We start from the raw sequence: 144,179 nt of genomic DNA, 5'->3' as shown, positions 1-144,179 counted from the left end.
TAACACTGTGTAACAGTGATAAGCCCTGCTCATTTCTCTCTCACTGGCAGCTACTGCCCTCTAGCTCTATCTGTTCCTCACATCCATATCTTCGTCTGTCGCTGGCTCTCAGATGTTACCTTTTTAAGTCATTTGAAACATCCACATACAAGCCGATGTGATTTACAATCTCTGATGTGACACTTGTTGATCTTATCGACAAAACAAACAAACTCTAAACAATGACTAAATAAATCTTAAATGATATAAAACTAAACAAAACATGTCTATACTACTAATTACTACATATTTGATTTGAAAAATTTGGGGGGAAACGCAGCTGTTCCCATCTGTATATTCACTGGAAATGTTTTTTTCCTCATAAAGGAAGTCTGACATCCTTGTACTGGACCACCCTCAAACTAGAACTTAACCGCCTTAACTGAATTGCCTGATCATAACCATGAAAATATTAATCATGCTTTATTTATTTATTTCATTTTTATTTGTATTGGGATAAATGCAGTATTTATACCCTAGGCTAGTTTGAAAAGCCCGTCCCTAGAGGGGCCTTTAAAATACATAAAACTCCGGAAAATACATACAAAGTAGCACAAGACACAAACAATTTACAAGAGAACATTGAAAGCATCATAACGACAAGATCACTCATGACTACACGACCACATGACTTATGACTGATGTCTTTTTAGTGCCAAACTCAGACTAACTCAAATGGCAGAAGTCCCATAAATTCTTCAGATAATCTTTTAAGTACATTTTTGCTCAAAACGAGGACTGTAGATTTTGTCCTTCATCACCTACATTGTAAGTGCATTTGGAGAGGATCTTCTAATGGTCAGTGTGAACAGGAGGAATGATTACAGTGAGCAGAACCTGTTCCAATGTTCATTCATCTGACTGTTGTTTTAAGACGGACCTGAAACCTTACACCTATACTTAAACATATTTCATTTCTTACTTACCAGTAGTGGATATTGTAGAGCAAACAAATGAAATATTGTATGTTCATAGTGAATATTTTGAGAACACTTTCATTATAAAGACTTGCATTGGAATAACAAAGAAACATTACAATATAATTGTATGTATGTATTGTAAACATATGTTGGATATAAACAAAAATACTTAGAAGACATGGTTGGGTCTTAATAACTTTATATGTATGTGCTCCAAAAATATTTTTAATTTATACTGTTAGTCTGTTAGTCAGATGTTTCCTGTTGTACAGCACTGGGATGATTTGTTTTTCTTCCTTTTTTTATGGACACAGGGGAGGATGTGCAGGTAGAAATGAACTGAACCGAGGATTGATCGCTGGGTTGTTCATTGTTGCAGACAGAAAGATTAATTAGAAAGATGTGGCAGATGTGGGACACCTGCCAACAGCAGGGCTGATGATGCTCATTCAGTGTTTAACTTGTCTGATCTTGTAGTGTTGAAAGCTTCATTGATATCTAAAATGATTCAGATTGAACAATCCCCCCGCGGCCGCTGTCGAAAATGTCGCCACTTACATGAAAGGCTCCCTCTGTTTTATGTGGAGCTTTAAAACCAGATAGACCAGATTGAATATGAAATGTTCCTGTAATAATGACACAAGGTCACGAGGTACCTGCAATTTCATCGCCACAGGGACTCACAAGATGAATCATTTTGATCCCATCATCATGTTGTCTACCTTGAGGCCAACTTGCTGATGAAACTGATTTGGACAGCTTCTTTTGCAACAAAGGACACATTTGTGTTATAAAAACTGTGTGTACATGATTGTTGATCTAATTTTTCACACCCCAGCCTCCACCATGTGCCTCCACCATGTGCCTCACACAAAAAAATCTCACAGGAATAGATGTATCGCTTGGTTCAAATCTCTGTTTTTATTTATTTCATTCGTTCAACTTTTTCAGCAGCAGATAGAGTAAAAGAAAATTCTTCCCCATTTAAGCAATTCTGTGTGTGTGTCTCACAATACTGGTGGTGGTGAAGCACCCTGGAACCTCCCCCTCACTGTGGGCTTCCCTGGCACCCTCCCCTGTACTGGTAATGATGTCAATGTTGTAACATTTTAAAATTATATAACACATTTTTGTAATAAAGAAATCTAATTTTAACCAGGCCTTGACTGCAGCTTTTACTAACCTTTTACTTGGCTCTTTTAAAATCTAAATAAAATATATTCTGTTTTTGAAACTTGAAACTCACGTCTCTGCTCCTTCTCTTGTGTATCTGTTGAATATTCTTTGGGTGAAATTCCCAGAGTGGCGTTGTTGGATTCTTGTAGTCTGAGGTGCTCTCCTAAGGGCCCTGGTCATACTCGGTTGCTTCTCATTGCTGCACTTGTTGGTTTAGGTTTTGGTGACCCCTGTTTCCAGTTTGTCGTGGTTGTGGCTGCCTTCTTCATCTTCAACAAAGCCGGACAGTCTGTCTGTCAGTGAGTTCACACAAAATATGTTTCTAATTTGGTCACATTTGGCTGTGTTTTGTTGCTTCGTGTTGCGTGCATAGCTACAGTATAAATACCAAAATGGTGTTTGTTGTTGCTTTATTGATGTTTTGCTGTTTCCTGTTGCTCTGCATGGCTTTGTGTTCTGTCTTGAGAATTCTTGTTTTGTTGTAGTTGTTGTTGTCTTTATGGCTTCTTGTTGTCTTCATTCTGTAAATTTGATCATTTTATTGGTTTTAAAACATCTCGCCAAAGAACTGCGGCTGACAATTAGCCAGCTGGCTAAAACTGGCACATTTACAGAAATGTTGATATATGTGTATTGTCGTTATAAATAAATAAATGAAACATTTCATTTTGTTGTTTATGTGTGCTCATCGTCATATTCATATCACTGTAAATGTCAAAGGCAACAGTCTCTCCACTTCTTTTACCACTTTGGGTTTTTTTTCCACTGCTGTTAATAATAAACAAAAACACTAAAGGCTGTGGCCACAGGATGAAATTCAATGTGTGTATGTGTATATATATATATATATATATATATATATATATATATATATATATATATATATATCAAGGGAATAGGCTTCATCAAAGGGCCCATTACTCCAAAGATGGAGAGGTGCAGCACAATGACCACATACAATATGTGCAGTTCAATGAAAAGGCAAGCCATCACTCACAGCCATTGACTTCAAGGTGACCATTTATCCCTCGAATATTTTCTACAGTGTAATTCAGAGAGGATGCTCTAAATCACAGTTTGATGTCAAAACACAGGCTTTACATTTCACCGCCTCTGTGTTACAATCGTGTGTCTTCATTTGTTCTGAGACAGGAAGAATCCTGTGGGATCTGACCTTGAGGTCACTACACTGAAAAGAAAGATGCAAAATATGGACAGCATCAGTAGTTTCAGCAAATACCCCTGAATGACATAGGTTTACATTAAAGTGACAAATTACGTAGTTATAGAGTCACAGAGTCCACAGAGGAAGGAGGTCGATGTGATTGGATGAGTAAACAAAATGTTGGACTTAAATATTGAGGACAGACATTTGTTTCCATTTCCTGCAGACAGTTTTTGTTTTAACCATGACCACAACTGCTCTCTAACCTTAACAAAGTCATTATTGTACCTAAACATAAATCAGTCTTAACCATAGCGCTGTCAGAAAACTGTTTTATTTTGCAACAGTGACGTTGTAAGGCACTGCCACATGATGTCCTGCTGATAGGGGTGTCAGATCAGAAAACTCTTTGTGTCCAATTGTGTTTCCAGACAGCAGAAATGTGTATTTCGTCCATGTGTGCTCACGACGTATGTGCATAGGGTTGTCAAGGTGGCGTGCCATGGTAGTGTGGGTATGGTGTTGTGTCAATATACAGTGTATGTTCATATTCTTATTGAATTGGAAAGGCATGGAAGGCAGAAATGTAAGCTTATGTGAATAAACCTCAAAGTAAATGATAAAAGAAATCACAATTTGGACTTTTGCAGCAAAAAAACAAACAAAATAAAATGCAAGAGAGGAAAAGAAGGGCATGACTCACCATGTTTACTTTTCTGTGGATATTTTTTTGCTGCTCTTTACTGATCCAAGCAGTCCTTTGTTCTTTTGCACATCCAGAGAGAAGTCCCTGCATGACAAGTCAGTTCACAGATATTTGAAGTTCATTTTTGATCAGCTCTGTGCTGCATCTGTGCCTTGAGTCAGACCATTTAATGGTCATTAGAGAGAAAATCCTCTCTAAAAAGGCTTTTGAGCATGTCACACTGAGGACAAATGAGACAATCCTGAACATGTTGGCTTTCCCTATGTTTTGGAAAACTGACACCCATTTGGATTTTGTAGTATCATGTCCAGCTTTCTGTATTTCCCCCCGGCTAGCTCAAAACTCTTCATAGAGTTGGTTCGTACTGACCGTCTCTGTCATTTTGAGGGGAGCCACCACCTGTTCCAGGTCAGTGAAGGAGAGCTCCTCATAGAGGCTTCACCATTACATTTTCTGGTGAGAAATCAAACCACAATGTATACAATGACAGAGTCATAGAGCTTTACAAAGTCCTGTTGTTGCTTGGACCTTTGTGCTGACACTTGTTTGTCCATCAGCTGTTTGGTCTGGTATCCAAAAAAGCTGTCCTGTTTCTGCTGAAGCATCGCCATCATAAACTTTCGAAGTTCTTTGTAAACATCTGTGATTCAGAGCTTTGCTTCCAGCTTTTTTACAAGTTGGTCAAAAACAGACCCCACATTGTGGAAAAAGCACAGATGAATCTCAACAGCTCCAGTTTTTTCTTTGTCCTCAAAAATCCTCTTCAGTGCCACTGGACAGGTCTCTCCAAGGGACAAAGTATGAAGTAAGAACTAGCCAGCTTTGCAGGAGATGATCAACAGCTGGATGAAGAGAGAGCCATCATGTGAAAAAATGATGCAGAATTTCAAGCCCCTCAGAGTCAACAAAGGCAAAAAAATGTCCACAGTTCCTTTCTTCAGGAAGCAGATACTGAGAAGTGGCTGTAGATCAATTGACTCAATATCCACTGACAGCTGATCGCAGATGTGCTTGCAGGTGTCATGAGCTATGTGAGCTGGACAATTAGCATTCAGAATGCGATTGTTGGCACTGCCCAATAACTAGTGAATGGAATAATTTCCAAAGTTGACATTGGCATTATCTGCTGCATAAGCTGTGACCATTTGCAGTTTCATCACTGTCTTCATAAAAGTCAAGTAACTTGCACTGCACTCCATCACTAACAGAGAAATACACACACCCTGGAATAAAGAACAGAAGGTTTTTGTTGAGTCACCACTGCTGGGCTTAATCCACATATTTTTTGCTTCCCATTCTTTGTTGTACAGTAGCTGCACAGTCTTTTCTTTTTTGCAGGTTTATCCATATTTGCACATGCCAAACCAACCAAACAACATTGCCGAAACTTTTTTTTTTTTTGCAGGAATTGATGCATTTATGCTACACATACAATTGATGTGCATGAGGGGACCTGTGGTTGGATGACAGGTGTTCTCACCTATAGCGTGATCAGCATGCAGCTATTTTTTTTAATCCGTTGCTACAACCGTTGTTTCAGATAGGATCTGTAAGAGTGCCTTCTACTGGTGATTACAAAGTAGAGTAGCAGTCTATATATGGGACAAGAAAGGTCCCTTATGGAACAAACCAATTTAGCCCAATATATGGGACGTCCTGGCTAATACGGGAGAGTTGGCAACTCTATATATGTGTCCTTTTTGCACATGTCAGTACAAATGATACAAATAGGCGACCTGCTCATCAAAACATTGCTGCATAGCATCACCTGTGGTCAAAAGCACCACAAGGTACCTTAAATGACACTTCACACTATTGCTCAGCTTTTCTAAATCACTCTAAACAACTAAAGTGGTGTTCAGACCGATATTAGCTCTGCGTAAAAAAACGACAGCCCTCTCTTTCTTTTGAAAGGGGGCAGTGTGTTGGTTGCCAACACCGAGAGCTCTGGAAAAACAATGCAGAGACATCTGACAAAAAAGTTGAAGCAGACTCAACTTTTGCGTCAACGCTGCAAAGCAATGCTACGTTATCAAACATGGATCCAGTTTGCATGTATGTGGCCAATCACATTCACGCAAGTGCACATTCCCGGTGGATTACTTTGTAACGTGGATGCTGTGTTTCTGCTGCTCACCATCGTCGCAACGAAAGCTAAAATAAGCCTTTACATGTATTAATGTGTCGCTCCAACTGGACTTCCTGGGTAATATTTCATCATCTCACCTTAAGCAAAACTCCCCTTGCATCGTTTTCACGCAGGGCTGATTTTGGTCTGAAGTGGCCTTAATCTGAGGATTTTTGTAAACATTGGGGTACAACGGCCTATTTAAAAATGATTTAATTATTAATTTATTTGAATGATTATTTCCAAGTGTTACTCTACCGTTTCAATCATCTTTGTTGGTAAATCTCAGATTTATGTTGAGAAAATAATTACAGAATAGGCCTTTAAACTATACACACAGTATGTTGATTTGAGATTAACTAAACCAAGTGATGTGAAAGTTAGGTGAAGTTGTAGTGAGCTGAACTGAATTAAACCGGTGTAAACTGAAATGAACTGAATTTAACTACAAATGAATGGAACTCGAGTGAACAAAAGAGAACTTAAATGAACAAAGCATTTAAATGGAGCAATGCAGTCTAGTCTCATTTTACTAGAAGCACTGCGCTGATGGAAAGAGGAGGAAGATCAACGTGTAACCCCCGGATCTGCCCCTCCGATAATCCTCGCTTTGTTTGACAATATTTACACTACAGAAAGACAAAGACTGTATACAGGCTGATGTAGGCGGCTTCCTCTGGGGAATGAATAAGTACCTGCGTGTCATTTGTTTACACTTGTTGGAAGCATTGCAGAGCTGGCATTCATAATCCACAATCACAGGGAACACAAGAAAATTATGAATACCTTTAGTTTTATGCTTGGTGATGCACAAACTGTCTGTCTGTGGTTGTGTAAAAAGTGGAGGTATAATGGGTGAAAATGAACAAATTACAATTACTTTTATTATTGTAATGACAGTTTTTTTATGTGTTTTTTGAAGTCCTTTAAAAATCTGTAATTTTGTGGTGGGAAATGTCACACAAATCCATATATAATTGTATTTTTTGCTGCTTAATTTTGAGACAAAATAAAGAATTCAGGAGGCAACCCTGTACACAAAGCCTATATTACCCGGGAAAAAGCTTTCATCTGAGTTGCAGCCTTATTGCAGATCAGAGCCAGTACTACAAGGCAAGAAAAAACAGCAAAAAAAAGCTTGTTTATGAGTGAGTTCTCACATTATTTTTTATTTCTGGAAGCCAATCAGATGAAAGCATAGCATTCCTTCATCCTACCATTCACAATCTTTATCAAAGCCTTGCTCGTAACGCTGTCACATGTTTTATCATTTATGTCAAAAAGTTTTGTCTCCTTCTCTTTGAAGAGAGTCAGATATTCTATCATAGTAAATAAATCTGTTAGAGCAGAACTTCCTGAAGCAAACAGAGATAGATACTTTTATTTGTGAATTACCACAATGTCTCCGTCTTCACCACCCTAAGTTGTGCTGTAATGAAGCACGACTGGTCATGAATCAAGAATCAAGAAGAAGAATCAAACTGTTTGAAGTCAGTCAGAAGAGAAAATAATGTAAATATTTCTGTATCATCCCACTGAAGAAAAGTCTTTTAGTCAGTCCATGTTCTCTATTCCAGCACAGATCAGAGAACTGTTTAAAGCTCATTTGAAGAAATAGTTAATTAGCTGTCAGGTCTGTCAGCTCGACCAATCAATGTCTTCAATCTGTCTGTTCTGTGTATCTTTCTGTCAGCTGTCATCTTTCACTATCTTCTATCAGTCTGTCCTCATGTACCTGCATTTATGCTTTTTTTGTGCCAGAGTGATTGATATATTTTACGTACTATATGTGCTCTTTATGTTTCAGTTAGTCTGATAATGCAGCACAATGTTGTCTTATTGCATGTCTATTATGTGTTTCTGTGTTGCATGTTTTAATTAGTACCTGACAGTACAATGTTCTGTATATTTTCTACTAACATTAACACTCTCTATTTTCTCTTTTTATTATTGCTCTGCATGCTTATAAATGATTTGAATAATGTTGTAATATTAAGTTTTATATTCTTATCTATCTATCGTTGTAACATCTGTCCAGAAATTGCAGGTGAGAAATAGCCTCTTGGCAAACCTTGATACATTTACAGCAATGTTATTAATGTGCACAGTCCTTGTGAAATAAACCAACAAATAAAATAAATGAAAACACCCAATTTCTTTATTCTTCAGTAGCAAAATAAGATCTTCTTCTGGCTTGACTACACCTAATAAAATTCTTAATTTCAGATGTAAAACCCTTTCACAATTTGTTTGGTTTTAGAAATGTCGATGGCATCTATAAATGCTCTTAATGATGAGGCAACAGCTGCTGGTTTAGTTCAGTCCTGTACTGTATGTAAGATGTATCTGACTGTTTATGAATTGCAAAGCAGCAGAGGGACGGGTAGGACTGTGTGGGTGGATGGATTGTGTGTTTTTTCTCTTTCCTCACTTTATAACATTCTCATCTTATCTTGTATTTATGCTTGTGGCGTTGTCTTGCTAAACAAAACAAAACAAAAACATTCAATCAAAAGGGACTTACCATGACTTGTTAGTATTTGTTAAACCTCCTATACATTGAATATGTAATGTTAACAAACATGTCCCTCTCACTCATCTGAACCACCTTCAGTTATCACGGGGATAAGAGCAGCAATTCTTGTAAGTTTTTATGCCCTGACTTTTGCATACAGGCTGACTGGTTGGGGCTGCACTCAAAACATCTGCAGACTACTTCCAACTTCTCTGCATGATCTTAGGGTAAAAAAAGGTCACATATCTAATCTTTATTTTCTATAATTTAATTTAAATTCGATATTTTCCCATAAAGAACAGGAATTGAAATAAAACAAAACAATTTTAAGTCGAGTTATTGCATTAATAATAAAGCGGTTTACATAAACTTTCCATCTGCTGTTAGTCTAATTATTATTTCAACATGTTATGTTATTTGCAAGACAAATGTATGTGTATGTAAATGCAGAAATTAACAGAAAAATAGCATTCACAATTTTCAGGTCCTGATTTCTTGCCCTCCACCTCAAAAAATGTAAAAGTGCAAAACTTGTACTTGTGAAAGTTTTGAATAATTTAAATTCTGCATTGTTTACATCCAGGTTTGCTTGCTTGCCATTTTCTTCTTCACTGTCTTTGTTGGTGCTACTCTTCTTTGTGTGTTTCACCACCAAATGTCGCTCCGCAGAGTAGCAAAAAAAACAGCGGCAGGAATCTGTATCATGTTGCTCGCATGCTTGTGCGTTCATGTATATTCTCTCGTGCATGTCTCATTTTGCTCCATAGCGCTACTAGTTGTCAAAAACTCCACAGTGCACCTTTAACTTGAGACCATAATCAGACGCAATCATGATTTTCGACTATGATCCTCTTCACCTGCAGTTTTTTTGACTGATGCACCCATAGTTTGGGCGCAGATGATTTGATCTCTTCAGCGCTGTTAGTTCAGAAGTTCAGATATCAAGTGCTCTGCTGATTGCCAGACTTCTGATATAGCTGACAAGTGCTGCTAAATGCATGTAGAGTTAAAGTCATTCTTTAGTAATTGTTTTTGATATATTTTCTTGGTCCCTCTGTGTCTTAAATGCTTTTCTCTGCTTGTTGCCAGTCCTGCTCTTGACATAAAAAGAAAATCTTCCACTGCCTAAACATCCTTTGTAATGCTTTACAGCTGCTTAGAACAAACATGCTTCAATTTGAGCCTTTGTTCTGAATACAGAATGCCAGTCACTTGAGATAACATCACAATAATCACACAGTTTGCAAATTCACATGCCTAGTGCCTTAATACGGTTACATAAACTTCTCCAGTTTAAACATATTTTATCAAATACAATATGATAAATAGGTGAAGCCAGCTAGAATGAATAAATATTTGTTTTATATAAATAGTTACGAGTCTAAGTATTGTAAGAGAATCTCAGACAAAAACACTGGAAGTCCATTGGGAGAACTACTTCTGGCAGATCAGTGATGCATGTGTCTGTTTCTGTGTTTGGTAACAGGCACCAGTCATAGGAGAGCTGTGCCTCGCTGAATAATTTCCAATACTGTTGCCAGTTTTAATTATTTGGACCTGAATGTGAAAAGAACATGTAGCATTTGTCAGCACTATGTGGTATTTGAAACGGAGAAGTTTATTTCTCCAGTGTAATGAAAAACTGGGAAAAAAGCCTGTAAATGTGAGATCAAAAAGTGTAATGTATTCCCCATTAATTGAATAAACAAAGATACTAGTGTGCATGAAATGTACATATCAACCATAATGCTACATATTAGCTGCTTTTGTCATCTAACTGCATCTTTACTGTCTCCTCAAGAAAAAGAAATGCCTCCAAAGACAGATGAAATGTGGTGTGGCTCATTGGCATGTTTTTGATAAATAGTTTCTGAACAACAATGGAGCAAAAGATACATCAGGCTTTGGATACACACACACACACAATACTTGCAAGTAGGATCAATTTATTGTTGGTTTGGGTACTGCAGATAAGATTTGTTGACAATAAATATACAACAATTGCTCCTGGGTACCCCAGTCACCCCCTGTACATTTTTTAAGAAGACTTAGACACCTTCAGGATGATTTTTTAGTTCAAGCTGTAACATGTTTAATGTTTTTCTTTTAAAATTTAAACAGATAAATAAAAACCTGGGAGCTGAAGCATGTATTGCTGGTTGGTTTTAAGGCAACATATAAATAATTAAATCACTTTTGCTTCCACAGCTCATGGTCATGTCTCATTTGAGGGGTTGTGCTGGCAGGTAAAGTGCTGTGAATTTCCTGTTTGTAGTCACTTAAGGAAACATATCCAATATGCCGTGACTGCAGGGTTAACAACCACCATGTGATATACAAACACTCACACGCACACACGCACACACACACACACACACACACACACACAAACACACATGCATGGCTCACCTGTGGAGCTTGTAAAAGTGTTGGCTTTGTGAAATGTGAATGTTCATCCTCACCATGGCAACAGGATGAAGCCCCCGCCTCCCACCACTTCACTGGAGATACACGAATGCGATGGCAGCACTTCAGAGGAATAATGATGATATTAGTAAGAGTGTGAATTTTACTTTTCAAAAGCATTATGAACATCTTTCTTCAAAGCACTTAAACATCATCTCTGGAATAATTGTGTGAGAGGAAGAAACTTGTAAATGGTACCTGTTTTTCACAACACTTAAACATAAAACAATAGGAAATCATTTATGTGATTCATACCTCTAATGTCTAATCCTAATTTCTCATTCACATTTTTTCAAGTGCATCTTCAAACAATACAATTATATGTACGATTAAAAGAGTTGCTGTAATCATTTCTCTTCCAAATACCAGCCGCAGTGCCAGAATTTTAGAAATGCTGAGGTCTCTAAAGCATCTAAATTATTTTGAACTTTTCATAAATCATGGCTGTTCAATTATTTTCTGCAAGTTGGCAAAGTTCCTTTAAAAACCTATACAATCAGCAAATGCTTATAAAATTCAACCCAACTAACTCAAATCCATCTAAAACAACTGTCAGAGAACTCAGAACTGTTTCCATTTTTCATTTAATTAGTGCCACATTATGCAGGTTTCTCTTGTGAAAGAAAATTGAATAATAGGTTATCATTTTATTAATCTTTTGTATATATGTTACAAATGTTTTTAAAGTAAGGGGTCGATGTTTGTTATCAGCTGAATGTGATGTAATGTCATTGACATTTTGGGGATACATGTTGGTTGAACTTGTTTCTATCTGAGGATTGTTTGCTGACCTCTGGGGTTAGCTAGAGATATCTTTGTCTTAAGCCTACTGTTTTAGATCATGAGGTACCTAGACAAGCTAAAGTTGAAGGATGTCTATGTTTGAAGTTATTGATTAACCATGAGGTCTGTTAGATCGTATGACCATACATGTTTATAAGAAGGTGTAACAGTTTTGGAGGTGTCCATTTAGGGACCAGACTGTTTTTAGCTTTGCTTCTGGAGAGGTATAAAGCTGTCTAGTTTGGGTTCACAATCTTTAGAGAAAGGGCCAGCTGGACAACATGCTTTCTCTCCAAAAATACATGATTGTATTTTTGTTTGTGTTTGGACATTTGTATAATTGTTACTGATGGTGTGATGGATTATACAGTGTCTATAACTGCTTCAACAAGTAACAATGTTTAATGCTTTCTTTATGTCTCTGTGTGGTTCTTGAGCAACGATGAAAAATTTCCACAACACTCTTTGAAGGAAACTCTTTAGGAAATAACAAATAAGTGTTCCTATTTATCTCCCAATATGTTGTTTCAAAGCCCTCTCAATGCTGCCAAGAATTAAACTCTGGTGGAGAGATACTGGGTCTAAAACTACTGAGATCAGCCTAACAAATTGCCTGTTTTTACCTGTGGGAAAAGTTACAGAAGACTAAATCTCATGTGTGCTTGATGGTGACTGCCCCCCTGTAAATGATCCCTTCATAATGCGACATAATATAAACCTTAATTTCAGCTGTACAAGGTTTAAGCATAAGACAAAAAGTGGGCATCTTCCACAAAAGCAGCCTTTTTAGTACAAAATGCCCTCTTGTCATAACCTATCCTTGAAATTTAATGACCATCTGTACCCTGTTCATGTTAATAGGGACTGCAGTGCCTCTTGATGCAGTACTGCTCAGTCTTGCACCAATGAATCATTCACCTATCGGCACAAAACACAACCGAGCAAAAGGTTGCTCAGACAGGAGCTCAAGGGAAATGTTTTAGCCACGGAAATCAATCCACTTGGTAAAAGAACAAACTCAGAACTGAAAGGCGTGTGAAAACCAAACAGAGAGGCAGCAAAGTAATGTCACATCCCGACGAAATAAAACCCTGGTGTTGGGTATTTCAAAAACGTTTCTGTGCATATAAAGTGACAAGAAAGCTCTCTTCGTTCTTGCTGTTCCTCAGATTTTATTCCGCTGATACAATTAGCTGTGAAGTACGTTTTGCTGTGTGGATTTTGTTGATTAAAGCGACTCGGAAAACAAATTTACAACAATGACTTTGAGCACTAGTAATTCTCGTCTTGAACAGTTTTACTCCAAACAGGCCTCCGGCACGCTTAGTAAATGATCTTTGCCCGTTTCGCGCCTCTCTGAAACTGTAATGAGACAAGCAGGGACATTATCTTGATTAAAATCAATTCCTATTGGATTACACTGCACCACATTCCCTTGTCTGGCTTCACTCATTACAATGCCGTTAGAGCGCAGAAAACAGAAATCAGAATTGAGGAGACTCATCAAAGCGCTACATGTACACGCGTGGAAGACTCGACAGATAATCCCTCGACTCCTCCCTGCCAGCCATTACTGTCCTCAGATCGTACTCAAGCTATTTGCTGCTGTCATGATGGTTTATTATCCAACAGGCTTTTTATTCTTGATTATTTCACTGAATGGAAAAAGTAGTCATAAGTACTTCCCAGCACATTGTCATTAAAGAGAGAAACTGATGGTGATGAGATTGATGTGATGTTCAAATGTTATGTTATATTATCATCTTTTCATTTTCATTGGGTAAAGGTAACAGTATCTATGATTGTGTGCATGTGTGACAAGTGTAAATGTAAAGTGCTTTTAAACCTGGGATGAAAACAGAATAAAGGAGCCAAGGGAAGAAGGATGGAAGTATGGGAAAGACAGGAGGGAAGAAAGAAACAAGGAGAGGAAGAAGGAAGGAAGCAAGGATGCAAGGATGCAAGGATGGAGGGAAGTGCCGAGAGAAAAAGAGAATGAACAAAGGTGAGTGACAGGGTAGTGGATGTTGGTAAAAGGAGAGCAAGGAAAGAAGGAAGTAAGATAAGATAGAAGGAATGAGAAGAGAAAAGAAAGAAAGAAAGAAGGGGTGGGGTGGAAGTTTAGGGAAGAAGGGAGGAAAGAAGAAAGGGGTGACCAAAAATGAAGGAATGGAAGTATAGGAAGGAAAGGAGGAAGAAAATGAGAGGAACAAGGAAGGATAAAAGGATGGATGGAAAGACAGAAGCAAGGAAGAGAAAAGGGAGGACAGAAGAGAGAAACTATCAAAGGTGAGGGATATGTGGTGAAAAAGGGAGGAAGAAAGGAAAGAACGAAGGAAGACTTGGATAAAGGGAAGGAAGGCGAAGAGAAAAGGAAGAAAAGGAAAGAAGGGATGAACAACGCTGGAAGTATAGAAAAAGAAGGAAGGACAGAGGGAGAAGAACAAGGAAGGATTCAAGGATGAAAGGAAGCAAGGAAGGAGACAGAAGAAAGGAATGAGTGGAGGATGGAAGTGTAGGAAAGAAGGAAAGAAGAGAAGAAGAGGGAGGAAGCAAGGGAGCGAACTAATTCATTTTCACACCGTCGCCTCTGCCCCGTGCAGGCTCGCTGTGCCGCGCGAGGGTCTTCACTAAACTCAGTCTCGCGCAGGCTGGCGTTAACCCTCACTACATCACACGCGGCCACATTCTTCAACACGGTGATTTCACGTTACCTGCGGTCCGTCCCGCTCCTAAAACGCAGCGCATCTCTACACTTCACACAAGCACCCAGCGGGGCATCACGGGTACCGAGTCCACCAACAGGCACCTGCGGGAGGCGATCCACGCGCGCAGCACCCACAGCACATACCGAGCGAGGACCATGGAGAGCGCAAGCAACGGCACGGAGGCGGATTACCGGAGCCCGATCCCCGTGCTTTACAACAACAATAACAACAACAACAGCTTGTGTCTGAACTTCGCCGACGGCAACAACACCACGAGCTTCGTGGAGGCGCGATGCGACGGGGACCGCGGACTGACCGGGAGCATGGAAGACGACGCGAATCCGGTTATCATAGCGATCGTGATCACCGCTCTCTACTCCATAGTGTGCGTGGTGGGGCTGGTTGGAAACGTGCTGGTCATGTATATCATTGTCAGGTAAGACAGCCAAAGTACTCACAAAAAACACTGATATGTGTGGATTTGTTTTGTCAGCTGTTTTGCGCATAATGAGGCCTTTTACACTTTTTAAACATCCTTTTCTAACATGACATGCAAGTGAAAAGGGACGCATAACCTGTTGCTGTGTATTGTACATTAAGGCGTGCGTGTCTGTATGTGTGTGTGTGTGTGTGCGCGTGTGTTTATGAGGCCGAGTGAGACCATGTGAATGCGGTGTTGACAGTGCTGCCAGCTCAGCTGCCGTTCGTGCGTAAAATGCCTCCAACCTCGCAGCAAGTTGCGCCAGCGCGCAAAAAAAGCGAGCCGAGAGAGAGAGAGGATGGAGAAGAAAGGCTGCTGCGCAAAAAAAAAAAAAAAAAACACGCTTCTTCCTTTTACACAGCGACAAGCCATTATCCATCACAACAAAAGGAATAAAATATGTTCTATGTATGTGTGTACACAGCATGTAAAGCCACACAGCATCCTCTCTCATCCGCATAACCAGAACTAAACTGGAAAATCCCACTGCTGTGACATGACGATGTATATTACTCCCATGTGAGCCTGCTAAACAAAAACATTATGAACCATGAATCCTGTCAGATGCTGCTTTATGAACAGCGGCTCAGTGTCCTTGTATATGAATGTGCTTATTCTAAGAGTCTTTTTAATTAGATTTCTATTTGGCACTGATCTGAAAACGAGGTTGCTCTACAAGACTCAACTCCAGCGTTGATTTTATACAAAAGATGCAAAGATGGAGCAAAAGACGATTTTAGGGAGCATTTGATCGCTAATGTTCTAATATGTCCCGCCTTCTCAAATCTAGGCCACTTTTGGGCTGAATCTGTTCACTCAGATAACACATCTCCTTAATTAATATTTCAAACTAATGTCACACTTTCAGGATCTTGTCACAGGAAGAACTTTTATTCTCTTTAATCACCTGCCACAAGAAGTAAGAGATGATAATACATGATGAGCTGTGCATCAGTGAGAATTTTCAAGGCCACTTGCTCACAGAATAGCTGAAACCTCTGCTCTAGCAGCCATTTCACACACTAAAAAGTTGTTTTTTTTTAAAACTCAGAGACCAGTTGAGTGAGGAATCTTGCAGGGGAAATAACTCAGTGTTAGGAAAGGCTATTAAGAGTTATTAAGAGTCTCTCACAAGCCAATTATTTCCCTGATTTAAAAGAAACTCACTCAGATTGTAAATGCACCTTTTTGTTAACTTCAGATATACAGTAATTGCATTGAAAATCACTTATTGTGTTAATGATATCAGCCCACTGAGATGGAATTAACTGCAAGGAGCAATATTTCATTAGTGGTCTGTAATTACACAAGAAAAATCTAACACTTATATAAGTTAAATCCTCCCCGGCTAGTGCTACATCATTCCGGACGAGGCTCTTTCAGGTAATAAAAAGCACTAGATTGGAGGAGCGAAATGAGGACAGAACAGGTGAGAGATGAACTGGATGAAAAAAGCTGGACGTGTGTGGAGAGTTTCAGGGAGGAGATTGATCAAGTTGCGAGCCATTTAAGGAGTGAGGAAGATTGAGATAAAGGTGAGGGTGCTCCCCTTCGTTTTCCCACCTTGTGATTACCCACTTTATTGGTCTGATGGAGTCAGTGAAGAGTGGCCGAGTGGGGGATTTGCTGAGCTGAACTTGTCAGACAGGTGCCTTAATGGCTTTGAAATTGAAATGCCTCCACTTTATTAGTGAATTTAGAGTGTTGAAAGACTTCTCTATTTTGATTTACCTCTTCATTACTAGTATAATATACTGTATCATGTCATTTCATCACTTGGTTGCACCTATTATTCTCCTCACTTCTCCACTGTTTCCAAGAGAGATGCAGTATCAAATAAATGCTCATTTGCCAGACTGCGCACATCATCCCCTTGAGTGTTAGTGCTTCCCCCAGTAGTTTTGTTTTGCTGAAGAATGCATGCACATTTGCAGGATGTTTTCTGCATCTACGCCGGATGTTTTCTATCCTAATTTACTTACGCCAGATCTGCCCCCCTGGCACTTCCATAGCAACAAGATGTAGTGGAAAACAAAGAGAGAGCAAATGGGAAGTGAAATCACCTTTTGAAATACAAGTTATGCACCAGCATTGTTTTAATGAGGGGATATATGTCTGTAGCTGTCTGGCAAAAGTACAAGATCATGATATATGAGTTGGTATATAGGTTTGTATTATTTATTCTAAAGCAGTTTGTCAACAAAGCAAATGATAGATGATGAAGGACATTACTTGAGCTCGCTCAGCCTTGGCTGTTGTGTGGGAACAGATTTAGGACGACTCACCCGTCTCCCTCCTGTTCTCAATGGTAATGGGCATCAATCCTGATACTGACAGATAACTGTGTGTATGGTTGTAACCGAAAAAAGTTTTTTGTAACTTTTTCAGCTCGACTAATGCAGCTTTAAGGGAATTGGGAGTGAGGTAAAGATGTGTCTGTAGTTCTTCTGAAAACAGGGTCATTAACATTCATGGAGCTCTTTGTCTTTCTCTCTATCTCTGTCCATCTCTTGGTCTATTCTCTGTGTGTTGGCAGATTGAGATTGAACAGCCATTTGGGTAATGACACACAGTGGATATTTACTTGTAAATGGAAATGTAGTCTTGAACTCTCCGTCCCCACTTTACAGTCGCAGCCTTGAATGCCATTTTGCTAGATTAAATAGAGACAGCAGTGGATGAGAGATGTTTTCCCCCCTTACTGTCTGAGTAATGATAACCTTAAAGCCATAAAGCATTCTCTCTCACTCTTTATCTCCCCATCCTTCTCTGTCTGTATCTACTCGTTGCACACGCACATCCGCAAACTTCAAATAAACACGGTCAGAGATTTGCACGCTCAATTGGAAAAATCAATTGCGGTTGAACAGAAATCGATGGGTTCCACATGGAATATGTCGCCAGTGCAGAGTGCTTCATGCTACCATGGAAACACTGGGAGGCGTTTTGAGCATGATGAGAGCAAAATGACTCTCCTCTCTTCTCCTTTCCTGTCACACCACCACCACCACCACCACCACTACCTCCCCCCAAAAGCCCTGCCTCCATCCCCCCATCCAGCTAGATGAGCAGCTGTACCTGATCAGCCATGTTCAGCAGGCATCTCTTACACTTTGGATGCTTTCTCATTTCCCAACAGCAAACATCTGAACCTGCACGTAGCAGTACAACAAACATGACAGTATACAATGCTGTCACTCTTCACATGAGGCACATTTTCCATGACCCTGTTGTCTGACGTCAAAATAATTTCTACACATCTGTGCCCCTGCTGTTTACGTGAGAGTTTGAACCCAGTCGCATGAAAGATGATGAGAGTCAACACAATCTGGTTCACAAGACTGATGTCACAGATCCTCACTGATGCCACTCTCTAATGGGTTTCTTTTAGCTCCCGTTGCCTGATGTGACAAATAGTGGGGGTCTCTCTCAGGCTGAGTCTCAAATGACTAACCTGCAGTCTATTGATGTGCTGTCACCACCTGGCAACCATTAATCCTCAATTAGAAGAGGTGAGTTGTGAGGGATGAAAGGGAATGGCGTCTCCCTCATTAAGACTAATTAGTCACTGTGTATGCGTAATGTTTTTACCCAGTAAAAATGCACGCAAATCATCCCTCAAGATCATTGACTTTGTTTTAAATCATCTCTTTCATGGCACAGACTTGTGAAAAGATAATAGTTGCTCAGTAAATCTGGATACCTTTCATGTCTATTCACGAACATCATGTATAATAGATGTGAGCTTATACACATCCGACGTGGCTATTCACACTAGTGGCTAAGGCAGCGCAGGAGCATCCAGCATATAGATTTTTTCCAGGTATACACAGAGGAGCTGTGGATTTAAACCAGCAGCAGCAGATCTGAACTTCCTACAATCCCTGAATAGCTTCTGCCTTTCAGAGTTGCATTCCACTGCGTGTGTCTGTGCGTAGTACTTGGCACATCCTTTTCCTACCTGTTCACAGCTTGTAAACATTTGAGACCCCATGCTCTGACCTATTTTGTAGCAGCTGTTTTCACAGGGCTGAACATGTACCTATTGTGCACTATGGCCTTCAGTGCTATTAACCAATGACAGCTCAATAATTGCTGCTGGCCTGTGGATTTTATGCTGCAATTACTTTGTTTGCTTGACAAACTCACCTGGCACAGAATGAGTGAAGAAAAGTGTATTCAGACTGTAACCTCTGCCCCCAGCAACAATGAAGCAATCAACAGGTAATTAAGATTAATTGTTTTGCTTGTGCGTTTACCAAAAAGCTGCCTGAATTTTTAACAATCACCATTATTATCAGTATTAAAGAGTTTGACGGCGCAGTGTGAGACTCGAGGGAAGGAATTCTGCATGCTGGTTTTACTAAATGTGTGTATCTGCACACAACAGGATGGTCCAGGATTTAATTTATTGTTAGGGAGCCAGTTATGAGTAGAGAGTGCATAGAGGCAATTAGACTGTCCTTCCTGTTTGTAAGTGTCTGTCTGTGTGAGAGAGTTATGGGCTTCTTAACACAATTGGACACTGCTGGAGAATTACAGCGCTGTCGGTCTGGATTCAACAGGAGACTTTCTGTTGAATTTGGCAAAAGAAAGAAATGAAGACAAAGACAGAAAGACAGAGGAAAGTCATTCACTCACGGCCAGTTACATGAAGTTGTAAGGACTTCAGAATTTGTCACATCTCGGAGAATAAAGTGGAAGATGAAATAGGTGATAGTCACAGAAGAATGAAAAGATGATTAATGAAAGAGGAAGGACCAAAAGACAGAGTTTTGTCTCTTCTCTACTTGATGATTGATGGGAGCTCTCGGTTCTTTTGTCCATCTGTCGATTATGAAGTGACTCACTCACTTTCTCTGATTCTACTCTGTATACGCTATGACAGGTACTGTTAAACATGTCTTTCATCATGAAGGCTGGCATTTCAAAGTAACTTATCTGAGATTTGTCTGATAAATCAATTTGACAATTCTACCCCCCCTCCCACATTCCCGAGGATTGTCACCGAGGATCTGGGTTTGGCCAATTTGGTTCCCCATTTCTTTTTGTCATATTTCCGGAGATGGCAAGCCATTATTGGAATGAATCACAATGAGGCCACAGCATAATGCAGTGTTTGTGTATTGTGTGTGATTTATGTCACTGTGATTTCAATAATCCAATTTGGAGGCTGTTTGAAGTGTTTTGCAAACTAAATTCAAGCATCTCTCAACTAGGCCAAGTTTGAATTGTTCTGCTTGTCATTGCCAGATGAAAAATTGTGGCTTTTAGGTTAGGTTTTTATTTTTTGTGGCTCAATCTTCTTATTCCCACAAATAATTAACAAAACATTAAAGGGAACGTATTATGCACATTTACAGGTCTATATTTATATTCTGGGGCTCCACTGGAATATCTTTGCATGATTTACATTTAAAAACCCCTTATTTATCTCATACTGATGCTTTACACAACCCCTCAATTCAGCCTTTGTCTGAAACCTTTTTAGCCATTTTAGCTCCAGTCTCTTCAAGCCCCCCTCCTGATGCAACCTAACCGCCAGAAGAAAACATTGGCATTGACCATTTCTGCTAACCACAGAAACGTAAACTGCCAACATTTTATTCTGACGTCATCATGAGGAGGAAGTAGACGCTACATTGTAAACAAAGTGTTCAGAGCAGGTTGAAGCCTGGGCTTTTGGCTTGTAAGGAGCATGTTTAACATCTGACATCATAACAGTATAAAAATAACAGAAAATCACAAAAAACATGATAACTTTTCAGCAAAGCTACAACTTGATAACAATTTCCGCTATCTTAACTGGTTGTTTTGGATATTTCTGCCTGTTAAATAGAAATAACACATATTTAACATTTCAGCTGATCTTTTTCTAAAGCATAATTGATTTTTTCATTGATTTCCCACTTTATAGTTAGTCCTTGATTTAAATAAATTTCACTAAAAAATGAAAATGAAATTTGCTAATCTGTAACACTGAATATTCAGTTGCCTTGAATTTTTTGTCGAAGGTATAGATAAATTTTCATACTGAAATGCAACTGCATTCAGGGCTGAAATAAAATATACATGCTCCAAAATCATTGAAGGTTGTATTAATTATGACAGTGATGATTGCTTTAAGTGGTACAGATTGGCGGTATATTACAGTAGATGAATTTTCATGTATGGATTATTACTGAAAATTGTAGAAGGAAGCAGCTATGAAAATAGAAAGAGAGAAACGTGCTAGTAAGTGTCCGAGGTGTCTGGTCACGTCTGTGGATGATTTGTATCAATTAACAGGCAGTTTGCACAACCTCTTTCCTTTGCCTGTGTGCATGAAGAGGGTTGTGTTACACCTTTTACAGTAACTCTAGATCAATTGAACATCTGCTGAGTTTGTCCCCCCACCCTCTCGACACTGGAGTCGTATATTATATTGATCTCCCTGCATCAATTTCAGTCAGGTCAATCAGAACCGTTCCGATATGTCACCTCTCTCTGTTGATGGATGTTCTTGCTGTATGTTTCCGTCAGTGAATGCATGTTTCTGCGGAGGAGTAACAATGTGGAGCAAAGAAACAAATTATGTGTCAGAACGTGAAAAAATAGAGCAGAATTGTACTTTTAGGAATAACAATCCCCCCAGATCCCACCTCCTCCTCTACACATGCAACCCAACCATCCTGTTAACAGCATAGCAACAAAAACACGACCCCTCTCTGGCCTCCGCCGCATGTACTGGAAATTGTGTTTGATAGCCAAGAAAGAAACGCCACTACTGTTGGACATGGAAGTATGCCACTTTAACTGGCTTTATTGATTTTGTTGGGGACGCATTTAAAACATTGATTAAGTGTTGGAACTGGACTGGACAGCAAATCAACACACTGAGACAGAAGGAAATGTGTACAAACACCTGGAGGAATGTTGTAGCTGATACTAGGGCTGCAACTAATGATTATTTTCATTATCAATTAATCTGTTGATTATTTTCTCAATTAACTGTTTTATCCAGACTAACAGTCCACAACCTAAAGATATGCAGTTTGATGTCATAAGAAGACAGAAAGAAACCAGGAAATATTCATATTTTAGAAGCTGGAACAAGACAATTTTGGCATTTTTCTTAAAAAATGTATAAAAACAATTAATGGATTATAAAAATAGTTGGCAGTTAATTTTCTGTTGAGCAATTAATTGACTAATTGTTGCAGCTCTACAATAATACTTTTGAATGTAAGAAAAACCCAGATTATCTGAATGCAATGTAGTGGCAAGTAGTGGCAACTCGGCAGTTCTTGCGGCTTCTGTAACTGAAAACTATTAATTGTGAAATGTTGGTGTGAGTTCTTGTTTGTGGGTTTGTCACTGTGCATGCGTGCATTTTTGTTTATAGATGCATGCATATTTCTGTCTCTAACCCTCCATAACATGGAAAGTGTGTGTGTGTGTGTATGTGAGCTTGCATGAACGCATCACCATGAGCCCGTTGACCCTCACAGCAACACATCTATCACAAGACTGTCCGTTAGTCTCTGTCTGGCAGTAGGAAATGCATTCAGTCGAGCTGTTTGTCTCTCTGACTTTTGGATTTATAACTGTTCATCTTTTTCTATTTATCTGCCAGTTCTATGTGTCTGTGGTATGTGTGTGTGTGTGTGTGTGTGTGTGTTTACACATCTGTTTCTCAGTGTGTATGCGTGTTATGGCAGATGTTCTAAGACAGCTCAGGAAATGGCAGCATTAGTTGATTTCAGGCAAGCATATTGATCCAAACACACACACACACGTACAGCCATACACATACATGCATAAAGGCCCGAGCAAACATACACTCTTCTGTTTGTTTAACAATGTAGTTCATCAGGTTTTTCTTTTATTTGTCTGGCGTATGTTTTGGTTTCTCTGTTTGTCTGTCGGTTCATTCTATTAAGGTTAATGGTAAAGTGATTAGAGCAGTGGAGAAAGGAAAGTTTAAACTGGGCACAAGGCAAACTAGAAGAGAGAGAGACAGGATGTAATAGAGAGGAAGAACTCATGCATGGCTCATAAAACTGATTAATGCCACCAGTGCAACACGTTGCTACTTTCTGGATCCTAAAATACACTTTGTCAGCCGCTTTGGTCCTTTTGGCTGAGAGGATGGTAATTAATCACCTATTTTTGTTCCACTTCACCCAGCCCTTTTGCACATATCGCAGGTACTTCTATGAATGGAAATAACCGGTGCGCCTGGTTACGCTCTCATTGAGCGTGAATACATGACCCTGTGCTTTGTGCTTGTCTTTGTGATTGTGTTGCTAAAATAGAGCCTGATGTGATAAAATTATCAATCATTAAATGATGTCTTTTACACACACACACACACACACACACACACACACACACACACACACACAAAAACAACACAGCATAATCATTTCAAACCAAGGGTTGCAAATACTTGATAATGTCATCACCCACTGAGTTTCTATGACAACAACACAGTTTTTGTGATGATGAAAAGTTGAAAGTGTTTAATGAAGCGGCCAGCTGGGATATGGAAGTGCTCTTTGACGACAGAAAACCCATGAATCTCTCTTTGCATGTTTGAATCGAATCCCATTTCTCTTAAAGTGGATTCTAAACCTCAATGAGAATCCATCACAACCCACTCAACATGGTGCCTCAGGAAATCTTCCCAAATTACTTTATTATATGCTTTTAGTCCTTGATTTCTTTATTTCTTTTTTAACTGAGGGAGCCATTATTGTTAAGTCAAGTATATTAACATAACCCTTAATAAGAAATCTACATCATCCTGTCAACCACCTGAAATAACATATTTTTGCAAACCTTTTTGCAACATACTCAATGTAAGGATGAAGAACTGCATTTCATTAGCATTTAGCTCATAAGCATTTAGCTTATGAGCCTGTTATGGTTAATAGCAAACAGCTGGCAACTTATTGTACACATTTATTTGAAGCAGAGCAAGAGCATCTCTTTGGAGTGCACTTTGTGTCCACCTGTTGAATGCATTAGGCTCCAAAGCAGGAAATTTCACGAGGGACCACGAACCGTTAAAGACCCTGAAAACCCATTTTCTCAATCATCTTTCTTTCTATGAGTGATGCAATCCTACATGGACACAAAATTCTTCTGTTAGAACAGTTTTGGTTATTTCACATGAGACATTTTTGTAATTTCCAAGTGCCAATCAGGATTCAGCAATATTTGTGTGTTGTTACTTTATGTTGTCAATCAAATCTGATCAAACTACACCCATCCAGTCTTGATGAAGCAAATGAAGCAGATTGGTTTCATGTTTTTCCCCAATTTTAACTTAAATTGTTGTTACTTTAGTTATAAATATTTACTATTACAGAGCAATAATTAAAATTTGAGACCAAGTTTTCAGGGGCTTTATCTGCCTTTCAACTGGAGGAACTACAGGTTTCAAATTTTACAGGAACTAACAGAGTTTTCTGCACTGAACATCACTGATTGATCAATGAACACAAATATCACAACTGTTTCAACTTCTGTACCACCTCATTCACAAAATAAGGAAGTACTATCAATATTGACGAATGATGAGGGGTGGCTATTTCTTGAGGTTTCTTAATGTTAAAAATTAAGAAGCACAGAATGCACAAAGGGGAATTTTAATTACTTTAGTTCCTCTAGTTTAGTTCCTTTGCCACTATTTGGTCCATTTGGTCCTCCATAAGATTCCTGTCTGGCATTTTAGTCCATTTTTGGTCTTTTTGCCACCTCCTGAGAGATTTTCTGTCTCTTTCTGGCTTAAATGTTTGACTTTACTTCAGCTCTTTATTGTTTTGCTCTGGACAGGTAGCACACAGTTACACAGTGTGTTTATTCTACAGACCAATCCATTGGATTGGATTGGATTTTTGGGGCTGATACCGATATTTGAGAGTTTAGAATATCTGATAATTATATATCAGCCGATATTAATTTTCTGTCTTTCTTTCTCTAATTGCAAACAAGAAATGTTTAAGGCAGGATGTTTTACATTTGAAAAATAAACTTCTCACTACTCTCACTACTACATATCTTTGGCACTTCTGTAGTTCAATTTGTTGTAATTTATCAGCCAACATGTACACCAATACCAATGTATCTGCAATTAGTTATATTGGCTGTTATATCTCATATTCTAGCTTTCGGTGCCAGCAAACCTACCACATAACTGTGTATTATTTGATTCACTGTTTTAAAAAAAAAGGTTAATGCAGCTCTAGTATTAACTGTTCTTTCTTCAACTATTAGCTAACTATTGAGTCGGTTAAAATTCATTTCTATAAGCTTTTTATTACCATCAAAATAAACATTATATCTCAACATCAGTCTGTCATGACCTCTGACACTGTGTAGGTCAATTTAATGATGTGTGCGCTCACCAAGGGTCACATAGAGATCGATCTCTACTGCAGCATCTTCCCAGCGGTGGCTTTTATAACTTCCATTTACTGAAATGATTCCCAAGAGAGTTAAAATAATAATTTTAGCACTTAAATTCCACTTATACCACAAAGGAAATGTGGTTTGCTAACAGGATTAACAGAAAAGCAAAAAGTATCAGCTGTCATAAAGACTAAAAAGAGAAGTAGTTTATTTACTGTCCCTAATGTCTCCTGGTACTGATTTCAGTCTATCGGCTCATTGTTTTTGCCAACGAAAGGCTAGGACATGAGAGAAATATGTGTTATTAATGAGCTTTTTCTGCTTTTCAGTTCCATGTCCCTGCTGTTTTTATTTTTGGCTTTTCGCAGCCATGTCACTCTGAGGATCTTTCATACAGCCAACATACCAATACAATTAATAAACCTAATGTCTGATATTCCAAGATTATTTTTAACATGTTTTATGGGTTTGAAGACAAATCATTACATGGTAAAACTCAACATTTTATTCCATTAGGTGATAATTGAAGCATAAATTACTTCACCTTTTATGTTGCACATTGTAAATAATTATCATTCATAATATATTATAATATACATAATATATATATTAAACTTAACTTAATTATATTAAACTTGAATTAACCCCCTGAGAGCCAAATTTAAAGGAATACTCCACTGAAAACCACTGTTGTGAGTAACAAAAACTTGTTCCGTGTTGACTTGAAAGGTAGATCTGAAAAGTTTGTTGTTCAGAGCTGTAGTCAGCATGGATTCACAGTGTTTATTCGACAATGTCAATTCACTGCAAGAAAACACATATACATATCAGTCTGTCTATAGAAACTTTCAAACCACACCTGCAAACCACTCATTTTGCAAAAAATTTCACTGGCACAGTTAGCCATTTAAACCTGTTGCTTGCAGCAAACATAAACAGATGCTGAGTGTTTATTTAAAGTCACAGTGAAAGGGCAGTTATAGTGCTCTTAGCATCCGTGATATACTGTACAGTACCAGCCAAAAGTTTGGACACACTTTCTCATTCAAAGGGCAAAATATCAGGAACACTTTTCAATATAACAACTTAACTCCGGTACTTAACACCACCCACTGCGACCTCAATGATAAACATAAAGTAGAATTATCACCTTTCTGACAACGTCAACAAAAACTGAAAATATATAAGCTTCATAAAAGTAGAATTCATTACAGAGCTGTTGTATTGGATTGCACTAGATTGCATGGGTGTTCCTAATAAGTTGCTCGGCAAGTGTATGTACAACAAAACAATATACACTTGTCAACCTTTGTGAGATTTTGCCACACTGCTTATACCACAGTGGCTGTCCTTTTAATATCAGTGATGAATGTGGCTATTTTTGGCAATATTGCAACTCAGCAATGATCAGCAGTGTGATGAAGTACCTTAATTTATTAGCTTGGATATAGTCAAAAACAGATATTCTAGTCTGGTGTTTTTATCCATACAGTTTGCAAGTTGATTTACCAGATGATGTACTAAAGCATGATACTGAATATGTATTGATATCTAGATATAATATTCCATGTATTTTATCCATATTGCACACTCCTAACATAAATACTACATACATGCAGTGAAGACAGACAAACCTCAACATCCTAACACTGCTTGCCATGGTAACGGACCTATCAGTCTTTACCCAGCAGTCAGACATGCACACAGTCACACCCTGTGCATCCCAATCCATCAGGCACAGCGTGCATGGACAGCGTCATCGGCCAGAGGCATACAGATGTCTGTTCACATGAGCAGCCTCTGTTTCTGCAACCAGGGTTTAATGGTTTATCTGTACCCAGCAGCAGTCCATGAATCATATACAAGGCTGCACATAAACTGGTCAGCTTTGCACGCTAATGATGTATTATGTTTAGCTTGCTGTACAACAAGAACCATGAAGATGAATCAGCTTGGTTCCAGACTGTTCACCATGAGTGTGTAGATTTCATTTTGACATATTGTTCAAATATGGTGACAAGTCTGTTGATTCACTACAGGTTTGTTCCAATTATAGATACACAACACTCATACTGATGCTTGTAGTAGCCTTAAATGTCCTGCCAAGTTATTAGTCTCTTAAAATCTGTTAGCATACCAAAAATATCAGTTTGACACATCAAGCACCACAAAAGACGACAAAAACTGACCAGACCAACTAACAAGAAACTATAATAAATCCTAATCCAATTTGTATTTTTCTATCACACTTCACACAAATGAAATGACTTTGCTTTTATGTTTTATTACTGTGTCATTAACATATTTAAACTAAAATGAATTAGGTTTGTGTCAACTGATTTATACAAGAGCGGAGGTAATATTCAGTGGTTGATAATGCCAATACAGGAATATATACACACAGAAAAACACCCGAATGTTCGACCAAACCTTTAAAACAACACAGGACATACATGCCATGGGTATTATCTAATATGATATTTGGACACAAAGAAATAAAAGGTTTCTCTTGTCGCTTAAATCGCTTTAAATCTGAGCTTTATCCACACAGAAACATAAAAGCCAAGGCAAGCGTTCTCTTTCTGCGTCATTATTTCCTTATTATGTTATGTTATAATCATGTCCTACATAAGATTCCTGTCTGGCTGGTCACAGTTGTTGCCATGGTGAAGCAAGATCCTCACATGTGAAGACAGACAGTTAACAACTAATTAACATTCAGGCACATTTGGACGGCTTCATGCCGTGTACAGTTTTGAAACAGGAACATGCTGTGTGGGCAAAATGCATTTTCTTTCCTTTCTGGTCGTCCCTTATATGTTCATGTTACTCACTCTCTCTGTGTTTCTTTAATCAAACCAGAAGGAAACAAGGCTCAGACATTATTGGCGGCCAGAAATAATTGGGCCAATGTTCATCCGTTGTTATTAAATAGCTCAGCCTGGTTCCTCCCAATTACAGAGACAGCATCTGCAGCAATTACTGCCACCAGCAGAGAGTTTTAGTGTTCTAAATATGTATGTAAAAGTGGAAAATGTGATCATACTTAAAATTGTAAGAAGCATTCCCAATTGGTTACACTTGTGTATAAAATATGAGAAACAGATTCATTTTACAAGCGGAAAACATCCATGCTGTATTTTCAAAAAATTAATTAATTAAAAAAAACAAACAAAAAAAAAAACCTGACCAATTAAATAGCTGTTTCTGTGTTTGCACTTTACAATTTCAGCAACAGATGAGACTCATTAGGGAGCCAGACTAGAGGTTATTGTAATTTTCTTTTAATCATTTGTCATGCAGCATACATGTAAGATCATGTGGTCCTCGGTCAGAGCAGGTGTAAATTGAAGTATTTTCTATCATAATTATAATTTTGCCCAGATGGTCACATTAAGCTCTGTTGAATTTGTGCGTATTTTGAAACAACCAATCCTCAACTGTCCTGAGGGCCTTTTTTATGTAAATGTATTCATATGAAAACATTAACACTGTTTCACTGACACAGTTGTGTAAATGCATATGTGCCAAATGATTTGGATGTTTGAATAAAGCATCCAAGCTAATTTACCGTCATAATCAAACAATTTTTTTCTCATTTAAGGAGAATTAAAGACAGATGATAAACAGGAGCAAAGAGCATCTCACCAACCCAGGTGGGAACCACAGCTAATGGGTTGATGGAAGGCCCTGAATTATACATGATTTCACTGAAAGGACTGTTTTGATGATTTTAAGGTCCATTACTGCACATCTTTCTGCCGCCTCTGCTTCAGTGGTCCAGGAAAAGAGCAAGTCAAGGTAGTGGTGAGGCAGATGGAACTATTTTCTGTTGTCGAGCTTTTTTATTTGCAGAAGCAGCATAATGGATGTTTGCTCTCTGCAGATGTTTACTCCTGTCTAACCTTTCTGTGGCTTCACTATCATTTTTTCTGTTTGCTGTAAACATTTTTATCTGTTATTTGTTTACTGAGATGTGAGATAATGTCCTTATCTTTTGTTTATGTGGAATAGTCAAGAAATTTCTTCCAAAATGAGAAACCAATCCACAGGAAAGCTGTATCCTCTTTATGAATGATATTTATCAAGTGATTACCACTGGCATGAAAATTAATTTTACACTTGATAAAGTAATAATGTTGTCAGTAATATCTGTTTTGCAACAGTATGGTATCAATTAATACAACACAAAGCCACATTCAAGCCATGCACAGCTTCTCAAAGTGTTTAAAATGTAATGAAATGTCTGCTGGTGGGTATCTACAACATCATCTTGTGCACAAGAGACCCTATCTCTTAGAAATTCTGTTAATTATAATATAGCAAATGTGTTTTTACAGAAAGAAATGCCACCCAAATCACATTTTTAATCAACATAATGAGGGAATGTTTTTAATCTGCAAAATTGCGAAATGGTCATACACGTTGGCAAAACATTCACTAACAATGTTTCTTTAATTTGTTTTCCTACAATATTCACTTATTGCAACTAAAGCATGATTGAAATGTTTTATGTTTACGTTTAAAAACATTTAGATGGAGGTCTTGGTTAAATATTGGATGTGTAGCCAAATGCTTGCAGTTAACATGCAGCACGCTGTCCAGTCTGCCCCACATGAATGACTGTTTACATCAAACACCCCCTGCCCAGTGCCTTCTTCTCCTCCTATAGGAACAGCTCACAGTACCTTTTTGCCCTACCAGCCCCCCCCCCACAGGCTTCATCTGTCACTACCACCTTCCCCATACAGACCATTACTTCCCACCATAGACTCTCTGTAACTGGCTCATCATCACGCCTCGCTGCTGTAAATCATAACAATTTAATCCAAGCCCCTTGGCAAACTCTTTTAACCCCTGCTCTTAAATCCAAACCCGTAAATTTTGGTCTTTTAAATATCAGATCCCTTAATAACAAGTCTTTTTTTATGTCATGATTTTATTACTTTTAACAACCTGGACGTTTTTATAATCACAGAGACTTGGTTATCTGAGGGAGATTGCAGTCCTCTTATCGAAGCAACCCCCCCCTGATTTTACACACTTACATCAACCCCAACTGTCAGGCAGGGGAGTGGGGGGTTGCTGTCATTTACAGAAATGATTTTAAATGCACTCCTATCGTAATCTTACTTCTGTTGAACACCTTGGTTTATGGTACACTCTAAAGAGCCTGTAATCATTTTAATAATCTACAAACCGCCCAAGCCAAACAATATTTTTATCCAAGAGTTTGCCGAACTACTATCCCATTTCATGTCAAAGCATGACAAAATTCTCATTTTAGGTGATTTTAACATCCAGGCAATACAAGAACCTACACATTCACACTCTTGACCTAGTTCTATACAGCGGTCTCAGCCCTGACAATTTTGAGATTAAGGATATCTGTGTGTCTGATCACAAAGCAAGTTTTCTGAGCTTTTTACTAATGCCTTTTTAGCTGCCTGTAGTCCTCACTGTAATACAGAGGAGCTGGTCTCTCTTTTTAATCACACTTGTCAGTCTGTCTTGGACTCTGTTGCCCCCCACAAGGATAAAAAGTCAAAGAGAGAAGTGCAACCGTGGCTAAATGAATCCACCAAGGAATTAAATAGAGACTGTAGGAAAAAGGAAGGCAAATGGAAAAAAACAAGTTTATACGAATTTTATGAGATCTGGAAAGACGTAATGACAAATCAAATCAAAAGGCAGTTAAAGAAGTTAAAACATCATTTTTTTCGAGTTTAATTTTAGCAAATCATTATAACCCCAGTATTTCATTTAAAATAATAGACTCAGTCACCACCCTCTCCCCTCGTCATTTTATTGATGCCTCACAAGAGATGTGTGAGAGGTTTTTAAATTTCTTAGGTGAAAAAGTCATGGATATAAGGCAACAAACCCAAAAGTTGTTTCAAACCAGCTTTTAGCTTTTATGTGTCTAAACAATATCTTTGAGAAATTTCAGTCAGGTTTTAGAGCTTTACATAACACAGAAACTGCCCTCCTCAAGATAACTAATGACCTCCTTTTAGCAGCTGAAAGGGGGGGAGAGCGCAATTTTTTTTCTTTTAGACCCTAAGTGCAGCTTTTGACACAGTAGACCACACTGGTTTTATTCTTATCACCCACCATCGGTAACTTCACTTCTTCCACAGCCCACATTACCAGTGGTGTACTGCAAGGTTCAACTTTAGGTCCAATTTTATTTTCCATCTACATACAATCATCCAATAACACAACGTTTCTTTTCATTGCTATACAGACGACACACAGATATACCTTCCCCTGAGACCCGGTGACCCAAGAGGCCTAGCTGCTGCTGTAAACTGTCTCAGCAATGTCAACTGTTGGATGGCACAAAATTTTCTTCAACTCAACAACTCAAACAAACAGAAATCATACTGTTCAGTCCCCCTAATCCGAAAAAACCCTTCAGTCTTGGTCCTCTATCCACCAACATGAAGCCCACTGCCAGAAAATATAGGAGTACTGTTTGACTCAGATTTAAGTTTCAAACCACACATTAAAAAAGTTGTCCAGTCCTGCTTCCTCCAAATAAGAACCATGTCCAGTATTAAGCCAATGCTCTCCCACCCTGACCTTGAAAAAATCATGCCTTCATGTTCTCCAGATTAGACTACTCTAACTCCCTCCTTACCAGCATAACACAAAAATCCCTCTCTTGTCTCCAACTAGTTCAGAACGCAGCAGCTCGGCTTCTTACTGGTTTTAACAGACAACATTACATCACCCCAAACCTGGCTTCTCTCCATTGGCTCCCTGTTCGTTTTATAATTGGTTTTAAGATTTTACTGATCACTTTTAAAGCACGTCTGGGTCTGGCTCCAAGCTACATAACAGATATGTTGACCCCATACGAACCAGCCTGCAGCCTTAGATCCTCAGGTGGGGCTCTTCTGGCTGTTCCAAAGTCGAGGCTTAAATCTAAAGGTGACCGTGCTTTTGCCATCAGGGCCCCTCGACTTTGGAACGACTCGCCTGAGGAGATAAGGCTCGCAGAATCAGTAACTTCTTTTAAACCTATTTTTCTACAGACTTGTTTTTATGTAATGTTGTCTTTCGATCATCTTTCTATTGTCTTTTAATCTTTTTATCATATCTCTATTGTTTTTCTTTGTCTTCTGCTGCTGTCGTCTTAAGGTCAGACCTGTTATTGCTTTCTGTGTCGTGTCTTTGCTTTGCACTGTACTGTCTTTGCTTTGTCTGTCAAAGCACTTTGTAAACTCTGTTTTTAAAAGGTGCTATATAAATAAAGATATTATTATCATATTATTATTATAATATAAGTATAATATTAGTATAATAATACATATAAGTCAACAGTGTCTTAAAACATGTCACAAAACATGTTTACTTTGTCATCATTTAACTGAAATCCCAATTTTTCCTTCAACCAAAGTGCTTTTATTGCCTGAACCTACAGGCTGAAGTCTGGATGCAAAGCCCCGGTATGAAAATTGAGCGATCACCTCCCCACAACTTCTATGTTATAATAAAATGAAGCACTTCCCATGGTAAATAAATTATTGTAAGTTTCTGTAAGTTACTGTAAGTTTCCCTCAAAACTGATGTGGCACATGAAATCAGTACTATATAAACGTAATTTCTAGGAGTGTTAGCTACATTTCCAACTGCAACAACAAAATTCGAAAGTTAGCAGCAAAACCGACACATTATCCTCATGTTTTTAGTTATTGTTGTGTTGAGTAATTAGCAAATCCTCAAAGAATATTTAGGAGTGAAATATGGACAGTTTATTTAACTTTTCATTTCTGTCTGGCTCCTGCTTATTACATTTGAAAAACGTGATGTGGGGAGGAGTGGAGGCTTGATAACACAATACGGCTGTATTGAGAACCACCTACTACATACTACAGAGTATGGTACTGCATACCACATACTATGTTTCATAGTAGTATGCAGTATGAAACTGTTCAATTGATTTAATTTGCAGTATGCTAGGCCAGGCTTAGCCGGTTTCCGGGTTTGAAAAGCGAGATAAAAAAAGGTAACGGTCAAAGTGACTGGCCGGTCTCACCCAGCCAGCAGCTCCTCACAGCTCCAGAAACATCACAACAAATTTCCAAACAGCCATTATTTGGATAAACTGAGCACATATTGGGAATCTAACAACAGCTTTTAGCTGGCTCAAAAGCTCCACCGTGTTGCTGTCTGCCTTTTCAGAAATTGCCGTGTTTTGTGACCGTTCCAGCACTTTGCATTGTGGGACAAAGTAGGTGACGTAGAGTGGTCCGATGCATACTGGAGATTTTTTCCAAATCAATACAACACTCAGATATTTTAGGCATACTGCAGATTTTGCTTTTGTTTGCATACTGCATACTACATGCTACATTTTGGCCAAATCAGTATGTACTGCTGGTATATATAGTAGGTGGTTTTGAATGCAGACTATGTGAGGACGTGGTGGGGCGAGGGAGGCAAGGTTACATGAGACAGAAACATATTGACATGTGGACCATCACTATCACTATCAGTCATTTTAAGCCAACATGGATTGTGACAACTTTCAGGAACATACGATGTAGAGAACTTACCTCCACTGGAGTATCATAGAGGTCTCAATCCTCATCTGTTTGAACCTCTTGCTGGTTTCACCCCACTTGGACCTGAGGCTGCGGCTGGCAGCCTTGTAGGCGGCTAGTCCATGGAGGTCCAAGAAAGGAGAGGGGATGTCAAGGAATGGTACGAAGCTAGTATTGGTTCATTTCTCACTCTCTGTAGCTACCCTGGTGACTGTCATTATATTCTCTATGGCTAGTGTTCCACTTTTTTCACTTGGTCAACAAATGAAATATACCTCAGCTTCTTCATCACGGTTGAGGAGGGATCACAGAATTTGGCTTAACACAATATGCCAGCAGGAATCTAATTATGTGTACAGTGCAAAATAATTAATTCCCACTGTCTTTAGAAGTACACCAGGTTTCAAACATCTAATTGATTAAGACTGAAAGAAATCCTTTTATTCAATAAGCAATATACAATAAATGGGTGATCAGTGTGACAAAACCTCAAGGGCAAAGAATAAATTAAAGCTGAAAACTCATTAATGAAATTACTCATTCAGCTAATTTAGACAAGATGAGGCCGTTCACCTCCACACAGCGCGATGTACATACGTAAGCCTCTGGCATACGACACACATAGGAGAAACATAAGCTATCATCTGCAGCAATGTTAACGACATTCTCAAAGTCAATAAGGGGATGTTGGAAATTACCTCCAGCACCAGTTCACTACTCAGTGTAGGGTGACAGCTTTTACTGCCTCTCGAGCTGTCTCGTTGGTCCCCGTACAAATAAAGCCTAAAATAACAAACACACTAAGCTGTCAGTGTTAAAGTTAATCAGAATTTAATGAACTAACTGTCATCCCCAGTTGTTAAGAGGATTTGGGATTATTGAGGAGGGTGCTAGAACAATGCAGAAGTAAATTACCTCGGTGGTAGAATGGCAGTTGAGGTTTAATAAAGTGAAGGCCACTGGGCGTAATGTATCATTGTCACTCAGATTAATTCAATAACCTAACAGCAGGAATATGTCGAAGTAGTCGTCACTTGAAATAGTGCAGCAACAGTACAATCACTGCTGTGTTTTGGAAATTAAATTAAGAGAAGCTGTAGTAATTTACAGATAAATGGATAAAAAATACCATCTGAACCTATTAAGTGCAAAATGAGTAAATGACAGTAGAATAGAAGTGCCTTTCACTGGGAGAATCTACTTATTCCTGGATTGCTTCATTATTTGGGTTGATTAGCTCTTTACTGTGTAATGCCATTCTGTGGAGCTCTATAATTGCTCATAGGGATATTGACATAACTGGGAGACCCAGCTGTTGAGATCCTTCTCTCATTTAACGTTAAAAAACAAAAGCCGCTTTATGAGTATGCCATACTCAATTTGGGTTTGTCAAATGTGGTCTCAGGCTGCGGGCTGTGGTCAAACTTTTCACACTGTTTTCACCAGTAATGGAAGAAGTACTACTTTACTTAAACAATACAGCAATGTAAAAATACTCCATTACAAGTAAACGTCCTGCATGAAAAATCCTACTTAAGTAAAAGTGCAAGTATTTGCAACTAAAATGTACTTAAAGTATTAAAATAAAAGTACTCGTTTTGTCCCTCTGACTGATATATTATTATATATGTCATTAGATTATTAAAGCAGCATGTTACTGTTACAGTTTGAACTACTTCAAATATAGTTAGTAATACACAGTGTAATGTATTTATAAAAGCTTGTTATATTATCCACTGTGTCAAATGTTCATCTGAAAGTAAAAGCTGTAAAATAAATGTAGTGGAGTAGAAAGTACAATATTTCCCTCTGAAATGTTGTAGATTGGACGTATTGAGATGCATAAAATGGAAATACTCAAGTAAAATACAAGTACCACAAAACTATACTGAAGTACAGTACTTGAGTAAATGTACTTTTTAATTTCCACCCCTGTTTTTACTCATAAATACATATTTACTGTATGTTTACTAAATGTTTCCCATGAACACTGGATGCCACCTGTAAATGTGTCGTAATCATCAGACTAACTGGACTATGATTGTTATTTTTTACATATTTCTTGGGGGTGTGGGTTATAACATGCAAGATAAACCACTGCGATGAAGACAGCGACCGCTAAACACGCCATATTTCTTTGCTGACAAGAGCTCTAAACAGTCGAGCCTTTTCAATCGTCTGTGTTCCATCCTCCCCTCTGTGCTAATGCTCTTTCTTCTGTTTTCTATAAACATTTCAATGCTCTATACTCAACTGTCTCTCTTCTTTGCCCAATTTTCCACCACGTTGATTGAAAGGACATTTTTGTGATACTGTACTGGATCTTCCTAGAAATTCACCCTTCGATGTTTAACATCGAAAAGCTACGTGGCAGAGTGAGACGCAGGTTTACATGAGGACAAACGTCTTTGTCTTGTCAGACAATAAGGTGGAAAGTGGACCTGACTTTTGCATTCACCTTAAATAAGTGTATTTTTAGTCATTCTGATCAAGTGTATTTTACTGTTAGCAAATTTGTGTTCCTTCATTTCAGATTTGGTTTCTGTGCCAAAGCCTGAGTTGTAAACAAGCTGTTAGTATTTGAATTATATAAAATAAACTCTGTTTTTTCAGGACATCATACAGTTCATGGTGAAATTTGCACAATATTGTCTGTAAACAACCAGAGGAAAGTCATTTCTCTGTGATATTTTTTAAAACCTCAAGGAGTCTGGGACTCCTGTAGGGATTATCTTTTAAACCGAGCGATTAGAGCTGATTAGACTAGATGTTTGCTATTACAAAATGGGCTGGTTGCTGACACAGGGGGGCCTGAAATATTCACAAAACCTCCCAGGAGACTTTGCTCAGCGCCTTCTGCTATGATTGCAGCATAACTAAGTAACAGGGGAAGAACATGTTGAATGTTGAAAAGACAGCAGTGTTCAGTGAAGGCTCTTCCCGTGTAGAAATAAACTGAGCACATTTGAATAATTTCTTTGTGCTTCACTTGTGTCCTTCTTTATGTTAAGGACAAAACTTCATTTGTATGTTCTCTCCAACTTTTCCACTATCATGTCCTACTTATGTTTAAAAAAATGATCATTTTTGTATTAGCAGACATGCACAAGGCATGTATTGGAGTTTCAGGGATGAAGTATGAAAAGTATGAAGTTGTCAAGTATGAAAACTACAGATTGGTTTAAACCTGACACGTCAACATCTACATTAACACTCTCATAATCAATTAAAAATTACTTGTTTTTAATTTGTTTTGCAATATTCTGTGCTTAAACATACACATAACCTAATAGTAAATGTCAAAACATGCACAGCATTTAAATCAACCCTTATTTTCATGCTATTGCTTTCCTGCCACAACTGAGAAGTGGGAGTAATTTAAAACAACATAAAACAACATTTAATTCTTCAGTTTATGTAAAAAGTACATGGTTTCTTTGGATAGCTACAAGATCAAAATCCTATTACATGCAATTCAGCAAGGGAGATGACCTCTAAATGCCATTTCATTTAAGTGTGCATCTTACAGGAAATGGTCTGTATCTTCATATAACTAGATTATTGGAAAGAGGGGAAGCACACGCTTCTGAATTGAGTCCTAAATGAAGACATAATTTTACGATGGAATATTTCAAACTCTCAGCTGAATCCAGTCTTTTCTCCTGCTCCCTGATCTCCCCCCCCTTTTTCTGTGCAGATACACCAAAATGAAGACCGCCACTAACATCTACATCTTCAACCTCGCCCTGGCTGACACCTTAGTCACCAGCACGTTACCATTCCAGAGCGTCAACTACTTGATGGGAACCTGGCCGTTTGGGGACGTGCTGTGCAAGATGGTGATGTCCATCGACTACTACAACATGTTCACCTCTATCTTCACGCTCACCACCATGAGCATCGACCGCTATGTCGCTGTGTGCCACCCAGTCAAAGCTCTGGACTTCAGGACGCCGCGCAATGCCAAGATTGTCAACGTCTGCAACTGGATTCTCTCTTCTGCCATTGGGCTGCCCGTCATGTTCATGGCCTCCACCACTGTCACCCGTAAGCATGCGCACACACGCGTCATTGCCGAGTACAACCGTCCAAATACACTACAATAGCTTTTATTGTGTCTAGAGGAATTGTGCACTTCACATAGATAACTGGATGTACGTATATCTTTCATGGATAAAAGAAATGGATAAGTTCTCCTGGAAACATCCTTGGAGAAAAATAACAATTTCATCCAACAGATTTAAAAGAATTGAATAGAGAAAGTGATGACCTCAAGAAGTAGCATTCATCAGACCCTCAAGTAGCGACTATGCATAACGAACATGAACTTGGTGGGTTGTGAAAGGAGCTCATTTCTCTCTTATTCATTAGTAAACAGAGAGGTCAACAAGGTCTCGTTAAAAACTGCAAGCACAAAACAGGAGGAAGACTTATTCAGCTCGTTCTCTACATTTCAGAGTAATTATGTACTCTGGCAGGCTGTGTAACAGGAGACAGCCCAGGAGAGTTGTTTAGGTTTTTCTGTGTAATTGGAAAAAGAAATATTAAATGCTCTCAGATAAAATGCTATATAGCTGGCTGGTGACTAATATAAATGGTTGCTAGGGCTGAACGATTTTGAAAAAATCTAATTGCAATTATTTCGACTGTACTAAACAAAAATGTTTTCTTAAGTCTAGATATGATGCAGAGGCCAGGGCATATCAGCAGCATGATGATATTTAATTTAAAATGGTAGTTTGACACACATTTCACCTTTAACAAATAGTGCACCTCCTGCGATTTGAAAATTGCAGAAGGTCATACTGCGATTTCGATGAAATTTTGATTAATTGTTCAACCCTACTGGGTAATGGAGAGAAAACTGCCTCTGAAATTGCTCAAGTGTGATTGTAGCTCTGTTTGGAGAAGAGAGAGTAATGAAAGATTTGCTGACACCATGATGTTGTCACTCAGAGGGAGACTTAAAGATGTTGTTGCTGTAGCTCCACAAAACTTAGTTTTCACAAAGGAGTTTAGTTTATCTCTGTGCAGCTGGCTGAAAACATTTTGGTGAAAGAGCGTAAGAAAGACACAGACCTACATAGACCCCCCTTGTGTTGTTTGACGTTAAAGAGTGGTGAATTCATTAGTTATTGACTTTATGTCTAAATAAATGACTACATGTCAGATGTACTCATCAACAGCAAAAGGAAATTCTGATGCATATACATACTCACCAACATCTTATAGTCACACAGACAGCACATTTACACATACAGTACTGGCCTAAAGACATTTAAAACAGACTGCCTGCATACAGTATATACGCCAGATCAATCATTTAATACACACAGCTCTGATAGGGTAAACATAGCTTGCATAAACACACCAAATACATTCATAACACGTATCCTATCATCCATCAGTGGTAGTGACATGACAGTGATATTTTTTGGGGCATTTTATGTCTTTTAGAGACTTGGGACAGAGATGACAGGATGAGAGAGATGGGGAGTTTGAGTTTATTTATTTTCACAAGCCAATCAATACACCCAAACAACAAGAAAAAAATCAATGTGAAGGGGGGAGGAACAAAGCCTAGATTACGTTATTGATTACCTCTACCTGTATAATGTACATGCATGCATATAAAAGAAAAACAAAGTCACACTGTTAGAAAATAGGATTATAAAAACAAAGCTAAAGCCTTTTTTTAAATATGCTCTAAGGGACTTTAAGGAAGAAAGAAATTTAACCCAATGAGAATAGTAATTTCATAAACCTGTATCTGATTGAAAATTGACCTCTAGTTGTCAGATTGACATGCAACAAACAGACAGACTCGATGGGAAATTGTGGTTCAAGGTTGGCACCTTATGGGAGATTAGCAAGTAGCTGATGAAGAAAATGTAATATCTAGCAGTGATATTTCCCTTAGGGGTTGGTGGAAACCTAAAATGAGAGTGAATATTGCACTTATATTCACCAGGTGGACACAAACACGACTTCAAATGAATGCTAATGTTGCTTTGAAAGTGTTGGATCTGTAAATAGGATCGTTCAAAATCCATCATTAAGTAATTTTAAGCAGGTTTAAGTAATTTATAAGATTCCAGCTTAAGCAAATGTGAGGATTTGCTGCTTTTCTCTGTTTTGGTCTGTTGGTCAGACAAAATGAATAACTTGAACATGTCAGCAGTTTTTTTTCGATTTCCTGACATTTTGTAGAGTCAAAGATTGATCAGATAAACAGAGGAATAATTGATAGATTACATCCATAATGAAAGTAATCATTAAATACATCAATAAACACTGCAACACTGCATTTGATTGCATTTTGTACAACCAAATTAAATAAACACATTTCAGAGGCAGGAAGCACAGATGAAGTTAATTTATAGGGAAAATAAAGTGGATAAAAATAACTACTTGTGAAATCGCTCATGTGCATGTAAATGAATGTTTGTGGGGATGTGAACATGTGTGCATATGTGTCTTCTCACCCTGCACAGCCACCAGCATTGTTGACTGCAAGATGATTTTCCCCCACCCCCCCTGGTACTGGGACACCCTGCTGAAGATCTGCGTGTTCATATTTGCGTTCATCATGCCCGTTCTCATCATCACCGTCTGCTACGGCCTCATGATCCTGCGGCTCAAGAGCGTGCGCATGCTGTCGGGCTCCCAGGTAAAAGAAAAATCTGTTTTTCTTTTACAAACATGAGCCACAATCAGTGCGTACAATGAGTTATCTTCTACGCTTTGTGCTGAAGGCTTTTAATCAAATGCAGAAGAGAATGCAAGCTTCAGTAAGCATTCTGTGAAACTCTAAAAGCTTGGGTCTACCAGTGACCCACATTAACCACGTTATTTACTGAATAACTAACCACATTAACCACGTTATTTACTGAATAACAAATTGATTGTATATCTCAGAATAGTGAAGCAGAATAGAAGGCTGGCCAGAGCACGCATGTAAAAACGGTGCACTTGTTGCTCTCAAGCAAAAGCAATTAGGGAAAATCAACTGAAGCCTGAGATTGTGACTGAGATTTAATTAACTGCAGTAGAAGGTGAAATGACCTAACAACAATCATTTCACACTCAATATTGTTTTAAAAAATAATTACCATACACTGCTGCAAAATGAGTGCACATTCTAATGAGGATGTATTTAGATGGAAAATAAAGATGATTTGTTTCCACCTATAGATTTTCCACGGGTTTCCCCCTGTTCATTATCCAACCACCTCTGCACTTCTCTTAACCACTTGTCTCTGCTTCCATCATCCTTTTTCTCACGATCCCTTATCCCTTCTCTAAATCCCCTGTCCTTTTCCTTAACCCCTCTATATTTCCTTCCTTCTCCTATCCTCCTCTCTCCTCTGTCCTACCTTGCCTTCTCCTGCATTTCCTCTTCTCCTTCTGTCCTCCCACACTCATCTTGCACTCCTACTCATTCAAAACACTGAACCTACACCTATATCCTTCACACTAACAGGAGAAAGACAGGAACCTACGTCGGATCACCCGCATGGTCCTGGTGGTGGTTGCCGTCTTTATCGTGTGCTGGACTCCCATCCACATCTTTGTCATCATCACAGCTCTGATCAACATCCCCAGCTCCACGCTGCAGACTATCACTTGGCACTTCTGCATCGCCCTGGGTTACACCAACAGGTACGCATCCAGCAGTTGCCTTAGAAAATACTGCATATCCACTTAAGTACTGAAACTATTAGTCCTAAAAATTCAAGTGATTTTTTAAGTATTGTGAGATTTTGCTTAATTTTCTTGGTTGGTGAGTTTACTCAGAAGTTAACTATGAGAAGCAGATTTCATCTCTTTTTGACCATTTTTGCCCCCTGCAGTAGTCTGAATCCAGTTCTTTATGGCTACCTGGATGAGAACTTCAAGCGTTGTTTCCGTGAGTTCTGCACACCGAGTCCCTCGGTGCTGGAGATGCAGAATTCATCCCGTGCCGGAGCCACTGGCCGCAAGCCCCCACAACGTGACCACATCAGTGCACACACAGGAGAAAGATCCAATCAACAGGTAGTCAGTGTCTATGTGTATACTAGGGTTGTATACTGGGAATTGAGATCTTGGTATTTCCCAGGAATTCTTGCCAAAATCTGCTATTGTTTCCTGGGAAAAAATACCTGCAGGCCTCAGGAAATCTTTGTAATGTGTGTGCACCTGTGTCTTCATGTATTGAAACAAAGAAGCCATAGTTTGACCAGGAATACTGTTGTTAAACTGCTTTTTAGCTGCAGATGTTCCTTACAATTATTTTTCATGGTAAAATGGCAGCCTACTGTTCAGCTGTGTGGCAAAATATCTTTAGAAGTGTCAACAAACTATGCAGGCAGTTCAACTCTGTCTTAATCAGACATGCAGGATGGAGGCTCCGTTCCCAAATCAAAGTACAAAGCAATGTTCATCAGATGGAGCACTGCATGAAAAAATAGCCTCAAAATTACAAGTAAATGTCCAAGAACAAGGCTCAGTTTTTTCATTGATTCAAATAGTAATAATAATACAATAATACCCTCATGATAATAGTAATAATGAAGTGGGAAAACAGTCAATCCAGTGTGGTTATCAGGCTCACTCCATGCAGTAATAACCTCAGGTCAGCACTATAAAGACGGTCATAAACTCCCCTATACTCACACATATTAAAACTGATTAATAACATCATAAAATATGGGTAAATGCCATTTTAGGATTGATTATCTGCAGTTCTGTGTTTAAAATCAAACTCTGTTTATGGTGAGAAATGACTGCTGTATGTCTGGAAAGTAATAATTTTAAAATCACTGGAAAATCTTCAACCCTAATACATGCTGTACCAGTACATGTGTTAATAATAGTGTATGATGTTGTAGGGAGACCTTCATGAAAGAGTACAAATGAATATACTGCATAGGAAATAACATAAACATACTTCCTCTCGCTCTAACTCCTCTCTCTGCAGGTATGACTAGCCTTGGAGGGGTCGTCGATGGACTCTCGCTGTTGTGGCGGCATTGCCAACGACGATCTCAACTCAGAGGTCACGCAGGTCACCACAGGGCTCTGACCACACAGACACACCCACATGTATACACACAAACTACCCAGGACATGACCGAGACTCAACCGTTCTGACAATATGTTGCAAGCTTAACTGCATCAGGTCAGTTCATTCATCTGCCAACAAGCTCAGCTACTAACTGCATGGCAGTGCAAGACTTTTACTCTTCAATACAGAAATAGTTCAAACCAGACTTAACAGAAAAGAAAAGCATCATTGCAACACAATGGCCCCCTAATTAAAGATGTTTACTAAATCTGCATTTCCATTATAATTATTATCTTTATTGCTATTAATATTATCATTATATTTATATATATATCAATATATTGACTGTACAGACTGAATATGTACAGTAAACAAAGGCAAATGTACAGACAGAGATCTATAAATCTTAAAACTCATTGAGCTACGCCTCCTGTCCTAACCCTCACTCTATCACTAATTCCCCAGATTGTAAAAAAAAAAAAGATCAATTAATTGTCTTATGTTTGTTGAGTTCATATGACTGCACAACTGTCTATTACTTTTCCTCCTGATATTTCCTTTTTTAATTCATCACACGTCTGTGAGGATACTGTAAGTTGTAGGAAATGTGGTTTTATAGGAGTGACTGGACTGTATAGAACCTAATCCGATGCCTTTACTGAATCCTCAAAAGATCGTTGGCTTTAATGTCGTCACCACACAAAGACATCACTGGAAAGCTATTCAAAGTCATTCACAGCACCGACTGTGCTGCTCACCCTCGTTCAATATGGATTCACTCCATCATACCTTACACCTTATTAAGTCTATTCACCATTAATTGCACAGCACCATGCAGGCTATGGCCACTTCAGGAAGGTTGACTATTGTGGATGTATAACTGTGCTCTCTCCTCTCAGCCCAGAAAACCCTTTGTAGTCATTTACTGCCCCCTCTATCTTTTCCCCTTTCTTTTCCTTTTACTTCTATTTCATCTCTGTAAAGTCATTTTCTACCCATTTGCTGGGCTTATCATTAAGTAGACATACAGTAGAGAACTGCATGTTCTCTCTCTGCTGAATCTGACAAACTTCTGAATGTACAGAAGGGAAACCAGCTGTGTTTATCACACTGGATCCTTGTGCTGAACTGTGGATCCTTCAAACCAGCAAAGAAGACGCATCAGCCTGTTTTGCACACCGCACAGAACATGGTGTTGTGGCATATAGTACAAATATGTGGTACTACCAGTGCTTGATTAACTACAGCTTAACAGCCAGTACAAGAGCCGAGCAGGATTGTACATCTGTTGTAATCTTTAGAATTGCTTGTGCTTACGTGTTGTGCTATATGCTTTACTTGCCAGTTGCCTTTACAGTAGCTCTAATCTATATTCTGTGTAGTTCAGTATTTTTTTAAACAATCTGTAAAGATGAACATGATTGTATTGCTCTACCATGTAAAATACTGTAAGTATCCTGTTGCTTTTTTATAAACACAGAATCATGAAATTGCCAGAAAATGATTTCCAGTGACGATGGTGGACCAGCAAGTCATCGCGCTTCTAAATATAACTTTTGTCATATTGAATCTGCCTTGTTAACTGGGGAGGTGTATGTCAGTCAGAAAACAATGTGTATAAAACCATAAATTGTGAATTTTAAAATGTATGCAGAGTTTAACTTTATGGACCATTTCATATGTTTGTTTGACAACTGATGAATAACAATGTCATACTGTACATACAGGCAATCCACTTGTTGCATCAATGCTTTCAGTTTATTTAAAAGACTATACAGTGAGGCCTTGAAAAAACTGTTTATCCACCATCTACCATGAGAGAAAGACTGTTTAAAATGTTGTTGCCTAATTATCAACAATTGAAATATTGCTTGTCACTTAACAGCAGAAGATTTTGGCTGGTATGGGGCATCAAGTGTCACATGCTGCATTTCGTTTCATAAAACACATCACGAACAAAAATAAAATGTTGAGGAGCCATGTAGAGAAAGAAATAAAATATTTGAAAAATATAAATTATATCCAAAATTACCCAAGACAGCGTTACGTTTACTGAAAACATCCGTTAATCCTGACTGTAAAAGCCTTTTCCCGTAACATTAAAAGTAAAACCATAGGTTAGAAATATGAAAAATTAAACATAAATCTGACCTTTGTCTTGCTTGTGCAACTATGTCAGCTAATTAGCCAACTGTGGCTTTGTTAGCATTAAAGGTGCAGTGTGTAGCAGTTAGTGGCATCTAGCAGAACAGACTAGGCAGAAGTATGTTTTAATTAGTGTATAATCACCTGAAAATGAGAATAGTTGTGTTTTCATTACCTTTGAATGAGCCCTTTATATCTACATAGGGAGCAGGTCCTCTTCCATGCAGCCCACCATGTTGCACTGCCATGTTTCTTCAGCTAGTTGCAATCTGCAACCTCACTGCTAGATGCCACTAAATCCTACACACTGCACCTTTAAATGACAGTTTCCCATACTTACAAAAGCTCTACACTGCAATACAAAAACAATGCTGTATCTTTATGTCTTGTAGTGGATCATCAGCTGGTGAGGACACTAACTTTTTGTCAGGAATATGCACAGCTTCAGCCTCCATCTTTTCAGCCTGACAGAGGTGCATAGACCCCTTTTACAAGATTAGCTGGAAACTGTAAAAAGTCAGCCAGAGACGCCGTTTTCGACCAACTCATGGAGCTAACAATAGCTTGCTTGCTACGGCTTATAAAATCTACCAGCCACAGTTCAGCCAGTAAGATCCACACCTGCCGACTAGAAATGAAAAGTCTGCTTTTGTTTGCATTTGTCTGAAATCAAGGACTCATTGTTTCAAAAATAACAAAGAATTGTGAGTGGTAAATCTGTTGTTGCAAACTGCATTTTTTTATTTTCTCTTTTATGGACAATTTAAAACAAGGGTTTAGAGTAAACAGGATAAAAGCTGTCTGATTCAAATATCGCAAAAAAACAGAATAAAATTTTAAAAAGGAAGGTGGTGCTCGAGGGTTTAGCTCATACCAGAGACAGTTTCTCACATGTAGATATAGCTCTTATGGCCTTACAGTTCTGAGTAAGTTTCAGGGTATCTAAATATAAACTAAAAGTGGCTTTAAATGCACTAAAGTTTGGTTTTGGGTTTGAGAATTTGCTGGTGTGAATATAATATTTATGAATATAATGTAATACCTGCAAACTGCATGTGCTGAGCCACAAATGAAAACGTAGCAGCAGTAACGAATGGGGCATGGCTTAGTGAAGTGTCAATTATGGTAATGATATTGTAATTATATTTATTCATTACGAGATGAAGAAAAAGAAGGGTACACACTCTGTGGCTCAAAAAGTGACATTTGTCATCCTGACTACATTAATGTAATATATGCCGTTAAGACATTTTTCAGCAAGTGACATTTGATGCACCATAAAGAAAATACTCTTGAAGGTAGCATTAATTTAAATGGGTTTATTTCTGTCTATGATCTCTATTTACATGGCCCATGACTCATATATGACTTGTATTCTAACCTTGAAATGGCACTTCGTGTAATCTACTGTACAGAGGATAATTTCTACTTTATGGATGACACTGTAACACAAAGCTTACAATTTTACTGTTAATCGGTGCATTGTCTATTGAATAAAATCTAATTCTGAATATCACTGAATGCATTTTCTCTTGCGTCTGAATAAAGTATCATCTGCATTGTGGTCTGTCTTTTCTTCCAATAATGTACAGTACCAGTCAAAAGTTTGGACACACCTTGTCATTCAAGTGAATGGGAAAGTGTGTCCAAACTTTTGACTGGTACTGCCTGTCTTCTTTTCTCAGGATGAAACACAACACAGCTTTTCTATGTACACTCTGTACTCTGTACACTCAGAGATGATGAGTACAAACAAATAAAAATGAATTACGAGGAAATGTGGACTTTCATTGCAAAATATATTATGTTGGCCGTAGGAAGACAATAACTCAGACCCAGCAACCATACGAGGCTGGAGCTTTTTCCCCATTAATCACTTCAGAACTGTAATTTATTACCAAACAATTTCTGTAATCTAAAACTTATTATTGTGACATTTGGTGATCTCCATTTCTCATGAAATGCTGTATCAGCATGTGTGTTTGGCTGTGGATTAAGACATTGCAGTGGAGAAGTAGTAAAAACTCAGGTGTAACAAATTAACCATTAACGATGGAAATTAACTGTCCTAGTGAGCCATATCAGCGAGCCAGCATGCACAGCTAATACACGTGAGCTTGACAAGAGGAATGTCTGTGTCTGTGAGGAAGGTGTAAAGGCTACTTACACACATTTGTTGTTTTACCAGTGCCCTCCCTTGGTATTTTCCCTCATGGGAAATCCCCACTGTCATCTTAAATGACGGCCAATTACTCTGAAAACTCAAGTGGACTAGTGAGATTGACAGCTCAAGACCTGAGGGAGTGAGGAAATAATGACATACACCAAAAAGGTATATGTTATAATCTTCCATTAATTTTTTTGCCTGTTGGAATATGTATTAATATACTGTATCATTTCTTTTTTTTTTAGCAATTCTGCATTTCATCCTATATTAAATCTACATACTGTTCTTATTCTGACCCTTCAGAGTATACCTTCATAATTAGTCTCTATACCGAACGTCTGAACCACAAATCTATTTTTCAGACATAAATATTTTATTAGTTATTAATAAATGTTATTAATCTTTAATGGAGTTCTCAGGAAGCAGAGAGAGTGTATTCTTGTATAGGTTTTACACTGTTGTACTCTTGTTGATGAAGAAAATACATTCACAATCACACTATGTTTCGGTCCAATGTTACCCTAAAGCAGGAAAACACAACAGTCATAATTATTTCAATGAATGTTATTAAATGTGAATAATGCAACAACATTTTTCAGTGGTGGTTTTTAATTTTTTAAATAAATTTAACCCTCTATAGCGTGTACTAAATGTTTATCAGCTGTACAAATTTTTTTCAAAAATTTGAAACATTTCCATTTTTTTTCAAAGTGTTTCAATGTAAAAATGAGTCAAAATTGCCCTGAATAGTATGTGAGGGTTAAGGACTTACAGTATTTATGAAAGTAAGCCATCTCCTTATTATTCTTCCTTATTGTCAGTATTTCAAATAATTAATTTTACTCAATTATTAAGCTTGCTTAAGGGCAGGTGCTTTTCATGTTGAGTCTTCTGCTCCTCTCTAACGTGGCCCCCCTCACTCAGCAAGAGGCCACTCACTTGACATATGGTGCCACGAACAGCATCACCAAGTGCTGAAGGGAGGTGAAAGAGGGTGGTAATACCTGTTTCCACCGCATCGTATTTCTTCACGCTGGCTTGAGTTTGACTTGATTGAAGTGCAGTAAGCGTTTGTTTGCTGTAAAAACCTGCTTATTTTCTCCATTAACCACATGCTATGATCAGCCAAAGGCCTGTTTACTCAAGGCTTTGGTTATGACCTGAGCAAAGCCACTTGTAGCAGTGAAGAGATAAAGCAAGACTCTGGCCTGTGGCTTTTCCTGCTGGAGCCTTCAGAGTGGAACAGCTATGTATGAAGACGATAACCACAAGATCCGGAGAACTATGTGACCTTCTCAAATGAATAGAATCACATTTCCTGTTGAATCTCATTACTTTTGGTCATGGCTGTTGCAGAAATTGTAGATATTCTAAAAGCTATATGATACTCAAACCTCTTTTTTAAAAAAAACAAAAAAAAACAACAACAAACAAACAAAAAATATGAATCCAAGATATATAAAACATGCACCTTTAATCAATGATACATATCATAAATATATTGAACATGTATGCAGAATAACTGTTGTGTTTACATGCATCATAAAAACACATTTATAAAATTTGTTGTTCTTGCAGAATATCACTTAAGATTATGTCTAAAATTCAAATATATTTAAAAGGTCACATGTAAACATCATCAATCTAGACAGTCTGTAAGGTCACTGTGGATGTCATGCGTTTGCATGTGTGTTTGAGAGCCTGCATGAAGTGCTTTCACTTGTGTCTGAGCCAGAAAACGTCATCATCATGAATCTCAGTAGTGTGTGGGGGTCTCCGCAGGTTGTATATCTCCGTACATGCCTTCCCCTCTGACTTGTCATGTTTGGAGCTGTCGAGGAAGCAGGCATCAACTTATTGGAGTTGGCTGGATGATTAGTCCTGTCATAGCGATTTTTATCAAGTGGCGTTGAATGTCCCCTCTTCCTGCAGAGACGGTGCTCTCATGCGGACGTGACGCTGTGAAGCTGCCCTTGTCTGTACGGAAAGCTAATCAACCAAACCTATGTTTAATGACCTCGTCCTTTAAAGGTCAAGTCTTTGTCTAGAGGAGAAAATTTAGGGTCTGTGTGAAAAGACTGAAGAAGATTTTCATATGAAAAATTATACAGAAATATAATAATATGGCTGATTTCTTTCCCCTGTGTGGAACCTTAATGTGTTGTTTTGCATACAGAGAACAGCTGTGTGCATTCTGTTAATGTTCCTCTAAATTGGACATATTTGATAAGGTGCATGTAAACACATTAGACAGTTATTACACATGTCTAGTATATTTATGAACTGATATCATTAATTAAGGAGGTGTCTTGGATCCATGTTTTTTTAAAAAGGTTTCAGTCATATAATCTGTAGAATACCAACAACAGCCATGACTTAAAATGACAGGAAATGTGGACTAACAGGAAATGTGATTCCTTTTCATTTGAGAAAGGCATGCAGTGCTCCAAATCTTGTGATTATCTTCTTCATACATTGCCGTTCCACTTTAAAGGCTCTAGGGGGGGGAAAGCCAAAGGCCAGATACTCTTTTTATCCTTTCTACTGCTACAAGTTGCTTTGTTCAGGTCATAACCAAAGCCTTGAGGAAACAGGTCCTAGACTGGCCACAGGAAAAATGTATTTTTTAAAGCAAATAAACATAAATCCTTTATGAAACCCCAAACAGCAGAGTGAAATTGAACAGAGCCGTGCCAAATCCGATTTAAGTCCTCCAGGCTTTGATACCCCAGCAGCTCAGCACTATCATAGAGCAGTAGTTTCCTCAGGCTATTTCACACCTAGATGAATGGCTAACCGGGTCTCATTATCTGACCAAGAGGAACATTGGGTTTTTGCTGGTGTGGTTAACAGCAGATCAGGAGGTGGACGCTGCATTTCCTGAGAGAGAATCTCAGGTGTGGTGGGGAGATGAAAGTCATGGTTTGTCCTGAGAAAACAGAGAGGAAGAAAGCCAGAAAAACAGTTGGTTGAGCTAATGTATCCGTAAGCAAATGACCACTGAGTCCTGCAAAGCTGCCATCCACCTCATCAGTTTGTCCGCCAATAAACCAGAAACCCAGGAGTCAAAAGCCAGCAGTTTGTCAGCTGACCAATGAGCCACCTCAGTTTGTCTGCCAACCAATCAGCCATCGCTATAACAACCCTACAGGGTGTAGTTTGTTTTTACTTCTTCTCTCTATCCACCTCCGATGCCTGGTGGTTTTGAATGGCTCAGTCTTCCATTTAAATCACTGGAAAGATCGCTGACTCAATTCTTTACTAGGCTATCACTCAGCAGGACTGTGGGGCACAGGAGCTATCCAGTCAGGTAATATTCACATCCATCCACCTCATTTCATTACCCTTTCCTCCAGCTAGTGCTTTGCTTTGCAGTTCCCCGTTCTGCCCACTAAAAGATTAGCTATCAAAGTTTGATTATCGAGCCCCTACCATAGGTGTAGCTCTGCAAAAGTGAGATAAAACTGCAGCTATCTAGTTTCTGGCAGAATGCAAAAAGAGGAAAAGAATGTATACTGAATCTATACTCCTATATATATATATATATATATATACACACACACACACTCACATTCAAGGTCTGAGTGTCCCTTAAACATGTTACATACACTTTTCCTTTTCTGCTAGAGCTTATTCCACAGACCTTGGAGGAATATTACACACTTGAGGGCTCTTCATAAGGTACATTGTACCGAGTATTTGTAATATCATCTATGAAGAATCATTCCTCTGTCCCTATAATTCGTATTAATGTGCCACCTTTCATTTTCTCTGGTATGTTTAAAGGGGACCTATCATGCTTTTCCTTATTTTAAGTCATATATATGTTACAATGTCAGATGTTCATGTTAAACATGGCCAAAGTGTCAAATAATGAGATAAACGTATGTAGAAGTAATCCCTGTGAGCAAAAAGATCAGGCTCCAGACTGCTCTGAACACTCAGGCTGTGAGTGTTTTTTCCATTACACAGCGCTGCAAAGTAAAATAAGTTGTTTACCTCTTGGAGGTGTGCTTTTTGTCTGCAGCTCTTCATCAAACATCATCATCAATGTGCCTGTTTCTGCTTGTACTATTCCTCCCTGCATTATTTCTAACCAATCCGCTGAACAAAGAGCTCCAAATATCTTTGTGTTGACTGGTTTTCAGTGCCAGTCTCCTGTTATTTAGTCGTTTAAAAGCTTATGAAGCAGTAAAGCAGGAAATGTTTGGTTTTCATCAGCGGTAACTTAACACGACTCTGATATCTTGAGATGAGAATATTGAATGTTTTAGGAAACCCTTCCTCTCTGCAAGTGTCTTAAAGGAACACTCCACTGATTTTACACATGAAGATCAGTTTACAACTCATGGGGAGTAGTATAATGTTTACAATGTGGCTGAGAAGGGAGCTCTAAAGTATGAGAAAATGACCTGATGATGTCATGGTGATGTCATCAGGGTTATATGACTGGAGAAAACATTTTTTAAAGAAAAACCTGCATCACACATGGATGTAATAAGGAGAACTGGATGCCAGATTCAAAGATGGTGCCCTGTTCATTCCTATGGAAGTTGCTCAGTGGCAAATGAAGTAAAAAAAATCAACTTCCAGCTGTAAAGAAATTATCCAGATGTTGTTCATGCTTCTGCACTTTTGCGCACTAGAGACTCCTGCTGACTGAGCTGGCTTACTTCCAGTTGGCTCTCTGATCACTGGAGTGTTGATCAATTAATTTAATCGCACAGTTCTTCTAGGCTTTCCAAATGTTACTAGACTGAATGTATCAAATTCTGAGAATACGTTTTCATTTTCATTTTTGCAAAAAAAAAAAAAGAGGAAAAATCACCATTTTACAGCTGCTCCTTTTCCAATAACTGTGATGTGGATGTTTACCAGGCAGGGAGGGTCAAATAAAAGATGGTGTCGAGTTGCATTATGGGAAATGTAGGATTTCTTATTTTTGGAGCTTGACAAGGCAATAAAATTGAAGATACCTCGGGCTCTTTGATTTTCACTGTTCTTTGTTTAAACGACGTGTACAGCAAATCTTTTTTTTGCAAAATGCAATCAAGATGCTGAATGCATAGTCTATAATTTCACAAAAACTTAGCTGATCTCTCATTCTATTTTATTGTAATGTATTTTTGCGTTTTAACTATTTTCTACTGTAGTTATCTATTTTAAATTATGCTGTCTGTAAATACGTTGTACTGTATTGTCAATTGTCCTGTTCTGTGTTATTTTTCAGCCTTGTGTGGTGAAACCAAAGATAATTTTCCACAGTGTGGGCAATAAAGTTCCTTCCTTCCCAAATTGTCTCTCACTATTCACCTCCATGAAAGAACTAATCCATTTAAACCCAAATAAATATTCATTACTAGAAACTTTAATTTCCATGTTGAATTGTATACTCGCCTAGATACAAATTTAACATTGTTGCATGTTCAGCTGACCCATTGTACATTGACTTAAATAGAGTTGATTGGAATGAATTACTTAAACGTGTACCAATTTATCACCTCTCCATTTCCCAATAATTATAATTCCCAATAATTAGTACCAAATTAAATTATTGTTTCCTGGAACCTTCCTATGAATTAGAGTTAGATATCAGCTCCTCTCTAAGAAATTATATAGGAAACTCTGTGACCTTTAAATGTTTCTGTAATATTTTTTTCAATATATAAATTGAATCGTAAATTTGCATCTTAACAAAGATGTACTCTCTCTTGAATAAGGCCATAACACTACATGATGTAACAGAGCATATTTATTCAACAATATCTCCACAGTGTCCAGTAATTAAAATGTAGTACTTTTTATGCAAACTCTTGAGTTTTTAAGTTATGGAGAGCTACAGACTGAAGTATAATGGAAACTCAAGGAAAGGCCTGTTAATAATGGTCACGATCACATATACACAAACACACACACACACACACACACACACACACACACACACGCACACACACACACACAGAATGGAAAGAAGTAGCATAATGTAACAGGCTGTATTAGCAGCACACATCATTATTTTCCCCTTCTATCTCATGCCTCCTTCAAGTGGGTGTCGGAGGACTAATTACACACATATAATTGTACCTTTATTCTCATTCTGATGTAAATCCCACATCTTTTCAACTGTACACCGTTCTCATTCTGTATTCAGCTTCCTTTAGGCCAAGGGACTGTAGATACCGTCCAGTTTTATCCCTTGAACCCTGCTGATCTCCTCCCTTTTCCTATTTAACCTCTAAATAAACCTGAATACATCGTTATAATACAAGACCATAAACGAATGGAACCTAATCAAGGCTAACACAAGACTCTGGGCATTCTCACTTTTTTTCTTTAATGAAATCAGGGCAGTATCTCATCTCTCAGTGGTTTCTGCCCAGACATGTACAAGAAGTGTAATCTCTATCCTTGTAGATCTCCTTTGTGCAGTGTGATAAATGGACCTTCCTCTCTTATTACTGTTATCCTTCATATCAAATGTAAGATACTGTCATCGGGTATTTTTCACACAGCACGCGAACTATACAGATAATCAACACTGATGAACAGCAGTCCTCGTGGGATCTAATTGAGCAGTTGTCTAGTTTAATCACACTTGATGAAGTAATACAACATTTGGTGGAGGCTTTTTCCAAACCTAAAATTCTAAGACTTGTAGCTTTTAGCGTATCATTGGGAATTAACTTCTGACGTCAACATTGTTCTGCTCTTAAAAAGTTCCATTATAATGGCAAACTTTATTGATTCTTTCTGGATTTCTAGTCATTTCTATTCATCACAGGCTGAACACATAAAACCAGAAGCAGCACCACCATCAACATTTCCACACAATTCAGCCCCTTTACCACATGTACCTTAACCTGTAAATGCTCAGGCAATTTTCTCCTTGTGTGTCTTGTGGGAACAGAGGCTGATGTCAATTTTCCATGTACAGATCAAGGTCTAAATCTTTCACAGAGGCTCTAGTGGAACAGAGGCAATAACATTTCTAGGAAAAGGTTACAATATTTTTATGTAAGAGCAGTTTATGTAGCCATATGTATGTTGTGGAGGCAGTCCAATGGATGTCAGTGGATGTGGTCTGCTGAGAACAGCAGCTCGTCTGCTATTGCAATGACATTTGAGTTCTGCTGCCTTCTGCTCTCTTGTCACATCTCCATTGCTGTTACCAAGGAGAAAACACAAATGAGTTGACTCAGCTAACAGCAACATGCTAATAATGAAAGACAAGAAACCGAAAAAAGACACTTGTGCACAAGGCAAGTATTTATCTGAAGTGCAAAGTGTTACCATTAAGAGACTGGAGATGGAATTAAGCTTTGGTTATAAAAACATATTAAACACATTCTGCTACAACACTGCTATTGCAAAATCTTATGTGACTTACCCTCAAATAACAGTAAATAAAACCTCTCTTGTTTTCATTATGTTTTTATAAATTGATGTAATATTGAATATATTATATTGTACAATATTAAATCCCAATTCCCTCAGTAATATTAACTGTATGAGTAAGATTAACAACAAATCTATTTGTCTACTTTCTTTGTGTACATGAAGCAAGACTATGCAGCCATGCTAGACATGAATGTCTACAAAATTTCATGACAATCCATCAACCTAGAGGAAGAAGAATGTCAACCTAGAGGTGACGGTAGAGGAAAACTCTGTAGGATTTGTCCTCCAGGGATGATGAATGGCAGTACAACATTTCACCTTAATCTGTCCAATAGTTGTTGAGATATTTCAGTCTGGACCAAAGTGGAACAACAGACCAAATGACAGACGTTGCCATCCAGAGTGCATCTAATATGGATAAAGACATCAAAAGTGCATTCAGCAGATTTAGGCCAACATAACTTATGTTGCTATTAATATTCAAGAGAGTACTGAATTTCTCCTGAAAATTTCTTGTATCTAGTTCAACAAACAGCATGAGCTATGAGTTGGTAAAAGTTCCACCAAGTAGTGATTTTTCCCTCTAAACTTCTCACATGGTTTCATTTCAATAAAAGTTCAAATGATCCAATATTTCACCAATAATGAAAGATTAGAGAAAAGGTCCAAAAATTTAAAATAGATTTATGTATCAGAACTTGCCATTTCACAACCCCTCAGATTTATCTAGTGACCATTTGGAGGGGCCTGACCCCTAGGTTGGGAACCACTGAACTAAACTAGATAACTGTATATAAAGTAGTTCAAACTAGGTCCACCTCCAGCAGCTACAACAGTAACATGCTGCTTACACACTGATGATTCAGTATTAATAATCTAATGGTGTCATATATAATAATATATCAGTAAGAGGGACCAAACCACTACTTTTACTGAATACTTTAATGACATCAAGCTCATAACACTTATGTACTTAAATAGAAACGTAAGGTAATAATAATAATAATAAACATAATCATAATAATGAAATAAACAAAATAGTACAAAAATTAAATTTAAAATTTAAAATCTATTTAAAGAATGGAATAATAATAGTTTTGAAATGGAATATAAAACTCGAAATGAAATATTAACTGTACAAAGGAAATATGGACTAATTAAGTGTATGAAATATATGAAGGTGATAAGTGGTGTGCAATAAATAATTAAATTATGTAACAGTGAAGGTTGAATGCAATGTTAAGTCCATTTTGATGAAATATATGAAAGTGACTAGCGCAGGGATTAACTGAGGGATGTGAAATGTAAAATCCACTTTCATGACAGTGTAGCTCAGCTATTTAGTAGGGCAGCAGCTTCTGGAAAGAAGTATCTGCTGGAGGTTTTTATGGATCTCAGCCTTTTTCCTGAGGGAAGAAGTTAAAAGAGTCTGTGTCCAGGGTGGGATGGGTCGGAGGTGCTGGTATGGTATATAGTAATCTGATAAACACTAACTTTATCTTGAATTCTAAGTTATTATGCCTACATTGTAAACCTGGTACATCCTGGTTTGGCAACACTGTACTTAATCATGGTATGAAAGCGACAACAGAAAGTTGCAGCCTTTGTTTCCCCCCGGTTCATTTTAAACGGCGAACGTACCGGAAGTCGTCACTTTGTTGCATTACGACGAAGTGCGAATATTATTTACACCTTTTATCTAAAACTTCTAACATCAAATCGAGTAAGTGTGTTTTATATTTCGTTTTAAAACTTCTTTATCACAGAGAAACTGATAATCAGCTGTAAAGGAGCGTCTTTATTAGGCTAACATCAGCTAGCAAACAGCACGTTATTGCTAGCTATAATTCTATTGAAACCAACGTTAGCATGCTAACTGTCTCTGTGTAAAAGCGAAGAAGGTAACGTTATTTACCGTTTATTGTTGTATTTAATGAAGTACATGAGGAGAACGGATAGAGAAAGCCATCCATGTCCCCCTTTGCTAAATAGCTGGTAACGTCATGACGGAAAATTCAACCAGGTTCACAATTTTTCAAGTCTGTCTTGAAACAACACTTGGGTTCCCATATGAACAATGAACTGTTTCCCTCGCTGTAATTATTCCTCATGTTCATACTGACTATTAAAAGATCCCCTTCTAATGCATTCTGAGTTATCATATCAAGTGGATATGTGTTTGTGTTTCCCTGTTGGGCTGCGGTGGAAGTATAGTAACAAAAAGAGGGACTTTGGCTCTAAAAGGGCTGTAACATTGAAAGATATCTACTTGATTTGACTCGCGTGGACGGTTGAAGCATCACATAAGCTTCAGATAAACTTTAAATACATTTTTACACAGAAGGAGGCTTGTGGATTATAGCCCCCATCATTTACATTGTAAGTGCATTATGAAGGGATCTTCCAATGGCGAGTATGAACAGGAGGAATGATTATGGCAAGAAACATCTGTTTCATTTGAGCAATTGACTGCTGTTTTAAGACAGACTTGAAAAATTGTGAACCTGTCCTTATTATTCCATATTCTTTAATCTCACTGTGCTGCCTCTGTATGCAGGGTACAATATTAGCAGCAGCCACCAGCCAAATGTTGGTAAAATATGCAAGTGGCTGGTAAATTTGCTTCACTCACCAGCCAAAAAAACAATGGTAAACTATTGAGTGGCTGGTAAAATTTGAACATTTACTAGCCATTTGGCCAGTGGACAAAAAAGTTAATTTTGCAACCTGTCTGTATGACTTCATTCACATTATGACTTTTTGTTCCTTCTTTGGTTAGAATGACAGACAGATACAACATCCACAGTCAGCTGGAGCATCTCCAGTCTAAGTACATCGGCACCGGACACGCTGACACCAGCAAGTGGGAATGGCTGGTCAACCAGCACCGAGACTCTTACTGCTCCTACATGGGACACTTTGACCTGCTCAACTACTTCTCTGTGGCTGAGAACGAGAGCAAAGCGCGTGTCCGCTTCAACCTGATGGAGAAGATGCTACAGCCGTGTGGACCACCAGCAGACAAACCAGACGATGCCTAGGTTACACTGGAGTGAGCTGTGGAAGATTTTTTTTTTTTTTTTTTTTTACAGGATTTTTGGGGGGTTTTGATGGACATTCAACTTGATTTCTGCCAAACATTTTCAATGTTGTACTCTCTAAACTTTCACCTTTCCATAAAATTAGGACGGCTGTGTTTTTAATACTGAATGGATGGTCGACTTACACAACAGAAGATGCCTGGACTCAGATCTTTATATTTTTTGCATCTGGACCACTGAAAAACATTGATTCTTACAGCTCTGCAGCTGTCATGGAAGTTAGCATCAAAAAAGTCAGAGTGAGGAAAGTAGGAAGGGCTTCAACACCTTTTTAGAGAAAATAATGGAAATGTTTGTTATTGCTACATTACAGAGAATAGAAATTGTTAAGCGACACACTCATCTGTCATGTGTTGGTCGTTGTATTCTTGATTGAAATTTTTGTTTTGATTTAATTAAAATTCGTATTTCTCCATGTTGACTGCATTTACATGTTTTAATATCTGGTGTTTCATGGATCAGATTAGTTAATAAGGTAAGGTATAAGATTAGGTACCTGTTAAGTCTCAAGTGTGTGCCTAAAATATGAAATAATTTCTCATCAGAAGGTCTGAGTGAAAAATGATTACATTTATTCTCTTGACAGATTCTTTTGTCCAAAGTGATGTACAAATGAGGTGCAATCTGAGCTGCAGTAGATCAAGGAAATTCATTTGAGAATAATTGTTGTAACACTCATCAAAGGCTTGTCTAGCAGATCACTTTTTTTTGAGAGAGAGAAAGAGCATATTAGTAAGTATTTTTTGAAGACAAATAGATTCTGCTGACCAAATTGAGTTTGATAGCTTGTTCCACTACTGAGGGACAATAAAGGAGTTTAGATTGAGATTTCCTGCCTCGCAGTGAAGGTAAGACTAGTCGTCCTTTTTTGAGCGTGAAGGTGCATAAACTTGAACGAGGCAGTTCAGATACATAAAGTGTAGAACATGCCAGGCCACTATAATCCTCCAGAACACTTTTACTGCTCCTTAGCTTAGAGTCTACACCACTATTCTTTTGGAAGATATTCACAGATTTTATGTTTCGGTCAAGGTGGTGGAGAGTGCTGTAGGTGTTCAGTTGAGTTGAGATCTGGTGACTCTGAGGGCCATATAGCCTTTCATGTCATATTTATACCCATCAAACCATTCAGTGAGTCTCATGCCCTGTATGGGAGCATCTGTCATGTTTCTGTATTCATTTGTTCAGGTTTTTTCTCAGAAATGTCCCCTGTCTTCAGATTTCATGCTAATTCCTATATACAGTATGATGTTCATGTTTGATAGAGCTAAAATTGCCGGGTCTGGTGCTTATAATTAACATATCTTAAAAGCAAGTAACAGCAATTAGCTTGCAGAATGGATATTAAATTCTCATGCAGTGGCAGCAGTTTAAAAGCTGTCATGAAGCACAGCTCAGGGTAGACATTAAGAAAATTATTCCAGTGTTGAATATGAATCAGTGCCTTTGATCAACAGTGTCAGCTTTATAGTCTGGTAGACGTGAGAAAATATTTTGATACTGCAAATATCTTCGGGGTAGTTAAAGTTGGATAGATGTTTGAAGCTGCAGTTTGAACTGGAGCAGGCAGCAGGAACAGTGAGACAGTGAGAAAAGAGCAGCAGGTGTGATTTGACCTGCTGACTTCAGGTGATTTTAAAAGCACATTGCTGGCAAAATTCACACACACACACACACATGCATACATATGCAGAGACAGACAGTGGGAAAGGATGCAATGCATGACTCATTGTTGGATTGAGTGATTAGTCAGTGGGTGCCAAGGAAGTTCTTGTGTTGTGCATCATGTCTGAGAGTGTGCATTAGAGGGTTTCTTAGTAGGGTAAGTCCTTGCCATCTGTCCTCACTGTGAGAGTCGTGGAGACGGCGCTGCCAAGTCAGGCATGAAAGCAGCATGAGGTCTGCCGTCACACACACACACACATATGAAACACTCACATAAACTGCTTGACTTGTTCTCACAGAGAAACAAGCACATAAATAGATGCCTGCTCTTCAGTTTCCAGCTAGATCATAGAGGCGGTCTCACCTTTTTTAAATGGTAATAAGGTTCACAGGAGGGTGTACTTTGATTCTAGGCTTCAAGTACAACTGTAGGTCAAGCACTATGAGAGAAACCTTTCCTAATGTTCTCTCTGAGGAAAAATCCAAACATTTCTTTCATTTATTGTGTTAAGTATTCTAAGAAAAAAATCACCTGCGGATGGGAGAAATGAGAGAATAGGCGGATCAGGATGCAGTATTCATCTTGAAGGTTGTTCGTTTGCCTTGGTGAGAACCATTCTTTGCTTTTTCAACAGACCTTTTTGTAAGAGAAGTATACTTTTACTGTACTAATGTGTAGAGCAGCAGATGCTTTTTTTTTCTTTAAAGCATATTTTTAAGGCACAAGTGATAGAGTGTCTTCATTCTGCTAAAGGGAGAAGCAGTGGAAATGAAACAGCTTGTTCTGTCGTTGTTGATTTCTTCTGGAGTCCTTCACAGTGACTATAAATACTGTGTCCTGCCTGCCAACACGCACACACACACGCACGCACGCACGCACGCACACACACACACACACTATAAAGACTTTTACAAAACAGGGACATAAAAACTGTTTTATACACTCACAACAAGCGTCTTGTATTTGCAGTTAAAACTGTTTTGATTATGTCCTGGAAATAAACTGTCATATATAAAATGAGGTGAATAAAGACAATACCAATGGACCACAAGCAAAGGAATGCCCCCTAATACTGTTCATCTGGAAAAAAATGTGCTTGGAATATTGAATACTTAAATTTCTGACTTCTCTTGGTTTGAAGGTGTTGATCTAAATCCACAAAACACAATACGACAAAGAGATAAAACTACAGACAAAACTGGAACAAGTAGAAATATAAATATATATGAGTATAATATACAAGTAAATATAAGTACAACACAAAAACAAAATTGTCTTTCTGAAGATACATGTATATATATCATATATATATCAAACGTTTGGACACACACACACACACACACACACACACACACACACACACACACATATATATATATATACATATATATATATGTATGCCTTTTTCTTTTTCTTTTATACATATATATATGTATATAAGCTTATGGTGGTTTAAGTTAGTGTGTATTAGTGTGATGCCACAACAACAGAATTCATTTAGGTTTAATAATTGGATCCCTGCTGCATAAACTGCTCATAAGTGCTAATTTATTATTATGATTATTATTGCTTACACCCTGGCATAGAGGATCACACAAGTGAAATACTGCAAGTTGCCATTTATTCCCAGTATTTTGTAAGAAAAAACCCCCAGCTTTGTTCTTTTTCCAATTTACAGTATGTTAGCTTCATTCAGGCCTCAGTTACCAGAAGGACAGAGGTTTAAATCGTGGAGATAGTTTTTCAAGAGACCAACCTTTGTGTATTTAAAAAGACTAGATAATACCCAAAATAATATGTCTGTAAATCTAATTCTATTTTGGCCTCACTCAGACCGTCACCAGGGTCTTTACCTTGAATTATGTTATCACCTACCTATCCTCCAGACCATATCTCAACAAAGTCATGTGACTGACCTTAGCAGGCTTGGCTCACTGTCTATAAGAGCAGCCAGATGAACAGGCCTCTTCCTCTTTGCTTCACTTGCCTCATCTGAGACCTGTAGGTAAGATGTGTATGTTTGGGAGTCCACTATTAACAATCCTTTACTGTGGTGCAGGTGCCTTGTGTCCCTGAGAATTATACGTGTTTTTTTTTCTTCTCTTTCTTGTTTCACTTGCATTTAAATAGCAGAGGGTTACACTGCTTGTGTTAACTTTTTATTTTCATTTCAGGTAGCCTCATTTGTTGCACCTGATGCTAAGCAATTCCTGTAATTTGCAGCTTTGGGTAAATGCTGTTTGTTTCATACAGTTTTTCCCTCAGGAGTAAGTTAATGAAAAATATTTGGGTGTAATTACCAAGTAATCTCTTCATATACTAATTTGAGCAGGGTTCACTTATTCTGCCTGTTTACTGTTTGCAGTGGGTGGGTTTTTTGGGTTTACCCCCCAGTAGGGGAGGTGAGTTTTGAATAATTGTTCCTTTATATGTAATTTGCTATTGGCAATTTCCCTTTCTACCTCTGTGTGCAGCAGGTGGGATTGTTTTGTGGGATTTCTTCTCCCTGTACATGACATACATTGGTTGGTTATTATTATTGTTGTTAAGTGCCCTTAGCCCCTGTTCACAGTGGGTGAGCTTCTGATTGCTTCCCCCTTTACCAGTACACACATACAATGGGTGTTTTCAGGTGAAGTACATTTTTTCCACCTTTTATTTTATTGTAAGTAATTGTGGCCATCTGTGAGCAGCCTGATTATTGGTTCCCCTTTTTTATCCATGTGTAGCTGTTGGGCACTGCTGAAAAAAAAAAATTACAAAGAAATGGCCTCAAGGTTATGTTATTTTTGCCAGGGCATCATGAACCCCCGTGATGGCCATTGTGAATGCCCTTCTTGTTTGGGCATGGCACATTTATTGGAGGATATTGAGAACCCGTGTGGGGCAGCAGTTGAACTGCTTGTGGAGGAGCACATTCAAAGAGCCAGTGGGTGGGGCAGTCTGTTCATGCTGGGACAGTGCAGCCTCCACCCAACCAGCTAAGTGAAGGGGGACAACGCTCCTTCACTTGGTTCACGGACGACCTTGACCTTGGGCCCTGCCAGTCAAGGAGCTAGGCCCCTTCTCAGTCCTTCTCTCAAGAGTTAGATGAGGCTGTCATGAAGACCATAGGCAATGCCAGGGCTCCTTCCACTCAAGCTTACCAGAAGTGGAGGGTGTTCTCTGCGTGGTATCACAATAGTCTGGAAGATCCAGCCACTTGCCCCATCGAGCTGGTTCTCTGCTTTCTTCAGTCACTCTTGTACTCAGAAAGGGTGACTAGCACTATTAAGGTGTACACTGCCGCTATATCTCTCTTTCATGAGGCAGTGGGGGGTGTTACAGTGGGGGGATATCCCTTAGTGTCTTAGTTCATTAAAGGAGTGTACCACCTGTGACCGGGCAGGACTCTCAGAGCTTCATCATGGGATGTCCCTTTGGTGCAAAGATCCCTGACTCAAGCTCCTTCTGAACCCATAGAGCAGTCCAACCTTGAGTTTCTATATCACAAAACAGCTTTCCTTTTGGTTGTATGTTCTGCCAAGAGAGTGAGTGAGTTATATGCTCTGTCTATAAGTGAGGAATGTTTTAGATGGAAGGCTGATAACACTAGTGTGTCTCTCTGGCTGATTCCCTCATTTTTGCCTAAAGTGATAAACCCTCAGACGGTAAACCAGGTGGTTGAGATAGCGCACTTCAACTCGATCTGGCTCTCCCACAGGGGGAAATAGGCCTGCTTACTTTGTGTCCAGTGAGGGCACTAAGGGCTTATATTGCATGCACTTCATGCTCCAACTCTGTTATTCGTCTGTGTCAAAACAGTGTTTATTCCACTGGATTGTTAACGCTATCTCTGAGGCCTATTCTAGGCAGAACCTCCTAGTCCCAGGTAATCTGGTAGCTCACTCCACCAGAGGTGTAGCCACTTCCTGGGCTGCTTTAAAAGGGGTTCCTCTTTCAGAAATGTGCTCTCTGTACATTTCCAGGTTTTAAAGAGTCAATGTGGCATCCCCTGCACTGTTGGGTTCTGCTGTTCTGCTCCCAGCTGCTGGGCAAGGAGGGCGTGAGGGAGTGGAATTCCCTGTTCCTTGCGACGCTGATGGTACTAGTCATCCAAGGTAAAGACTGTGGTGGCGCTCTGAGTGAGGTTGACGTAGATCGTAAGTTATGACTACAACTATGGATCTATGAGATCAAATGATGTCACCATCTCTTGATGCTCAGAACAGGCTGAGCCATTCCATGCAAGAGGAAGAGGCATGGTCACCTGGATGCTGTTATAGATGGCAAGCCAAGCCTCTAAGGTCAGTCACATGACTTTGTTGATATATGGTCTCAAGGACAGGTAGATGATGATATCATTCAAGGTAAACACCATGGTGACGGTCATCATTCGGCCTCATAGATCCATAGTTATAGTCATGATTTACGTTATTATTGTGTAATTGATATTTCTCTTGGATATGCAGAACTTTTTCCTCACCTTATTTCACTTTGTTTCTCTAATCTCCAGAGCTACTCAAGCTAAAACGTAAAGTAAAATTAAGTTCAGCCCCATTTTAAGCAGTTCAACTGTGTTAATGCTTGTATTTTGCTGGTAAGGCTCCTTCTTCCTGGGGCTGAGGTCAGGAAATACAGGCCTGTCTAAAAATCTCACAGCCCAACACCCAATGAAACGATCTAGTCTTGCATGGCAGCTCATTATCACCTCACCTTTGTCACCATTCAGGACCCTGCATTGTCCTGATAGTTGAGGCAATTAATTCTGGTCCGACATATGGCCTGTTAAAGCCACTGTTTGAGTGGAAACTGCATTGGCATCGATGAGTGTTTGCATTTTTAAATGGTGCCTGACAGAGTGAATGGCACCTGTTAATAACCACTTGGCCTTTCTGTGTTCATGCTGATGTGAGCGTCTCGTTTGGCTGCTCGTCCACATTAGCTCTCTCCTCTGATTACACAGGAACTCAGCCAAACGGTGAGAAAGTCCAGGAAAAACGTTCACCCTCGTCAAATGTGAATGCCCCCACAATCCAATTATCTCTGCCCTTCTCTGCCACCCACCTGTTTTATCCGTCTATCTCCATCTTGCATTAACTCTTCCTCTCCATTGCTCTCCTACAGGAAACTCTTCACTTTCATCTTCTTTACTGCTTACACCCTTTCACGCAAACCTCCTCTTCTCATACATTCAGCTCCTTCTTTCTCTCTCCATCTCTACAGTTCTGATGGGTTTACCAGTGGAGTGGAAACATCCAAGATAAAACACACCAGTAATCACTCTGCAGCGGGGAAAAACATGTGAATATTTTGTGTGAAGAACACAGGAGTGCGTGCCTAGCATAATTTTCTCTATTAAATGCAAACAGAAATACCCTGAATAATGGCATTTAGAAGATGAAAGTAAACGGACCTTTATGGTGAAAATACTTAAAGGATTTGTTCATAATTTTTCAAGTCTGTCCTAAAACAACAGTCAGGAGCCCAAATAAACATTGAAAAAGGTGTCCTTGCCATGAACATTCCTCCTGTTCATACTGGCCATTAGAAGATGCTATCATAATGCACTTACAGCGTAAAGGATGGGAGCCAAAATCAACAGTCCTCTTTCCGTGCAAAAATGTATTTAAAAGTTTATCTGAAGCAAATATGAAGGGAAACACAATGAGGTAATTTTATGATAAAAAAAAGACTATAAATGTGGCAGATATCCACTAGATATGACTAACTCAGATTGCTGAAGCCTCATATAAGCTTCAGATTAACTTTTAAATGCATTTTTGCACAAATGGATTTTGGCCTCCATCACTTACACTGAAAGCGTGTTTGAAGGGGATCATTTAACAGCCAGTTTGAACAAGAGGAATGAGTACAGAGAGGAAAGCCTCTTTCAGTTTTCATATGGGCACCTGACTGTTGTTGTAAGACAGACTTGAAAAATTGTGAACCTGAAACGAGGGTCTGGTCTTAATGGCTTTTGAAGCGGTTTCCTGCAATAAATGTGCACATTAAAATCACATTTGGGTTAATAAATATGGTTTAACTGGATGTGAAACAACTTTTTGTGAAACACAGGTTATAATCCACCCTTTTTACTGAACAGTTACCTTTTTATAAAATTTCTGAGCACAGAAAATTAAAATCTGACTTGGTTTTAGTTTTTCCCCCTTTCTTTCCTGCATTGTTAAACTTTTATAACCTTTCACTCATTTTTGCAAGTGCAAGTAATTTGAGAAGTGGAACGATTGTAATATGAGCAGTACGACGGGGCGGAATAAACTGTCTCATAATCACATTTTTTGCAACCTAGGGTGGCATCAGACTGATGATTAATCTCCAGCCTTTTCCAATTGAGTAGTAGACCTGCATTACAGCCGAGACCTCTGGGCAAAGTGCCAGGGACAAAACTGCCTTCCGATCCTGCCCGCGAAACTCCATTAACATGGTGTATATGTGTGTTTTGCAACTAGTGGAAACTTTTTGGAGACAACTGACTGTTTAATACCTTGAAAAGAGGGCTCAATTTAGATTTAAGGTTTTAAGTTTAAAGTTCAGGTCCTGAAAAATATGGCCATTGTCAATTTAAGGATAAAGTTTAAGATAAAGGTGAGAATTTAGGGGGTGACTGTGGGTCCTCACAGGTAAAAGATGTGTGAGAGAGAGCAGGAGGTTTATGATCACTGTGGGACAGAGGGGCATCTTTCAGATCTTGCTGTCCTTCTTGTGCTCTATAAAACTGATTATCACCACTGTCAAAATGATTTATACCGAACGAGGGAGCTGCAAAGTCGAAAAGTGGGCGTACACCACAAGAAAATCAAAAACCTCAATTTACACCGTTCACCAAGGTCAAGCTGTAGCACATATGTGTCATCAAATCAATTTAAGTCAACAGGTATTAGAGAAAGCCTTTTCAAGTTGAGCATAAGCCCAACTAGTGATTCACTTCTTCAACTGTCTCTCATTTCCTACCACGTCTGTCCCTTCAGCCCCTTCCTGACTGTCCTCATTCATTGTATCCTTCAATTTCTAGTTCTCATTTCCTTGTTCTCGTCTTCAGAACCAACTCCATTACGCCCACATCCTCTTTAAAAGCGGGCAGGCTCGTATGCTGGATGAGGCTGACTAGATAGGGCTGAAATTCAATACTTTAATGGTCATTCACGTGGAAACCTCTCGCATAAACCAAAATACACACTGGCTCAAAGGTTCAGAGATGTTTGCAACACATGCATTAAGATGACATGCACTCTAAGACCACAAAATCGTACGTACCAGCAAACATGAGGTCATGTATACATTACAATACAAACAAACAGCATTCACAGAGGTCACATTCATCTGGGGAATTTATTGGAAATCTAATTGGCAAAATGTAGTTTTAATGGCACGGTAGAGTAATGCGGTTCATCTTTCAGTCTCTCAGTTTCTGTCAGATTTTGTTTGCATATTTAGACCGAAAATGTATTCTGAGACCCTGTTTGGGAAGCAACTATTAGAGTTACTGGAACCGTCTTGTTTTGCATTTGTCAAATTAAACTGATATGTATCATGACGGATTTGATTAGACTGAACTCAGTGCACTTGGTTTTATTTGTGTTCTTCCTTGCCATGTGTGAAAAGATAGAGGAGGAAAGACGTAAGCAGACTACCAAATGAGTCAGCTTCAGGGCACTTATTTTTATTTCAGTACAGAGTGTCATTGGACAAATCACTTTTGAGACAAAAAGAGAGAGAAACTGGACATTAGCCTACAGCCATGCTAGCGGCTCCATGAGGCTGTACTTTGAATTCTAACGTCAGCACGCTAATGATCAGCAGGCTGATGTTTAGCAGATTTAACTGATTCACCACCTTAGTTTAGCCTGTTAGCATGCTATCATTTGCAAATTATCACTAAAAACAAAGAAGGGTCATAAACCAAAGTATTGAAAAAATGGTAGTGGTAGATGAAAAAGTGAAAGGATATGGCTGGCAATTTTCAGTGCTTCACTATGTTGTTGTGCTAAGTTACATATTACAACCTCTTTAACCACTTTATACTATAGCACAACATGCTAGCGAAGCACTGTAAACTGAACTGCGTTCCCATGTATGTGCAGTGGCGTATGCCGTACAAGGAGCTGCTCTCCAGAGACTGAAAATATCATCACTGTTAATTGTCTTTGGAGCCGTTTCTAAACAAACTACAGTACAGTTATTGAGATATTTCACTCTGGACCAAAGAGGTAGATCAACAGACCCACTGCATCCATAGAGCCATAATAATACACGTGTTAATTTCACTTTTTGCGTAATCGTTGTTCTATAATTTCCTTCTTTAACCAATGCAGAAACCCTGCTAGAGCCAAAAGGCACAGCAAGGTTCAACGCAGATTTCTAAGAATAATTACGCTGTCATCCAAGACAATTTTTCAAAACCAGGGCACTTGGAAGGTGATTAAAAAAAAAGCTGAGTTAAAGGCTGTATTCATTTTTTTCCCCTTAATATCCTAGAAAGGGCTCAAGTGGCACTAATTGCTGCACCTTTGAGATGCCAGATAGGGTATACATTTTCCTCTTGGTCGTCCTTATAACCTCAGTGGCCATTTAAAAAAAAAGGCAGTTTTTAATTATTTTAGGAAATTTGCAAGAAATGATGAAATGTATTTAAATATAAAACTCTCTTTCATTCTTTCCATTTCATGTCTTTCATGAATAGTGAATAAGGAGATCGGGGCCTTCAAGGACACTGAAATATGCTCCAAGGACTGCAGCCAGCAATAATACGGTGGTTTTGCTTACATGCTATTTGGGCATGTGTAAATGTAATATCTGGAGAGGAAGGTGTGTAGTTCTCTCAAAACAGGTCCCTTTTTTATATTCAAATACTTCTGTATAATGACGTATTTTTGCATTTATAAACTGTCCATATGTTTGTGTTTGTGTTGTTATTACTCACACACATTTACATTTATACATTATTGTGATATTACTATAAAAGTAAGACTGAAAAGAAAAACCAGTATGACAAAATAGATGTTTTTTCACGACTTTTTATATACAAAAACAATATACACAGTTTGACATAACAGTAGCTGTTTGGGAGATAAATGACATCATTGTATGACTTCAAAGATGAATCTTTTATGTGAAACATACAGTAAAAGGTGTTTGGAGTCAGAGTGAAATATCCAGTCCTGGGTCACATACAGGAAGATAGTCTGTTCAGCTGCTTTGAGCGTCTTGCTGCTGTTGTGTTGTTACAGTTAGAAGGTTAATAGTGTGAAGCAAAACAAAGAGTACTGTGAATTTCACAGGACCAAGAAAAAGACTATGTTGAAGATAAAAGGCTTTTTATGAACAGCAGCAGCAGTTTGATTATGGCTCCTGTCAAAAAGTTAGAGATTTGTTTTGGGGAAAGTAATAAAGGAAGCCTCAAGCACCATTAAAACAGCAAATGTAAACATTTTCATGAACTGGTGGAGCTCTCCAGCACTGCTAATTAAACGCAACAGCCAGGAAAGTAAATGTGGTTGTGAATGTTTTTAAACCAAGTCAACCGGAATTTTAGCAAAATCCTTAATATTTCAAATTTAATGGCAGGAATTAAATGTTTGATAATTTTAATTCCACATCATCAGCAACACAGAGAAACGTGGCGTATGTAATAACTTTTAAAGCTTATTTGGATCATAATCTTTAATGAGTTTATTTTACGTTTACGTACATATGAGATGAAACAGACTGCAGCCATAAAAGTTTTTACAGGACTCGCTCTGTGTGATTAATACTGACTGGTTATGACTAAACACCAACCTTCAAGGCTCTTTCACGCTTTCAACTGCTCAGTCTAGATGCTATATCTAATTCTGGACTAAAATGTCGAATGATGCATGAGTGTCACAGAAAAAAAAAACATTTAAATGTTGACCAGGACTCCCTATATGTAGTTTCATCATTAGAAAGTCACCATTTTAAAGAAATAACAACAAGCTCTTGGTGGGATTGGTAACCCTGGTAACACTTTATTTTAATCTCCCCATTTCTTATTTCTAAGCAGTATATAAACACTCCATATTAGAAAGTATTCATGTTTATACAACACTTACAGAGGCTTCATATAAGGAGTTGGTTGCTTGAAAATACATAAAAGTGTGTTTAACTATTCATTTATTATATAGTGCTTATAGTAAACAGGGATGGAGGGTTAAAATAAAGTGTTATCCTTTGTTTCTATTAATTAATGTCTTGTTTAAAGGAAAATAATCTTACTCCAAGCAGCACATTCATGTTTATTCAGCTATGAAGGGATCAAAGCTGCATCACCATATAAAACCTTTCATTTGTGTATCTGAAATAGAAGCTGTCTGGTCTTTTAATGCTGTATTTACTGTTGGTGTGAGCTATTTTCTCCTTTGCAGGAGCTAAACACCCACTGAACTGACTCCTTATGTTTACTTACTTATTAGGTGGAACTAGATTATATACTCAAACTAATGGAGTTAAATTTGAACATGTTTAAACACTTATCGTGATTATGGCAACAATTTAAGTCACATTTTGTACTTTGTGAAAGGTGAACTATGGTCATCTGAAGGAATAAATCAAAGTGAAGTCCAGAATGGATTAGAAATAGCTTTTAAACTCTGTCACCATCCATAAAAGACCTGCTGCAATGCACCTGCTGACTTTCAGTTTAAGTGAAGAGATTTATCACTACCTAAATAATGTCTAGTTCCGTATTTGATATGCTGCCTGGAAACACTATATATATAGTGCTAGACCGCTCATTGCACCATCAGTGTCTGGGGATGATAACAGTTAAAAAATAAAACAACTATAATCAGAGCTTAAAACATTCACATCAAATTGTATTGTTTCATATTGGTAGTAAAATTGATTTCAATGTATGCACATGCTCGATATACATTCTGTACAAAACAATCAATATATAACAACATAGAAATTGAAATGAATGAATACTGTTGGTTCTTTCCCGTCACTGTACATAATTTCATGTTACAACCTCTGCACATTCAGAAGCAGAGAGAATAAAGTCCTTTTCAGTTACTATTTGTAAGAACTGCATTGTGGAGGTTGGAGGCCTATTGTGACAACACAAGCCTCAGGACGTCAGCAAGCTCGATCTGTCAATCATTTTTCAGCCAACATCACATATGCTGGGAGGGAAAAATTACAAAAACCCTACTCTTTGATTTGTTTTTATAGGAACATCCAAAGAAATGAGTTAGCCATCAAGTTTTCTTTCCTGTCTCAGCTTCTTATATCATTCACCCTTGTCCTTTTGTAACAGCTCAGCCAAAGATTCTGGCATTCACACAGAAACAAATCATTATTAATTGATCTCCTTTACATTTTGCATTAATACGCAGCTTAACTATTTGGATTTTATCCAGACAGACCACTTAAGAGCAGAAAATCTATGATTGCACCAAAGATGGAAAGAGATCCAACTGCTCAAACCACCTCGGCTATAAATCTACACCCAACTAAATGTCAGTGTATCTGCACATTTAAACAAAGGCAAATACTCTCATGTGTATTCAAGTTGTTGTACAATTGTGTTATCATCTTACAGTCAATTCTGACTTCTAGAAGACACACAATGCATACAAAATATAGTTTTAATCCCAAAGAGCAGTGAAATATAAAATTGATTAATCCCTGTAGTGTGCTAACTGACAAATCAAAGAGGTACCAGATCGTCCCTCAGGAAGTATGTTTACTACATGTAAAAAGTGATAAGTAATAAGATTTGTTTCTGTGTAAATGCCAAAATGTTTGGCAGAACTGTTATCTAGCTTCAAAGGTAAAAAAAAAAAAAAGCCTAACAGCACCTCTACAGCTTACAAATTAACATGTTTAATCACCTTAGTTGAATTTGTACAAAAACTAAAATGTATAGAGCCAGGCTAGCTGTTTAAACCTGCTAGCAAGCAAGCTAATATCCTCTCCTCCTGACTCTAGCTTCATATTTAGCATACGGATGAGAGTGATATCGATCTTCTCATCTAACCCTCAGCAAGAAAGCAAGTAAGTGTATTTCCCAAAATTGTCAAACTATTCCTTTAGAGTCTCTGGTTCATGGTACAATTCTATAGTTTGGGAACAAAAAGACAAAACTGTGCGTTGACAAAAACAGATCCCGAAGTGCTTGATTCAAGGTGCATGTTAAGGCAAGATGTAAAGGGGGCCACTTGTCAGCAAGTCTGTCCTTAAATAGTTGTCACCGGCAGACAGATTAGACAGCAGAAGCATGTTCAAGGAAACGGAAAATAAAGTACTCCTTCACTTCTTTGAGAGGGCAGTTGATTGCTTCAGTGGTGGAAATCTCAGTGCCTGTTCTTTATCATAAAACCTTCATATGAAGTCTACCCCCCAAAAAAGAAAAAATTAAATCAAACCAGTAAACTTTCAAATAAAAAAATACCAATGTATAATCAAATGATTGCTAATTCTTTGGCACCAAGTCACTCTGAGTAAGAGCATCGGCCAAAAATGGGAAACTGAATTTTAAGCTTGAATCCTCTAAAACAGCAAGTCCAACACTTGGTGAGCAGGACTTTTGCATTTAGTATCTCAACACAGGATAAATGACAGTACATGAGCATCATGTATCATCAGTGTGCTCAGGGATTAGAATTGGTGTGATGACCATTGCACTTCACTGTTAAAGCCTAAAGTGTCCACCTCTCCCTCAGCTTCAGCAGGTATAAATATAACACTCACAGGTTATTCTTCATCCGCAAAAACACATCTTCATCCTTACAACCTATAATTCTTATGATATAATGCCCTCTAGTGGCAATATTCTTTAAATATCTCTAAAAATGAACTGCAGTATTTCAGATTCAACTCCGAGAGGCACATCGGAGCAGAACAAACTGCCTCTCCTCCCCTCTGAGCCATGACATAGGCAATGACATCAGCACACGATCCTCCAATCACTCCATTTCCTGTCCTAGAAGGATGTCCTTATTTGGCCATTTGGCAGTTTAGGACAAAGCATACCTTGTGTTTTACTTAAAAGCTATAGTACACTTGGGCCTCATTCATATTTACATGGTATTTTTTGCCCATTTTTCTTCATCCAACCTCTCATTGCCTGAAGCCTGAGGTGATCCAAAGAACAAAAAAAAAACAGACAAAAACAACATTTACCAGCAGGTTTCCGGCCATCTACAATAAATAAATGGTTCTAATCAGAGCGCTATACACATCACTGTATTGAATATAGATATGTGCAAATGTTTCACTGGTGGCCACGAATGGCCGAAACCTTAAGACGCACCTGTAGCTCTTACTATAGACATAAATACATATCATCAGGAGTAAGAAGATCCCAAAGCAGAGTGGACTGAGCTGTGTACTGTGGGTCTGGAGGTCTGGGAGATTTCTGGGAGCTGGAGACTGGAGAACTTGTGGTGCTGACGTCCAGCTGGCAGTGAGAGTGCTTAGGGCCGATGAAATCTGAAAAAAACAAACACACAGATCAGACAGAGTAAGTGGCTGTGTGGAAGTACAAGGCCTTTAATTAACCTTACAGTATTTAGAAGTGATACAATTTTGTAAAATGCTTATATAGAATTAAAAAAAAATAGAAAATATATCATCTTGTTTATACAAATTTCTTCAAATTACTGTCACTGTCGTTAAGTTTGCATAGCCAAACAGTTTTTTAACAGGTGCAGGATTAAACAGGAGATATTCAGAGCAAAAGTAGAATCTGCAGAATGTTTTATAATCCAGTGATGCATTTAATTATCTACTGCTGCGATATTTTGATCTCTTATGGATCAAAACACTGTACAAACAGCTGCAGTTCCAAAATGAATTTCTGTTTACCTTTAGCTTGAAAAAACAGTGTTAATGTAATAGTGTTTTTGGAGTGTTTTCGTGTTTAAGATTTATGACTGATTGAAATGTCGCATCATTAGATAAAGATGTCAGTTTCATGTGATATTACGGAATACAAAACAGTGTTTGCATTTTATTTATTTCACAAATTGTGGTCATAAATTGTATTCATATGCAGTATATTAGGACTTATGTGCTCCTAATACAGTTTGATATGTTAAAAGCAGTTGGAGAAGCCAAAATGTTCCTCCGAGGGATGAAAAAGATCTAAAGGCAGTATAACGCATGCCAGAGAACTTTGCACAAACCCAGTGATATTCACCCTTAACATTTGAAATACCCTTAAAGAGAAAATGTAAAAATATTGACTCTTGAAGTCAGCGAAAACATGAAGAATTGATGCCCTGCAGAGTGCAACTACTAAGGTAAATGGACCTTTTTACTCAAGGTAAAACTGAAACCTTCATCTTATATTTGTGAAACCTTATTTTGTATTATTTTGAAAATATAATTTGATTAAAAGGTGTAGTAGTTCTTCTTACATGAGTTTTACTGGTGGACTTATTCCTGCTCTGCACTTTGCACAAATACAATATAAAATCATGTCACACAGATCTAATAACATACAGGAGAGTGAACCTGCGCTTTATTGGCTATCAATGCCTGAGGCTAATGAACCAGAGTCGACCCCAGGTGTATATCATGATGACTTTAATGTGGTTAGTGGAAATGGGTTTAAGGGACCAGAATAATATAAATATTGATCAATGTGAGCTAATAAACAGCAGTATTTATGGTGATACATTATTAATTAAGCGTAAGTTATCGTCAGGGTCAGGCTAAATGGTTGAGATGATCGACCGCTTGAGTACCTGGTGAACTGTTTGCTGTCTTCATGAACCTCCATCTCTCTGCTCTTAAACTCATTCAGCTCCTTACGGATAGCAGCCTGAGGAGAAGAACACACAAATAAAATGGTAAAAAATACACCCAGCAGTACAAGGCTACCTGTCCTCCTACACAAACACACTGCTTTTATCTCTTATTGTCACTAATTGTATATAGGATTATTATATATTTAGGAAGTGAACAACAAAAGCTCAAATTCAATGAACTATACATGAAAAATTAGACCGGCTACAGAAATCCCGACCCTTTCCTCACTCAGCAGGAAAAGCACAGGTGTAATTGATAACATTAATACTGGAATTTCAAAAATCATGGTGACACGAGAGCAGCCTTCACCCAAGTCTTTTACCGGCTGACGCCCCTTTATTGGATATCACTTATCGATTGAACCGCAGCTGATCGGTGTGATCTGATACATCACAACATCACTGAGTGGAGACAGATTAAACTCAAGTGTATGACTCCCAAGTTTTATATTGTACTTGTTTTATGATTCATTATCTAGTTAAAAATCTGTTGTTGTCGGTCTGATCAACAAGAGAACCATAAACAACTTTCTTCGCTTATTAGAAAGATTTTTTCTTATTTCCCCCATTAACTTTTATTACGAATAAAATAAATTAAAGTCAGGGAGAGTAGAAGAGCCCATCTGTCAGCAAGAAACACATTTATATTTTACATCATTTATTGTCATTTCCATTTAGTCACATATGAGGCTGAAAATTCCTAAGCGTCAGGTTAGTCGGGTAGTCTAATAAATAATTTCCAGTGTTCAAAAGAGGCCCTAATCATATTCCGGGTTATTAAATAATGAATGATTGACAATCAGAATATCAATAAATACAGACGCAAATAATGAATAAATATTATAAACACATTCTGCCAGGAGAAATGATTCATGTGCCTCTGAGCAGGACACAGTGTAAATACAGAATGCAGGTTTTTATTCATGTGCAGATGTTTGTCAAACAGGTAACAGGCTGCAGAGAGAAAACAGCTGCTCTGGCAGTGATAACTGTGCACCTTTATTAGTATTAGGACAGTGCACATGTGTGCAGACACAAACTCTGTCTTAAGTCGCTACAGCTGTTAAAGCTGCCTGACAGCTGATTCAGCAGCCGCCGTCATCAGAAACACGTCGCTTCACATGACACTTCAGAGGAAAGAATGTCTCATTTCTCTAAAAAAAAAAAATATATTTCCTTGTTTCCTCTCTCCTCGCATGGTTTCCTTGTGTCTCGCCATGCATCCACGGTGGGAGGGACTAAGACGCAAGGAAAGGACACGAGCGAGGCGATCGTGAATGCAATTTAAGGGAACTGAGACGCACTTAGTGATTATACAGTGGTGGTGAGAAAAATGTTATGACTGAACTTTTTTTTTTTTTTACTGGTGTCCTGGTTGTGCAGCGAAATGACAAGTGATGAAGGCGCAAAGTCACCCAGGGGGGTCCGTGTAGTGTACATGTAGTGTACTTTGATGTGTTTTAATCACCTGCAGTTCACTTGCATTGTCAGGTTGATATAATGAATAATGAAACAAACTCATAGAATAACTAGTGTCAGGTTGACACGAACATAAAAATGAAAACAACAGTCAATCTATCAAACTAAATAAAAATCAACATTTCATAATGAGGTCTGTAGGCTGTAGTACCTTGTCAGCAGGAGTGAGCCGTGTCCAGGGTTTGTCTGCCCGCCGGTCATAATCCTTGGCGTCCGTTACCTCCACATACTCGTTAAAACGCAGGATCCTGCGAGCGATGAGCTCTGCCACTGTAGGCCGAACACTCAGCTACACAAAAAGAGATTTTTTTTTTTTAAATTTCTGCACATGTAAGTCAAAAACTTTAATCTAAATGTTACTTTTGTTATCCTGAGAGGCACAGAGACAAACAGGAAACAATGATTTCTCAGCTGAGAGATCAGTTTCCTGCTTCAGTTACAGCTGTGTCCACTAGGTGGGCTAGTTTCACCACACAAAGCATCTTTTCTGTCTCCTACCATGACTCATAAGGTGGAGCAAAACATATTAGCAGCTAATAATAGACTCACTCTGTGCTTTCTGTACTTGCTAATGTGCGTGTGTTCGTTTGGTGTTTACAGTACCTTTCTGGAGAGTCTCCTTTTAATCTCCTGCTTGGCTTCTTGCTCCTCCACTTCATTCTTTTCTGCATGCAGAGGATCAACAGATTCATTTCACACGTACTGTGCCTGCAACAAGCTTATGCTACTATTTATAACAGCGAGATGTGATTCACCTTATTAAAGCATGTCTATGGCTATGTAGCCGTGTGATTGCTATAATATAAACAAAATAAAAGGGGAAATTATGTCCTTTGATTTTCTGCATGGGTTGAATGAATCATCCAAGCTGATCTTATAATGATTCTACTGTTGTAGATTCTTCATGGATGTACAGTTTACAGTATGCGTGTGTAAACAACTTGAGGGTGACTTCGCCTGGGATGTTGGTGAACTACTTGACCTCTGGTGGTCCCATCAGAGAAACATAAGCTGTCTGGGATCTACAACACAGACACCAGCCATCTACAGTAACTCTTCTTTTCCAGAACCAGAAAAACTGTGTAGAACTACTTTTTCTTTCTGTGTTTTATCCTAGACGATGCCAGTTGTTGGTCCTGGTGCTTTATTTTATCTGCATTATAACCATATATAACATACAAAGGCTTTAGCTTTAGCTTTAGGTTTTAGCTCAAATTTGACACATTAGCATAGCTCAGTATCATTACACCAGTCAGTTGTGAAGGGGAAAGTTCATTCTAGCAGTTTACCAGATGTAATTTATTTAATGAGCTCAAAGAACTGGAAGTGTCCATTAATGGATAAACAACGTTCAGATAACAAACATCTTTTGTAGTCACGTTATACTGTTCTTGTAATTAGGTTTTGTAACAATTCAACTTTGTCACAGTTACTGCGGTTACATATGACCTGGATAATGTGCGGGTTTACTTTTGATTTCACTGTTTTTCCACTGCGTGTGAAGCAACGGTATTACATAATTACTCAGTCTTAAGCAGGAGAAAAATGTATTTGAATGAGTTCGGTTCTTTAAGTCTCAGCAAAAGCAAAAGTTGATCAAATGGTTTAAGTCCTGCTTGGACTATATTTAATATTTATCAGTTCTAGTTTGTAGTGTTTATATTGTTCACAGAGCAACAAAACTATCTGACCTATACAAACTCGACTGTTATCTCTGTGGTGTGCTGTGACCAAAGCAGTGAGAAAAAACAAATCGTTTTGAGGCAATCTCTGCTGAGCCCTCTAAAATAATAGTGTGACTGACCACATCAGCTCAGTGTAGGAGACGCAAAGCTTCCAGCAGACAGGAGCTCATAAATTAGACAGACATATCTGTCTCATCTATCTGATAAATGAGACACACAAGGTCATATCTGACGATCTGAAAGGGGCAGCAACAGAATAAAACTAGACAGCTGGAACACAACAATACCCAGGAATATAACCAGGAACATGAATTTTCTTGCTCACATATGGAACATAATAGTGTTCTTGCAATTATGACCTACTGTATGTTGTGTGGACGCTCTCTTTGTGCGAAGAATACAAATAGACAGCTTCTCATGCAATGAAATCTGAATTAGCAAGAGTATTTTATGAGTCACTTTTACTGAAGCCATGATGAACCATGTTCCCAGTTTTATGAACTAGACCCCCACAGTGCTCCCGTTGTGTGCAACATGAAGCTGCATCTAGGGCTGCAACTACCAATTATTTTTATTGTCTATTAATCCGCAGGAGAATAAATGTCAGAAAATAGTGAATAAAGCCCTTTATAATTTCCCACAGCCCAAGTTGATATCTTAAAATGTCTTGTTATATGCAACAGTTCAAAACCCAAACATTCAGTTTACCATCACAGCCAACATAGAAAACCATAAAATCCTAAACTTTGAGATGCTGGAACCAGAAAATACTTGGCATTTTTGTTTAAAAATGACTAAATTTGATCATCAGAATAGTTGAAGCTTAATTTTCTGTCAACTAATCGTTTTCAGCTCTAATGACGTCACAGGAAACCACAACAACAAAAGCAGTTCTTTAAGCAAATAATATAATCTTCATTAAATAAGACAGAGGCTGGAAATCTTAACAGTGCTTCCTATACTGTATCTACTCACTGTATATGGCATGTTTACACACCTCCACTATGTATAAACACACTGTGATTAACATGCCTAATATTCTAAAGCCTCTGAAAATTTGGCTTGAAATAGTAAAAATGCATATATGATATCAAAGTTGAGTGTCTCATCCACAAAAATCTGATTAGAAAACCTAGTTATAAAAAAACAGCACATTTTGCTGCTTAGACCATCTCTCAAGAACATTTTGATTGACACCCACACAAGCTACTGAGGGCTGGGTAACTACAGTAGCTAACAACTAGGTTTCCATGGTGCAGAGCCGCGCTTCTAACTCACTGAGCCTCGCCTCCAACACGGTTAATATACTACATTTATTACATGTACCGTTATCACTAAAGGAGGCAGAGGAATAGATAAACATAAGACACTCCGAGCAAGAGAGTGCAGGAGAGGGAGAGGGCGAGAGGGAAGCCATTGCTAACTGCTATGCTAAAGTGATTAGCAGATATGAATAGCATGTAACCAACTGTGGGATTAGCGAGAAAGTTGCTAAAAGACAGAGAGAGCTAAGAGTGCTTGAGCAGAACTAGTGTAAGTTTAAATGTACAGCAGGTATTTAGCCGCAGTAATGAACAATATGGCAAAATTAACTGGGTTGAGATGCAGAAACGCAACCAATAACACAGAAACTGCGGCAACCGGAAGTAAGACAATACGCTTATCGCAGCACATCAGCATGTCATGTCATTTATGATTGGCTCACAGAATTAATTGCATAATTTAAATAATAAATATTTCAAATTTGGATTGAAACTAATTTCTAATACTTGCTTAAAGATGCTTAATATTATGTACATAAGAACCAAAGTGACGTAGTTAGAAGGCTTTTGTGGATTTGGTTTCCAGTGGCTTTAAGTTTGTCAGGAGTTATTAAAAATAACTTTTTTTTTGTCAAAATGTTTGAAAACTAAAGTAGCGACAACTGCACATCCATTTTAACGCGCCTTTGTTGATTCATGATATTATCAGAGATATAAAATTACATGATATTACTATTTATGTATTCAAACATCATGATAATCATAAAATAGTATGTCAGAGCACCCTGTGCTTAGGTAATATATTTCAGTAACTTACGTTTGAGGATGTTCCTCTGCTCCAGCTCCTCTGTGGTGGGTCTTTGGCTCAAGCGCCTGAAAGGAGAAAACTGTGTTCACATACTTTCCTACAAGGAGCAGCAGGAAATTATTTACACATTACACTAACTTCTACAGAACGACAAGACTTATCACAGTAATATTTATTAAAAAAAATAAAAACATTTTCATAATTTTACACCCTTTTTTTTCTTGTTGTTAATAAAAAGGCTCTTTGCCTCCAGCCTTTGTGCCTCATCTGGTAGAACAAACTAAACTTCAGCACAGATTTTCATTGTGTATCATTTGTACCAGAACATTGCCCAAAACTATAATTAAAAAATATTGAACAATCTGTTATCACCGCACAGCTCAGCCAAATCTATGATGAAAATTCACACCTAGCTACATTTTCACAGCATTTCCAGTGTGTGTGTGTGTGTGTGTGTGTGTGTACCTGACTAATTTGGAGCCTATCTGCTGGCGTAGTTCGTGTCTCTCTGTCTCGGAGCTCCGTGGCAGAATATTTTTCTCTTCCAGCTCTTTCTTGCTGGGTCGGTTCCCCAGCTTGATGTTCAAGGTGTCTCGTCGGCGGATCTTGCTGGCCAGAGAGCCTGAAACGGAGACGTGAAACAGAAAAGTTCAGCTGCAGATAACGATGAAGGCATCACTGAAGCAAATGGCAACATGGTATTTAACTGACAGGTGTAAAAAGGAGTTCAATTCTGAAGTACTTTAATTACAAACATTGCTACAGAGATGAGTCATATTGGATTAAATGTGCATCCGCCCTTTGATATGAGAGTTTTCAAAGCAACAGCAACTACAGCACAGCGAATCAGTTAAAAGAAGAAATCAAAACAAAAAGGAGATGAGATAGATTTCAAAGAAAAAGACTATAGAGCAGAGACTTGTGGACTTTTTCATTGGGTTGAAGTTAATTGTCAGAACAGCTGATAACAGTACAGCACAGTACAAGTGTGGTTTTGGTGATTTGTAAGTCAAAAGACAGTTTTGTGTTTAACTGAAGTGGAGTTTTCTAGATGTTTAGATGCATTTCAATGACTACATGATCTCTTGACCACGTTTCTGAAATCCTACACAAACACCAGCACAGATTCACGTTTGTTTACAACCCAGATTAGTAAATCGGGTCGGCACGATAAGCTGTAGCTTTAGCACCTTTTTCAGACTGCAGAAATAATTATGTTCTGTTATTGTGTTGTGTTGTTTCTCTTTATATCTCTTTTTTGCCTCTGTTATTGATTGCAGACTGAAATAAATTGCAATTTTTCAAGTCTATAAATCGAGATGGCAGTCAACTAGGAGACGCTAGAACCAGTACGGCTAAAAGGCACCATTATAATCACTATGGTCACTTGTTTTGCCCGTTTCAGTGCTCGGCTTACTGATGCTTAAATCACAGGTCTGCCAGATTTATACCACAAACTGCAGGTGCACATGACTATGACTTGTTGGAAAGTAGAGGATGAACCTAATGAACTGGCAACTCAGTGTACACTGAAGAGCATGAATCACTGTGTCAAATGTAAATAAAAACCCAGAGCTGCTTGTTTCTACCGTCTTTGTCAAGCTATTCATAAGCCCGCATGTGGAAACAATTACTACATGAATGATATATTCTCTATTCTATTCTCTATGTTAAATGTCTCACAAACAAAGCGCATGTTGTAATGTCACAGTGTTTCATTTGTACATCTTTTGTCAGAGACACTTTTTTTCTCTGTAGTTCCATTATTGTGTGTTACAAAACAAATGCCGTACTGCTTGTGTACTCGTCTTCCTCCTCCTCTTCTTCCTCCTCGTCGCGGTACAGGATTGGTCCGTCGGAGTCCGAATCGCTAGCTTGACTGTCTCTTGGCCTATCGGGGATAACAGTCACCTTGGCCTGCTCTACGTTCACACTGTGGCCCTGCGGCTTTTCAGCTTGGACCTCAGCTGACCTGCAGGACACGTCAATAACACAGTGTGAGATTTGTACATCTGCGACCACCAAATGTTCATATTTGCACATAATTAATTTAAGTTATAGATTTGTTGTCAGTTCAGCACTTGTCATGTGACTCCAGTGAGACTACTGTGTGAATGTACTCTAAAAGGCATAGGGAATGTTTCACCAATGTGGCCTAACTAGATTTTTACCTCGGGCTATTCTCCCCAGCAGTCTCCGGTTCTCCTTTTCTCTTTTCTTCTTCTTCTGCTCCCTCCCCTCCCGTCCTCCCCTGTTTCTCCCCCTGTGAGCTGCTGTCCATTTCTCCCACTGTGAAGGAAGTGTCCTCTGTAGCAGTGTTAATATGGGGAGATTGGACAGTGGGCTCCTGGGCCATACCCCTGTGGTTCTCCCCATCTGCGGTAGACGCACCAGTAGCAGATTTAAGCTGTGGATCAGCAGCATGACTGCCCTCTGTCTCAGTGCCCAAGGCTTTAGATGAGCCAGGCTGGGTGTCTGAGGAAAGGGGCAATGATTTTAACTCCCCAGGCTGGCTAGGAGTCTCTGTGGAAGCCTTTTGAGGTACAGAGGAAGAGGTGCAGGTGTCTGCTTTCCGGTTGGTCTTTGCATTTGTCCCATTAGTCTGTGCTGCAGCGCCTGCATCCTTTGACGCACGAGAACGAGGGGTGGTGGTGGAGGTGGAAGTGGAGGTCGCTTTTGTTGTGCATCCTGTCTTCTTTGGATGAGAAGATTTGGCTGAGGAGAAGCAGGAGCGAGAGAGATAGAGAGGGACAGAGACAGAAAATTTAATTTGTCTGTAGGTGTGAACGTGGCTGTGCGTGTGTTTTTGCAATATGACAGACTGCAGGCCTCTTCCACTTGCACCCTATCTCTTGCCCAGTGCATGCTGGGATAGATGGATGGACAGATTCTTTCAATATATTCTTCATCTTCTGAGGTCCAAAGTTTTCACTCTCCTGACAGCAGTTGATAAAATAATCTCACCTCAAGGTCCATTTAATAGCTGTTCTGCACAGCTTTCAATCATATTACGTGATCTTCCTCAGCCGAGGGTCGCTCAACTGTCACTGAATTGTAGATGTTCAAATTTCCATTTTTTTGAGAACTTTAAAGGAATAGTGCGTAAATACACTAAAGGAGATAATCAGCTTATCTTGGCATAAGGATTAGCTTAGTTAAGCATAAGGACCTCCAGTCTTATGCTATGGAGATGCGTAAATCTTGTAGAGGGTACAACAAAAGTGGTGTCAGTCTCCTCAAGTAACTCCAAAAAATGTTGAACTATTCCTTTAAAGACTTCTCATCCAGATTGGCTTAAGAGAAGATCATGATGACGATCATGTGATATGAACAAAAGTTCCAAAACAGCTATGAAATGTACTTTGAGGAACAATTTTCATATATGATTTCTTCTAATCAATCATTTAATCATTTAAGCCAGAAAAATTGTGAAATTGTCCATCGATATTTCCCAGTAGAGTGTGAGCCAATATTTTATTGACTTGTTTGTCCGACCAAACCCAAATATATTCAGTTTATAGATTCTTTTCATCACTTAGTCACAATAATAAAGGCTTTTTAACTTTTTTACCTTGATGAAGCAGTGTGTTTTGTTGGTATGTATTCAGTTGACAATTATAATAAAGCATAGAAATGTAGCTGAAATCAGAGTGTTTGGCGTCTATTTTCCTGATAAATGACTTAATGATAATCTATTATCAAAACTATAAGTGATTAACAGCCTAATTGACAGTATATCTGCATTCCACAGCTTATATATTTTGACACATACGTAACACGGCTCTAATGGAACATGCTGGCAGCCATAATATTTTAATACTGAATTACCATTTCTTATCACATCTCAAAACTGAGACAAACATAGAATACCTAAGGTAATACTGACTGAAGTAGCCATTTAAGCGTCTGTGAAGTGTCTTTGTGTGTTGGTAAAAGCAGCCCGAGGAACTTAAAATGTTATTCAAACTAATGAAACAACTTTTGTACCGCTTCACCAATAACTCCACATAAAATACACAGAGGCCTTCATAAAAGACTGCATGAACATCACATGCAATATTCTGGCCTTCTGTGCTGCTTATTTTCACCATGCTGTAGGTTAAACAAGTACACACACACACTGGATGAAGGGTGATGATCATGCCCTAGCATCATGCCATCAATCAAAACCACATGAGTTTTTCAGAGTTTATTTTATGAAGGCCATGCTACACTGACCTCACTCACACCCGCATGCTCTCTTTCTCTCTTTTTTTACTGACAGGAATCACTCATCAATCGTTTTCACTTCTGCTTTCTCAGAAAACAGGCACAGATCATAAACAAAACACTTCTACGCTTAAATCACATGACACATGGAAATTCCCTCTAAAGAGGAAAGGACACTATCAAAAGGAAGAGACAAGGAAATACTATGTTGACTTGACTTCATGCCACTTAAGTGTACATAAAGCCGTGGTTCACAGGTGCAGAGCGAGCCAGGGCTTTTCTTTCCTCTCTAACAGAGACACAAGCACATTTTCCATGCAGGCAGGCAGACAGGCAAGACCATCTATCAACTGGCTTCAGTCCTCTACCAGCTGAACTTACCAATCCCACGACTAGTGCTGTTAATGCTGCGCGGGTTAGCTTTAGCTTGTGTGGATGAGCCTGCCTTGCCTGTGGTTTTAGCAGTCTTTTTAGTCCCTGCGGCACCGTCTTTGTGCCTGGTTGTGGCTGCAGTGCCAACTGCCGGTTTGGAAGAAGCAGGTAGAGTGGCACTTTGCTGTTTTTTAGCTTGAGCGTCTCGGGGTCGAACCTGGTTTGCCTTGGAGAGCGGTTTAGTATCACGCCTCTCTGAGAAGATCAGCGGAAGCAGGAAGGAAAAAGTATGGTATTAGAGGTCAAAACAGATTGAATGCAAGATAAAAGATGCACATTTGTGCAAACAGATGCAGAAATGGACATGCAGAATGGCAAACAGAGAGAGGAGATTGTGAAAGATTAGGAATGAGTCAGACAAAGATGAAAATGACGAGAGGATATTTCTATCTGTAGTCATGAGCGGTTTCATTTAGGACTGTATGGAAATGAGTAACGTATCAGGGTTGGGAGGTGAAAGATAAAATGCACCCATTAACCTTCCCAGTGTGAGGGCGTATTACTGTATTTTGCAGTGTTTGTTGCCTGTGCATTCCTGATTATTGACAAATGAACAAACATATCTGCAAATGGCTCAGAGTTCAATGCTAACAGGGTTGAGATGAAAACAGCACACTTAAGCAGCATCAGACAGGAGAACAGCGGCTCGTCTCCTGAGGGAGAGCGGAGCATTAGGAGATGGCTACCGCTCTGTTCAGACTGCGAATTCCTGCTGCAGGCTGATATAATGGGAATATCTATTTGAACACATTAGACTCGGTCAGACATCCCACAGAGGATTCAATGTCAGCCAGAGAAACTGTTGCAGATAGAAATGCATTCCACGACCAAAAGGAAAAGACTTCAAAGCAACCAATATCTAAAAAAAGCTACAACATTTAGTTCTAGCATATAAAAATGGAATTGCTAAAAGGCTGTAAAAGTCCCACATTCTTGAGTACCACGACGTGTTTCAACAATCTGTGTGGAGGAGTAAAACCACATTGATCAACAATTACAATCCCACGATCTCACAACTTTGCAGCTGCTCTGCTGTCTAGATATTATTTCTAGTACAGTACGAGCTCATTAGCAGACACAGTAAATAATTATACCAAGAGCAAAAATACAGTATGTCTTTTTACTGTGAATCTTTACTAAAATAAGATAAGATAACAATATCCTAAAAAAAAACATAAATGTTTGCCCTGTGGACACATTACTTTGGATCCAGTTTGTCTCCGTGTTCCAGAAAAAGAAAGTCTATACGTAGAGAAGAAAATGGCTGCGCTCGAGGCGTAAAAATATTATCATGACTGGAGAACGAACTGGAACTGGAGAGAAAGAGCATCTTTGTAACAAATCTTAGTTTTTTCTGTCTTTTTTTTTTTTTTTGCCCTCTGAGCTTATTTTTTCTTTCTCTGCGTATGCCAATATCTCTGCGGTGGCTTTCACGTTGTATCGCTTTTTGTTTAATCAATCAGCCACTTCTAATTTTCGAAAATGGAAGTTTACCACATTCAAAAACAGAACAAACCCCTGAATAAAGTTCATTGTCACTGACATTTATAATATGCCAGTCACAAACTATTATCCCCGGGCTAAAGCCTCAACTAGAACTGAGATCCGAAGATTAAGGACTCCAATCAGCTTTGGATTAAAGGTCACAGTATAACAAAAACTCATGTTGGACACAATAACTAATCCAGATATTACCTGTTTTGTCCTCGGTGCTGGCCTGTTCCTCCAGCTGTGTTTCTGTTGACTCGATGTCAACTGTGACCTCCTCTGATGTCACACTGGATGTAGCATGGCCATTCAGATTTTCACTGCTGATTGGTTCATCTAAAAAGGAAATAACAACATTTACTGTAACTGAAATCCTCTGCTTTTCAGTACTATTCAGTTGCTCGAAAGCAGAGTTCAAATTCAAATTCATTCACACTGGTAACACAATCCAACGAGCAGTTTTCATCTATATTTTCATTGAGTGATTATTACAATGAAGTTGAAACTCCAAAGGTGAAGGACTTTGAAAAACACTAGAAAATGGATACGAAAAACAAATAAGTTCCCCATCTGGGTCAAAAAGTTTTGTTTTTTTAATCACACAAGTACTGTCTGACATTTTGCATTTGGAAAAAAAAAAAAGTGGAAAAAAATAAATGAATGAACAAACACTTGAATGAATGATCAGACAAACCTTGTTCAGGCATGAGTACTCCTTTCTTGATAAGATCCTCCCTCGTTTGTCTTGTTGAGATTTTTCTCTCAAGAACTGAAAGATCAAGATCAAGGTCAATGTCTGATTCACTGGGGTAACTGCACTAATCAATGTAGAAAAAAAAAAACCTTAAGAAAAACACATAAAACGTGGCATTTTATGCAATTAATTTACTCAGAAATTCACAAAAGCATTACACAAGAGCCAGGGCACAAAATTAGCACCGGCCACCAGCCAAATGCTGGTGAAATATGCAAATAGCTGGTAGATTTCCTTCACTCACCAGCCAACAAAAAAAACAATAGTAGTTCAACAATCACTAGCTATTTGGCCAGTGGACACAAATTGTGCACCATGACAAGAGCAATGTTCCTCTTCCTATTGCGTCATTGCTATCCCCGCCCCACGCTGCACACAACAGCAACACATATAGTCATAGAAGAGGAACTAAGCTAGTTCTTTCCTGCTGCTTTTTTCTCTAAAAGCTCTTGAGAATGAGATCATGAGGAATCAGTCTGCCTTGTGCTCAATGACAGCTGTGTCATTCAAATCAGATTAGACCCAATGAAGCATGCTCAGAGTTGATCACACAATGATGTTTAAATTGATTTGGTATACCACTATACACTAAAATGAGGCTGTGATATTAAGACGGTGTTAAATAAAGATGGCTGGAGCTGGACCTGAGCTGACTACATCACAGGAAGATAATCAGCGGAGACAATACTTCATGAAAAAACTAAATTGAAACACTAAAAAAAAAGAGGACGTTGCAGTCGATGCCCCAGAGTGTGGAGAACAGGTTCAGAGGTTCAGCCATTGAATGTCTACAAACTTAGGGCGTCACGGCTAAAGCTAATTCTGACCTCTCACCTGATCTACTTTTTTGCTTTGCACCTTGACAGTAACCTGACACCTACCAGTGGCACATTAGGGATGTGTATCGAGAACCGGCACTAAATTGGTACCAGTTCCTGACTGGTCGGTACCGAAATATCGATAAGCTCCTGGACAAACGGTGCTGCTGTCAGTATTTATGTAACACTAATTCATTCTAACATAGCTGGCGTAGGTGGCAGTTATGCACCTTAACGTTGGTTGCCATCCGCCATAAAACGGAAGAAAGAGGACGATAGTGATGCACAGCCAGCAGCAGGCTGAGGAGACTCACTCTGACCAGGGTGAGTCTTAGACTGAGGCGGGAGCAGGAGAGCTGCCCAGTGGAAGACTTACGCTCCAAGATAACAATATCTTCTGCCTTCTGCGTACAAATGGTGAATTTACAGCTCACAGCAACTTAATATCTAGTCTCTTGTTTGATATCTAGTGTCAGCAAAAAATGTTGCTGACACTGGATATCACAGTGATATAAACCTGCTAAGTAGTTAGCAGGCATTAGCTCAAAGGTCTAACTTGGCTTGTTTACTATATTACGTGAATGTCACTTTTTTTCCTCCATTGACCAATCCGTTAGTTGAAGAGTTGGTAGAATTTCAGTCGACCAAGATTTTCTTTGGTTGACTAATCGTTATAAAAATAAGTGTAGTTATTAACTCAGACACAGCACTGGTTTTAAGCACTTCTGATTTAACTGTTATGTTCGTAAATAAATAACTGTTGAATGGTTTCACATTTTTTCACATCATGTCTTTATTTTTTGCACCAAATTATGGAGATTACTGTCAATAAGAGTATTGATTTTTATTGATAAAGTCCTAACGATACCCATCCCTATGGCACGTGCATGTATGAGGACTCGAATATAACTAGCAGCCATGGAGAAAAGGAGTCTTTTCTGTTTGGATCTAGCTCTGTCCTTTTTTATTTCCTAGCCAAGTCTTCAGGAATGAATCAGTGAGAGCTGCAAACAAATTGTCCACTCTTTTCAATTTAAAGCTCTCCTGGGACTCTAGGAACACAAGAACACTGCTCCTGTTCACACTAAATATTCAGCACAAATCCAAAAACGCAAGCTGTGATGCTGTACAGACACTTGATTGAGGAAAGTAAGTCAGAGGCAAACACACACACACACACACACAAACACACACACACACACAAGACGTCCAACCTTTGGAAAGATCCTGGAACCTGTCGCTGGTCTTCTTCTTCCTCCACTTCCAGGGTTTGAACAGTTTTCCTAGTGACGACAGCTTGCCTCGCTGCTGCCGTGATGCAGGGGCATTCTGGGTACTGGTGGCAAAGTCCACCACCACGTCACAGCTGGCCAGCGATGGTGATTTCTCCAACCCATCAACTAGACACAGAAAAACAAAAATATAACATCAGATCACATCATGATACAAACTCAAAACAAGAACTCACACTGCAGTTCAGTTCTGTGTTTGCACCAGATCAAAGTTCATGTCTTGTTATACATGAAGATAATAAACACACTTGATGAATCACATCTAATTTAAGACAGACTAAACACAAACTCTTTTTTATTTCTATCATTCTTTTAAATGTGTGTTTACATAGTTTTAACACTCAGTTTGACATCTTTTTTATTTATTTTAATTTGATATGCTTTAATATTTTTTTTTATTATCCTCACGCTGGAATTTTTATCTAATAATTTGAATTGTTCTGCTACAATATTCTTTTATTCCATTTTCTGTAACACACCCTTGAATTGCCCTGGGTATGAAATGTGCTTTATAAATAAAGTTGCCTTGACTATTGAAATACTGTTTTAAATAAATAATTTTAAGAAACAATCTTGTCTACGTCATGTAATGACGTCAATGATAAGCAAATTAGCGGATTATGTCATCTAGCAACTTTTATAGGAGGTTTTAGCTACTTTCCAATGAAAATAGTTGGCAACACTGGTCCGACTCAATAACTCAGCTTTCAACAGCAAAGCAGGAATACATTTCCAACTCTGTCTCTGTACAGTATTTGTACAGTGTTTGTGTGTGTGTGTGTGTGTGTGTGTGTGTGTGTGTGTGTCTTGGCTAGATCCATGTCCTTCCACAACTCCTCCTCTTCCTGTTGGAAGATTAGAAGTGCTGTGAACCTTCTGGGTTACTGCACACAGTGTGTCCATGCTGTATTTGTGTTTATGTACGTGTGTGTGTGTGTGTGTGTGTGTGTGTGTGTGTGTGTGTGTGTGTGTGGGTGGGTGTGTGGGTGTATCATGTCGGAACATCACAGAGGAAAGAGAGGTGCTGTGTGATTCCTCAGATTCAAGCAGAGGAAGGTTTTTGTTTTTTCAGCTACATAACACTGCTGAATCACTTAGGCCTTCTGACTGTATGGAGCCCAGCAGGGATCAATTTTTTTTTAATCATTTCTGCATGGAAAGTTTTAGTATTTTTTCCCTGAATCTCATAATTTGTGCCCTTGAATTACTTAATTTATTCCCTCAAAAAAATCATTGCCAGTAGGAACTGAAGTTGCAGGTTGGCTTGTCTGGTCAGTTAAGGAGGAGTGCAGGAGGAGGAGTGTTAACAGCGAGTTAGCATCTGTGTTTCAGTGTAGAGGTGTCCTCAAATGACCGATTCCATTCCCTAAATTTAATATCTCTAAGTTATGACATGCGTTCAGTTTGAGTTTGTCCTCTCAACACTCTCTCACACAGTTTGGATGCTACATTAGATCATGTTTTAGCACTCTTGGTTTGCTCAACAGCTTTGGCTCATAGGTGCAAACATGCAGCTGTGTATTCAGCAAACCTACAAATGTGGGATTCAAAAATGGGATTTTCCCATCTTACAGTGTTTTATGGGATTTTTTCTGTTGTTCAAATAGGTTTCATAGATGTTTTCATGTGCAAGGGACACATAGAGGACATGGATTGTGTCTGAAATTACTTCCTGTTTCCTTTATAGAGCACTATATTTACCCTCCACCCTTTTATTTGATTCTGAGTGTGAAATCTATGCACTATATAGTGTCCTCAAAGATTCCCGCAATGCAACAAAAATCAAGGTTTTTTTTGCTAACAATCCCAAAATAGAACGTGTTACATTGCGGGTTACCATAGTGTGACTACTCCTGTCAGTGATGATGCCAAATGACAATAATTCATATGTCCGACATCTCAGTTTACTCACTGAGTCAACCACTGCTTGTCCATTATATGGGCAGCAGTGAAAGAGTGAACACGGGAGTTATTTCAGACAGTGCTTTGCTGTACAATGTAGGGCTGCAACTAAAAATTATATTCATTATCAATTAATCTGTTGTTGTTTGGTCCATAAAATGTCAGAAAATGGTGAAACATGTCAATCACAGTTTCCCAAAACCCAAGATTGAACTAAATTAAATTAGGCTACTTGTTTTGTCCCAACCAACAGTCCTAAACCCAAAGACATTCAGCTTACTGCCATAGAAGACTAAAGAAACCAGAAAACATGTTCATTTAAGAAGCTGGAACCAGAGAATTTGGACATTTTTTCTTCTCAAAACAATTAATCGATTATCAAAATAGTCACCAATTAATTTAATAGTTGGCAACTAATCAATTAATCAACTGCAGATCTATTACTATTACAATGGCATTAAACAAATTCTTGTCCCTACCATACTCCACTTCCTGGCTTCTCTATGTGTGTTTATATAGAAATTAAATCATTACACCTGTTGGAATAATACATTACTGTAAAAGATTAGTTGTATGTGTAATTATCTACAGTATGTCTGCGCATTTATTGTCACTCCTTTGAGTGTAGACAAGCAGGCCTGCCCTCATCTCTTCTACAAACACACACACACACACACACACACACACACACACACACACACACACACACACACTTTTATAATCCAGGAAACAATCTAAGAGAGGAAAAAGAGTGAGATGATGAGAGGGATTTCTTTCATGGCTGCCTTCATGGACCGATTCACTCAACATTTGGCTGTTACAAAAATGAGCACACATGCAGACTAAATCAGATGTTCACTGTGGCTGCTGACGATGGGTAAGATGTGACATTCAAAAGTGCAGACAGACCAGCTGGTGATCTCAGCTCATGTGCCTCCAAATAACTACTGACGAAAATACAGTAAAGGTTAGTTGAAAAGGCAACAGTGCAGTTTTGTTCTATTTAAGAAGCTTAAGCAGCAACATAGTCGGCTAAAAAATCTCCCACATTTCAAACAGACCAAAGTTGAAAACACACTCAAATTTGTTAGGATGATCCAGATGTTCATCACATTTAGCTAATAGTAAAGAAATCATTAGCTATTAGGGGTGTAACAGTACATGGATTCATCCCGAACCATTCGGTTCGATACATGACTTTCCTTAGTTCAGTATGCTCCGTGACACAAACAATTACTGTCAAAACAGTTTAATAATCCACTTACTCCGACGTATGGAACAATAATTCTAGAGCGCAAGTTCCACCCGGAACATTTTGGCAGCGCACCACTTAGCTGTAGCATGCTCATGAATGTATGCTGGCCGGCTTAGCCAAGGTAGCCTGGTTACCCTGGTTACCATGTAGTGTCTTTGCCGTCAGAATGAATGGGTTAAAATGATCACCTAAAATGTGGTTTCTACTTCCTCAAAGTTATGCAACCTTCATCGACATGGCAACACAGTGTTTCCCCTTGGTCAACTGCTTTAGGGGGGCATAGGGAGCAAAACTCTGGAGAGACTCAGCAGCCGGACATTTCTCTGCTTAGGAGCAGCTGAGATTTACACTAATACGAGAATATCTGGTCCACCAGGCTAACCCATTGTCAGGGCTAACTTCCCTTCAGCTGCAGCATTTATTAACTGACACACTGCAGCCTGTACTGTACATTTACTGCCAGACTGACAAGTTACTGCTAACCTCACATTCACCATCACTGTTCTGCCGCTTGCTCAACCACACAATCGCTACGCACACACATTATGCACTGCCCTATTCCTTAATACGCTACAACAGTACCTTTCATGTAAATGTCTTTTGAAGAATAAGGAGAGGGAGGATGACTCAAAACAATTCCACGGTAACTAGCGTGTGACAGGGTGCGAATGAAAATCATTAGTAGCCCACTGATATCAATGATCGTGTGAAATTTGAGCAGCGGCACTCATGAAATTAGGGGAAACACTGCAACAGTAAACACCATGACAGTCGTCGTAACGTTTTTTTTTTAAATGTGCCTTTTTGCCATCTAACTAACTATCTTGCCATCCCCACAACCCGCCTCCTCCTAATAAGGAAGTCACCCTATATTGACATCATCTAAACTGCATCACTTCCCCGGGTCATAATTACTACAGTCACTAGATAGCGTAAATGTAACTATAGGTCATTTTTGCTGGCCTGAATTTTAGACCTAGAATTTTAGATCTTTGAAGACAGGCTGTTGGCTCCGCAGTGAAACAATATCACGTCTCCCTATCCACCTCCCCTCTCTGTGACGGTCAGCATTTCACTCTGCTTTTGAGTGAAGCCGTTCAGAACGATGATAAAAACATTTGATTTCTGACGTGGTCGGCCAACACGTCAAAAGAACCAGTTCTGAGAGAAAAATGTAGTTAAAAAGTATGAAAGTAAAAGTATTGGTCCCTCTGACTGATATATCATTATATATATGACATCATTAGAATATTAACATTGAAGCATCAGTGTGTAAGCAGCATGTTAGTGTTGTAGCTGCTGGAGGTGGAGCTAGTTTGAACTACTTTATACACAGTTAGAGCATAAATCAGTATAAAACAGTTGTCAGCAGGTGTCCTGAGTCCTTGCAAGAGACAGAAAGTTTGTTTTCCTTTTCCACTGCAGCACAACTAAACTGTTTCAGAAATAGTTATTTTCTACCTTTTTTCCTGCTGTTTTTTTTCCTTCCTGCCAAAATTGCACCAAACTGAACTGAAACCAAAAAACTGAGGTACATACCCAACCATGAATTTTGTGTACCGTTACACCCTGATAAGATATTCTATAGGATGCGTTTACTCCAGGAAACAAAGAATAAAAATTTAAACTCTTCTGTAATATTTTCTCAAGGGTATATCCGGTGGCACAAATCCACATCCTAACCTTCAGCTCAATTGAAACCAATCAATGCCCCGCTGATTGGTCGGCTCACACCATTACTCACAGACAGCTGATGCCAATATATGATGTTAGCGACCATCTGGTGCTCAATACGCCTCACTGATGAACATCAGCTGAAACTGATGACTCTCTGTTTCAGTAAAAGAATATGATTATTATGTCAAGAAACAGATGTCTCATTATCCTAAATTATAAAGCCGGGCTCCAATAGTGAGAAGAAATAAAATCAGAGGACGTAATTACTGAAGCAATTTTCTTTTGTCAAAGGTTCTATTAGTAAGAATCAGAAATTCCTTCTCATTAGTGACACCGGTGGCCATTAAGTGAGCTGCAGTCAACATCCTGTCGCCTTTGCTCGATCAGCGGCGCAAGACTATTCCAGCTGAAGTCTTTTTACTTGCTTACACTTTTTTTTTTTTTTTTTTTTTTTTTTTTAACCAACCATGTGTTCCAAACACTGGTGGGCTCAGTGAGCTGTGGCCAGGGAGCAATGCGCTGCGGTTTTATTGTGAAATATGCACTTATGACCTTTGGACCACCAACAGAAAAAAACAAAAGGGGTGAGCTATGTTCTGCTATTGCTCTGGAGTTTGTTTTCTGCTCCTTTGTTGAGGAAATAATGTTGTTTTAGCTGTGTGTGCTCAGGAGTGGGCAACTTGTCATTGCGGGGTGGTTGTGAAATGTGTAGTGGTTGACGGAGGCAGCTAGCCATCTCATTAGCTGGAGAGCTAATATCTGCAGTGTGTTTCGAGTCGGATAGCACCGTTTTTGTTGTGTTGGGTTGTTGTGTTGTTATGGCGGTCATTTGTTGACGTTAGCGGAAGAGAGGCAAGGTACTCGGGGGCGCGCAAAAACGTCACGTCCTTTGGATTTTCGCAGAAAAGCCAGCCCGGGTAGAAATCAGTGCACTGACTGTTAAAGACAATTGAGAAAGTTGGGGATGGTTTCATTTTTTACATTATGTTACAACCTGTTCATTCATTGACAATAAAAAAAATGATTAATACACATATTTGCTTCACAATTCTCACATATAGAACCTTTAAAGTCTGTATCATCAAATCACAGAGTGACATAAACACTATCTGGGTATGATTGCTCCCAAACAGATTTTGTTTCTTTCACAACTCTGACTGTTGAAGGATGTGACCAAAAAAAACAGCATACACATATACAACATGGCATTTAAGGGCACAAAACCCAAGAATGAAGACATGGAAAAGTACAGTGCAGAGCCCAGTACATGCTCTCCCCTGACACCAATTTACTTCTCTCTTACACACACACACATAAACATCCACACACATACACACACACACACACTCATTTCCTGTTCCTGTGTTGATATCAAATCACAATAGGTGCATTTCAGCAGCTGCTTTGTGCTGCTAATGATGGGAAAATCAGTAACAGCGATTATCACCACCATTAGCCCAACTATTAAACTTCTAGTGGGAACTGAAGAGGCACAATGGACGGGTTTATTACTCGCAGAGTAGAGATGGAAGAAAGAAAGAGAAACAAGAGAAAGGGAAGAGAAACTGTAGAGAGAGGAGAGGAAGATTATTGTCAACTTTAGGGAACAGAGACAAGATGAAGCCAAAGAAGTGACAAAATACGTGACTCTACTGTAGATGAAGTTGGTTTGTAGAACCGACAGCTTTATCAGTATTATTGATCTGTCCAGGTGCAAATCACACGACTCTGAACATCTATCATCTGCTTCATCACTTCCTGGTAAAATCAGTATTACAAAATGTTTAGATCAAACTGAATAGATTACATTTTTGAGCTCCAAAGCTATTTTTAGTTAACATTTTTTTTGGTTCTATGCAGCAATTAATAGGTAATTTAAGAAAAAGGGGAAGATTGTAGATGCATAGTTGTCATGTAGCAAGACAGGAAACATATTTTGGTAAGCCTTCATTCTTATGACACACACATTGAGCTCATTTGCAAAAAAATCGCACACAGTAAAGAACAAAGGAAGTGACACCACGAATTTGACCAATAAAGAATACCAGAACTTATGAATACAATACAGCTTAACCTCAAAGCCAAAGAGAGACACGCCTGTACATTGTGTACATATAGTATGAAAAATGACACTATGTATACTGTAAGTCCTCAGTGGTTGAGCTGCAAGAAAAGTTGAAATGAGGGCACTGTAGGGCTTCAGTTTATCAATCTGCATGGTTATAAAAAGGTAAAATATTATGTTATTAACTCTGATTTTAAATTCCAGTGTAACATAATGCAAACTTGGGTCAATTATAAAATTTAAATCCATTCATTACCACAAGAACTGCAGAGGTTTGCACTTTTACAGCAATTCTGCAATTCAAGCAAGACAGATCGATCCAACAAAAGTACTTTTTTCAGCCATTCTTTCCAAAATAATATTAACTATGACTTTTTAATTACAACAATGTGGCCCTGGTCCACCTCAGCTCAACTCAGGGATTTTATTACATATTACAGTCGCTGACTCGACTCCACGATTCCACGCTGGATTTCACAGCGAAGCGTTTTATTTTTGAAACAGATGACTCGCAATGTCATGGTAGAAGGGTGAGTCAGGATTTAGATATACAGCAGCTGTGGAAATGGGCAGGATCATCAGAAACACAACTTGATACACAACAGACATCTGAATGAAGTAATCACACACAGGATTTATTCAGTGGACTGCATTTTAATGTCTAAAATCACCACACAAAACTTGTGTAACAGCCGTTCAACCTGGCACTGTTTTGTTTCAATACATAGCCTACATATATTGTCTGGTACAACGTTACAGGACTAAAGCAGCAATGTATTGTGACAAAGTCAGCGTATGTGTCTTTTTCAGACGTTAGAGCAGGAACATGTGTTGAGGAGGAGGGGAAAGGGAGAGGCTTCCTTCCTTCGCTGCAAGTCACCGGGGAGGGAAGAACCCAACGTCACGAAACAGAGGAAGAGGGATGGAGGGGGAAAAAGAGGCAAAGAGAGACAAAAGAGGGAGAAGAGGGGAAGGAGAGAGAGAGAGAGAGAGAGAGAGAAAAGGAGAGGTGGAAAAAGGAAAGGTGGGAAAGAGGAGGGCAGGAACGGAGAAGAGAAGACGAGGAAAACAAGGCAACAAGAGGTGTTGGACGAGAGCGGAGGGAGGGGCGACACCGGGCATTAGCTGCATTTTTAACACTTGGGTCATTTCTTCCAAATCTTTCTCCAATACAAGTAGGCCGGAGCACGCACAGTACAGCTCAACTCATGATACTCACAGGACCTAGAGGCTTGGATTATGTCAAGAGTAACAGTACAAACAGGAATCAAACAGGAAACCGCAGCTTTACAGTGTTTAAGCATATAACCATAATTCATTGAGCCTCAAAGGAAATTAGTTTTAGGTTAATGATCTTTCAATAAGGACCGTGTTCACTTGCCTCTGCTGCTCTTAGTAGTATAGATTCAGCATTAAAAGCACATCACAGCATCGTTATGTAGCCCATAATGCAGCCATGCAGAGCATGTAGATCATTATTATAGACCCAGGGTCCCATGCATGTTGGCTTAAGTGTGCTACAAAACAGTTTGGGTTTGACTTTAAATGCTGACAGCGTCATAAAAGGGGTCCAGTTTTGTTTTCATCCGGAGTCAGTCGTCTCTTCCTGTACCTCGCTGCCTTCAAGCATTCCCATAAAAATGTGAACAAATGTCTAATGTTTACTTTATTGCTCACGGACAAACCAAGGACCACAGACGGCAAGAGAAAATATCCTTAAGTATGGCTGTACAGCATGCACAAACACATTTAACATGGTGTTACTAGGAATACTGAGGCACTGTCAGCTTTATGTATTTAAAGTTTTAAGTCTTATCTTGTAAAGCTTTGTGTTTCTATGTGTAGCTTCACCGAAGATCTCCATCAGTGAGTGAAAGAGCAACATCTCATGATGCATCCTTACATCAGTTTTCATGTAACTAACTAGGGCTGCAATTAACATCAGTCTATAAAATGTAAGAAAATAGTTAAAAATTAATAATTTCTTAGAGCTCATAGTGACATCTTGAAATGTCTTGGTTTTTTTCCCAATCAACTATGTAGACTTCTACAAACTGTGTGTTATGATGAGTGTCAGTGATGTTGTTAATAGTCAGGCTGGTGACAGATTACAGCAGAAACCTGAATGAATACTGAGTGCAGAAACATAATGAATGCATATGTTTCCAGACAGGGTGAGGCTGGGTGTTGTCTGAGATTTTCACTACAGATATCAGTGTTTCAGAACTAATACCAACTTTTCTGTTACACAGAATAAGCCAAGTAGCTCAAGGTCTACTCAGTAGCTGTTTAAGAGCTTTCAATCAGGACATATCTGATCTAGAGCTGAAACAAGTAATCAATTAGTCTATAACTCTCATTGAATAACGTTCATTTTTACCTGCTTCTTTGGCTGCGACTGTTGGTCGGACAAAACAAGCAATTTGAAGACATCACATTGTGCTTTTGGAAATTGTGTTGAGCAACACAGTTTTCAATGCTGAGTGCAGCAGACACATTTTGGTCGATACCTCTAAAGACGAAGGTTTTAAGGTTCAATCCAGGACACAAGCGGTCACCAGATCTTCACCTAATTTAACACCTGGCGAAGATTTTGGACCAATGTGTTAGACAGAGCTCTCCACTAGATCATCAAAACACCAAATGAGTGGATAACTTTGGGAAGAACGGTTGGAGTTTGGAAGAATTTGAGTTCCAGAGAGTTAGAAATTCTACACCAAGGACACTTTCTGTTGGTCTTTCCTTTAATTAGTCAAACATCTGCAGACTAAAAATGGTTGTCCCTCTAAAGTGATGGTTCACAGTCATGTGGTGATTACTGAACTGACTTTGTACTACAGGTGTGAAACAGCCCTTGATTAGTCAGCAAGACTTCAGTCACAGGATCTGGATTTAAGAATATATTGAAGGTAGTATATTATTGGAGTGTAACATGCCAAACACGGAAGGTAAAACCGAAATAGAGATCTGTAAGTTGCAGAACTGAAACAATAACACTAATAATCAGCAATAACCCGGTTCCAGCTTCTTAATTGTGAGCATTTACTGTGTTTCTCTGTCTTATCATATCACTTAGGGCTGCAACGATTTGTCAATTAATCGATTAGCCGATCAACAGAAGATTAATCACCAACTATTTTGATAACCAATTAATCGTCATCCAAATTCTCTGATTCCAGCTTCTCAAGTGTGAACATTTTCTGGTTTCTTTAGTCGTCTATGATAATAACCTGAATATATCTGGGTTGTGGATTGTTGGTCGTGAAAAAGAAGACATTTGAGGACATCATCTTGGGCACTGGGCAGTTGCAATTGACATTTTCACCATTTTCTGTCATTTTTTAGGCCAAACAACTAATCGATTCATTGAGAAAATAGTCCGTAATGAACATAATCATAAGTTGTTGCCCTAATACCTTTGGGTTTTGATCGGACAAATAAAGTTATTTGTTGGCATCACCTGGGACTTTGAGAAATTCTCATTGCCAAATAATTCAGTTTTCTGACATTTAGACCAAACCATCAGTTAACTGGGGAAATAATCGTTAATTGCAGCCATAGTTATGACTCCAGCACTTCTTCTACTTGGACACAATCAAACACTTCAACTAGATGTGATGACATTTCCTGTGAAGCTATGACAAAGACACTTGTAGGCATGATGTCGTCTAGTTTAATATGTTTCTGGGCTGTGAATTACATGTAAAGATGGACTTCAGATGCTCAAACAAACTGGTTAAAAACTAAGATGATGTACTGGAGTTCATCCGGAACCAAGTGAAACCGCTGAATGCATAAACACAACAAACAGTGCGCTTCATGAGTCTTATAAACAAACTCATCTCACAGTGTAGCTTTAACGTTTCACTACTTTTACTCCAGTTGAGTAACAGCCAGCGAAACATTTAGAAACTGAGTGTGTGATGCAACAGCGTCTTAATTAATTTAACACACATTTAGTTAGCTAACTTCCTATTAGCATGAAGTCGTTGAGCGTTTTGTTTGTGTGCAGCTGTCAGTAAAAATTTCGATCAATTACGCGACAGAAGAGTTTTTAAAAAAGAAAATGAGCAGACTTCCTGAATAAAGATAGCGGAATGTGACACACACACACACACACATACACATCCACACACTCACCGCTCGCAGGCTGAGACACGGCAGAGACGGCAGTCTGACCCATATTCAGCTTCTCCGGAGGACCGGGCCGGACCGGGCCCCCTCCAAACCCACGATCACGGTCTTCTATCACCGCATAAATCCCGCCCGCGGCCGCCGTGTGAGCTCATTTCAAAAAAGAAAGGTTGCAGACCGTGATGACTGACTCGCTGGAAACTTGGTTCACTCACTGACTGACTGACTGACTGACTGGGACGCTAGTTACTACGTCGTAACTTCCCCTCCCACCCACCACCGCCCCCTCCTCCTGCGAGCAGCTGAAGAATGCCTCTCATTCCGCTGCGCAGATTAGAGGCGCTGCTGGGGTCAAAGGGTGAAGGGTTCCGACACCTTCATACACTAGTTTACACACTAGTTTACACTATGGTTTACACTGAAAGTAATGGGCAGTCAGGGCTGACAGAGCGGGAAAGTTTCGAATGAGTGAAAATGTACTCACTGAGAGCAAAACAGTGAAAATGTACTCACTGAGAGCAAAACAGTGAAAATGTACTCACTGAGGGCAAAACAGAGTGAAAATGTACTCACTGAGGGCAAAACAGTGAAAATGTACTCACTGAGAGCAAGATAGAGTGAAATAGTACTCACTGAGAGTAAAACAGAGTGAAAATGTACTCATTGAGAGTAACACTGAAAATGTACTCACTGAGAGCAAGACAGAGTGAAAAAGTACTCACCGGGGCCAAAACTGTGAACATCTACTCACTGAGAGCAAGATAGAGTGAAAATGTACTCACTGAGAGCAAGATAGAGTGAAAATGTACTCACTGAGAGTAAAACAGTGAAAATGTACTCACTGAGAGCAAAACTGTGAAAATGTACTCACTGAGAGCAAAACAGTGAAAATGTACTCACTGAGGGCAAGATAGAGTGAAAAAGTACTCACCGGGGCCAAAACTGTGAATATGTACTCACTGAGAGCAAGATAGAGTGAAAATGTACTCACTGAGAGTAAAACAGTGAAAATGTACTCACTGAGAGCAAGATAGAGTGAAAATGTACTCACTGAGAGCAAAACTGTGAAATTGTACTCACTGAGAGCAAAACTGTGAAAATGTACTCACTGAGAGCAAAACAGTGAAAATGTACTCACTAAGAGTAAAACAGTGAAAATGTACTCACTGAGAATAAAACAGAGTGAAAATGTACTCACTGAGAGTAAAACAGTGAAAATGTACTCACTAAGAGTAAAACAGTGAAAATGTACTCACTGAGAATAAAACAGAGTGAAAATGTACTCACTGAGAGTAAAACAGTGAAAATGTACTCACTGAGAGTAAAACAGAGTGAAATTGTACTCACTGAGAGTAAAACTGAAAATGTACTCACTGAGAGCAAGACACATAAAGATGTATTCACTGAGGGCAAAACAGTAAAAATTTACTCACTGGGAGCAAAACACAGTGAAAATGTACTCACCAGGGGCAAAACAGTCTAGATGAATTACATTACAGGGGCGGCCCGTGGCATAGGCCACATAGGCAGTCACCTATAGTAGGGGGGGCACCAAAATAGTGTTGTTTTTTTTCCAACAGCTGTGCACAGGTATATACAGCTCTTGGAAATACACACTTGTTCTCCCTTCTTGCACTTGTTTTTCCTCTATTTTTTCCCCATTGACTTGCATGATTTTCACCTGGTTTGGTTTGCAAAGGTTTACTACAACCACCAAACTTCATGTGCTACCTCAGGTAATGTCACCACTGAATGGTGCCTTAAACCGACTTGTTTTTTTGTCTGGAGGACTGCACTTCTTTTGTAGAAAAAACATTTAGACACACTACTATTCAAAGTAGAGTACATCTTAAAACATGTCTGGAGGGGAGCTTAGTACTTTTTCATTATAAAATTTGAATGTAAAATTAACTTCTTGGTGTGTTTTTACTAACAAAACCTTGTAAAACACAATCATGCTGTAGAATAACAAGTGTTGCCCTTATTTTAAAAGAAAGATTGACTGTTTTGTGGAATTATAGAATTTAATTGTAAATTAAATTTACAATGGAAATTGTAAATGAAAGCAAATCTTGGAAATGTAAGCAAATCTAAAAACAACCATTAACTGTACATTTATAGACACTCAATGTTCTTCAAAAATGTGAAATGCATGTAAAATGATGTGAAATTTTACCACACATTGTATGGAAATTAACGTCTTGTTTTTTACAGTGCAGGATGTGATAGATTGATTAATCACTCATAGCTCTTAACGAGCAAAAGTATGTTTGTGTGTGTGCAGACCAGATTACAGTCTGTATATCACCAAGATCCACAAATAGACCCAGCTCCTTATCCCTTAAAACACTGAGATACAAGAGAGGAAGTTGGGATAATGGTTGTTAAAGGATGGGTTCAGGTCAGGTCTCCATATGATCACTGAAACATCCTCGCTGTACTCATTCCTCCTGTTAATACCAACCATTCCAAATGTGCTCTCAATGTAACCGATGGGGGAAATAATCCACAGCAAAAATATATTCTACTATATATAATATTAGGCCTCAGCCATCCAAATTTGTGTTGCTATCCCTCCACTGCAGCTCAACAGGGAAACACAAAGAGGGAATTTTGTACTAAAAAGAGATTTGAACTTTTGAACACTTTTAAATGAGCCTTATATAAGCTCCAGATAAACTTTTGAACACATTTTTGCAAAAAGTGAGGACTGTGAATTTTGTCCCCTATTACTTACATTCAACACACATTAGGCAGGGATCTTTTTAATGGTCATTGTGAACAGGAGGAATGATTACACTAAGCAAAACCTCTTCCAGTGTCAATATTGTGACGTGACTATTGTTTTAAGACAGACTGGAAAGACTGCAAATCTCTCCTTTAAGGCAAAGTGTAGGTTATGGTGTAATACTGAAACAATTCAACTCGATTAAAGCTGCAACTATTCATTGTTGTCATTATTTCATGCAGATTATTTTATGGGTTAACTGATTAATCAATTGGTATATAACATTTCACTACAGGTGAAAAATGCCCATCACAATTCCCTAAAGCCTATGATACCATCAAATTGCTTGTTTTGTTCTAACATCAATCCAAAACCCAAAGTTATTCTGTTTATTATCATTTAAAATAAATAAAAGCAGCTGATCTTCAACATTGAAGCTGGAATAAGGGAATTTTTAACATTTTAAAGTGAAACAGACTTCAACAATCGACGATTATGACACTTAATTTTTAATTTTCTTTTGATCGACTAATCGATTCATTGATTAATCCTTTTAGCTCTATGGTCAGTACATTTTTTATTCTCCTGTTTAATCTGTTTTATTAAATTTGTGCTTATCTTTACCTTCTTTATATGTTATTCTTTTTGATGTGTCTTGTCTTTTATATTCTGTTTTTATGCCTTTCTATGTCTTGTTTGAGAATGAATGAGATGTCAGATCAGGCTAAGGAGTTTACAGACCCCAGCATGTCACAATATTTTTGGCTTACACTGTATAATGAATAAATGAGTGCAGAGTCTGGACAATGTCTGCGGCTCCAGGGAGAGGAGGGTCGCCTTGGTGGAGCAACTTCTACCCTGGAGGTGATTTATTTTTAAAAAGAGACGATGACACTAAACCCTGGTTCCAGTGAATGGGTCAAAAGGGAGCGAAGGCAGAAATCTGTCAAAGTTTGTCAGCATGGCCATTAAATCCCTTGATAGTAAATAATATTTATTTAATATTAGCCTCATGAGCTCACTCCACTTCTCAAACAAGCCAAACACTCCCACCTTGGACTCTCAATATGGGAGTCAACTACAGTAGAGTGTAATGTGATTGTGTGTGTGTGTGTGTGTGTGTGTGTGTGTTTGTGTGTGTGTGTTTGTGTGTGTGTGTGTTTTTGTGACTGCTGTCTGACCACTCAATTCTGCCAAGCTGGGTTCTGCAAGGTCTCTTCTGACACTTTGTTGACAGTGATGACAGATAAAACTCTCTCTCTCTCTCTCTCTCTGTCTCTCTATCACACACACACACACACACACACACACACGCACACACACGCACACACATACACACAGACACACACACACACACACAAACACGCACACACAGACACGCAGATCTGGAGGTGAGATGATTTTCCATTAAGACCAAGACTGCCATCTAGTGTTTCCTACACAACTGAAATGACTTCTTTAGATTAAAGCACAGGTTCACCATTAATGTCTTAAAACAACAGTCAGGAGCCCAAATGAACACAAATGAAAGATGTTTTCCTCACTGTAATCATTCCTCCTGATCATACTGGCCATTAAAGGATCCCTTCATAAAGCACTTACAGTGTGATGATGGGGGCCAAAATCCACAAGCCTCCTTCTGTGCAAAAATGTATTTAAATGTATATAAATTTACCTCAGCTGTCCAGTTAGTCAAATCTAGTAGATATCTTTCAATGTTACAGTCTTTTTAGTGCCAAAGTTCCTCTTTTTGTTACTATACTTCCAACTCAGCTTGACAGGGAATTTGATGCTAAAAAGACTGTAAATGTGGCTGATATCCACTTGATATGACAAACAGACTGTTGAAGCCTCATATAAGCTTCAGATCAACTTTTAAATGCATTTCTGCACAAAATGACTGTGTGGACACACTGTAGATTTTGGCCCCCATCACTTACATTGAAAGCACATTTGAAGGGGATCTTTAAACAGCCAGGAGGAACAGGAGGAATGATTACAGTGAGGAAAACCTCTTTCAGTGTTCATATGGGCACCTGACTGTTGTTTTAAGACAGACTTGAAAAACTGTGAGCCCGTCCTTTATCTAGATCACTAAAAATATTTTGTCATTAAACTGCTCTTGTTCATTCGTATCCTAAAACCCTTGTCTCTGCTTCTTCATGCCACTGCCGTCCACCCCTCTTTTTAAAGAGTAAATGCATATAATTGCATAAGAGAGCACATTCTCGCTACAGATTGTTGCTGGGATAGGAAATATAAAGCCAGCAGTGCCCTCTAAATAAACTAATTTGGTATGTTCACAAAGGACAAAATGGGGCCATCAAAACAAAGCAGTGCATCTGGCTTCAACAGCAGCGTGTGCAGACTGAAATTGTTAAAATGTCTGAACGAGATCACCTGACTCTGGCTGCATTTTTATTTTCCATTTCGAGTGTGGCATATTTCAGTCTTCTCATCCCAGTGTGGTTCAACATGATCATCTTGAGTATTCTGCATTTGGTTGTATTGTGTCATGCACATACAAGAGTCCAGCCCACATGCACTTACAAGACATCAAATACAGCTGCAATGGTGAAACATTTGTCAAACATAGACAAGAACAAAACTTCTTATGTTACATTGCAAACAAAGAACTTTGTCTTCTGTAACGAGTGCTACACATAAAATCAGCGACACAAAAGGTTCCCTCCCTGAAACACAGCTTAATTTTCTTATAATTTAATTTCATTCATTCAGAAAAATCAGAAATTAAGGGCATTTTACTAACTAGTGTAGCCCTTAAATCATCATATAATGAGCAATAAAAGATAGAATGGACTTTGGTCTTCAGTCTCATCTAAATCACATAGCAATCAGAGTCTTTTCTCTTGATGGAGAACAGTAAACCTGCCTGTTTCTATAGCTAATGGTAATGTACCTGAACATAATTGTGCACACAGTGACCTTTGACATTTGGATAAATCCTGCTTCATTAAGGCTCCACACTGTAGTTGTTTTTCATCAGACAATATGTTCTTAATTTAATCAACAGCCAATCTTTCTTTGTACATCAGCGAATATTACACTGTAATCTGTTTTGAAAGATAAAAAGAAAATTGATTATACGAAATAACTACATTTGACAGATGTTTGATAGGCTTTGCAAAGACTCAAAATCCTGTTTTGTTTGCCAACCTTAAACACATTCACACCTGCCAACTGCCAGGGGAACTGCCGTCTTACGGGACTGCCGTTAGTGAATAAGATTGGAGTGGATAATTGACACAGGAAGGAAGCCAGTGGAGAGGTGGGAGGATAGAGACAGGACAGGAAGATGGAAGTACTTAGAGAAGTTAACAGAGGAAAGTGACTGTGTTAGCATTGACGGGGAAGTAATGATATTAACTTGATGCATCAGCAACGCATGTTGAATTTGTTGGAGGCTACACATGTGCTAAAGAGACAATAAGGACAGTGGAGAGTATGGCTATGATGGCACAGAAGAAGACCTGAATTAAAGAGGTCTGCAGGTGTACTGGCCCAGTACTCCTCTGTCATGTGTATGTCCTGTAGATACTAAGTGTATTTCTTTATAGGACTAATTAACACAGATCCAAAGGGAGTAATTACAAGAGTATCTCGATTGTCTCTTTTATTAGACACTTCACCACATCTCTGAAACTCCATGCTGCCAGTTTATTGCAGGCCTTTTTTTAAAAAAAATTACATCTCCAAGATCTTCACAGGTTGATTAGATTCAAAATTTTGGACCCTCTCCAAAATATGTCTGTGGAAAACCTACCTGAACCCGACGTGCATCACTTTAAAAACAAAGAGAGCCAATTCACAAGGGACACAAAGAAAGTTACACCTGACCCAAACAGACTCAAACAGACAGTTTGGAGTTTGACATGCAGAGTAGAAAAGGCCCGGTCCAACATGGTGATGATAGAGATGTTTTAACCATTGATGTTTGAGTTGGATGATAAATGGGTCGGATGCACTATAGGTTCCATGTCAGCTTGTGTGTGTGTGTGTGTGTGTGTGTGTTTGGGGGACCTTATTTTATCATATATTTTTATTTATTTTATCATGTTTTATGTTCAAGTCTTTGTGTGTTCTGGCTGCAGCACAAATTTCCCCTTAGGGACAATAAAGTTTAAGCTGAGGTTGAAAAGAGTTTTTGTTTTTTTTCATTTGTCCCCAGGCACACAGTGCCTAAAAAAAGCACATTTTCCCCTGTGATGACTATGCTGCACCATGTGATCATGGATCCACTTGGGTATCACACATACTGGCACCCGAGAATCGCAGCAATGACTAAAGATAATTTGGACATGACTTCCTTTTTTAAGCTCAAGCACAAAGGACCCTGATGATGTCATCAGGGTAATCTTTTAGTAAGCTCCAGAGTTGAAAAGGACATTATACAACCATTTTCACAGGCTTAGTAGTTCTCCCCATTACGAGTAAACTGATCGTCATGTATAAAATCTGTGGAGTTCATCTCCTTTTATTTTGTTCATGTTATTCAACATATCACTATTGTCTGTATTCAATTCTTGTATAATATTAATTTCAGTACAGTCCAGGTTTTCTTCTATTTGTTTCTTCAATTTAGAAAATGCATTTCAAGAATCCAACATTCAATAGTTACTTTCCATGCACTCAGTATCCCTTGTATTTACTGTATTCACTTTAATGATATTCACCTGATGACCAGAAATCTATGTGTATGTATGAAAGAGAAAGACACACAGGTAAAGAAAAGAAAAGTCAAAGATAAAGACAACACTGGTGGCACTTTTTGATTGTAGACTTATCTGTTCTTTGGGAAGTTCACAATGGTCACAATCTCACTATTGACCCGTTTGGCTACCGCTAGCTGAAAGCTCCCTCTGGATTTAGCTTAGATCAATCCGATGCTTTTAAATCTGTACAAGAATACACCATCCAAAGCGGAGATCTTTGGGAATATAGTCAAAGTCAAGAGGACACCTCTTCCAGTATGTTAAATTTGTACGTCAAGGTGACACTTTTCAGGAACCAGGTCATGTTTGTCCTGACACTAAATAACAGAGATCAACTGAGGGAGCCTGACCTTTTCATTGACTGGAACAGCAATAGGAAAGACATGAGAGGTGGAGGAGGAGAAGGCCCAGAAGAAAGGAAGGGAGTCATCAAATATTAAGTAGTAGCCTCAGCAGAACAAGGGGGTAATAATTGTTTAAGTGCTACTTCTCAGAGCCTTTCTCCCCTCCCCTTGATTTATTTATTAAACTCAGTTTCTGCCAGGGTAGAGTCTCATAATATAGTCATAGCCAAAGTACAGGGAGTCCGTGTGTACGAGTGCTAAAAATGATTTTCTGCATTCATGACTGTTCAGTGATTGATTGTCCGGAAAATAAACGAGCACTTTGAGTATAAGCTATAACTTACGATGATGTACAGCTGCACACCTCTCTTGCATGCATAGATTCAAACTGGTTTAGGTGTATGAAGTTACACTCATATATTTTGCATGTCTGACCTTTTTGCAAGTGTAGGACTGGACTTCTTTTCATCAGGACCATGAATCAGACCACAAACTGTCATAACAGTCAAGTGTGACTCAGCGAGGAACGGGCTCTGTTATTCAAGCAAACCAGTCTCAGCTGAGAGGAGCTGAAATGGTCTCAGTGCACAATCAGTGCAATCTCACCAGAACACTTGAACTTCATTTTGTGCAAGTAGTAGTTGTCCAAGTAGTTTGCATTATTGTATTAAATAAATGTTAAATTGCATTTGAGTGTTGAGATTGTTAATCAATTCTACTAAATTCTACTAAAGACCATTCAAGTATGCAGAGCATCAATGTATATGTGGGGGATTCCCTGTAATAGTCACATTTTTGCTATATTAAGTATGAATATTAAAGCCCCTAAAAACGTATTTTCTCAATCAGTTTCGTACTACAAGTGATGGTATCCTATATGAACAAACCCTTTTCTGCCAAAGTTAGAATAGTTTAGGTTATTTTAGGTTATTTCACGTGAGTGATTTCTGTTTTCTGTTCTCTCTGTGCTCTTCTCAGTGGTTTGAGCTGAGAGTATGAGGAGGCTTAACAGGAAAATGACAGTTGGTGGTTGTTTGGTCACTCCCAGTCAAAACACAACGACACAGTCCTGATGAAGCAGATTAACTGAGTGTTAAACTCTTTAAAGACTTTAACTTTAAGAGAAATGCTTGAAGATCCCCTCCAGACTTGTTTTAAGATGTATATAAAGTACTCTACTTTGAAAAATGATTTGTGTTTAATATGGTTTTTATATCGTTCATTACAAAAAAGTTGAACTGCTGTGAACACAAGATGTCTCCTACTTCATTGCAAAGTCAGTTCTCAGTGTATAGGCCCTGGAGGTTTCAAGTTTCCACAGCTCGCGAGTGTAGGATGTAACATGTGAACACTGGACCCCAGTTGGCTCCAAACTCGTTGTGATGTCACAAACAATGATTGTATGTACACGCCTTATACTTGGTTTTCGGTAAGCACAGAGGAACTTTCCCCTGGGAACAAGAAGAAAAACGTTTTTAAGTGGAGTGGAGGGGGGCTTTAAAATTTGATTTTTCAGGGGCTTTAAAGTGAATTTTCATCCAAAACTAGCTCTGCTCTCACTAGGTCTGACTTTTTTCATGCTTTTTCAGTGTAGCCGCCAGATATAAATCACTGACTGACATTTACAATTCACCTGTGTTGGCCTGAAATTGCTCTGAGAATAAATTGCGATGCTTGTGGCTAAAACTGTTTCTTAATATTGTGCGCTTAAGTTCCTGCAAATGCTTCCACTAAATACAGTGAAAGTAAGCCTGTATACAATACCTGAATCCATCCATTATCCAATAATTCCTCCTTTCATACATGACTTTGTTCTTTGTCCCCTTTGTCAAACCCTTATACTTCCCTAATAATGGGGTAGTGACCTTATAATATTAAGTGTACACTTGGTTTGCAGTGATACAGTAGTGGTTACTGTCATTTCTCTTCCTCTTCCCATCTGCCAGCCAGTTTTGTCTGAAACCTGATCTCCTGTTTGTTGTATTCTGCTTGGCACAACCCATAAGCCGCCATCATTGCTAAAATGTTGCCTGTATGAATCAATAGTTGACATCCTGCCAGACAGGCGGCCAGAGAGCTTGAGAGAAAGCGAGCTCGAGAGAGGCAGAGAGTGAGCGAGACAGACAGAGACAGAGAGAGAGAGAGAGAGAGAGAGAGAGAGGGATAGAAAAAGCTGGAGAAAAGATTGATATTGAAGTGTGGGGTCTTAATAACCACAGAATAAAGGCCACAGTTGCAGGAAAATGCAATAGAACAGAACATTACAGACACTATGTTTCATAAAGAAAACACAAGCCATGGCTGTGTGTGAGAAGTGATGGGAGGCTGTGAGTGCGCAGCGGAGAGTAAACAAACAGCAGCCAGCATTTATTTCCACCCCTTCATACTCAAACTATATAAGGCCATATCTGAACGGATTTACTGGAGAGTCGCTGTCAATTGCAAAAACAGCTGTCCTGAGCACGTCAGTCTTGTTTGCTCAATTGTGTCGTGTGGCTTTTAGTCAGGACATTATTACTCTTATGGAGACTCAACATGGTTTGTTTAAAAGCACATGGCCACTGATTGATGATGGCTGCTTTGGCCAACGTCCAGCTATAGCTCTTACCGACACACTGAGGTCTGTTTTCTTGTGAGTGTGGCTCAAGAGGTCTGGGGTAGCACCGCATGCTGGCCTTAAGTTGTTCAATGAATCATAATATTAACATGAAGACATTTCTCTTTTAAAAAACATGTGAGTTTGACGGAAAGATCAACCTGTCAAACGAGTAAATCCATCTGTCACACTGGAAATATGTTGTTTTAGCAGGGCAAATCTCATGAAATAAATGATATATCTTATAAAGAATGTTACAAACTTCAACCTGACACAGCATTTGAAGCATAAATAAAGTTAAGATTAACCTTATATAGCCTTTTTTATTTGTCCAGAGTGTATATAGTTCCAACTGCAATGCACAGTTGTAAATAACATCAAATGACCTTATGCAAATTTGCACATTCAGTCTTATCTTACATTGTTTCCTAAACACACATAGACACAAAATATGAGACATACGTCCAACAGAAGGCAGAGGTAATACACTTCATGCTCACTGCAGACAAACACACATCACATATGCATGGCTGAGCACTCACAGATGCTGCTTTGCCTTGCAAAACGCAGTTTCACCGATTCACAACAGCGACAATTTGTTGTGCACCCATTCAGTGCCCAGCCCATATCTCAACAAGGTCAACATGACAAACACACACACACACGCAAAGGAGCATGGATAAAAGTGGAATTATTGCTGTAAAGCCTACCTGAGACAACAACTGAGAAAAAAATCAACCAGAGTAAAAACAATGTCTCTACTACCCAAAAATTCTGGCTTTTTAAAATTAATTAACACATGAAAACAGGATTTTTTTTTCTATCAAACACTATGATATGATACCACAATGTTAGCAAACAGTAATTAAACTATATTAGATAACATGGGCCCGATATAGCCTGCCTGTCTCTTCTAGCTGACTGTGACACCAACCAATACACTGACGTATCATTGTCATTTAGTCTAATACACAAGATGGCTACCAGCCAAACCCACATGGAATTATTGGTCTGAATAAGAAGAGCTGCACTATACGTTCCCAGAACTGTTGACAATAACTGCCATTAGATGTGGCTTTGTCTCAGTCATAGAAGAAACTCTAATGCTATAATGCAACCTTGGGCAGACTTACAAAACCAATATCTGCTTTTAAAGTTAAGCACACAATCATCAATTCTTCATAAGCATTGCCAAAGAATCTTTTAATAAAAGTGTTACGAGCAAAACATACCAGAAGCCTGGTTAATGTAGTCTACCTTAATGTTACAGAGTGTTCTCCCTGCAGCATTAGCATCTTATAAATATTGCACGCAGCGTAGTTGTTTGTTCCTTGATATAATGCATGACAGTGTGTAGTCTCAGTCTCATTGATAAATGCTGCATACTTAATTTAGATCATGACACGAGGCTCCAGCTCTGCGTTTCTCAGACAGATACAGTGACAGCCACTCAGCCAAATGATCTGACAACAATGGTTCAGACGCTCACACAAATTAACTCAGTCAAAGGCATCGATACTGAGTCATGTGCACATTTAAATGGATTATGACTCCTACAGTATTTCCTTTGATCTGATTTATTTAACTGAGAGATCTGTACAGAGTCAACTTAAAATGAAACACTGACTCTGTAAGCAGTGAGGTTCATAACTCAGTCAAGATTAAGAGGCAATACGGGCTGAAGATTTACAGCTTCACCGGTTAACAGGTGACATCTAAAGCTACATATAAGGAATGTAAGACAGAGCAAGTGGTGGAAAGAATCTCTTCCTGAGTCTACCATGCCTTTCAGTTACATTATTATGCCTTTCAGTTATGCTTACACAGGCACAGAGAGTGAATGAGACACTGAACAATAGTGAAAGAAAAACACAGAAGAAGAAGAAGAAGAAGAAGGAAGCACAGCAAATTATAACAGAGAGAAAACTCACCGTCATGTTCCATGACTTGACCCAGGGAATATTATCAGCAGTGTGAGTTGATCGTTGCCTCTTCCCGACACACCACCTCTCTGCCTCCCCCCACTCTCCCCCCTCCTCTTTCTCTCACTGTCTCCCTACTTCTCCCTTTCTCTCTCTCACTATCTACTTCCCTCATTCATTGCTTTGCCCTCCCTCCCTCTGTCTCGCTCTACTCTCTGCTACTCAGTCGCCCCTCCCTCCCTCCATCCTGCCTCCCCTCACTCCAATAAAGAGCATTAAAAGTTAATGTTTGTTTCCATCTCAGTTCCTCATTCTCCCTCCCAATCTTTGTCTCGTTCAGCGTTTATCTCCATCTCCCTGCCTGTCAAGTTTTTCCTCCGTCCTCTAGCTACAGAGTCTGGCTCCAGTCTCATTCTTTTTTTTTTTTACTCTCCCTCCTGTGTTGAGGTCCCACTGTGACGCAAGACATGAGGAGAGGAGAGGATGCAGATAAGGAGTTAGCGTTAAGGATGAAATGGGAAAAATGGGAGGGTGACACATCATATAAGCAGAACATGCGTTGCGTGTTTAGTGTGTTTGCTTTTCCCTGTCACCTTTTTCTTCATCTAAATTTTTATTGCAGTCGGTTATCTGCAGCACGTGTAAAGCACAGTACTGAAAAGGTAGACAGCAGACACACTGGTTGTATGAAAAGACAGAAGTCAAGATTCTGTCCATCTAATTAATTATTTAAATGTGATAGCTGTCTGTCTGCACAGGTGATCAGCATCACATGATACTAATTTTTAAGATCATTTAACTTTATTTTAATTTAATTTCAACAAGAATTCCAAATAATTATTATTTTTTCACTATTGAGTCATCTGTCAGTTATATTTTTCATTAATCATTAAGTCTATATAATGTCAGAAAAATGCCCAAGAACACAAGGACATGTCTGTGAATTTCTTGTTAACCAAAAAATATTGTATTTACAGTGATACAAAAACACACAAAAGCACCAAAATCCTCACTGGAAATGGAGAATATTGATATTTTTGCTAAAGAAATTATGTAAATATTGAATCAATCATCAAAATTTTTGGTATTTAATTGTTGTTGATCGACTATTCATTTCAGCTCTAACCTTAATTTATCCTTTTTCATACCAGAATAGAAATATATGAGTTTTACAAATAGTCTCAAATCAGACATGAAGACTCACAGTTAAAATTGAATTTTTACAATAATGCATCATTCATTTTCTTTTATTAAATGCAAACTGCTGAATGGAAAGCAGACCCGAAGACAGCGGTGCCACAGGGACTGCACACGATAGAAACAATGCAGATATTAAACCCACAGATCATAAACATAACAACAATAATGCTCACAATGCCAAATAAATCAATGCACACAAACTCTGAGACAGATACACACCAAAGGAGAGGAAGAAAAATACAAACAGAGAGAAAAAAAGAGCACTAAAAGAGGCAGGCAGATGGCTATTTCCTCTTTTTTTTTTTTTTTGCTGTCACACACACACTTCAGGTCCCTCAAGTGTTGTGAAGAGCCACTCAACACAGTGAGTTTGTTGTAAGTTGTTGTAAGTAAGTTTGATGCTGGCTGGTGTCGTAGCTCGCTGTGTAGCACCAGGTAAATCACAATTGGTATTGCGTGTCCCCTTCAAAAAAACTCTACACACACACACACACGCACACACACACACACACACACACACACACACACACACACACACACACACATTGCTTTATCTATGTATGTGTATCAAGCCCAGATTGTTGATTCTTAATTTCCTGTTCTTTATAAAACATAGTCTCTGCTGATAATAAAGTTACCACCTACATAAACCACATAAACGAAGCACGACATTATAAAACACACTGATGGACTGAAACTGAGAGGAGCGTGTGTGTGTGTGTGTGTGTGTATGTGTGTGTATGTGTGTGTGTGTGTGTGTGTGTGTGTGTGTGTGTAAGCCAATGTAAACTGGACTAAGAAGAGACATAATGACCACACGACCATTAGGTTATTGACCATATAAGAGCAGCTAGTATTAAGCCATACAGTATAGTGCTCTTTTCCTCTCTGGTCAATTTATTTTACTGCACTGTAGGACTGTCCTAATGTGTAAAAATCTTAAATCTTAAATCTAATCTTGATATTTTTTTCACTAATGTCTCTTTGGTCTATTGGCGTTAACCCTTCAAAGTGTTTTTTAAATTTCCATTACGCGCACACGTTATGTACACACCATTAGAGGCTGTACAGCATCATGTTAACATCCTGTTAATTTGCTGTTGAGGCATTTTGACAGATTTTAATAGAGTTAAAGGCTTAGTTAGTAACTTAGACACTGAGTTACTGATAGACAGATGAAAGAGGAGATAAATGGAGAAAAGTGAGACTTTGACTTTTGATGCAGTCCAATGAAATGGCACGCAACAGCCAAGAAGAAAAACAACTGGGTCATCGACTCCAGCAACACCCACCCACACAAAACAGCAAACAAAAGAAACAAGACAACTAAGTAGATGAAAAACATGTAGGCGCCGCTACCTCAAGAGGTCAATTGGTATTTGAAAATACAGTCTAACCCTCTTGTGTCACCGTAAATGTGAGAACAACAGGCAGAGACGATAACATTCAGCAGTGAGAGTGTGATTGTAACAGAAAGGAGGAAGAGAAAGTCAGTTTTCAAAAGGTATTTAAATATATGTGCTCAGAAGGACTGAAGGGCGTCTAGACATAATGTTTGTGTATCAACAAGACAACACATAACACAGCTGTGTGTCATCAAGCATCAGCTTAATTATTGGATTACAACCACCTGTTGTTTGCCTACCTGTATAATCATGCAGTGTAGTGAATTTAAATAGCAGCAGAGTCTTTAATGAATGCCAAATGTTAATAATTATGTAAAACATGTGAGATAATTATTGAAGATGTGATTATCTAGCTGCCAGCAACGTAGCTCTTGGAAAGTCAGTCCATCACTTTAGTCCAGACTGAAATAACTCAACAACTATTAGACGGATTGCTGTGAAATTTAGTACAGATATTCAGTTTTCTTCTAGTGCCACCATGAGGTTCACATTTGTAGTTTTGAGTGAAATGTCTTGACAATGTTTGGATGAACTGTCATGAAATGGTGCCAACGTTCATGCCCCTCTTCGGAGAAATTGTAAGTTAATAACTTTGGTGATCCCTTAAAGTCCCCCTCCACTCAAAAATATGCTTATCTTCTTGTTCCTTCAGTTGGAGATTCTGGGTTTTTTAATGAGGGAGCATGAGGAGATGCCATTTTAATGATATTAAAGTGGTAATTATACTTTTTTTTAAAATGGAAAATATCAGACACACATTATTGTTCCCAGCAGAGTATTTTTATATGTCTTAAAAACATGTCTGGAGGTTCTTACAGAGTATATATACTATATACGCTTATAACTTTTCATCTAGTGTCATTATACTTTGGTTTATGACAAAATTCCTGCAAAACTAGTGACATCAGCCCGATCTGTACTTTTAGTGCTCATTAGCAAATGTTAGCATACTAACACGCTACACTAAGAGGGTGAACATGGTAAACATTATACCTGCTTAACATCAGCATGTTACAGTAGCAATATCATTGTGAGCATTTTAGCATGCTGACATTAGCATTAAGCTCAAAGCACAGCTGTGCCTAAGTTCAGTCTGACAGAGCTGCTAGCATGGCTGTAGACTTGTTTTGATACACGATGGAATCTGTGACTTTATTTTTCACTGAATGTACATTCATTTTAAGATTTCACGAAGACTTTGACTTGTAGGTGAAAGCTTATTCATTGCACATATTTGTTTATCTCCAGCTTTTACAAACTGAACAATCTGCAAAACATATGACAACATATTGTATGGAAACTTTACCTATGACAACTTTAATTCACGATATCGCTATGAAGCAACAGACGAAAGTGGTGATAATATGTGAACAGTTCAGACTACAACACACTCATAGATAGGGCCCCTTTAAATACGGAAGAAAACCTTAACCATAACCCTTGGGTATGTCCGTGACTGATACAGTAGCTATAACAGTAGCCAAGGATAGACAGTGTGTGGGCGGCGAAGGCAGAAGTGCAGCTCTCTGCATTACAGTACATTTTAACAAGTAGTTATTGCAGACTAAAAGGGTATGTAATCAATGTTATTTCGAGCAGAGTACCCGCAAGGAGCAGAGCATATCAGCAAGCTGACACTCCTCTCTTGTCCTGTTCTTTTCTTCAGCCTTTCCATCTGTCCTCTCCTCCTCCTTAATCATCCTGTCCTTGCATCCCTTTTCGCCTCCTCTATTTGCTGTTTTCATAATTTTCCCTTGTCCTCTTAAAACTGTCTCCTTTATTTACTACATTTTCACTCTCCTCTGTTTGTCCCTTTGTCTCAATATATCTCTTCTTGTTTCTTGAACGTCTTGTCTCTATTTTTCACCTCCTCTCCTTTTCACCATTTTCTGATAATTTATCTCTTCTCCTCCCCTTTCCTCCCTCTCCTCTCCTCCCCTCTCTGCATCTTTTTTCTGCCTCTGTAATTACAAAAGTGATACAGCACCCATCTGGAGGACAGCAGGCTATTTACAATGGACATCTCAGCCTACACATGATCCTAAATAGATTGTTTTATATATACACAAATGCATGTGTGTGAGCACACAAGTTCACAGGTGGACACACACATGTAACATGTATTTCCACATTGATACTTATAAAAAATAGCAATTAAAATGTATACTTTGTATACGGTGTATACATGATACATGTTTGGTGATGATTCAACATCATTTTTAGAATATTAACAATAATGCTCTTGTTTCTGATGTTTAAGAAGTTTCAGTATCTTGCAGTTGACAAAAACAAGCTTGTTTTTGTCGACTGTGGACTTCAAATCAAGTATCTTCCAAGTTTTTTTCAGGAGAGGAAATATCCTTCTTTACACAATCTTGTCTCAAAATTGTTGACATTTCTGTGATATTTATTGTACCTTACCACACAGTTTGGCAAGAATAGGCTTCAAAACAGGCACTGCTTTTAAAATCAAGCGAAGCACTTGTATTTTATTAATAGCAGAAAGTGAGGATAACTGCTGACACATGTGGGCTTATTAGTTGCACTGGCTTTTCAAAAGATCAAAGTTCCATCTGTGAATTGTCCTTCATAACCCTAAAAAAAGGATGAAGAGGACATAAGGAATGACTAAATGAATGAAGTGGGGATGCATTGTTCTGAGAGTTCACTGTCACCTAAACTGACCTACTTTATAATTGTTTGTGCTTTCTGTTGAATCGCACATTATAAAGTCAGTGGGCCTCGGTTTCTTTTTAGTCTTGTGTTTTCTTCGGAGAAAAAGATCTCACTTTTGTAATATCACACACAGGGGTATTTTCTTTAAGCAAGAGAGGTTTCTCATCAGCAGAGTCAATACACCCCTTTAAGTTTACAAAAGAGTGCTGCAAGTCATATGATTTTCAGAGAGACATGTTGTTTGTGTCATTTAGATAATTAAAAATTGTATCTAAATTTCAGATACTGTACACTCAGACATGTATCATGAACCCAGTCCATATTTGAAACTACTCTGTAGGATGGATGTGAAAAAAGTAACGTAACCATATGTGTAAGGGGCCATTTTTATGCACATTGTTTTTCAGGAACCCTGTAAAAAAGATGGATTGGCTCCCTCTGTTGTTTAATTTACAAACTGTGCTGGTTGAGTAAAACCTGTGGTGAATTTTAGTGAATTTAGTTGGACCATGAAATGTAAAATACTACAAAATGTATGATTAAAAACTGACATAAAAAAAACAGATTGTGTGAGAATTGTATATGAACATTGATACAGTATCTAACAATATTTGTGGAGTACATTTTCAGATAGAGACATAACTAAAGCCAACTTAACCGTTAAAACCATTAAGATTTTCAAAATCCGAGACATAAACAACTTTAGACATCTAATTTCCTAACTGCTCTACTCCATGATCATTTCCTGTAATTACAACTCTACTATAAACACAGAACACTTCCTGTGGCAACTTAAGACAAGCAAGATAACTGCGATTTATCATATGTATTAGTGTTTGTACCACTGTAATATTCAAAGAAATGACTCAGACTCATAGCCCTTGTGAAAAAGCAGTATATAAATACATATCATGCATGCAGTGCATTATATGTCAGAGTAGGCAGGTGGTGGGAACCGGACAGAGTGCACCCCTGCAGGCTGAGCTCGAAGGCTAAAGTGTTGAAGATGGGTGATAGGAAGTGGTTCTAACCACCGATTCAACATATGAGCCTGTAAGACTGCAACAGCCAAATGCGTCAGGCAGCAAACTGTCACACTGACATTTAGATGAGATACTGAGGGTGCATTATCGGTTAACACTGTGGCTGATGTCTTACAATACTTGTGAAGAGTTTTCATCCTTTTCTCTTGGACTCCATGTTTTATTGTTTTACAATTTTGAATAAAAGTAGATGGAATCGGGCATTTTTGGTGCTGATCAATAGAAAAATACAATGAGAACTATTATACACATGAATAGAGTACAAATATACAGTAAAACACTGAGTTTCTGCCAGAATATTGACCAACCAGCAGTTGGATGTACCACATGTAACTAGTGTATTAACCTTACAATCACTTGTCACACCTTAATTACACACAGGTGATTTCTATTCAAGTTATTATGTGACTTCTGAAAGCAACTTGGTGAAGTAGTAATGATGAGAAACTCTTTAAAAACAAATCATTATTGTGTTGTATGGTACTTTTATGGCCACTGTGAATACAAAATAGAGAAGAAAGTAAGGAAGAAAAGTGTTGAGCTTTTCCTTATTTGAGGTGTTGGAGAGACAACCAGAGAGAAGAAGAGAGGGTGAAAGTTTTTTCTCTGTTCAGTGAAGTGTAGGAAGGCAGGAAGCAGCCGCTGCACTATTAGTCATTTGGAGATGCGGTCTACCAAGGAACGCTTAAATTAGCACTTGCAACACCAAAAGTAAAGAGAGCCTTAGTACTTTATGTTAGAGGTTGATGAAAAAAGAAGTTTTCTACTTACGTCCTGAGCTCAATTATAACAAATGACTTAAATTAAATGAATGAACTACCAGCATATAGTCTAAAACATGTTTCCATTATGAGTGCTTTATGTTGGCCTATATATATATATATGTATATATACAGATTTTGTGTGTGTTTTGCAGTACCTGAGCGGGCCCCCCGGAGCCTGAACAGCACTCTGGAGCGAAAGCCGGAGGTGTCACTATGAGAGCGGAGCCTGGGAAGAGGCCACAGCTGAGGAAAATACTTCATCTCCGGGTGTGTATCCTCGTCCTCTTCCATGGTCGCCTCTTCTGTCAGCCTGCAGGCGAGGGATGTCAGACAGATACACAGTACACTGACAAGAAGACCAGAAACCTCACATGAACAGTAGCAGCAACAGCAGCCAGCCCACTCCTCCTCCTCCCCTTCTTCTGCTCTACTTGCTCAAAGTTTTCTTTTACAGCAGGCAGACCGTGTGTTTGTCTGCGTGTCTGCGTGTCTGTGTGTGTGTGTGTGTGTGTGTGTGTGTGTGTGTGTGTGTGTTCCTGTGTTAGTTAACGCCCAACAGCCTCTGAAATTATAACGACTGCCTTTAAATGTGACCTGATTACTGAGAAAAGTATAGTGAAAGTTTTTGCTTGCCAAATGCAAAACCAATGCTTCCCAACAAAGATAGAATTCACTATAAAATAAAATCAATAGCTACAGAATTATTTCGGTGTTTTGACACTAATTGGTGATTATACAAATGAACAAAACAAGGTGTGTTTGCTTGGAGGGAGAGTTCCTGAATTACCAAACGTTACGCAATGACTAATGTTAGTGTAACATCATGGGAAATAAGTCAGTCCTTAGTGGCTGCAGCTTTTAAACGCTAGATGTCGCTAAATCACCACTATGATGCTGTTATTTCCCTTCCCACAGCTAGACACACCTAGAGGTTAGAAAAAATAAAGAGCTCCCACTATGATCTCTTTTTCTGGGAACCAGAAAGTGAAAATGTTTAGCGGTTAACTTTTAAAAGGTTTGCATGGAGCAAGTTACAATAAGAAGAAATTACTTTTGAAATGTTCAATCAGGCTAAAAAGCCTGATACAAACTAAACACTAGATTTATTTGTCATGTAGCTTCACACCACACTAATGTACCATACATTTTGGCAGTTATCATCTTACTGTATATCATGCAGGCAGGAGGGTACTACTTCTAGTACTGATTTTAATGTGGTTGCGTAGATTGTGTTAGCTGGACAAGTCGCCACAATGTGAAAAACATATTTAAAAAAATCCATAGAAATATCTCAAAATACTACTTCTATGTGCTCAGTTTACTCATATTTGTGCTAAAATCTGGGTAATGCATATTGTTTGGTTTGTGCACCTCACATATCAGGCAAAACTTTTTTTTAACATGCTAACTTTGGCTAAAAATACTAGCATCAAGATGTCCAGGGAAACTCATCAGCACAGTCCACTACAGCTGCAATGATTAATTGATATTGGATAGACAGAAAATTAATTCTCTACTATTTTGATAATTGATTTATAATTCTGAGTCAGTTTTGTTTGTTGTCCAAATTCTCTAATTCCAGCTTCTCAGATGTGAATATGTTATGGTTTCTTTAGTCTTTTATAATAAGAAACTGAATATCTTTGGGTTGTAGACTGTTGGTCAGGACAAAACAAGACATTTGAGCCTACAGGGGTTTATTTCTACACCAACAGATGTTTAGTGAAGTATTACTTTAGTTGCATGAAATAGTGGCTCCTAAGTAAAAATTAATTATCTGAGAAAAACTAACTAACCATATTAATGTAAAGAACATAGTGTTTTTACAATTCATTGGCAGTGGTGGAAGAAGTACTCAGATCCTTTACTTAAGTAAAAGTGCCAATACAGCAATGTAAAAATACTCCATTACAAGTAAAAGTCCTGCATGAAAAATCCAACTTAAGTAAAAAGTACATCAGTATTAGCTCTGATACACAAATCTGTTTTCAGTTTTTGGACTTTTTCTCTAATTTTTGATTTGTGGTGAAATATTGGATAATTTGAACAGTTATTAAATGAAACCATGTGAGAAGTTTGAAGGGGAAAAAAAATGGTGGAGCTGTTAACAACTCATAGAAATCTTAAATGTGACCCGACTACACACTGCTTTTTGTAAGACATCAAAAGCCAAAAAGGTTGGAAACCACTTGTTTCATCTTTCACAATGTTTTGTATTTTAAAAGCTTGTTATATTATCCATTGTGTCAAATCTTCATCTTAAAAGTAACTAAAGCTGTCAAATAAATGTAGTGGAGCAGAAAGTACAATATTGCCCTCTGAAATGTAGTGGAGTGGAAGTATAAAGTAGCATAAAATGGAAATACTCAAATAAAGTTAAGTACAGTACTTGAGTAAATATACTTGGTAATTTTCCACCACTGTTTACTGGATTCCCCCTCGTACATTAACTACCAAACTGGCAGCATCTAGCGGGTTTACGACAGACTGCACTTCCATATTGTTATTAACGTTCAGCCACTGTGGTTAGTGCTTGGTTTTTTCACCACAGCACAGAGTGATCATCTTCGCTGTAGACAATCTCAGCTCCACACTCACCGCCCGTTAGCAGAACTGGAGCTCGTGCTGGAGCAGTTGACGGTGGAGATGGGCTGAGGCGGAGAGGACGACCCAGCAACACTTGTGACCGACGGCCGCTGAGAGAAGCAGCTATTGAAGGCGAGACTCGGGTAAAAGCTGGTCCGGAATTCAATTACTTAACACTAGTAAACGTAGCTTTGTTGTTTCCGTACAGTTAAAGTCGCCAGTTAATATTTTACGACGCTGTATAAGAGGAGTCGTTAGTTAGTTAGCTTGGTTAGGTTAACGTGTATGACAAAACTTGTTTCCCAGAACGTCATTTAACGTAAAGCGTTATCGTTTTTTGTACGTTGGTGTGTTAATGGCAGTTAACGGTGATAGATTAATATGTTAGCTAGATGTTGAATCGGTTCACATGTTCGTGGCGTGAAGTAGGTGCTAATGGCAAGCTAACCTGAGCCATATCTACCAGTTAACTTGAGGCCAGCGAGCCAGAGTTGCTGCTGCTAACACAAATGTTCTCAGCCTGTTGTGGGTAGTAACGACCAAACTGAAATGTATAATGATAGCTGGCTAGCTAGTTTGAGAATGAAAGTGTTATATTGACGTTATTTTGTGGAAGCTCGTCGGCTAAGTCGTTTGTTTTGGTAACTAAAGCCATAGTCAGTGTCACCAGTTAACGTTAACATTACATAGTGGGCATCTTCATCTTGTCATGCTAAGCAGAAACAGAAACCCCACACTTCTTTAATGCTGTGTGGTAGACATAGGACCCTGCCTGAGGAGTGGTGAAGGCCAAAGCCTGTCAAACCTGCTGGCCTCATGTGCTGCATTCAGAGCCAGAAATGACTCTTTTCAGCTGAACTGGAATGACCTGTCCCCACCTCTGACCTGTAGAAACCCTATTAAGCCCTTTCCTGAGTTACTCCTGGTCCATTAGCATTTGTGCCTCCATGGAGTGTGTCTCAAAGGATTTATTTCATTGTTTTTTTCATAGAGAATGGATTCACTGTTTTTCAAGTCTGTCTCAAAACAACAGTCAGGTGCCCAAATGATCATTTTAAATAGACTTTTGTTGTCATGATCATTCCTCCTGATCATATTGGCCATTAGAAGATCCCTTCATGGGGCTCTTACATTGTAAGTGATGGGGGTCAACACGCTGTGCAAAAATGTATTTAATAGTTTATCTGGAGCTAATATGAAGCTTCAGCTGTCCATATTAGTCAAGTAGATATCTTTCAATGTTACAGTGTTTTAATGCCTCTTTTTGTTACTATATTTCCACTGCAGCTCCACAGGGAAACATAAAGAGGGAATTTTATGCTAAAAAGACTAAATGTGGCAGGTATCCACTTGGTTGACTAACTCAGACTGCTGAAGCCTAATTTAAGCTTCAGATAAACTTTTAAATGCATTTTTGCACAAAATGACTGTGTGGACTGTGTTTGGCCACCATCACTTACATTGAAAGCACATTTAAAGGGGATCTTTTAATAGCCAGTATAAACAGGAGGAATGATTACAGATTGTTTGAAGACAGACTTGTAAAACTGTGAATTTATCCTTTAACATAAATGTGTGGCTACTACTACTGTAGTGGACAGAGGAATTAGCTTAGTGATTGTCTGTGTAGTTCATACATGGTCTGCATTGAAACAACATAAGCTTTCTGCTCTACAGTTACATTACCAGCTGTCGTGTTACTTTTGACAATATGGCAGTGCTTTGAGATCATGAAATGACAATATTGACCCTCTACTGGGGTGTCCAGCTGGCCCATACTGTTGTTTTATGGCCTGTCCTGTGTGACCAGTTGGCTGCCATGTGATGGTCGACAAAGCCTACCATGAAATGTAAAGAGTGAGTTTTCTGGTGTTTGACCTAGAAAGAAGTCAACAAATGCCGTCTTTAACCTGCTGGTCCATACTTCCTTCTGGTTTTCAATTCCAGTTTCTTCACTTCATTATATTCATTACACAAAAAACCTGTTCTGTTAACCTCCACTTGTAAGCACAGACAGACTTAGTTTGTTTCTGCACGTATAGCCTACTGTGTCATGGAAATACTTCATGGTTTCGGATCACTGTCTGCCATGTGTGCAGGTGCATCCTTGACTTGAATTACATAGTGATAAGCCGCAAATTTTTAAATATCTATATGCTAAATTAAGGTCAAAATCTTTCTTTTTTCTTTGCTGGTAATAAGACAGTGAAGCTAAATCCAGCGCAGTAGTACATGTTGCTAAATTAGGGTAAACATATCTTTGGCATTTCTTGACTCCAATTTCCTTGTTACTTATTGGCTGACACATGCACTGGGCGATTTGTCTTGTCATAGCAGCTAGAAACCAAACTGGGTTCATCCTTAATTGCCAACATAATTCAGCCAGTACACTAATGGGGGAGATTGCATGGATTTGGAGGATTCAAAGACTCAGCTGCACCAACTGACAATCAGAAAACCTTCATAACGCTATGATCATGTAGGGAAATGAATAGCCTGGTTTTTCATGGTTTATCCAAGAATACGATAAAAACCAGGAGGCTGGTGTGCATATCAACACACTCAATGTTGTCTAACATGAGTGTGGGGTCCGCCTAATCTAAGGGATGTCATCATCTTTTCATGAGTTGCCCTTAGCAGGAATTTCTTTTAGAGTTTAACATTTCCACCTCAGGTTGGGATAGTATTAGAGCTGGACTGATATATCGGCTTGATCACTATGTGCAATTGGCAGATACATTGATACAGCCGCCAATTGCAGATATCAATAGCACCAAAGATGATGGTTCAGAAATGCCAAAAATATGTCTTTGGTCATTTTTCAATCGTAAAATGTCCCAATCAGTACGTATCTCAATCACATTTCTTTAAAAAATAATAGCCTAACTTTAGAGATTTTTATTAAAGATGTTTCTCTATATTATGCTCTACCAGACCTAAAGAAATTAATTATCAGGCTATAGAGCAGCTATTTTTTCCACAGGACCATTTAAAACTAGACCATCAGTCTACCTGTCTTTGGATCAAAAGCATAGGTACTGTACATGGTTGCTTGTTCACTTTGTTTGGATTATGCCTTGCACTATCTCTTACATCTCATCTAGTTTGCATCACTGAAATGCACAGGCATGCATGCAGATGAACTAGTGCACAGCACCTCATTTACAGGATCACTAAACTCAACAGAGACATCTCTCACAGTCACATGACAATCAGTGTTTGTTTTCGTGTTGAGATAGTCGTCTTTGACAGTGTTGCTCCTTTCTCCTGCCTGTGTGTCAAATGGGATGACTCAAGTACATGCAGGGGCTAACTGAGACGCTCTCAGCCCAGAGTCCATGCACACAACAACCGGGCCTTTTGTCCCTGCTTTGCCCCCATCAACCCACACAGTGCTCATAATGTTACGGAGAAAGAGCGTCTTTATCTTTGCTTTCCAAAGACTCATCTCACTCACATATTTTAGGCTCAGCCCAAAAAGACGGCAGCTTAAACAGGCAAATGCGACAATATGCCTACAGTAATGCTGAGCCCACCCACAAGGGTTTGACATTGAGATGTGTGCAGTCACACACGTAGGACTTAACAGATGTACTCTAATCATTTACTTTTTTTAATTTGAGCTCTAAAGTCTCAGGGATGTGTCAGATGTCTGCAGGTTAAATATTACACACTTGCTTCCGCTCAGCTCCTGAGGCTGTTTGTGTTGTTTCTTTGTGTCGAACATGGCTGAGCTCAGTGGCGTCTTTTTATTTTTTTTTTTACCATGCTCAAGTGGGTGCTCAGCTGTGGAGGGAGGGGATAGAAGGGGCAGGCCAGAGGCTTGCCAAATCGGATGAGAGAGCAGTTGGGAGGAGATAGCACAGAAAGTGAGAGAGAAGAGGACTGCATGAGAAGAAGGAGAAAGAAAGAAAGAAAGAAAGAAAGAAAGAAAGAAAGAAAGAGAGCAGACCAGGGTGGGTGGAGGAGATACAAGAGAGAGTGACAGAGTGGAGTGTGTTACAGGGAAAAAAAAGAAGAGGGACACAGAGAGAAAAAGAGGGAGAGAGAGTGGGTGAGGCTGATATAAAAGGATAAAGGCGGGGTTGTGGTTTGTGTCACATGATCCCCTGGCAGGCAGTAGCATAGTGAGCTCCAGGTGGCAGAGAGACCAGAGATACAGTAGATACAGAGAGAAAGAGAAAGAGGGAGCGAGACACACTAGCGAGGCTCACCACAAAGACAACTGAAATTCCTCATTTGCTCCCTCCCTCCTCACACATCTCTCTTTCCACTCTTTTCTCTCTGTCCTGCAGGAATTTCTCGCCCGTCCCGCTTGCCCCTGCTCTTCTCCTGCTCCTCTCCACCCCTGGCCCCAGCAGGCCAGGGAATGTCCCGGCGGCGAGATGCCTTACGTGGACCGTCAGAACCGCATCTGTGGCTTCCTGGACATCGAAGAGAACGAGAGCAGCGGCAAGTTCCTGCGCCGTTACTTCATACTGGACACACAGCAGGGAAGCTTGGTGTGGTTCATGGACAACCCGCAGGTAATTACACAGGGCTGTGCTAGCTTAGCTCTTAGCTTTCTGTTTGGAATGAAAAAAATCCTCTTGGTAACTGCACAGGCTAATGTTTAATTCGTTGATGGCAAAGTGAAAATTTTACAGGCATGCCAGCTAATGTTAGTTAGTTAGTTATAAGTGTGGATAATCAGCTTCCATGCAATAGAAGGCTAACTACAGGCCAATGCTAGCTAAGCTGTCTTCATTCATTGTGAACACAAAGCTAAGTGCAGGCTAAATGTTGCCTGCACCAGACAATCCTACAAAGACGGGAGAACCTGTATTAATGTAATTCTAGTTGACAGCAATTAAAGAGCACGTATTACATGCACAGGAGTAGGTCAGGCTTCACCGTGTGTCTGGGTTTTAGTTATCAGCAGACATTTTTGTAAATCAGTTAAAATGAGGAAAGAATAGTTCGACTCCAAACCTGGGATTTGTTTTTTGTGTTCTATTTGTGGATGGGTCCATGTAGTGAGCACTGATATTTGCAGGTACTACAGTGGTCATCATTTTCTGCTCTGTGACCCTTGCTGTCAAAGTTATTACAGTGTAACTCGTCATGGTTTGTACATCATGCTGGTTTGGAGATCCTGTATTTGTAAGTGCGCTGTTAGATGAAATATTCATAAATCATGTAGTGCAGGAGAAATTTTAAATAATTCAGGCCGTCCCTTTCTTTTTATAGAATGAAAAAGCTTAAATTTTAATGATGTTAAATCTGGATCCCAGAGTTTCAGCAAGACACTGAAATTAACTATCATGGAGTGTAGCCAAAGTACACTGTACTTACTCTATAATATTGACTTGCTTTGCAGGACTTTACTTCATTCTCCCACCACATTGCATTCTGTTTTAATCCACAGCTGAAGCCCTTGCATTAATCTAATGGTTTATTTATATTTTAGGCCTCTTCTCTGATTATTTTGTTCTTTTTGCCTAAGTTTCTCACCATTCTCCTACAGAACCTGCCTGTTGGTACAGACTGTGTTGGCTCCCTCAAACTCACCTATATCTCTAAGGTAAGCACATATATTGGCAGTGAAGCTTATCTGACATTAACTTGATAAGATTATGTATAAATAGAATCCATTTACAGTATTTGGCTATGGTTAACTGGGAAGCTAACAACTGTAAGCTTTGTCCTCCTCTAGGTCAGCGATGCCACTAAGCTGAGGCCTAAGGCTGAATTCTGCTTTGGTAAGAACAATCTTGCTATCTGTTATTGATTTCTCAGCATTAAAAACACAAATTCTATAGTTTACTGGAGAAGCAGGACCCTAGAAAAATATAAATCTATGTAGAGAGTATTTGCTGATCTCTTCTTCCTTTTTACAGTCTGGCATGATGTGGCTTATGGATCATCAGTATTAATCATATTAAACACCAACCACAATCTTTGAATAAACCAAGGTCTTGCAAAAGAATAGAACTTAAAACTTTGCTGCAGTACTTTGCAAACATCAGCAGTGATCGTGTGGTTAATCACATGTTGACCGAGCTGAGTACACTTAATTTAACCTAAGGGAAGAATGGTTGCTGTCCTTGTCTGCCCTCTAAACTTGGTCAAGCACTGCTCTACACATTTTTTCTCCTCCATTGACCAGGCGGCCTCGTTCAACAGTGTCTGTTTAGCCAACACACAAAGATGCAGGAGGCTACAACAGTTGATGGTCTGGGCTTGCAGTTATTTTGGGAATGTTTCGTCATTCATGTATTATTATCTTAATCAGTTAGATGGTTGGATTAGATGTTATTTTTTCACAAATTACATATTTACTTCAAGGGGCTTTACAATCTGTACACCATACAGCATGCTCTACCCTTAGACCCTCAAATCGAGTAAGGAAAAACTTCACCCAAAAAAAAACTTTCAATAGGGAGAAATTGGAAGAAACCTCAGGAAGTGAGACAGAGGAAGGATCCCTCTTCCAGAACGGACAGACATCCAATAGATATTGTGTGGACAGAATAGACCAAGATAGCAAAATTACAGCATGGAGAATCATAGATTATCTATCTATGATTCTCCATGCTGTAATTTCTTTATAAATACAGTCAGAGGCTCAGCAATGAAACATTTTCCCCATCAAACCACTTTTTGTTTTTCAGATTCTACTAAGGAGATGCGATGTTTTCCAACTCATGTGTCTTTCCTATTAATCTAAAAATTAAAGGCACCCTGTGGAGTAATTATTGTAAACGTTGTATACATCATTAAGGCCTTACAAGTATAATGTATTTCCTTACTCGAAAAATGTTTTCCAAACCTTTTTTTAAGGTTTTAAACCTTCATTGTTTTCATCGGCTTGTGTTCTTCCTCTTCTTCGCTCACACTGGTGCATTACCAGCTTTTAAGGTACATCAACTGTCGGTACACATACTTTCTACAGTCAGCTGAAGTATGTGTCACGTCAGTCCTCAAGCTCGTGCTGGTAGAACATGAAAAACAAAGAACACAGAAACCTGTTCATTGCATCATTGCTGCTGCAGAGCCACCAATAGTCACACACCTCCATAGGGTACTTTTAAGCGGGCAGGAGACTTAAGGACCTTTAGGACTTAAGAAAATGTTTATTAATTTGAATTCTCATTTCTAATTAACCCCAGAATAATACAGTAATACAGACTATTTTGTGAGAGAGAGAGACACAACTTGAAATGTGTACATAACGTAAGAATTACTTTAGACAGACCAGTGATTGAAATCTGACTTGCATAATTTCAATATATTCTAATAGTGAATATTTTGCAACAAAGAAACGGGTGTATCCTGATATTTGTCCTTGGCCTTTTTACCTGTATGGTTAAGACAAGAATGAAAAGTGTTGCATAAACATGAACCATCACCCGCAAGCAGGGCATAGGCAATTTATTTATGAGTAAATCTCCATTCCCTGTTATTGTTTACTAGCTCGTCTCCTCCTCCTCTACCGCTTCAATAGCAGGAAATACTAGTGTGTGACAAGAAGCTGACTACTGGGACTTTGTGTGTCAGGCTGTGTGTGCGCACCACTTGCCTTGTTGAGGTTTCGACAGGATGCCGGCATCCTAATCGGAACCTGATTCTGAGATGTATGAAGTTATTTTTAAACTGCCGTTTGTGCACCACATGTTTTGCTGATCTCTATGAATCTTGCTGCTTCCCCTCTTCTGCATCTAGAAACTTAAAAAGAAACATTCTAGATACATTAGAGAAAGGCGGTTGCACCTACAGGTGTTTTTTACAGTTAGAAGGTAGAGATTTAAATACAGTCTATGATTGATTTATAGATATAAGTCTTTGCCTTGTGTGTTGCGGTGAGAGGCATCAATAGTAGAGCATTTGTGTACCATGTGAACTTGGTTGCTGGGCTGCATTTCTCAGAACCGCACATTGTTATATTCTGTGTAACTATGAGTCAGACCAGATACCCACACCCCCAGATTTGTCTCCCCAGTACCCTAGAGACCACTACGCTCTAACCAGTACCAAGCAGTTTACTTCTCCCAAGCAATACAGCTCAAGCATTTGAAGAATAATCTTGTTAGATAAATTCATACTGGTCATCTGGATGAGACCAGACATTTATTTACAGAGAAGTGGGGAAAAAAGAGAGAGAGAGGTCTTGCATGTGTCCAATTGCTGGACCAGATTTGGACACACACATAGTGCAAGGAAGAATGATCTTCATTGTGCCACAGTTTGAGCTCCCAGTGCCTTCTACAGCTCGCCCCCGCCAGATTTACCAGTCCAGCCTTAATGTAATTTATTCCCATGGTGTAGAGAGGAAATAGATGAGACACAAGGACGGGTTGAGCTGCAGAATTGAGGGATTTATGGTGTAGAGAGAGAAAATGTGAGACTAAGTTCTTTCAGTGCCTAAATCCTGATCCATAGCTAATCAGCATTTGACCCAAAAATGTCTTTGTGATTGAAAATGGGGTATGCTTATGTTCACCTGGGTGTGAAAATATGCGAGAATATTTGGTGGTAGCCGTGGGTTGTTTTTTTTTTTTCTTTCTTTCCGTCATGGTTAGAAGTGGGTAGGTGGTTGCAGTCTGAGGCAGCTGAATCTAGCTAGGTCATCGTCCACATGGAGAGAAAAAGTTTCTGGTGGTGTGTGGGAGAGTCCCTTGGCTCCGTTGTTTTTCACTCCCAGAGAAATCTGTGGCAGATGATCTGCTCTCCTGAAACTCCTTTATGTTTGATGCAACAGAAAGGCTTAAAGCCAAGTTAGTCAACACCCATTTCATAGAACATCTATGTACTATGTGCTTATGTTCATGTGATTCATGTTCAACACCGAATCATTCAGATGAGGTAGTGTTTATACAGTCTGGCTGAATATACTGTCTCTTACTTTAACTCATACTGTTGTTCCCACTGCTGTTTTTTATGATCTGTTAGTCATCAATGCGGGGATGAGGAAGTTCTTCCTGCAGGCCAATGATCAGCAGGACCTTGTGGACTGGGTCAACGCTCTCAATAAAGCCACCAAGATCACTGTAAGACAAACACACACACTAGATATGCAATCCATCCCTGATTCATGTGTACTAGTCTTTTCTTTTTGGCTCCTGTTTTATCACTTGGAGAAAGTTTTATTTCTTCCTACTCTGTAGAAATGAATGAGTGTACTAAGACAAGAAACTAGATAGGAGTGAGTCAGAGCATGACTAACAGGATGCTGTATTGTTACAATGAGTGCTGGGATAAAGGACTGTTCCATTGTTCTCCATGAAGTCTTAACCATCCAGAAAGGAAATGGATATAAAATGTGTTAAAGCTTTGTCGACTTCTGTATGTATAGAAGTTACTCTACATGCTCTATTTCAACTTCGTCTTCATGGAGGAAAATTTCCATCCTACAGTTGAATTACACAAAACATCTATTTTTGTTTCATATTCATGTGTTTAATTAACAATTGTTTTCGAGCTTCTCAAATCTGGTGTGTGTGTGTTTTCCTAAGGTGCCAAAGGTGTCTGATGGCCAGCAGAACACAGAGAACCACAAGGCTTTGCCAGATGTCGTAGGACCCAAGAAACAAGTCTCCTATAAGACTGAGATCATAGGAGGAGTCCCCATCGTCACCCAGACACAGGTAAACATGACCCAAATATGTACTTCACAATATGTATGCATGCATGTACATATGCACACTGCTATTTCTACAGTTAAGGTTTAAAAATGTATTACATCAAAGACATTGACACCAACAGGGAAGCATGAGCGACAAACTGCTGTTAACCATAAGTTACTGAAAGAATATTGGCAAAACATTACATACAGATATAAAGTAATAACTCAGTCTTTAACGAAAGTAAAAGAATTGAAAGATTTGTCTATAGACAGAAAAAGATTTGCGAATATTTAGACAACCAACTAATCATTTAACAAGTCATTTATTAAGCAAAATGCCCTAAATTCACTGGTTCCACGTTCTCAAATGTGATGATTTGCTGCTTTTCCCTGTTTTTATAGAATTGTAAACTGAATATTTTTGGGTTTTTTTTATTGTTGTTCGGGCAAAAGCAATTCCAAGGAAAGAAAAGGAAATCACCCTGGGCTCTGAGTAATTGTGACGGGTATTCTACAATATTTTCTGACATTTTTGTAAATAACTAAATGTTTAATATACAACAACTTGCCCCCGCCAGATTCATTATTATTAATTGATAATGAAAATTCCAGCCCTAGAAACTATTAATGTAAGCTGTAAGTGTTCACGTCAAGTGTTAGTAATTTATCTGTTTTTTATTAATAGTAATAAATATATATATGATGGAAAATTACCATACCTTTTACTCCAAATTCTGTTAAAAATGGATTGTGACTGATTTGTTTTGTGGTCATCAACAGGGTGCAAAATTAACTTTTTTGTCCACCGGCCAAATGGCTGGTGAATATTCAAATTTTACCACTCGGTGGTTTATCATTCTTTATTCTTTTTTTTTTTTTTAGCTCATGAGTGAAGCAAATCTACCAGCCACTTGCATATTTTACCAGCGTGTGGCTGGAGCTAATTTTGTGCCCTGGTCGTAAATAGCTTGTTAGCTGTAGAATCCACAACATAAATTAGCCCTGGGAATGTAAAATATGTGGGTTTTTGTTTTTTTGTTTTTTTTAAATGTTGTTGGATCTTGTATTTATTATATTTCTGATGGTGTCCTTCACCCTCCAGCGTGAAGGGGGTGACGGTGCAGACAGAGCAGAGCGTGAGGCCATGCATCGCTCCCACAGCCAGCTGCCGTACTTCTTGGGCAGGCCGTCTCAGGAACACACTGTCATCAAGTCGGGCTACTGCGTCAAGCAAGGAGCTGTGGTGAGTCCCTGCCGCTCTCTTGGCTCTGTTTTGGGTTGATTTGGCTTCACTTTGCCTTCAGGTATCGTTCAGAGAAGTTCTTCAGTACAACAGCAATCTGGACTTTTAAAGCATCTTTAGAATCAGGCATGTTGTAGTTGCCGGCATCACTGGCTGCACACAATGCAACATCCCACTTTTCTGAATAATCCAGTGCCTTTAATAAGCTTCACCATGTACATGCAACACAATATATGATGAATGGCATAATGACAAAGTGACATACGCAAAAATAAATAGCAGCTTAATGTGGGAGGAAATGTAATACGAGACGTTGTGATTGCAGTTTGATAATAGTAAAGAATTTGGTTGCCTAAAGAAATGCAACTCATGCATACAATTCTGCACTTTATAAATACCCAAGGATAATAGACTACCCATTCTATATATAGACACTGCAAAACGTGTTGGAAATTTAGCTTTTGTTATTGCAGAAAACTGGCACCTATACAGATCTTGTTTTGCCAGAAAATTATTCCAAAGGTCTGAACATCTCTTTCCCTTTTTTCCCCAGATGAGGAACTGGAAAAGGCGCTACTTCCTTCTGGAGGAAAACTCAATGAGTTACTTCAAGTCAGATTTGGTAATTAACTTTGATCAAGTTATGTGATGCCTTTAAGGAATGTTTTTTATTGATGTTACATGTGGATTGCATTCACCCCCACAGTGTGAGGCAGACTAACAGCAAACACACACGGTCCTGAGTTCTGACATGTTTTATCCGCAGTCTGTGGAATTCATTGCCCTCACTTCACATGTCCTATCATGCCTCGTTCCCCCCTGGCCTTCCTTACTTATACATACACACACACATATACACACACACACACACACAGAGAGAGAGAGAGAGAGACAGACAGTCCTCAAGATAACACTGCACGTCCCATACCCTGTCCTTGTCAGGGTCTGCCCTTATTTGACAGCTTTATCTGTTTATTTGGCTATCAACAGGCCCCAAGGACACAGACTCTCTGTCTACTGTATCAAATAGCCAGGTCAAGAAAGTTACAAACACCAGGGATCTTCTTTCCCTATGAAACAGAAGACAAAGTCAGCAAGGCAGCTGCATTATCAGCCAACATATTCATGTGTAATATACATGCAAATAGAAACACTTATCCTGTGTATTTCAGTTGTTAAATTGTGTCTTCTTTAAGCATTATGAACGGTTATTTTCTTATCTTTAGGAGAAAGAGCCACTGAGAATGATCCCACTGAAGGAAGTTCACAAAGTCCAGGAGTGCAAACAGAGGTATTTAACAAGTCCCAGCATCTTCCCAATGTGTAAAAAATGTCTTTTGTCCAAGAGGATCGCATTTACTTTTTCTGATATAGATAAAGATATTGATAAGATGATTATGATCTCACTTGTGCTCCACTTTTTTTGTAGTGACATTATGATGAGAGATAATCTGTTTGAAGTCGTCACCACATCAAGGACATTTTACATACAGGTATGATGTTTTCTACAGTAAAAGGAATGTACAGTAGATTGTCATCCACACGCTCCACATTCCTCTCTCTTTGTTTCTCACTTCTTTTCTGTCTCCACCAGGCGGACAGTCCAGAGGAGATGCACAGCTGGATCAAGGCTGTCTCAGGGGCCATTGTGGCCCAGCGGGGGCCCGGGAGGTCTGCTGCTACAGTATGTATCAAACACTACAGTACAACACAGTGCCAGAATTAAATCAAGTCATGATAATTAGACTTAAGTCTGACTACAAACACAAATCTAGACCTCAAATGTACCTAAGGAAAAAAGAAATGACTTCAGACTTGACTCAGTCCGGCATGTGTGTAACATGAGACTTAGTGACCTGTGGTGGTGTGATGACTCATGTGAAAACTTTTGAAGACTTATTTGCATTGTTATGTTGTTTGTGTACTATGTCTTTCTTTCCCAAGAGCTCATACAGTAGTAGAAACCACAGTAGTCTGGCTACAGTGTGTTTCAGATGAACGTTCCCTATGACTACCTTATTATTGTATTTTAACACTATTAAGCTGCCCTGGCTGTGGTTAAACAGTCTGTATATTGAGGACGCTACATTCTGCTCTGTGTGGCCTACACCAGAGGTTCCCAAACCCTGAACATTTGTCACAGACCACAAGGAGACAATATGATTTTGTGAAAAAAAAAAAGCTGAATAATTATATAACTTCAAGCTATTATTGTATCTAGTATAGTGTATATATAAACAATATACTGATCTTTGACTAAAGTAGGTCATCAGTAGTGAGGTAGCAAGTCCATCATCACCTCCTTTCAGCACTTCATGAACTCTGTGTAAGGTCACTACAAGTGTGTTGCTTAGAGGCATATCTCTTTTTTTTTTTTTTATTCAGTAAGTAACAATAATGAAATACAGATGAAGTTTCGATTTTTGTTCAATTCAGTTTTTATGCTTCCTTTTGTCTCTGTGTCTCTCCCCCTTTCTGTCATTTTTAACTTGTATCAAGACTTCATTGTATGTGTTGGGAGGATAAATTTAAAGGAGATCATGTTTGAATCAGAACTTACATTTAGTGTGAACAGGCATGTGAACCCACAAACAGACTAATAGAGGATCTTATGTCGTAATGTTATCCTGCAGTGGACGCACTGATGGGATGTGTAACTGTGCTCCCAAAAAAGGTTGGGAACCCCTGGATAACAGCTCCTCATAAATCATAACATAGCATATAGTTAAATTATAAATCTCACTATATTATTTTACACCTAAAATTGATACTTTTGCTTTATGTACATTATATTTCAACGACCAGAGGTTGTAGTTTGTACTCTGACAGATACAGAAACTGAGCATGAATTGATCTTATGTGTACCTGATTTGCATTTCTTTACAGGAACTTGAGACTTCTTTGACTTTCGTGACCACATGACTTTTAACTACTTAGTAGAGGGAGTGAGGATCATGAAGCCCTCACTCTGCTCTACTTATAAGTAGAGAAAGAGGGAAGGGGTTTTCTGCATGCTCTGTCTCTACCTTTATTTCCTAGAATTTTCTTCTGTGTTTCTACACTTGCATCTCAAATGGTTTGTGGTGCTTTTGTAAATAAAGGCGTGAACATTGTGGCACGGCTCATTGCCACTAACTTTTATCCAGTGAGATGTGAGTAAGAATCATTTAACCAGTTCTTTCAACAGTATACATATATACATACATTTTATATATATGTATATGTATATATATATACATATATATACATATATACACATAATACATACATTATACATAGGTAGGGACAGTGAGAAGTAAACTAGCTCTTACCTATTTACTGCAGAAAATGTGTCCTCTGCTGCAGTCGGTCATTTCTGGTTAGACTGGAATCATTCTCAGCACCTGTGCGCTGCCTGTTTCTCTACAGTTCCCTCTTTCTTGCCTTCTGTGTATTTCTCTCTCTCTCTCTCTCTCTCTCGCTTGTTTTTTTTCTCTCCTCCTTTTTCCTCTCCTGTGCCTCTTCTTTCAGTCTTTTCCTTTTCTTTCTGTCTGTCACATTCTCTCCTTCTCCTCCTCTCCCTGTGGGCAGATGGCCCATCTGCTCTAATCCTGCTTTGCACTGTGTTGTTGCAGATGCGGCAGGCCAGACGGCTGTCGAACCCCTGTATACAGAGGTATACGTCCCGAATCGGGGAGTGCAGCAGCACGTATGTCAGCTCGTCTAAATCCCCCCTTTTTAAACTATAAGTTCCACCTTTTTTTAATACTGTTTTTCCACTCACTGGCTGGCCCTTTGTGGTTGTAAACAATATGAGAGCAGATCAGATCTGACGGCACATCTGATGCTCCTTTTTCTAAAAACCAACCACACCCTAAGTATGGCTGTGATAACCCAACAAGCACTCCTCCCTTCACGTCCTCGCTGCCTCTCTCATCCACTTCACTTCCTCTTTAGCTTTTCTTTTCGTTTTCCACCTCAGCTCAGGTCAAAGTTTAGGTTCATTGCATTCAGATAGTTACCAGCTAAACGGATAAAAAAAAAAAATCTTGTTTCAGGAATTTTAAGACTCAAGGTGTGTTTGATTTAGCTTCTCTTGCATGTGATGACTGTTGCCACAAGCATGGCAACTGAAATCAAGCACACCCCAAGTCAAATGCTACAAATAGATTTCTGTTATATTTGTGTCCAGGTGTAGAATGACTCTAAACAGCTGGAATATGACCATGTAACCATTGGAAAGACCTGCAGTCACTGCCTCCCTCCCTCCTCCCTCCCTTTTTAGCTTCACTTGCATAGCTTTTACCTGTCCTCACCATTATTGTTGATGCTTTCATATAAAAGTATTGACATATTGAGTACATGCACAACCCATGCACAAACACACACTCACTGCATGCACTGTCTGACCAGCTCAGCTATGAATACCTTGAAGCCTGTTTCTATCTCTGTCTGTATTACTGGGTACATGTGTCTTTCACACCTTGTGTGTTTCTCTTCCCTTCATGCCCTGTTATCTCTGCAGCCTGCTGCAGCTGTGTACCTGTCTTAGATGTGTGACATCCTGCTTGTCTCTCCTACTCCCTCCTGTTCGCTGCCTGTATGTTTTTTTTTCTCTCTATCTCATACATATGATGATAAGACACTTGTTTCCATGTTGACTTCCTTTCTCTTTGTGTGCTAATTGTTAAAGCATTTTAACATCTTTGAAATTCAGAGACACCAACGCTGAATCCACATGTCCACAGTCTCAAAGTATGGTTTTTACATTTACATGCTACTTGTCAATATTTAGGTTTGTAAGAATCCTTAAAGCATACAAAAGACTAATGGGACATGTCTGTGTGATGTAATATCAACAATTTCTTATGAGCCTGATTTTGGACCTTTGGATTACTCATAAAGCATCTATCTATACGTGTGTGACTCTCCCTGGGACTTTTAGGAAACTGATTCTTAACTCATGCAATGCTTAAGTGATACTTTGTGGGTTTACTGGTCAGAAGTTTCACAAGCTGCAGATTCACATGGTGTCACTTTATCACTGTGTGGGAGAGGAAACCAATTTGTCAAAACACGGGACCTTAAAGTTGACAGATATTTGTATTGGAGTCTCATGATGCTTTATAGCTGTGATGTTTGTCTTAACTGCTCAGTGGCTACCACTTTTTTGCTTTCACTATCTCTGCTGCATTTTTCTTTCTTCCCATGCATCTGTTCTGTGTTTCAGAGATTGAAATCTGACAGTGAAAAGCTGTTGAATAATGAACAACAATCAACCACTGCTTCCTAAGGCACTCTGCTCTTCCACTGCAACCTGTTGAGACTACCAAAACTAAAACCTGCTGACACTACTACCACTACTCCCACTACCTCTTCTGCTACTACTTCTACTACTGCTACTACTACTACTACTGCTACTACCACCATCTCCACACTCTATCAATGCTACATTCTTCAGCACCTACAACCTTCAGTACCAACTCTGCTAAAGCTGCATCAGGCCCCACATGCTGGTGCTAATTCCAAGTCTGTAATTCACTCTCACTCCTCCCAAATAAACTATAAAACAAGTTCAATTTTCCTTCTAATGCCTCAACTCTACTTTCTCATCCTTGCTTTTTCTGTGTCCTCCTGCTGTTTCTGCTGCAGGAACACGGCGGGCGTTCCACATTCTACCGCAGCCCCACGGGTCCCCCAGTCCCTCGCTCGCCCATATCTGCCATGCCACCATGCTACCCAGAGTGGGGGGCTGCTGTCACGTGCGGCACACGCTCGCAGCTTGGCATGGGACAGCGAGCACTTCATGAGCCTGCTGCCCCGGCCCAGTCACAGCCACACGCCAGCACGCCTGTCCCTGCAGGAGACGCGCCTGGCAAAGTGACCTGCGACCCACCTGTGACCACCATCATTGACTCAGAGGAGTCGCCGTGGCGACGGCGGAGCAGCTTTGAGCCTCACATGCCTGAACCGCCCCTGGATCTGGATGACGCTGACCTGCCAGTGAGCGAGGTCTGAGCCGTTGGACTGGATGTTAAAACTTGCTAATCTTGATGGATGTTGGCAGAGATTGCAACGATAAAGAGGAAACGATGTGCAACAGATGTTTAAAAAAAAAAAAAAAAAAAAAAGAGCAGGCATTGCCAAAGCTGTTGGCGGATGACAAGTGCACAACATCACAAACTCAAGTTTTGAGCTCCTCCGTCAGTGTGCAGGAGAAAACAGTTGGGTCACCACTGAACTGCACTCGTGTGCCAAAATGACCCAGTCTTCACCCATCCCCCCTCCGCCTGTCTGCTCTCGCATTTACAGCGCTGTATTTATTTACTAAGAGTTGATGTTGACAAACAAAAATACAAATTTTAGTTTCTTTCTGTTGATTGGAAATCAATGAGAGCTTTATTTCAAAACTGTACAGGCACAATGATGTGTTCAGTGTGGAAGGAGGATTTTCTAAACCACTTTGTGCCAAGTAAACAAGGGAGCTTTTAAGGGTGCAAGATATTTCCTCATGTCTGAAAAGAGTGCTCAAATTGAGGACCGGCTTTTCATCACATCTCTAATCTACTAATTTAAACAGTGTGGTCTGTTCATACACTCATTATTGTAACACTGGATTTGTATACTATTGTTGGCCAGAGTTAGTGATATGGGCTCAAGCCTGGTCTGAGATCAAATCCTCACTCCAGTGCAAATTATTATTCAAAGATCATGGACTGATTTTAGGACTAGATGCAAAAAAACCCCCATACAAATATTTGTGTATTTGTGACCCAGTGTGTGTATAATAATACAAGACCAAATGTAATTCAGCCACATTTAATCATAGTTTTTTAACCGTTACCAAGACTTTTAGTTACATGTCTTTTGAGGAAGGGTAAAGGAGACTTCAGTCATACGAAGGTGTCCTTGTTGAGTTTGTTAGTTGACTGTCATTGACTACAAACAAAAGAAGGATGCACATGCTTCTACATTGATTAGTTTTTACTGTTAATCCACTTCTGGTAGTAAAGTGAGAGTACTGTGCAGGAGCGCAAAAGAAAAACAACATTTTGAAAGCCATCACAGTACACGCATCACTTCACAACCTGAATCAGCCTCTTTGCCAACTACATTTCAGCGTACCAGACTTTGTGGACTCCTGTGACACTGGACAATGTGGGAAACTACATAAACAAACACCAGATGTACGCTTGTGTGCTTTTTGTAATTCATATTAATAAAAACTTCAACATTGGGGCTGGGTAGGTTATTATAGATCAGCTCCGTGCTCTGACAGGCAGGGTAATAACAGGTTCACATGAGGTAGCTAAACCTGCAGTCCTTTGTTTGAAGATGATTATACTGTATGAACACCATGAAAACGTTTTGAATCATGTTTTAACAGAAACAAAATTCAAGCTCAGACATTTCCGTTGCATGTTAACATTTTAAAGATTCCTCACATTTTGTTTATCTACAGGACAGCCGCTGTGTGTGTTGTGTGTGTGTGTGTGTGTGTGTGTGTGCAGAATAGAGCTGTGTGCAGCAGATTTATTTTTTATATGCTTCTAGATGTTTCCTAATATTATTCCTTCTACCTGTGTTGCCAAGGTTTAATCCATTAGCAGGCAGTCGCCTCATGGTTGTATTTAAAATGTCCCACTGTAGTCCTGCTAAACAGTATACACTAATCTTGTTTTTTTTTAAAATGCCTGATTCATTTCAGCCCAACAAAGCCAAGCTATTTTATCCCGTTTCAGTCTGGTGTAATTGGTTTGAATTGTCTCTATTTATTATGTGGATGAAATAAACACACTGAAAATGTGATCAGGATTCCTGGATTTAGTACTATGCTTATCCATTTCATGTGGGGACAATCAGTCGGTGGAGGTAAAAAAAAGCTTTTCAAAGTCTTAAAAGAAAGAAATTCAACATTGGTAGTATTCACTGCTCCAAGTGATTCTTCAGTGTAGCTGCTGGCCTCTAAGCAAGGCTCCTTCTGCCCTCTTGTGGTGAGAGAAAAATCTTCATTCTGCTTGGCTTCTGTTTATAAGCCACAGTGCTCTACAAGTCATGAGTTATGTATTTATCAATGATGGGATGATTTAGTCATCAGAATGGACACAAATTCCAGCGGTACAAAACGCCATACATGAAGGACCTCAGAGTAAATAATCAGATCAGAAAATATAAGAAAACAACAGCACACAGAAGACTTAACATCACTGACCAGGAGAAGAATTTGCTTCACTGTAAGCAAAAAACATCCTCCAAACCTTTAAAATAAGTGTTTCTGCCTCATTTATTTCTCTTTATTGTATATATTTTTCCACCAAACACATTAAAATGTGATCTGCAAATTTCTACACTTGTTAAAATTATTATTACTTGAATTAAGACTAGGGTGCAATGGAATGATTGAAATCAGTGTCACAATATTAAAGAGAATATTTTTTGTTATTAATCTACAGTGTATTATGGTCTATTATGTATACAAAACAATACATTGTGATGTGTTCCAGGATGATGCATTATGCAACAAAAGTTTTCTCACGTAAAAAAAAAGTGTTTGTTTCAATCGTTTTTAATTACAGTTTGCTTGAAATTAGGAATTAGTATAATAGAATTTTGTAAAATTATAGCACAATATGATCATGTCATCATAATATGATTCATAGTTGAAATAAGCCCAGCACTAATTAAGAGTTGACCTTGCTCTCTGTGTTTAAAATTATTTATGACCAGTGTAAGAAGCAATGTCAATAAAAATCACTTAGAAATTTCAACAAGACCAGGTCAAACCTAGTATATGGCTGCACCATACCATGTATGAAACACTAGAGGGCTTTTAAAGACCCAGTGAAAAACATTTTTGAGTATTTTTATATCAAAATCTTTGTCTTTCCTCTTCCTGTAAAACGGTTTCAAATGGTAAATCTTAGATTGGATCAGCCGGAGGGACGAACTCTCGTGAGTGGAGTTAGGGTCAGGTAAAGGTTAAAGTTAGTGTACAAATCTACATCATCCCTCAGCCCCATCCAATCTAGCAACAACAGTTTCAAATGTTGGATGATTCATCTTGAACTCAGGGGCATTTCCCAAAAAATCATCCAATTAAATGTGACTTTGGGTGACTAGCTAACCGCACCCATCATATAAAACCACACTTGAAGGCTTGTGGGTTGTAGTAGCTAAGAGAGCAACATGGACAGAGATGGGAAGAGATGTGCATTTGGACATCAGTGGGCAAAAACTTTCCAAAACAATGTGGTTGAGGTTTAACTCGTTCATCTCTCCCTCATCCTCCTGATCTAACAACAGATGTGGGTGTTTGTGGAGCCAACAATCCTCTGTAGCTCTGTTTCTCTCTGCAACTGCACATGGCACTTAACTTGCTAAGCCCCACCCAATTTTAGTAGTCCAATCAAATACGAAGGATTTGATTAAAAGACCAGTATGTAGTATTAGTGGCATCTGGCGGTGAGGTTGCAGAATGCAACCAACTGAATACCTCTCACCCTCCCCTTCCAGGTGTGTAGGAGAACCTACAGTGGTTGTGAAACTGGCAAAAAACGTGAAAGGCTCTCCCTAGAGCCAGTGTTTGGTTTGTCCTTTCTGGGCTACTGTAGAAACATGGCGGTGAAACATGGCGGTGAAACATGGCGGACTCCATGGAAGAGGACCTGCTCCCCATGTAGATATAAAGGGTTCGTTCTAAAGTAACGCAAACAAAATAATTCTTATATTCAGGTGATTATACACTATATATAACATACTTATGAATATTATATTCCATTTCTGCCAAATCCGTTCTGCTAGATGCCACTAAATTCTACACACTGCACCTTTAAATCCCTCTTGTAACTGTACGCTGCTCAAATATTCTGCTTCACTGGGAAATCCGTCACAGTACAGAAGCTAAAGACGGTCTAACTTCCATTTCACTGGCATTGCGTCCAAAATCGCATACTATGCACTATATACCCAATATGTGTACTATTGCTCAACATACTTTTGTGTGAGTAAACAGTAGTATGTATCTTTTCAGATACACTGAGCTGTAATTATCATGTCACTTCTTGAGAGCCTCCTTGCTGGTTGGAGATGCGTAACCATGGTAACCCATGCCAACCATAAAGGCTTAACTAATTTGAAAGATATATTACGCCTAGCAAAGTGAAACCTTACACTTACACTTAATTTGAAGTGTTATTGACATTATGCCAGAGCTGCCTAAGTCGCTGTCTGCCATTGTCTGTTATGTTGTTGTCGTCACTACTGCATTGCATTGTGGGATATATATGCCGACGCAGTGCATACTGTAACATTTCCCTGTAAATAGTATACATTATCACGTACTATTGGTTTCATACTAAGGTTTCAGACATACTAAAAAATCTCACATACTGTTTTAGTGTACATGTTAGTATGGAATTTTGCAAGTAGGTTTATCTGCGGACTCACAGTATCTACATGACACACCCACTTGGTTACTGTGTGTTCAGACTATTGGCGACAAAGCAACAGGCTACAAGTCATTTTCAATGGAAGCTGGCGACATGAAGCTACAATCTGACACCCGACACTTGTATGATGCGTCTGATGCGCTACAAATCAGAGTTGAGCTGGCCTCAACTTTTTTCAGCGCTCCAATAACGCGGTGATGCGGTCGTGTAGCATGCCGTTATGGTGACAACATCAGGGGTTGTCTTGTGTAGTGAAGTGGGTGTGTCATGTTATAAAGTGGGTGTGCCATGTAAGCCAGCAAGAATGCAGATAGACCCATCTCATTCAGCTGACCAATGGTGTAACTTCATCACTCAGCTGCTCAGTCAGTCAGTCACGGACATCTGAGGTTATAGAGCTGGCCCTGCTGTTGAGGTCCAGCCAAAAATAGCCTACGTACGTATCAAAAGGGAAAAATATATTTTTCTCTGAAGCAGTACTCAGATCAGATTTAAGTAGCAATACCAGTGTGAAAATGCTCCATTTGAATTTGTTACTGTTATACTACTTTTTGCTACGTTTTTTATGGTACCCCCAGAAACAAGATGGATGATACATCTCAAGAGATATAATTAATTTTCTCTCACTGTTAGAAGTAAAAGCCCTGCACAGCAAAATGTACTGATCCTATCAAAGGTAAAAATACTCACAATGCAAAAAAAAAAGGTCCCATTTCATTTTGCTGTTGTAATTGGTTGAGGTGGATCTAATTTAAACTATTTTATAGGGCAGTTTATTTTAATTTTTAAAAGAGCACCACATTTTTAGAAGCTTATTATATGTTATGTAGATAAAATCTTAATCTGCAAAGTAAATACAGACTAAGGCTGTCAAATAAATGTAGCGGAATAAAAAATATGTCATAATATTTCCTCATGAATTATAATATAGTAGAGCATGCATTTCCTCTTAAATACTGGTGATTTAGTCATTTATAAACAGTTTTCTGTCATCAGTACATAATGAGGTGCTCGCTACAAATGGAGCCTCTGGTGTGGATGGACTTACTGTGTGAGGTCATGCAGCAACACTAAATATGTAAAGCCTCTCTAATCAGTCAGATAACTAGCTATGACATATTCTGGGCTTCAGTCCTTGTATACACAGTGTATTGTGTCAACTGCACTACAGAGTTGATAAGGATGTGAGGTGTCAGGTGGTTCACAGAAAGAGGCAAAAACAACATCTGTAGCTGGCTGCTGTGTTGAGATACAAGTCTTTGAATACACAGTAAGCTGAGCAGTTCTTCCATCTTCACATACAGTAG

At 38.9% G+C, this 144,179-nt stretch overlaps 4 protein-coding genes across 9 annotated transcripts; 3 read left to right on the top strand and 1 right to left on the bottom strand.

The window, feature by feature from the left end:
- The first annotated feature begins 14,543 nt into the window (after window positions 1-14,543).
- Window positions 14,544-43,009, top strand: oprm1 (opioid receptor, mu 1). The gene is made up of 6 exons (XM_044373448.1): window positions 14,544-15,042; window positions 37,735-38,084; window positions 40,532-40,707; window positions 41,521-41,699; window positions 41,891-42,091; window positions 43,000-43,009. The coding sequence occupies exons 1-6, from the start codon at window positions 14,762-14,764 to the stop codon at window positions 43,007-43,009; spliced, it is 1,197 nt and encodes a 398-aa protein (XP_044229383.1). The 5' UTR covers window positions 14,544-14,761.
- Window positions 43,010-56,383: 13,374 nt separating this feature from the next.
- Window positions 56,384-58,312, top strand: sf3b5 (splicing factor 3b, subunit 5). Its single transcript, XM_044373724.1, has 2 exons — window positions 56,384-56,519; window positions 57,576-58,312. Exon 2 carries the CDS (start codon window positions 57,577-57,579, stop codon window positions 57,835-57,837), a length of 261 nt encoding a protein of 86 aa, XP_044229659.1. The 5' UTR covers window positions 56,384-56,519; window position 57,576; the 3' UTR covers window positions 57,838-58,312.
- A 10,252-nt stretch (window positions 58,313-68,564) lies between these two features.
- Window positions 68,565-119,365, bottom strand: phactr2 (phosphatase and actin regulator 2). 3 transcript variants are annotated; one of them, XM_044373277.1, is made up of 12 exons: window positions 119,168-119,365; window positions 88,490-88,675; window positions 86,398-86,472; window positions 85,911-86,039; window positions 81,746-82,289; window positions 81,368-81,546; window positions 80,040-80,196; window positions 79,584-79,639; window positions 76,423-76,484; window positions 75,971-76,108; window positions 74,278-74,354; window positions 68,565-73,018 (listed from the first exon to the last, which is right to left on the bottom strand). In XM_044373277.1, the coding sequence occupies exons 1-12, from the start codon at window positions 119,301-119,303 to the stop codon at window positions 73,003-73,005; spliced, it is 1,755 nt and encodes a 584-aa protein (XP_044229212.1). In that variant the 5' UTR covers window positions 119,304-119,365; the 3' UTR covers window positions 68,565-73,002. The 3 variants fall into 3 exon arrangements, with proteins under 3 accessions (XP_044229212.1, XP_044229214.1, XP_044229213.1); XM_044373279.1 differs by lacking the exon at window positions 119,168-119,365 and adding an exon at window positions 111,933-112,035; XM_044373278.1 differs by lacking the exon at window positions 119,168-119,365 and adding an exon at window positions 99,607-99,852.
- Window positions 119,366-121,619: 2,254 nt separating this feature from the next.
- Window positions 121,620-140,233, top strand: LOC122997245 (pleckstrin homology domain-containing family A member 1-like). Of its 4 annotated transcripts, XM_044373282.1 has the most exons (14): window positions 121,620-121,741; window positions 125,894-126,124; window positions 127,105-127,161; window positions 127,294-127,339; window positions 130,530-130,627; window positions 131,093-131,224; window positions 132,305-132,445; window positions 132,999-133,067; window positions 133,672-133,736; window positions 133,875-133,938; window positions 134,040-134,129; window positions 136,060-136,133; window positions 136,950-137,024; window positions 138,077-138,424. In XM_044373282.1, exons 2-14 carry the CDS (start codon window positions 125,984-125,986, stop codon window positions 138,306-138,308), a joined length of 1,284 nt encoding a protein of 427 aa, XP_044229217.1. In that variant the 5' UTR covers window positions 121,620-121,741; window positions 125,894-125,983; the 3' UTR covers window positions 138,309-138,424. The 4 variants fall into 4 exon arrangements, 3 of the variants coding, with proteins under 3 accessions (XP_044229217.1, XP_044229216.1, XP_044229215.1); XR_006407188.1 differs by lacking the exons at window positions 136,060-136,133; window positions 136,950-137,024 and adding an exon at window positions 137,655-137,953 and having other exon boundaries at window positions 121,622-121,741; window positions 138,077-138,191; XM_044373281.1 differs by lacking the exon at window positions 136,950-137,024 and having other exon boundaries at window positions 121,622-121,741.
- The last annotated feature ends 3,946 nt before the right edge of the window (window positions 140,234-144,179 follow it).

This window comes from Thunnus albacares, chromosome 14, assembly GCF_914725855.1.
Source record: "Thunnus albacares chromosome 14, fThuAlb1.1, whole genome shotgun sequence".
In the NCBI taxonomy this organism is placed as follows: Eukaryota; Metazoa; Chordata; class Actinopteri; order Scombriformes; family Scombridae; genus Thunnus; species Thunnus albacares.
Note: the sequence above shows the minus strand (reverse complement) of the source record. Positions and strands in the feature narration are given on the sequence as shown.

Coding starts and splice junctions, on each gene's coding strand:
- oprm1 (XM_044373448.1), top strand. CDS start 14,762: ATGGAGAGCGCAAGCAACGGCACGGAGGCGGATTACCGGAGCCCGATC. Junction 40,708..41,520: donor GCATGCTGTCGGGCTCCCAG/GTAAAAGAAAAA, acceptor TCACACTAACAG/GAGAAAGACAGGAACCTACG. Junction 41,700..41,890: donor GCCCTGGGTTACACCAACAG/GTACGCATCCAG, acceptor TGCCCCCTGCAG/TAGTCTGAATCCAGTTCTTT.
- sf3b5 (XM_044373724.1), top strand. CDS start 57,577: ATGACAGACAGATACAACATCCACAGTCAGCTGGAGCATCTCCAGTCT.
- phactr2 (XM_044373277.1), bottom strand. CDS start 119,303: ATGGAAGAGGACGAGGATACACACCCGGAGATGAAGTATTTTCCTCAG. Junction 79,640..80,039: donor ATAGGCTCCAAATTAGTCAG/GTACACACACAC, acceptor TTCTCCTTTCAG/GCGCTTGAGCCAAAGACCCA. Junction 76,109..76,422: donor AAAGGAGACTCTCCAGAAAG/GTACTGTAAACA, acceptor CTTTTTGTGTAG/CTGAGTGTTCGGCCTACAGT.
- LOC122997245 (XM_044373282.1), top strand. CDS start 125,984: ATGCCTTACGTGGACCGTCAGAACCGCATCTGTGGCTTCCTGGACATC. Junction 133,737..133,874: donor GTCCAGGAGTGCAAACAGAG/GTATTTAACAAG, acceptor CTTTTTTTGTAG/TGACATTATGATGAGAGATA. Junction 136,134..136,949: donor ATCGGGGAGTGCAGCAGCAC/GTATGTCAGCTC, acceptor TTATCTCTGCAG/CCTGCTGCAGCTGTGTACCT.